This window comes from Rhineura floridana, chromosome 1 (assembly GCF_030035675.1).
Source record: "Rhineura floridana isolate rRhiFlo1 chromosome 1, rRhiFlo1.hap2, whole genome shotgun sequence".
NCBI classification, from domain to species: domain Eukaryota; kingdom Metazoa; phylum Chordata; class Lepidosauria; order Squamata; family Rhineuridae; genus Rhineura; species Rhineura floridana.
In genome coordinates this window covers 161325764-161448087 of record NC_084480.1, presented here as the reverse complement: position 1 = coordinate 161448087, position 122324 = coordinate 161325764, and the positions used below count along the sequence as shown (strand labels likewise).

Genomic DNA, 122324 nt, shown 5'->3' with positions numbered 1-122324 from the left:
GGCGCCAGGTTAAAACCTTATTCTCTGAAGCATTTTAAATTGATTTAATTTTTAAAAAATGTTATTGTATTGATTTTAGATTGCATTATTTTTGTACTATATTGTGTCATTTATTGTATTTCTTATGTTATTGTATTGCCATGTTCACCGCCCAGAGAGCTACTGCTAGTCGGGCGGTATATAAACTTAATAAATAATAATAATAATAAATAATAAAGCACCTGGGCCTGATAATATCATCCCCGAGATAATCAAAACTAACATGGGGTGGTGGGCCCCGGTTTTAGCAGCTCTTTTTACTAGTATAGACCAGTCCCTCTGTATTCCAGAAGACTGGGGCTGTGCTATTATTGTACCGATTTTTAAAAAGGGCTCACGTGAGAATCCAGCTTATAGGCCTATTTCCTTATTAAACATAATAAGTAAGCTATATGCAAGCCATCTACTTTGTAAGCTTCACTCCTGGATGGAACAAGAGAATGTTCTGGAACAGGCTGGCTTCAGAGCATCACGCTCCCTGTTGGACCACATCTTGGTATTACAACATTTAATTGAAAAATATACGAACCGTCCCGGAGGCTCTCTCTTTGCTGCCTTTATTGATTTTAAGGCAGCTTTTGATTCCATTTCTAGAGAGATCCTTTGGGCTAAACTTGAATCTACTTCTATAGATAGACGTTTATTGACCCTGATCCGTGGCCTTCATCAAAATACTCATGTCCGGATTAGATGCAATCGTTCTGGCTTACTCTCTAGTTCCATTCCCACATATAAAGGAGTGAAGCAAGGCAGCATTTTGGCTCCCACTCTTTTTAACTTGTATATTAATTCTTTAATTATAAATTTGATGCAAAACCCTTCTGACCATCCATCTCTAGCTAATAGACCTGTGTCGATACTATTATATGCGGATGACGCTGTCCTTTTGTCTCTTTTACGTGTGGGCCTATGCCAATTGTTGAGAACCCTTTCCTCCCATTGCCTGAATGACCAGCTAGAGATTAACTATAGTAAATCTAAGGTAGTAGTGTTCTCAAGAAGGAAGACAAAATATCGATGGCAGATAAATGATTCCTCCATTGAGCAAGTCACATCCTATAGATATTTAGGAATTTCACTTCATTCCTCTGGCCGCTGGCACCACCATGCGGCGGGCGCTAGAGCAATTGCTGCAAGAACATCTAAAGCTTTGCTATCTTTTTTCCATACAAATGGTGGCCAGTATATTCCATCGGCATTAAAGGTCTTTTCTGCTAAAGTTATTTCTAAATTGCTTTATGGGGCCCAAGTAAGTATATATAGTTCTCTTTCTTTTTTTGAGACAATTCAGTCTAAGTTTCTTAGAAGTATATTAGGCACTCCCCCTTGTGTCTCGAATGCTAAGCTGCGATTTGTTACTGGCATGCCCACTATTGAGTCCCATATTTGGATTCTTAAATATCGCTACTGGCTGAAATTAATTTTTGAACCAGTTGGTCTTTCTCCTCTTGTGTTGATGGACAATTTTCAATCGAAATGGAAGAAATCCCTCGATATTCACCTTGTGTTCTTGGGATTTTCCTCTTTAAGTGTTTTGACATTGGGCCCTGTGAAAGCCTTGGAGGCCATTAGGCAGAGAATTTTAGACGTCGATTATCAAACTCTTATGTCCCTCTCTGAACATGAGCATTCATTCAACCTGCATCTAAAACCGTTCACGATGGCCCAGTACCTATCCCATTTATATACACCAAGGCTTAGAAGGGCATTTACATTGGCTAAATTTAATGTATTGCCGTCTGCTCTCTTAGAGGGCAGGTTTAAAAAAATTCCCTTCTCTGAAAGATTCTGTCCTTGTGATGCTGGAGCCATTGAGACTGCTGATCATGTACTATTAGACTGTAAGTTTTATGACGAGCCTCAATGCCGTTTTATTCTGCCTATATTACAGAAATTTCAATGCAGGGATTCAACCCTATATGCCCAGTACTTATTTGCTGATAAAGATCCTCTTATTACTTGTAAGGTGGCAAATTTTTTTACCTCTGCGATTGAAATCCGAAAAAAACTGATGACCCCAAAATTTTGAATCTTTTCTGTATATTTTAAATTGTTCTGATCTAAAATTGTAATGTATTCTTTTATTCATTCTCTGATCCTTTTAATGTATTGTTTTGAATTGTATATTTGCTCTGTGAATATTTATATGGAAAACTTTTGGCTGGTCTATGACCGTAATAAAATTTATACATTTATACATACATTGCTTGGAGCATACAATTCAAACCAACACATTTATCTGATTGGAAATTAAGATAGATACCTGATGGGTATGATTTAATTTGGATTCCTGTATTGAGGATGGGGTTGGACTCGATGGCCTTACAGGCCCCTCCCAACTCTATGGTTCTCTGAAACTGTTGCGCTGCAGCCAACTCAGAAGGGACAGGAAGGGGGGAGGCATGAGTTTCAGGCTCCTTCGCAGTCAGAAGAAGCAGAGTTGGGGATTGTTGTGTCTGAGCAGGAGCGTACGGGAGGGGGGCAGCCTTCTCTCCAGCCAGTTCCCATGAGGAATGCCCTTTCCGAGGAGCCGCCCGTGCCGCCCCCAGTTGACGCAGAGAACTTGTGGGAGGAAGCTTCGGAGTCAGTGCCAGTCCCTCCTTTTCCAAGCAGTTCCCAGAAGGATTCCAGTGTGGCACCGCCTCCTGACCTCGAGCCTATTGCTCGGGAGCAGGTGGCTTCGGATGTGCAGTTGGAGGCGCGTCCCCTGTCTCCTCGTTCCCGCCGCCGCGAGAAACAGACAGGGCAAAGACAGGAATTACGAAGGAGTCAGAGATTACGTTCAAAAACATTTCCTATATAAGCCTGCTGCTCCCAGGGGGGTCGTTGAGTCAACTTCCTTCACACGCTGCAGAGCATGTCTAGAGTATAGTTAGGGACTTTAGTGAGTTAGTGTATAGTTTCCTATGAAGCGCAATGCCTTTGATGTATACATTACTCTAATAAAACGAGATTTACTTGCACACACACTCCAGCCTCATTCTTTCGGCTCTGGATGGGACAGAAACCTAGGCTACAGATATCATCGTAAGAGGAGCCCTGCTGAATCAGACTGAAGGTACATTGAATCCAGAATGCTGTTTCCAACAACCAGTCAGGATTCCTAATCAAAACTAAAAAAAATCCTTAGCAGCCAGTCAGCCAGGGACACAGAAATCCCCATGCAGCACAACCTGACCCAGGGGCTGCAGTTAGTGCACTATGCTGTGGCACAATTGCTGACATGAGTGAGACCCTGTCAGCACATAATACCTCTGCTCTGAAATCTGCACTGGTTGCTGATTTGCTACCAGGCCAACTTCAAGGTGTGCTTTCCATGTTACAGTGCCACATCATACCTCTGCTCTTGTAAGAAATCGATCCTTTCGTTTGGCAGAACCTATGTTTCAGAACTCCCTGCCTATTGACATTAGGCAAACGTTTTCATTGTACTTTTTACAGCACCTGCTAAAAACATTTCTGTTTAGGCAAGTCTACCCAGGCATGTAGAAGCTTTTATGCTTTTTATCTGTTTTTAACTCATTGTTGGTTTTATTATTTTGAATGTTTTTAAATACTTTATCTGTTTTTGCCAATAATTTTAATTGTTGTAAACCGCCCAGAGAGCTTCGGCTCTGGGGCGGTATATAAATGTAATAATAAATAAATAAACAAACAAACAAATAAGTAATTTTATTGTTTTAATTCCTTCTGGAAACCAGCTGGTGGTGTTTTTTTTTTTGTTTTTTTTTACAATAAAACAGTATATAAATATTGTAAGTAAAACACATAAATAAATTTCACTGTGGTCCTTGGGTCTCCTTCTTCTTTTAGGAACAAAGGAATCTGTGTTGTACTGACTCAGGCCATTTAGTACCATCTAGCTCAGTATTGATGACATGGGCTATCATTGGCTCTCCAGAATTCCAAGCAATAGTCTTTTCCAGACACTGAGTTTTGGACCTTTGGATTCTACAGCCCTTCCCCTGTTTACAAAAGTATATTTTAAAATTGTTCCTTTCAATTCACTAATGAATGCACAACATACCTAGGGCAGATCCACACCATGCATTTAAAAACACATTCAACATTCATTTGAAGCACATGAATCCCACCACAGAATCATGGGAACTGTAGTTTGTTAAGAGTGATGGGAACTATAACTGTGACGGGGAAATGACATTTCCCAGGATTCTTTGGGGGAAGTCATTAACTTTCAGTGCGGGTTGGATGTGCTTTAAATGTATTATGTGGATCTGCATTACTTCATAAACTTTCCCTGTGTATAAATCATTTTAACTAATTTTTTTAATGGAAATTAGCGGCAAAGTTTACTTGGTGACCATGGGCCATCTTTCAGCCTAATCTGCCCGTCAGGGTGAAAACAACAGAGGGGAACCATGACCACCCCAAGGAAGAAGAGCACACTTAAAATGTAGAGGAAATAATAATGTACAACCATAGGTTGAAATCAGATACTTATTGGGACATAGTATGAAGAAATATTTATATAAGCATGAATATCAAATATGTTTATTATTTACACAGTCTGTAAAGATATTTATGGTGCAATCCTATGCATGTTTATTCAGAAGTCCATTTCATTATCCCTCCCATTTTCCCACCACCTTCCTTTACCTCTTCCCCCCACCCCAAAATAGACACTCCTTGTTATGTGGCTGCTGTGCATGCTCAGTACTCACTGGGCTGTTTTTCAGATCCCCACCCCCCGCCTTAGGGTTGTTTTGTTTTTTGGTACTTCTGCAAACTTTGGGATTCTCCAAGCCTGCTGATAGTGCGTCCTTCATGTGCAGATAGTGCAGCTTTACCCACATAAGGACCAGCACTCAAAGAACTGAGACTGCTATTAGTGTGTATATACACTATAGTAAGTACTATATAATATCGGATAATTCGTGGAGCTTCAAGAGGGATGATGGGTTGTGGTTTTATTGGGTTCAGTGGGATTTACTCTCAAGTAAATATGCATAGGATTGCTATAGTAGTCTTTATGACACCACAACCTTTTTTTTTTGTCCTCTTGGTGGTATAGTTCCTGAGGTTTTGCTTTCTAAGCCTGGGAAACCTCTGTGCTACAGAAGGGCATAAAGGCTCCTAAACAGGCTTGTCTGGAAGAAGTTAATATTTGTGCTAGATATGCAATTAAAACAGAGATATATATCAGTGTAGAAAAAGAACAGACACCTTTGTACATGTCCTAAATAGGTGTGTGTTGCTTGGGCCCAATTTAAAGCATTTTATTGACATCTAAGCTACATGTGTGGTTGTTGGTAGAGAAGAAAGGAACACCACCTTCTTTAGTTTCTCTTATCTGGGACAGAATCAGGTCCTGAATGCAAGGTTTCACCATGTCTTTTCTTTGACAACCCCAGGTCATTCCCCTGACAGGATCTGAGTGCAGCACAGACATGTTCTCTACTAAGTCTTTCCTTCTAGACAGGCAAGTTGTCACTGCCTTTTCTAAATATCTGCTTGCTTTTCTTGTTTGCACTTCCAACAAATCTTAGAGACAGAAAAATCTCCAGGGGTTTTCTCAGTTGTATTGGGTTCTGTTTCAAGGAACTCTTGCTGAGTGGCTCTTGCAGCATTCCTCCTAGCCATGCTTCTCTCTGTTCTCTCACACTCTCATGCATGTAGCAGCCTGGGCTCTCCTGCCCTGCAGAACTATGTCATCTCATTTCAGCCAGATTTTGGAAATGGTTTTTCTACTTCTTTTAGAAATTGGTTGTTCATTGTACTTTTATTGATATTATATGGTTTTGTTGTTATGCTACATGCCTCTCTAGCATCCCTATAGCCAGGGTGGGATAAATGGAGGCAGCCCCCCCAAGCTGTGCTCCCTCCCCCAGGATTTTTTCTTTTGAAAATTGTCTTTTTAATTTGTGACATGACAGACAATGACAGCCTCCCTTTAAAGAATGACATCTTGTACTGAGAACAGAAGCAATTTAAGAATAGGGCCCTCTGAATAATTCAGTTAATAAGGCTGGGTTAGTACATAACAAAAAGCCTTATTTGGAAGAGCCACCAAAATTCTGCTCACTCAAGACTTTCCCTAACCGAGGGTGGATTTTTCATTATCACAATCATCCTATAATTACTTAAATGATCCTGAAAAAAACAACCTGTATAGAACATGACATTGAAGAGTTAAATATTAGAACTTTGTAATATGGGCTAGAGTTAGACTCTACCCCTTGGACTTCCCTCTGCTCTGGTTTCCGGTTTCAGTTGTATTCTCTACCCAGCCATCAGCACAGAAGGAAGTTTGCTTGCCTACAGTAAGGAGTAAGAGTTTATTCTGCAGTTATTTTGATGAGTAGAGCAGGATTGGATGTTTATTACTAAAGGGTGAAATAAAGAGATAACATAAAGTGATCTGAAAAAAAACTACCCTAAGTTATCCTTTACTTCTGTAAAGCACTCACTATACTCATAATCATAGTGGCTATTTTTTCTTCTTTTTCTTGAGTACTTTTTGGCAAAGGATGAAAACAGCCCTAGAGAAATAGAAATATTGCTGTGTATACTACCATTAGCTGGCTAGCTACCTAGACTGTAATTCAGGCCTAATTTCTTATTTTCCCAATGTTTGCAGTTCACCACGAGGCCTTTTCAGGGTTTCTGGGCAGAAAAATCACCCACCAACCAATAAAAAAAAATTGAGTTGCTTTCCACAACTAATTTTCAATTGGTTTTTCTTGCGTCTGAAAAAGAAAGGACACTAAATTTATATTTTATAAATATTTACATTACTTTAATTCTAGGAAAACTCCAAAGCAGCAACTGTTATAAAATACAATTTTTAGATGCTACCATTCAGGAAGTTTCCTTGCATGTTTATTAAACATTATTACAGTTGGCCCCCACTTTTCGGCGTTCTGCTAATACGGCGGTGCCAGCGGGGTGATCAGCTGTAGCGTGGGGAGCTCCAGCCGCTGCTCTACAGCTAACAACGATCAGTTGTAGCATGAGGAGCTCGTGCCCCGTGCTTAGGGTTGCCATATGATTATTTGCATGGCACCCGGTGCCTGGTTAGCCCCTTAGGTGGCCCGGATTCTCAGCTTTAATTAAAAAAAAATTAAGTTTCTAGGTCGTCCGGTTCCCGAGATATACATAAAAATGTTAACCCCCCGACTGTTAAATCTTTTTTTAAGCTACTGTATAGCACTTCGTAGCTTTAACCCCGCCTGTTCAGGATTGCAGCCAATCAGTGAAGTGTTTGGTTGACCTGTGGCAGTGTCTAGAAATTGCAATGCCAGAAAATGGTGGTTCCCCCCATTTATCTGAAAATCTCATAAATTGGGTAAGTATATACATTTCAGTTTTTTCCTCGCTTGTGTGCAGGAGTCAGATCCTGGGCAGTGTTTTGAAAACCTTCCCAATACTTGCTTTTGTGGGGGTAAAAGCATTGCTAATCCCATATGTCCAGAGTAAATCCCATTGAATTCAATAGGACTTACTATTGAGTAGACATGGTTATGAATGTGCTGAAAATCAATGGGACTTTGGAGTGAATGTAAAAAAGAATTGTGTTTGTGTTCTCTTTCTGTCCTCCCCCCTCCTCCAGTCCTATTTTAAAGCAAGTAGGCAGGGCTTACTTAGGTATTACAGTTTTTATTCTGTAGGAAACTAATACTGATTTTTTTAAAACTAGTACTGATTTTCCTGCAGTGACCAACTGGTTTGACAATAAACTATTATATGAGCTGTATGTATTTATACATCTGCTCTCTCTCTCTCTCTCTCTCTCTCTCTGTGTGTGTGTATGTAGTCTTTCCAACAACCCTGTGAGGTAGGATTGGAAACCAAGGCAGCTCACAACAACAACAACAACAACAATTCTTTATTGCTAAAAGCTATTAGCCACCGCAAAAGGTTAAAAAAAGTACAGAAGGGCATAAAGTGCACTAGCATAAAATACAAAGGTACAATAAAAACAGCCAAACAACCAGGAAATTTACATACCACAGGATCTTTCTTCTTAAAACAGCCTTAAAGTTCTATGTTAAAAACTGAACAGTGAGACAACGTCAAAACAGTTCCAAGTGTTATACAAAGCTAGCCCTAATCTTCTTGGCTGCGAGGGCAAAAGTGGCGACCTTAGATGTTATGTAAATATCTGAACCCGCCAGAAGGATGGCTATTTGTTCAAAAGCGGGTCTGTCCTGCATGAGAAGAATTACAGGGTCTAAAATTTTAGCTCTGGGCCACGTCCTCAATCTCACCCACACAGCAAATGCAAACTCTGAGATCATAGGGGGTGTTAGCATAACGGCCCGCCAGCATTGCAGAGGGCATGGTTTGCAGATGCAGGGCGGTAAAGGACCATCTCTGCAGAGGGGCCGATAGAAAGGAGAGATATGGTTCAGCACCAAATGTTGTTTTGAAACAGGGGTACCATACCGAAAAGGAGGTTTGGGAGGCCGAATAAAGCATCCAGCGTTGGGCATAGAATAAAATTCTTTCCTTAAGCAATCTTTTCGCCCTTAAGGAGTAGTGTGATGGAGGAATGGTTATGGAAATCCCATAGGCAGACAGTTTGGCTTTGGCTCGAAGTAACCATGAAGAATGGTAGGATGACTGAAGTTGTTCACGTAAACACATTTTAGGCAGGCATGTGTCATCCATGCCAATGAGCTGCAGCCAATACGAAGCCAATGCCACATGGGCCAAAGATTCTAACGGGTGGAGACTGGTTTCTAGTCTCAGTAGGTTGGCGGGAGAACCACGGGGAGTGGCCAGGATAAACCTGAGAAAGGTATTCTGTACTTTCTCTAACGATGAAGTGTCACTGTGGCCCCAGATCTCTGCCCCATATAGTAATTGGGGGATTATCTTCCTACGGAAGATTTCCAGAGCTGGAGGGACCAGTTTGCCACCTTTATAGGAAAAAAAACGGCATAACTGATGGACAGAATGAGCTGCCTTCAGTCTAACGGAGTCACAATGAAATTTCCAAGACAAATTTGCAGTAAAATTAACACCCAAGTAACAGTAACTCCGTTGCTGTTGGATAATTTGGTTGTTTAATCTCCAAACATGTTTGGTGCTCTTATTCCCAAACACAACCACTTTCATCTTTGCATAATTAATGAGAAGGCTTTCCTTAGAACAAAAACAGCCCAGGCTGTTTAACAGCCTCCTCAAACCGACTTGTGTGGTTGACATGAGGGCAAGGTCGTCCGCATAAAGCAGAACAGAGTTTTTTTTTTTTAATCATTAATTTTATTCAAATTTTCAAACACAAAACAAAACAAAACAAAAAAGAAACAGATTAAACAATAAAATAAAATGTTGACTTCCGATTTGTCGCAGATCAGTTATAGGTCTATGATATATAACCAACCTGTCTCTTAATATATTACAAAATCACTTTCCTCCAGTAGTTATCTTAATTAATCATCAAATCTCATTAACATCACTTTATTCTTTCCGCAAAAAGTCAAAGAGAGGTTTCCACTCCTTGAAAAATATATCCATCGATTTTTCTCCAAATAAACATGTCAATTAATCCATGTCATCAAGTCTGCTAGGTCCAGTAATTTCAATAGCCATTTTTCCATTATCAGTGTTAATTCCATCTTCCAACTTCCATCCTTGCATCCATAATAATCTTGCTGTCATAGTCATAGTCATATAGTAAGAGTCTGATGGGAATTTCCTTCATCACAAATATTTCCTTGCCGTCAATTCTGAATGTGTTGCTGAAATATTGTTGTAAAGTCATATCTCTGTTCCTCTTTTTTACGAAATGCACTAGCACATCTCTTGAGAGTTTTTCCATTGTCACATATCTGGAATTAATTCTATAAATTTTCTCTTTTTCAAGTTCCATCAAATCATTCCAGTCCAGAAATTCCATCGAAGTATTGATAACTTTCCCCATTAAATCTGTTGTCCTGGAATATAGCAGGATGGGCAGCTAAACAAGGTACTCCAGATTTTATTAATTTTTTAAACCGTCAAGATATAATTTGCTTACAGGAAACCTGGTGTACTAATGATTTAATCATAGAAGGTTTTAACTCAGTAACTTTACCAGCAACCCATCAAATAGACAAAACTAAGGGACGCCCTAGAGGAGGACTGGTGATTCTCATCTCCATAGCACTGAACGTCCGCTGCGAAAGAAATCCTGGCTGCCATGACTTTGCCATGGCTGTTCTTTTGACTTTTGATAAAGTATCCCTTTTAGTAATCAATGTCTATATCCCCCCAGCTACTTCTAGAACACTCACGGATCAATTGTGGGAAGAATTAGACTATTATATCACGGAGCTAGAGTTCCGATTCCCTAGAGCCTTGATAACAATCCTGGGAGATTTTAATGCTAGGATTGGACAGAATAATGAGAGCCTCCGGGCCGCTAAGTTGTGGAGGGGGGAATCGAATATTCATTTAATCAATGAGCTAGAGAGAACCTCCAAAGACCACAGCGTGAATTATCAGGGAATTTGTTTAACTCGCACTGTCGGTAGCCACAACCTTATCATCTTAAATGGACTAAAGCCCCTTGATGCCTGTGCGGAATTATACATACATCTCAAATAGAGGAAGTAGCGTGATCGATTATGCGATCACGTCCCCCCACCTTCTGAATTTAATTACGAAATTTTTGGTTGGTAAGAGATTGGATAGCGATCACCTACCTATTTCCTTATCATTGCAACTAAAGGTGAACTGCAGGCTAGAAGCAGGATATAATCCGGTTATCAATCAAATGTATTTTAAATATAAACAGCCTATGTGGACTTCAGCAGTTGCCTCCAAAATTGCGGAATTCATAGAATCCCCCTTGGCTAAGAACATACAAGAGTCCTTTGGGAATTCCTCCAATCTTTCTCATTCTCTAAGTGTATTTGATCATTTGGTTGAGACGCTCCAACCTATGCTAATCTCGAAAAATGTGCCCGGCCGAACAAATACTCACAATGGTTCACATAAATGGTTTGACCAAGATTGTCTAAAATTAAAGAGACAACTGAGAAACATATATTTATGTTACCACCATCAAAATGATAAAGTCTTGCCTGAGGTCTATTACGAAACTAAAAGGAACTATAAAGCCCTTATAGCCATCAAAAAACGCCAAGCGGTACAGCGGGGGTGGGAGTCCTTAAGACAGGCAGCCAAAGATAAAAACGCTAAAAGGTTCTGGTCATTAGTTAATGGCTCCACCAGACCTTTCTATCTTGCTCCCTGTAACATACTCCCAAGTGTATGGGAACACCATTTTGTGGAGTTCCAAAAGGATTCCAATTATTCTTCCCTAAGGAGCCCTTTTGCAGATGAATATGAATATGAATCTCTTCCCAAATGGCCACCGGTCACTCAGCCGGAAATACTTGATTTGATTAAAAACCTAAAATCAGCTAAAGCTCCAGGTGGTGATAATCTTCCCCCTGAGCTTTTAAAAACACATCCAGAATGGTGGGCGCCTATCCTGGCCAACCTTTTCACTCTGATTAATAACAAGGGTCATTTCCCTCAGTCCTGGAAGGAAGCCATAGTGGTGCCAATTTACAAGAAAGGTTCCAGGACAGACCCCGCCAGTTATAGACCAATCAGCCTACTGTCAGTGATTGGGAAGCTCTATGCTAATTATCTAAAGAACAAACTGGCCAACTGGATGGAGGAGGAAAATGTATTGGGCATGGAACAGGCAGGCTTTAGGAGTGGCAGATCGGTTATAGACCACTGCCTATTATTACAACATCTTGCGGAAAAATACAGAAATCGGATAGGGAGTGGTCTATACGTCGCTTTTATTGACCTGAAGGCGGCGTTTGATTCTATTCCACGGGACATGCTGTGGGCTAAATTGGCTAAAACAACCATGGATAAGAGACTGCTATTCTTGATATATAAGCTGCACCAGAACACCTCTTTGCATGTTCGCTGCGGCCAAAATGGAGATCTCTCCAACTTAGTCATCACGTCAAGAGGGGTCAGACAAGGCTGTGTGCTGGCCCCGCTCCTTTTTAATCTTTTCCTAAATGATTTGGCCCCCAACTGCTTTTCACCTGATCTACACTCGCCCAAGATCAAAGGAAGTAGCTGTCCCATCCTGCTGTATGCTGATGATGCGGCCTTGCTCTCCTTTTCTAAAGTTGGCCTCAAACGTTTGATTAGAATTTTTATGAAATACTGTTTAGAGAATGCACTAACAATCAATTTCTCAAAAACCAAAATTCTAGCGTTTGTAAAATCTTCATTAACTCCCATATGGAAAATTAATGGCCACACTATCGAGCAAGTTAGAGCATACAAATATTTAGGTATTTTATTCCATTCCTCTCTCTCCTGGGTGCCTCACATTCGTGCGGCAGTTGCGATGGCTCGAACATCAATGAAAAGCATTGTGCGATACTATTACAACAATGGGGGGCAATACATCCCGGCAGCTATCCAGGTATTCAGAGCTAAAATTCTCTCCCAACTATTGTATGGCGTACAGATTTGGATACACGCTTTCAATCCTATGGTTGAGGCAGTGTTGTCTATCTTCCTACGCAGAATTCTTGGAGTCCAAACCTGTGTTCCTAATGCTGTCCTAAGAATGGAAACAGGATCATGCTCGGTTGAATGCCAAGCATGGTCCCTTGCTTTCAACCTCTGGACTAAAATTATATATGCATGCCCGCCAGGTTATTTATCATTGCTTGGGGAAGAAGGACAGCTATCCACATGGATGAAATGCTTCTTAGACAAGTTACCCTATTTAGGACTTTCATCAGAATTCCTTGCCTCCCAAGATTACAGCAAGGCTAGGCAGATTATTAGGGCTAGGCTCAAGGATATTGACAGACAATCTACAATTCAGGCTGCAGCCAAAGTATGTTCCCCCTTCCAGCATAATTTGGGCTTCCATTTTTCAAAACACGCCCCTTACCTAGATGCCCTAACGAATCCTAATTACCGATTAGCCTTTACTAAGGCTCGTTTTAACTGTTTAGAATCCGCGCTCCTGGAGGGTAGATTTAAGGGCATGCCCCTAGCGCAACGCTTGTGTCTATGCAGGGAAGGACATTTAGAATCCCTGCCCCATGTCTTATTCGATTGCCCATTATATGCTGAAGAAAGGGATTTATATATTGTACCCTTCATACAAAAATACCCCAACAGTTCTCCAGAACAGTGGATGTCATGGCTTTTATCCGGTAATAATAGCTCCCATCTGATTTCAGTTGCTAAGTATTTTTACGCAGCGCAGCGCAAACGTTTGCTATATATTATTAACTCCACAATGTAACTGTTTTATTATCATCTTATTAGTTTTAATGTTAATTTTATCAAATTGATTGCAATTGCCTGTAAATTCTATATTCTCTTTTCTTTTTTGATGGGTCAATGACTGTAATAAAACGATTCTGATTCTGTATTGATAACTTTATCTCTCATATCTTCATCAATTTCTCCAGGGACAACGCCGAATTCCAAACAGTAATCTTTATCTCCAGGATCCACAAACTCCAAATATTTTTCCAGTTCCACACTAGATATATCTGTTCCAATCTCCAGGACTTGCATCCTCCCTTTAATTTTTGCCATAAAGTCCAAATATTTTTCCAATTCCACATTTAAAAAAAGATGGCGACTGAGTCGGACGCTCGTTCCTAGAGCTCCGTATTTTATCCTGTAACTCAGTCTTTTAATTGTTTTTAACATCTTAACTTACCAGCTTGCCTGCTACCCCAGGATACAAAATAGACTCGGGTCCGCCTGAACAGCCTGAACAGTCACTGTGGCAGAAGGTTACGGGGTGGCTGAGTGTGGTCGAGAGCGGCGCGGCGTGGCTTACCGTTTTTCCGGCCTTCACCATTGGGGCGCCGCGGCTTTGGGTTGCCTTGCCTTTGCTGCCGTTGGGTCGTGGACCGGGCTGTTGTGCTGCGTTCGAGCGGTCTGGGTGCTGCCGTCATTGCCGCTTGCTGCTTTTTGCCGCTTGCGGCTACTGCGGGGCGTCTTTGCCGCCGTTGTTGCTGCTCCTTCTCTGGTCCTCTGGCTTCTGGCCGCTGTGGCGCGGCTGTTCTTGGGCCGCTGTCGTTGTGGGTGCTGTTGCCGCTTGGGTTTTTGCCCTGTCGCTGCCCTGCTCGTTCTGCTCGTTCTGCTCGTTCTGCTCCCGCCTTGCTGCGTTGTCGGCCGTCGCTGCTCTCGCTGGTTGTGTGGACGTTGCTGTTGCCATCGCTGTCTCCGCCATTTTCGCCATCATTGTCATCGGAGGTGGAGCGGGTCGTCATCTGTCTTTGGGGGCGTGAATGCTACATTTGCTGCTCTGGGATGCTGTGTGACTCTGTCCCTTTGTTTCATCGTCGTTTGGCCATCATTGCTGCTGTTGCTGTGGCTCCTTTAAGTGCGGCTCTGTTGCTACTATAGCTTAGCCTCTGAGATTGTAACATCTTGTCTCATTACTGCCACCAGGAGGCAACTAATATGGTTGCATGTGTATTATGTGTGAATGATTGAGTTGTGATGTATGTGAGTTTTTATTTGGAAGTTTTGTAGTTATTTTAATATTGTTTGATTGTATTATATGTATGTTTATTGTAGTGCGTGATTGATTTAGTGTGTGTGTGTCTGTGTGTGAATTTTAGTGTGCATTGGTGTGAATGTGCATTGTGTGGGTGACTGTGATTTGGTGAGTGTGTATTGTGTGTTTTATTGGTTTTAATATGTGCCTGGGAGAGAGTATTATACATCGACTGGGGAGACTTTCGGGGGCCCCAATTAGCGTAGTGACGGGTAATGGGAGGTACGGCGTTGTGAGGAGAACGTGCCAGATAAGGGGAACTCGTCCCAGACAAGTAGTGTCTGTGACCTGTTCCGGTTCTCCTCACATCCCCAGGACTGCTGGTTGTCCTATCAGTCAGCCTTCGGATCTCCATGTGCTGTTGTTAAATGCCAGGTCGGTTCACCATAAGATCTCCCTTGTTCATGATTTAATTGTGGAGGAGGCGGCCGACCTGGCGTGCATAACTGAAACCTGGGTGGGTGATCAGGGAGGAGTTGATCTTTCCCAGCTCTGCCCACCTGGGTATACGGTTCAGCATCATGGTAGAACCGAAGGACGGGGAGGTGGGGTTGCTGTGGTCTATAGGAGTTCTTTCTCACTCACCAAGCACCCTGTCCAGGTGTCGACTGGTTTGGAGTGTCTCCACCGTGTGCTGGGCCAGAGAGACAGACTGGGAATTTTGTTGGTGTACCGCCCACCCTGCTGCCCAACAAATTCCCTAACTGAGCTGACAGAGGTAGTCTCGGAGGTATTGCTGCGGTCCCCTAGACTATTGGTACTGGGGGACTTCAACATCCATGCCGAGACTGCTCTATCTGGGGCGGCTCAGGACTTCATGGCCTCCATGACAACCATGGGGCTGTCTCAGGTTGTTACTGGCCCAACGCATGTGTCGGGACATACTCTTGATTTGATCTTCGCCACTGGACATGGAGATGGTGATCTGGTGGTTGGGGGTTTTTCATCTACCCCACTGTCATGGACAGATCACCGCTTGCTGAAGTTTAGGCTCACAGTGACCCTTTCCCTCTGCAAGGGTGGGGGACCTATTAAATTGGTCCGCCCCCGGAGACTAATGGATCCTGAGGGTTTCCAAAGGGCTCTGGGGGATTTCCCGACTGAGAAGACTGGCGCTCCTGTCGAAGCCCTGGTCGGATTGTGGAATATGGAGATGACCCGGGCGGTTGACACGATCGCTCCCATGCGCCCCCTCCTATGTAGAGCTCATACAGCTCCATGGTATACCGTGGAGCTGAGAGTGATGAAGCAAGAAAGGAGGAGGCTTGAGTGCAGATGGAGGCGAACTCCTGACGAATGCAATTATGCCTTGGTGAGTGCCTCTTCTAAGCGGTATATAGTAGCGGTGAGGGCAGCAAAAAAGAGATATTTTGCTGCCACAATTAAGGCATCTCTCTCCCGCCCGGCGGAGCTCTTTAAAATCGTACGAGGGCTTTTACATTCTGGCCCTCGGGACATCATAGATTCATCTGTAGCCCGCTGTGATGAGTTCGCGAGGCACTTCCAGGATAAGATCGCATGCATTTGCCGGGACTTAGACTCCAATATTATGGCAGTGGGATCTAATGAAGCATCCAGAACACGGTCTTGTCCTTGTTTATTGGATGAGTTTCAGTCTGTACAGCTTGAGGATGTTGACAAGATCCTTGGACTGGTGCGGGCGACCACATCTGTGCTGGACCCTTGCCCCTCTTGGCTGGTGAAAGCTGGCAGGACCGGAACCGCTGGCTGGGCCAAGGAGATAATAAACGCCTCTCTGAGAGAGGGAGTGGTCCCTGACTGCCTAAAAGAGGCGGTTGTGAGACCGCTCCTGAAGAAACCCTCTCTGGACCCAGATAACCTGAACAATTATAGACCTGTGGCGAATGTTCCGTTCCTGGGCAAGGTGCTAGAATGGGTGGTTGCCGGCCAGCTCCAGGGGCTCTTGGATGACACTGATTATCTTGATCCATTTCAATCCAGTTTCAGGCCCGGTTTTGGCACCAAAACAGCCTTGGTCGCCCTGTATGATGACCTTTGTCGGGAGAGGGACAGGGGGAGTGTGACTCTGTTCATTCTCCTTGATCTCTCAGCTGCTTTTGATACCATCGACCATGGTATCCTTCTGGGAAGACTCACGGAGTTGGGAGTTGGGGGTACTGCTTGGCAGTGGCTCCGCTCCTACTTGGTGGGTCGCCACCAGAAGGTAGTGCTTGGGGAACACTGCTCGATGCCCTGGACTCTCCATTGTGGAGTCCCGCAGGGATCGGTACTGTCCCCCATGCTTTTCAACATCTACATGAAGCCGCTGGGTGCGGTCATCAGGAGTTTTGGGGTGCATTGCCATCAGTACGCTGATGACACGCAGCTCTATTTCTCCTTTTCATCCTCTTCAGGTGAGGCTGTTAACGTGCTAAACCGCTGCCTGGCCGCGATAATGGACTGGATGGGAGCTAACAGACTGAAGCTCAATCCAGACAAGACCGAGACGCTGTTGGTGAGTGCCTTCTCTGCCCAGATGGAGGATGTTCATCCTGTTCTTGATGGGGTTACACTCCCCTTGAAGGAACAGGTGCGTAGCTTGGGGGTTCTTTTTAATCCTTCCTTGTCACTTGAGGCCCAGGTGGCCTCGGTGGCACGGAATGCTTTCTACCATCTTCGCCTGGTAGCCCAGCTACGTCCCTATCTGGACAGTGACGACCTCGCCTCACTTGTTCATGCTCTGGTAACTTCTAGACTGGACTACTGCAATGCGCTCTACGTTGGGCTGCCCTTGAAGACTGTTCGGAAACTACAACTAGTCCAGAATGCAGCGGCCAGATTGCTGACGCGGACCAGAAGGTCTGCTCATATAACACCTGTTCTGGCCCGTCTGCACTGGCTTCCTGTTTGTTTCCGGGCTAGATTCAAAGTGCTGGTTTTGACCTATAAAGCCCTACACGGCATGGGACCGCAATACCTGGTGGACCGCCTCTCCCAATATGAACCTACCCGGACACTGCGCTCAACATCTAAGGCCCTCCTCCGAGTGCCATCCCATCGAGAAGCTCGGAGGGTGGTGACTAGAACCAGGGCCTTTTCTGTGGTGGCCCCCGAACTGTGGAACAGCCTCGCTGATGTGGTGCACCTGGCGCCGACGCTACTATCTTTTCGGCGCCAGGTGAAAACCTTTTTATACTCCCAGGCATTTTAAAGTGTGTTTTAATGGTATTTTCATCATTATTTGTATTTTTGGATGTTGTTTGGTTCTTTTATTGTTTGTTTGTTTTGTTTTCTTGATTTATTGTATTTATTGTATTTATATATTGCTTGTTTTTTTATCTTTTTGTACACCGCCCAGAGAGCCTTCGGGCTTAGGGCGGTATATAAATAAAATAAAATAAATAAATAAATAAATTTAATATATCTGATCCAATCTCCAGAATTTGCTCCTTCCCTTTAATTTCTTTTTCATCTTCTATTGCTTGTCCATCTGCTCCTTTTCTCATATAATCCTTTATTTCTTTCAACTCCTGTTTCACTTTACCAAATTCAGTTGCCATCTCTTGTCTACTCTGTCCCAGTTCTTGTTTAGTTATCTTAATCTCATCCATTATCTTCTGAAACATATCCAGAGGGGAAAACCCTTCCAGGGATACATCCAGGGTCTCTGCCACTTCTTTGATTGTCATTCTTAAAGCCGAAGAAAAAACCCTTCAAATTTCCAATATAGCCACAATTCCCAAGCAAAGAGTAATTTGCTTCTTTTTCCAGCAATAAGGGGGTTAATATTCCAGGCCTGTTGACATCATCTGGCCAGCACAGTTCTTATCTCCCACACGTCCAAGAATGCAAAACAAATTTGGTTCACAACGCCGAACAATTAGTAACATACACAAACAGCAGATTCGTCTAAAGAAAGTAGTCCAAGAAAAAGTAGTCCCAGACATATATCAATTAAATAATCATCTAGATCAGATTTTCTCTTCAGGTAAGTTGCCCCTCATCCGTTTTAATCTTTATAGTTTCCAAATTCAGGCCAGCTTTTTGCCATAAAAAATAAGATAAGCTTTTTAAATTTTCTTTCCTCCTCCTTAATTCCTTGTATAAAAGAGAGAAGTGTAACTCACCCAGGTATCTTGATTTCTGATTCTTAAACAAATCTCTTTTACTGTAGTAATTTAAGCCAAATGATAAGATTAGACAGAAGAAAACTCGCCCGTTGTGGATCGTTTAAAAGAAAAAATGTCTCGCTTTTTTCAGCCCAGCTTGCTGGAAGTCCTAACTCCGTCCTCGGCTGCTAGTTATGCCTTCTTTTCCCAGGGAATTCCTGATCGATTCCAGCCACCGACAGCCTAACGAAGTTTCTGTGGATAATCTTCGGTTCACCCTTGCCTGGGAGAACATTTATACCAGTCAAAGTTCCCTTTTGACTGATTTTAAACTGAAAAAAGCTTCCTCTGAGACAGAGCTCATCTCAGAGGCAGCCACAGTCAGAGCAATCCTTCCGGGAAGTCAAAGCAGAACAGAGATTTTAGAGGATAAAATGGAAGGGGGAAAATACAAAGGGCCAGATAGCTCCTGGACAATGTTATTTATATAAAAGTTAAAAAGAAAGAGGGCTAAAATACATCCCTGGCGCACCCCTCGATGGGTGGAAATCGACTCAGAAAGGACACCATTTGCACCGAGTCTCACTCTAAGAGAAGTGTCACAATGCAGGGACCGCAGGAGCAAGAGTAATCATTTGTCAATATTAATATCACCCAACTTTTGCCACAGGCGGCCTCTTTCAATGAGATCAAATGCAGAGGAGAAATCCACGAAGGCCACAAAAAATTCCTTCCTATTATGGAATGCATATTTTTGGATGAGGTGGGAGAATACAAAACAATGGTCAACCGTGGATTTACCCTTTGCAAACCCGGCTTGTTCTGGAGCAATAACATTATACTCTTGGGTCCATTTATCCAATTTCACAAGGAGATACCTGTTGTAGAGTTTGGATGCTATGTCTAATAGACTGATCGGCCTAAAATTTTTAGGATCCGTTTTGGCTCCGTTTTTGTGGAGAGGTATAACTATGCTACTTCTCCAACCCTTAGGGATCACTCCCCTCGAGTTAATAAATGTAAAGAGCTTTGCAAAAACAGGTGCCCACCAGTCAGGGTTGGACTTAAAAAGCTCTGCGGGGAGCATATCTTCACCGGGGGCCTTATTATTTGACATCAAATTAATCAGCGAGGTGACCTCCCCAGGCAAGACCGGGTCCCACTCTGGGCAGCAATTTAAGGAGCTGGCAAGAGAAGGAGGAAGGTTGAGGGAAGGGCGAGGTGCTCTTATAAAGAGCAGAGAAGTGCAAACTCCATTGGTCCGATGTTATCAGGTTATCTAAACCCATTTGAGCCTCCTTCAGGCCCCTAGAAACAAGATCCCAAAATCTAGAGGCATTTCTCTCGAGAGAAGCTAAGCCTATTCTCTCCATTGTTGTTGGACATAGGAAGCCTTTTTTTCTCTTAAGAGTTTTTTATAGGACTGCCTAAGAGATAAGTACACCTTAAATTTAGCCAGCAAGTCATCTTGCCTGCTGGCCCTAATGGCTTGGCCTAGCTTGCGTTTGGCCAGGGCACAGCTTTTATCAAACCACCCTCTGTTCTTTAAAATTTTAGGTTTAGAGGTGGACAGCAGGGGCTTTAACTTGGACACTAGGGAGTCATATAAGGGAGATGGGTCCGTAGAGGACAAGAGACGATCTCTCAAGTCCAACATCAGGGGAGAGTTAAGGAAAAGGTTTATTGATTCACTTAACTCCCCACTCCAACGGATCCTTCTATCCCCCTGGGGCACCAAAGAGCCGGGTGGGGAAAAAGCAGTAAGGGGAGAGAGAGGAAAGATAGAAAAGAGGGGAAATAGGGGCATACGGTCACTCTCAGGTCTGGCAATTATCCCAAAGGTTGTTATATAGGAAATATGGGGTTGGGAGAGGACCATATAATCGATCGTGCTCCTACCCCTCGGGCCAAGAAAGGTATGCGCGTTGGACGCCGGGTTTAAGTACGAACCATTGCAGATAAATAGATGAAATTTATAAACTAAACTGAACAAGGATAGTCCCGCAGGATTAATGGACTTATCCAAGGAATTCCTACAGGGAAAATCAGAGAGGTCATCTGGAGATAACCCCATTCTACTGCCAATGGCCAAATTGTTTGGGCCTAGTCTGGCATTAAAGTCTCCAGTCATCAGGATTAGAGGGTCTTGAAACTGGTGGTACAGGGCAAGCAATGCCTGATCTAAATCGGCCCAAATTGAGGGACTCCCATCCCCTGTCTTGGCTCTCATCGGGGGCACATAGACGTTGATCACAATTAGCATAGGAGACCTGGGCCAGGAAATTTTAGTTATAAGAATATTGTTGGACGAGAGCACCTCTATCTCAGAAACTGTAGGATTCCGGTCGACCGAAATTAATGTCGCCAGACCGCCCTGCGGTCTGCCCCCCTTAAGGGAAGCAGTAGCAGGTATAATGTGGGCAGTGAATCCAGGTAAAGAAGAAAAGGAGGGAGAGGTGATCCATGATTCCTGAATGCAAACCATCTGAAATTTCCTGCAAAATTCCACAAAACTGAAATCAACCAGCTTGGCGTGCCAACCGGCCACGTTCCATGACACAACTGCTAATAGAGAGGGAGATACGCTCGGGGCGGTTGGATGAAGTCAAGGTGAAGAGGATTCCTCCAGATGGACTTGGGCCTCACAGCGCAGGACGTGTCTATGAGCATTCGGGCCTGTCAAGTGGGAAGGGGAAGCAGAAGATGGCAGACCCAGAAAGCAGTCTTTAAAAGGGGAGCCTAGTTCAAAGTCCTCCAGAAATCTGGAGGGGGGTCTCCTGCCCTGAAGGTTTTTGAGAAGGTTTTTGAGAAGGTTTTGTAACTTTTTTATGATATCTTGTTGGGCATAATCAGGGAAGTTGGAAAAATTAGACACTAGCTCATCCTCTCCATCACAGGAAAAAACAAAGGATTTGTCTGCTGGCTCATCAGTGCTGAGTGGCTCTGGGACCCGCTGTTGAAGCACGATCGTGGGCGAGGGGCAGGCGGAGGCACTAAACCTGCCCAGGACAATGAAGTTGCTGCTGGAGACATCTAGGAAGCCCCTAGTAGAGTTGGAGTTAATGAATGCTGAAGATGTACAGTCGTCCCGGGACTGCTCCTCCACCACCAAAGGTCGAGCTGGAGATGATGGATCAACTCGACGCCACGAAGGGCACAGAGGTTGCAGTTTCGCTAGGTTAACAAAGTTTCTTTGCACATAAATTCCATGCCTGAGTAATAAGGAACTACTGGCTAGAATCATGTCGACCAACTCATGAGACTTGAAAGTAAGTAAGACCGCCAAGCTAGTGAAATTCTTAGAAAGAGCTTCAACCTTAAGTATGTCATCATGTTTAACAAAGGCCAGGTGCAGGGAATGTAGAACTTTACAAATGTGCATTTTTCAGTTGAGTTGTTGCACTCTGGTGCTGAGGCATGGGACATTAGACAGGACTAACCTATTCCGGCTCAGCCTTAGGGACCAGTATTCTGCTTCGCCATTTTTCACGGAGGGCTTAGAGGAGTAAACCACTGGCTTAGCGGAGCAGGAAACCGCAGGAGGTGCAACAACTGAAGATGGAGCAGCTTGGGGCGAAGACAGCTGCACAGCGGGGGCTATACGTGGGGGATCCCGAGAGGCAGTCGATTGACTGTGATTCCCCTTAGCCCTCTCAGTATGCAACGGTGCTTCGAGTAATTTAAAAAGCTTGCGGAAGTCCATCTTCCTGCCTCTAGGAAGTTTGTATTTTTTAATGTCTTTAGATTTTCTGATATTTTTTACATTCAAGGAACTTTGCGTCTCAGGCTACGGTTCTGTTTTTGTTTAAGGCCATAAGCAGACGAAGAAGGTGGTTTGCCAGTAAGGCTATCTGGCTTAGCATAGGAAACTATCTTCGCAAATTCCTCAGTGAGCGTTCTTAATAGACCGTTGGTCACCGAGATGAAGTTTTTAATACAGGCTAATTCATCCGAAACCATAGCCATTTGAGGAATCAGATAAGGGTGGTTGAGGTGAGATTGAGTTTGCCTCATGCCTTCATTAACCGAGGGAATTGCAGGTGTCCTGAAGGGGGAGCTTTGAGGGTTCAAGGCTTCGGAAGAGGTTGTAGCCGAAGCTGAGACTCCCCTGGACTTTGACAGAAACTCAGCTTGTACCAACTCCAAAGCAAGGTTAGGAGTATCCGGTGGTGCAAGTTCCTGAAGCATATGTAGGACTCTAGAGTCTAAAGACCAGTCCAGCTCCAGGTAGATAAGCTGGCGTGGTAGAATTAGGATTAGAGGTGCAGTCAGGCTCCTTTAAGTGGGGGTCAAGTTCCAACGGACAGGAGCAGGAAACTCTCTTCTCCACATTTGCCGGGAAAAAGAATTGAGTTATTTTAAGTTGACTCTCACCTCCTAAAAAGTCTTCTAAGATATCATCCTGCTGAGCCTCCCGCTCTCGACACATTTTCCTTGTAAGGACCATAGTGTACGGTAGAAGCTGTGTCTTATCACTGGCTGTAAGAATTATAGTCAAAAAATGGACGGAAACAGAAGCGAGGGTAAGGAAAACGAACCATCCGACCTTCTTTGCACTTTAGGTCTTCTTTATATCATCAGCACTGACAAGTGAGACAGGAGCAGCAGAACCTTGCTTAAACTCCAAAGGATTGTCTTATCACTTGTTTCCCTTTCTTATCCTATGGCCTTGGCTGTGTCCTCCTTGTGCACCCAAGGAAGAACATAAAACAGACGGCTGAAAGCACAGCCGCAGAAGCAGGAGAGTCAAGTGCTATTTAAAAGGCAAAAATAGTTTAAAAAATAGTCCTAAGAGGATAAAATATACTTATCAGGGGAGGGAGCTTGTGCAAGACGCTGGTAGCGCCATCTTCCCCCGACCGGAAGTCCCAAGGCAGCTCACAACAAGAAATAAAGCCATTTAAAATCCAATAATCATAAAAACAAGTATAAACAGCTGCAAAACAGCGTGAAGTGGCATGATTTGGAATTTTGGGTTGTGTGAATGAAGTTGCTTATCACTTGAGGTTGCATTTCTGTCCCTGTTTGAGTAAGCCCCACTGAATACACTGGGACTTGCTTCTGAATAAATAAACCTAGGATTGCACTATAAATATCTTTACAGTTTGTGTAAATAATAAATATATTTGATAGTCATGCTTATATACATATTTCTTCATTTATCATATTTTTGGTTTTTGGTTAGGATCCTGACTGGTTGTGAGATGCTTAGTTTTCTGCCTTACTCATAGGAATCTTGTTGTGGTTGGTATGGTATTACATTTAAGAAATCATGGTACGAAATGGCCTGAATCAGTATAAGGCAGATTCCTTGGTTCCTAAACGTGGGAAGAGACTCAAGGGCCGTAGTGACTCCAACATTTATTTATGTATTTTTATTTACAACATTTATATACCGCTTTATTGTAAAAAAATCTCAAAGCGGTTTACAGAAAGAATTAAAACAATAAAATTATTGGCAAAAGGGTTAAGGACAGATACTTAAAAACATTCAAAATAATAAAACCAACAATGAGTTAAAAACAGATTTAAAAACACAATAGCTTCTACATGCCTGGAGAGGCTTGCCTCAAGAAAACTGATTTTAGCAGGTGCTGAAAAGAGGCATCTGCCTAATGTCAATAGGCAAGGAGTTCCAAAGCGTAGGTGCTGCCACTTTACAGGACTGATTTCTTACAAGAGCAGAACAAGTACTATGTGGCACCTATAACATGGAAAGCACAGCTTGAACTTGGCCTGGTAGCAAATCAGCAACCAATGCAGATTTCAGAGCAGAGGTATTATGTGCTGATAGGATCTCACTCATGTCAGCAATTGTGCTGCAGCATTCTGCATTAACTGCAGTCCTCAGGTCAGGTTGTGCTGCATGGGGATTTCTGTGACCTTGGCTGACTGGCTGCTAGGATTTTTTTAGTTTGGGTTTTTGGTTATGAATTCTGACTGCTTGTGGGATGCTGAGTTTTCTGCCTTACTCATAGGAATCTTCTTGTGGTTGGTATGGTATTACATTTAGGAAAGTGTTACTGCCTTTTGTGTTGTTTTTTTCCTATTTGCATTTCACTTATCTTTAACCTCACTCCGTTACAGCCATAGAAGCAACAGCAGCATATGCAAGATAATTAAGTCCCATTAGTGATAAGAGCAAGAACTTATAATTATTATTTTAATTAAAACAAGAGGCTTATCAGTACTTTGAAGAGGACCAGATATTTATTTTCTTTCTGAGCCCAGGACTGGGTCTTTCATGATGCCTGGGGGTGGGGGGAAACAGGAGAGTAGTCGATAAGACAGACATCCTGGCATTGGTAATATAATTAGCAAGGTATGTGTGGGGTTGTTGCACACTTCCAGGCCCAGTTTCATTTTGAATATGGAGGTGGAACATTTATATCTTGTTGTACACCGCCCTGAGAGCTTGTTGCTATAGGGCGGTTTAAAAATGCAACTAAATAAATAACCTGTGTAGATGTGGTTGATCAAAGGGAGAAGAAATCTTGAGTTAAGCAAAGCTCTGTTTTTATGAAACCTAAGAAACATACAGATACTTTGAATGTCTGAGTGCCTGCACCAGTGGAATACTGGAGGAACTTGTAAAACTTGCTGCAACAGTATTTAGAACTGAGCATGTGGTGTGAAAGACTCCTTTTCCTAACATTTTGGCTTCTTGTTTTTCTCTACCCACCACATCTGTGAAATATATCGTATATGTAATGGTTAACCGTACTGCTGCCCTGACTTACTTTGTTTGTTGCTATTTTGTGTTTTTATTATGTTTTTATATTGATTGTGTATTTTTATTGTTTTTATTATATTTGTAAGCTGTGCTGAGCTCTGTTTTTAACAGCGGAAGGGCAGGATATAAATACTCTTAATCAATCAATCAATATTCCATAGCGTTGGAAACTGGAGTCTAGGCATTTAAGGCTGAAAATGTTAAGGTTTTTTTAAAAAAAGATTTCTCACATCTTTCCCCAGTTTTTGGTGGTAATTCCTAGGCACAAAAACAAAACAGCTGGACAATCCAAATATTAATATGCAATTAATTTGCATAATATGCAAATAATATACAAATAGTTTGCACAATATGCAAATTAGCCTGCCCGGATTTGTGGAACTGGAATATGGCAACCCTACCCGGGCTACAACTGATTGCTGTCAGCTGATGCGCCGCAGCAGGAATGCAGTAGGGCCCCATTTTCCGGCGGTTTTCGCTTTTCAGTGTGGCCTGGAACGTAACCTGCCGTATGAGTGGGGGCCTTGTATATGTTTACGAAAGGACGTTTATTATGCAGTAAATATTTTACAAAGTTAAGGGCTCAATCTTATTGACTTCAACAAAAAGTTATGCATATTGTTCTCAGCACCACTCTCCCTAATTGCCTGACTATGGTTGCATTGTAATGTAACTCTGTTTCTAAACCTGATTTTTTTTATTGGTGTTGTTGTGATACAAGATTAAAATTGATTTTTTGAGAAAAGCTCCATGCTAGTTTTTAACTTATTAATTATAGCAGTGTTTCCCAAAGTGTGGTACGCGTACCCCTGGTAGTACGCGAAAGGGTTTCAAGGGGTACGCGGCCTAATTTTTTTTTTGTACTTTATCATTGGGTTTTAGTGGCAAAAAATGTGTGCTTGTGTTCTTTTAAGAGAAAATACAGTTCTTGTGATTTCTCCAGTTTCTCACACAATCATGTGAGGGAAGATCAATATAATGACAGTGGTTTATCCCGATGTTATTCAACGCGTAGTCTCTTTCGCTCTCAATGCATTCCTTGTCTTTTCGTGCACCCCTCCAGTTTCTCATAAGACCTGGACTCCCTCGCAATGACTTTGGCCACCAAAAAACGCTTCTACAAACAGACAGATGGTGCCACAAAGATATTTATGCGTATGCTCGACTACAAAAATGTTCACACCGGAAGCGGGGTTTTTTCCTCTATCTTCAGCGGCCATCTCGCCAGCCACTTCCCTCTTGGGGAATCTCCCGCTCTTTGGCTGCAGAGCGGTTTTTCCCCCCATCCTGCCTGGCCTGCCCACTCATCAGCTGTGAAATTTAGGCGGGAGGTTTGAATCCCCTGCCTCCTCTTGGGCTGCGTGCCTGAGTGGCTTCCCAGGCAGGATGGGGGGAAAACTGCTCTGCAGCCAAAGAGCAGGAGATTCAAACCTCCAGCCCAGGCAAGCACTGCCTCTGTAAACCCGCTGCATCCTGCATGATTTTCAGCTGGAGTTTCTGGTTTTGGGGGGGTCCCCTCCGGGTCTTTATTTCCAGAATGGTTTTTATTGTTTGAATAATAGTAATTTTAATTATTAGTATATGAATTATTTCTATATTTTTGAATATATATTTTTGTTATATAAATATTATTTCTATTATTAAAATGTTTATTACCTACTTTGTATTAATTTTTTTACAAACATTTCATATAAAATTATAGGAATTACAAATGTGTTATAATACCTTACCCCTCTCCCAATTATTTTTGTGAAAGTTGGGTACGCCGGTAAAATCAATGTCTCAAAAGGGGTACGCGCATGTTGAAAGTTTGGGAAACACTGAATTATAGCATAAACTATTTTGTTTGCTTTACACCTTTTGGTTCACTGTATCTTTAACATCTTTTTTCTTATGAAACAAAAAATATGCTAGTAATTTAATTCCTGGTGTTCATACGAAATTTTCTGTTAACTTGGCCTTTACATAGTCCATTATGTAAGTTAAGACTCTGCATGGAGAGGTGAGGGGGGAAATCTTTCCTTCCTCTGGTGTGGCCCTCACATCCTCTCCACCAGTGGGGGTGGGTGGAATTGGCAGGTGTGTCTCCCCCCTGCAAATGCCCCACCAAGAAATGTGGCTGCCCCCAGCCCTATAACCGGGGGGGGTAAAATAGGGGTGCTGCCACCTGAAGCTGTGCTTTGCCCCCTAGGATTTTTGGGGGGATATTGACTTTTTTTATTTGTGACAGGACAGACAATGACAACCAACCTCCATTTAAAGAATGACAGCTTGTTTTAAGAATAGGAGCAATTTAAGAATAGGACCCTCTGAAAAATTAAATAAATAGGCAGGGTGAGTGCACAACAAAAGCCTCATCTGGAAGAGCCCCCAAAGTCTGCTCACTCAAGATTTCCCCTAACTGTGGGTAGATTTTTTGTGATCAAAGTCACCCTATGATTACTTAAGTAATCCTAAAACCTGTATAGTAACATAAGCCTTGAAGAGTTAAATATTAGAACTTTGTATTATGGGCTAGAGTTAGACTATGCCTTGGACTTTCCTTTGCTCTGCTTTTCATTTTCATGTTCAGTTGTGTTCTCTACCTAGCCAGCAATAAAAAAGCACGATTGTTTGCCTACAGTAAGAAGTAAGAGTTTGTTTATTCTGCAGTTACTATGATGAGTAGAGCAGGATTGGTTGCTTATTACTAAACGGTGAAATAAAGAGATAACTTAAAGTGGTATGAAAAAATGGCTTCCCTTTACTCTTTTAAAGAACTCATGTAATTGCTATTTTTTCTTCTTAGAGGAGTAGAAATATTGCTATGTACACTACAGTTAGCTAGCTAGTGGACTGGCTGGCCACCTAGGCTGTAACTCAGGCCTAATTTCTGATTTTCCCAATATGTGCAGCTCAGCATGAGGCCTTTTCAGTGTTTGTGGACAGAAAAATCAACCCAGCAAACCAGTGAAAAAGAAAATCCAATTGTTTTCTACAATTAGTTTCCAATTGCTTAGTTTGTCCTTTATATAGTAGCCAGTTAAAAAGCTTTCCCTTGATTGTCCAACAGGAAGGAAAATCTAAAGGTCAGGAACAAGACTAGAAGGAGAGACTCAAGGAAGATTTAACAAACACACCCTAAAGAATTTATTTTCTCTCTGCCTTTCCCTAAACTTGTAGTATGGACAAGTTTGTTTTTCTAAAACTGGGATATCTAATGCATCATCAAAGCCAAGCTCAGGAGCTCACTGTCATTACCAAAGTAGTTCAGTTCATAAAGAATCAGAAAACAGGGCAGACCATGGGTGAAAGAGGACTGTAGCTATAGGCAAAATAAAGTTTTGAGTCTGGTGTTCCTGGGGATCTCTCAAAAAAGGGTGAGACAATTCTACTGATTGAGAACATTTATTTATTTTTATTTATTTTATTCAGCTTATATCCCGCCCGACTAGCAAACAGCTCTCTGGGCGGCAAACATAGAAACATATACAATAATAAAATATCAGATCAATATGACAAATATAAAAATACATCATCTAATATAAAAATTACAACATTTACATAAATAACTTAGATTAAAATGCCTCAGAGAAGAGAAAGGTTTTAACCTGGCGCCAAAAAGATAATAGTGTCGGCGCCAGGCATACCTCCTCGGGGAGACTATTCCACAATTCGGGGGCCACCACTGAGAAGGCCCTAGATCTTGTTACTACCGTCCGGGCCTCTCTATGGGTCGGGACCCGGAGGAGGGCCTTCGTAGTAGACAGTAGTGTACGAGCCGGTTCATAACGGGAGAGGCGTTCCTGCAGGTATCGTGGTCCCGCGCCGTATAAGGCTTTATAGGTGAGTACCAACACTTTGAATCTGGCCCGGTAGCATATTGGAAGCCAGTGCAAGCGAGCCAGAACAGGTGTTATATGCTCAGACCACTTAGTTCTTGTTAGCAGTCTGGCCGCCGTATTTTGCACTAGCTGAAGCTTCCAAACCGTCTTCAAAGGTAGCCCTACGTAGAGCGCGTTGCAGTAGTCCAAACGTGAGGTTACCAGAGCATGAACCACTGATGTAAGGTCCTCCTTACTCAGATAGGGACGTAGCTGGGCTACCAACCGAAGTTGGTAGAACGCATTCCGTGCCACCGAGGCTACATGGGCCTCGAGTGATAGGGAAGAATCTAAAACGACTCCCAAACTATGAACCTGATCCTTTAGGGGGAGTGTAACCCCGTCCAGGACAGGGTATGTATCCACCATCTGACCAGAGAAACCATCCACCAGCAGCATCTCAGTCTTATCAGGATTGAGTCTCAGTTTGTTAGTTCTCATCCAGTCCATTGTCGCATCCAGGCAACGGTTCAGCACTTCGACCACCTCACCTGAAGAAGATGAAAAGGAGAAGTAGAGCTGCGTGTCATCAGCGTACTGATGACAACGCACTCCAAAACTCCGGATGACCGCACCCAACGGCTTCATATAGATATTAAAAAGCATGGGAGACAAGACCGAACCCTGCGGAACCCCATATTGGAGAACCCACGGGGTCGAGCAATGGTCCCCAAGTATTATCTTCTGGAGACGGCCCACCAAGTAGGAGTGGAACCACTGCCAAGCAGTGCCTCCAACACCCAACTCCGCGAGTCTCTCCAGAAGGATACCATGGTCGATGGTATCAAAAGCTGCTGAGAGATCAAGGAGAATCAACAGAGTTACACTCCCTCTGTCTCTCTCCCGACATAGGTCATCACACAGGGCGACCAAGGCCGTCTCAGTGCCAAAACCAGGTCTGAAACCCGACTGAAATGGATCAAGATAATCGGTTTCATCCAATAGCGCCTGGAACATAAGAAGAGCCTGCTGAATCTGGCCAATGACCCATCTAATCCAGCATCCTGTTCTCACAGTGGCCAGCCAGATGCCTGTGGGAAGCCCGCAAGCAAGTCCTGAGTGCAAGAACACTCTCCCCTCCTGAGGCTTCCGGCAGCTGGTTTTCAGAAGCATGCTGCCTCTGACTATGGTGACAGAACACAGCCATCATGGCTAGTAGCCATTGATAGCCTTATCCTCCATGAATTTGCCTAATCCTCTTTTAAAGACATCCAAGTTAAACTTGGATTATGTAAGATTTATGGAAATTAACACACTTTCTGGATGGAGAAATGAGGCGAAAGGTCACTATTTTTCCCTTTCCCTGCCCCAGCCCTCATATCCTCTCCATCAGTGTATTTGTGTGGGTATTGGTTGGCAGATTCATCTCCCACCCACCTACCCAACCACCCACCCACAGTGTCCCACCTAGAAATGTAGCTGCCCCACCTAACAAGGAAGGCTGGCTACAGGGCTGCTCTCTGAGTGCTTTTAGTAGAAAAGGATGGTAAAGAAGAAGAAGAAGAAGAACAGTGAAACAGATGCAACTTTGACTCAATCATATTACCTGCTACTAAAAAAAACCCTATTACTATAAGAGGTGAAAGGTGGGAAAGATTACCTATCCTATGCTTGGAATGGGCGGTTGAATACAGCTGAAGCTATGCGGAAGAGCTCTGATCCAAAACCAGGAAGGAATCTCTTGGTCTCAAGGTTTTGCACCGAGACCCAGAGTCTCCCCGGTTCTGTCCCTGCAGTCCTTGATGCGTTCCTTGAGAGCGTCGTACACGTGTGTCGGAGCTCTGATGTTCCTCAGCCCCCCTTCTTCTTTCTTCCTCTCTTCCCCCCTTTTTTCTACCTTCAAGCCTCGGTTTTAAAATACTTTTTTTCCTCTCTCCCCCTCCTGCCAAGGAGGGTATGAAAGTCTGGTGATGTTGTGTATGTGTGTGTGTATCTCTAACTGACCCTGAAAACTAAGCTCCTAACAAACAATGGGATTTACTGTGGGTGAGGGAAAGTTGCCAAAGGACAAGATAACAATTATGCAGAACATTTATGCTGTAGCTTTAGTTTGTATCTTAATTTCTGCCCTTGTTACTCTTCGCACAAAACCTCGTGGGAAAGCATCACCAGCCATACCATTAGGTGTGGGGTGTGGGGTGGGAATTGTAGTTTAGCAGGCTCCATGGCCCTGCCTCGTAACAATCTCCGGTGCCAAGCAGAAGCTCTGGTCCAGATGGGATGCACTGGCATCTTGTAGAGGACACCCTCCCCTTTCGTGGGGTATATGATTTGTCCTGTCCCAGAGCAGAGTTTGGGGTGTGCCCCCCCAGTTATTTATTTTTTCCTGTATGTTTTTGTCTGCTTTGATTTTGCATAGATGCCCTCAACCTTCTCCTGTGTCCAGCAGAAGCTCTGGGCCAGGCGGGACACAGTGGCATCTCATAGAGGACACCCTCCCCTTTCCTGGGGTATATGATTTGTCCTGTCCCAGAGCAGAGTTTGGGGTGGGCACCCCCAGTTACTTATTTTTTATGATTTTATGACATCATTATGTATTTATTATAATATCAGAAGCCTAATTATTTTGATTACATAAATGTATTGTTATTCTTGATGGGGAGAGTCCCCCGATCACAGTGATATATCATACAGGGTACCCCAACATATATTTTGGGGTTCAGAGACATGTTAAGTTTGGTTTGAAGTTGCTGTAGCTGTCAACTCTTCTTTTTTAGTGTTCTGAACTTTCAAGCAAATAAGGAACTGGGAACTAGGAACCAACTTCAGCGTCGTAGCAGTTAAATAGATTAAACAGTCGCGGGGGGCTGACGTTTTGGTGTATATCTGGGGAACCAGACCACCTAGAAACTTTTTTTTTTAATTGAAGCTGAAAGTCCGGAGATTAAGGGGTGCTAGCCAGAGAGCCAGAGGGGTCTCCAAAAACCTGGAGGCTCTGGCCGAAAAACGGAGACCTGGTAACCCTACTTGGTAATTATTCATTCCTGTTCTAGAAACCTCACTACACTTCAAACATGTGCATGCTATGGCGAATTACACCCCTCAGTTGCGCAGAGTGGTAAGCGGCGGTAACGCAGCCAAAGCTCTGCTCACGGCCGGAGTTCGATTCCAACGAAAGGAGGAAATCGAATCTCCGGTAAAAGGGGTCGAGGTCCACTCAGCCTTCCATCCATCCGTGGTCGGTAAAATGAGTACCCGGCATATGCTGGGGGGTAAAGAAAGGCCAGGGATGGAACTGGCAGTCCCACCCCATATATACAGTCTGCCTAGTAAATGTCGCAAGACGTCACCCTAAGAGTTGGAAACGACTCACACTACAAGTGCGGAGACACCTTTACCTTTTTATTTGGAATTTACCACTGGGCCATGAACTTATGGGTCATGCATGCACTAGGGTCAGCTAAATGTTTCAACACTGGGAGGAGACGTTGTCACCCTCCATACAACAGTGGATTAATGATTTGTACTCCTTGTTCTTATCTGAGCTGGCAATGTATTGAAATGAGTACAAAAAAGAGAAATGTGAGAACATTTGGTCAGGAGACTTATGCATCATAGTCAATATAGTCCAGTATATTTGCATTAATATGGCCAGAACATCTTAATCCATGTCCCCCTTTCCTATTTTGACTTTCCCTTTTTATTTTTTGTTTCTGTGTTATTTAAATGGTATTGTTCAATTTAGAAATATCTAGCAGCTGGGGATGATGAAACAGAATAAGAAAAGGCAAGATTCCCCTGGCACCTTTTCTGATGTCTTTCAATGAGCTGAATACTGAATGAGATAACAAGTAAAAGAAAACAATTGGTCTAAATAACAGTATTGATAATCCCTTATTATCTAATAGTCTTGTTACTCTCTGGGGAAGGGTCTGCATGTCTTGAAACATGTGGATCACCAAACAAAAAATGTTAGGAGTGCCTTTGGAGTTTTGTCTCTTGTTGGTTGAGGCCATTATAGCTGTCCTGCCCAAGTAGTTCTATCCACCTCTAGGTTTGGGGATGGCAGATGCAAGAAAGAGAAGAAAAGAAAAAAAACTTTCACTCATTGTCAAGGAAGAAAACTATAATGCAATTGGATGGTCTGTCTTCCATCTCTTTTTTGGGTTCTAGGATCTCTTTTTTGCTTGCTACTTTCTACTTTCCTAATTGGAGTGAGTAGAAAGTAATGTCTCTGTCCCATCTTTCTGGTGGCAGCAGCTGTCTACCTCCAAGTTGTATCACATGCCACTAGGTATCTATATGTCGATCCTGGCTCCCATTCTCTTCAGACTTCCAGGCAAGGTTAAGTGGGATTGTCAAGGCTGAAGCTGCTTTGCACTCTGATTCTTTTGCACCCAAGAAAAGCCTTTATTCCCATTGCCCAGTCCAGAGCTTTTGGTTCTGCTCCAGAAGCTTTATCCTGCTGGCCCACAGCCTATTTATTTTGGCGCATTATGTAGTTTTGGAAAGGTCGTGTTGCACTGGCCTCTCCCACTATTCTGCAAAATAAGTAAAGCTTGGAAAACTATTTAAGCAAAAATAAAACTAGGGAATAGTCTGGATTCCAAATCCATCATAGAACAGTTTTAGTGGCCATCTGGAATGGTTACATAGAAAGGAACATAGGAAGCTGCCTTCTACCAAGTCAGACCACTGAGTTCATCTTGCACAGCACTGTCTGCACTGACTGGCAGCAGCTCTCCAGGGTTTCAGGCAGGGCTCTCTCCCAGCCCTACCTGGAGATGCCACAGGTTAAAGCTCTTTCGCATCTGCATGCAAGACAGATGCTCTACCACTGAGCTATGTCCCTTCTCCTTCTGGATCAGCTATGTCCCTGCATGCTGTTTTATTTCCCATTCCCATCAATAGCATCTTTTTACCTATTCAAAATATATGATGCATTTAGAGAGGAAGGTGCATGGACAGAGAGGTGTTCTTGGTGGCCCCCCTCCCCATTCTTGCCAAAGCATGACTCTGAGCATTGTTTGGAAGTGTTACAACAGCTTCTTTTAAAATTAAGCCAGGAAAGCAAGGATTTAGTATATTTTTAAATTAGGACTTTAATAGGATACTTGGTATTCATTGTTTAATAATTCCCTTCAGCTTTCTGAAAGGTAAAAGCTCCTATAAACTTAATTAAAATTAGGTCCCACAAGGAGAGCCCGCAAAAAAGCCAAAGAAACTCTGACAGCTTTGGCACTCAGCAGCACTGTTATGTTAGTTGAGGGTACAAATGTAGCCATTAGATGACCAGCAATCCATCTTCTGACTAAAATGAGAGGCTGCCATGCCAGTACCTGGCATCCAAATCTGCATGACCCAGCTACTGAAGAAGGCACAAGTCCCTGATCAGCATCAGCCAAATTTCAAATCCGAAGGGGAAGGGAGATGTGAACTTGGCAGTAATGACTAACAAAGACTTGTGCACAGTAAGAGCAACTGAGAGAACGGCTCTGATGGCCCAGTAATAGTCTTCATAAAAATGTAGGAAGGAAGCCAAACCATAAATCACATGGTCTTCAATGTCTGTATACAGGAGTATGGGAAACAAACAGGATGAACCTGAACTCTTAATACAGGAGAGTAAATACGACTTGATAGGTATAACTGAAACTTGGTGGGATGACTCCCATGACTGAAACACAGTGATTGAAGGATATAACCTGTTCAAAAAGAACAGAAGGAATAGAAAGGGAGGTCGAGTTGCTCTCTATGTTAAAAATATATATCCCTGCACAGAAATACAGGAGGATGAGCTTGGTAGCTCCACCAAGAGTATCAAGATTAAAATAAATGGGGCAAGGAATAAAAGGAACATGGAGGTTGGAGTCTACTACAGACCACCCAATCTAGGAGAAGGTGACGATGAAACTTTTGAAAAGCAGATTGCCAATGTTTCAAGGAGGCATGATGTGGTAGTAATGGGGGACCAATTACCCCAATATCTGTTGGGGGACAAATTCTACCAAATATGGCCCCTACAAGTAATTCCTGGCTTCTGTTGGAGATAACTTTCTCCTACAAAAAGTGGAGGAAGCAGCTAGAGGATCAGCTATCCTGGACTTGATTCTAACCAATAGAGATGACTTGGTGGATGAAGTGACACTTACAGGAACTCTGGGGGAAAGTGACCACGCTATACTTGAGTTCTTGATTTTAAAGGAAGCAAAAGCCGAGAGTGGCTATACATGTACCGTGGACTTCAGGAAAGCAGATTTTAATAAACTCAGAACAATGGTAAGTAAGGTTCTGTGGCAAGTGACCGTAATGAGAAAAGCAGTTTAAGATGGATGGGAGTTTCTACAAGAGGAAATTCTAAAGGCACAATGGCAGACAATTCCATCAAGGAAAAAAGGGGAAGGCAGCAGAAGAAGCCAATGTGGCTTCACAGAAAGCTTAAAGATAACCTGAAAACAAAAAAGACACATACAGGAAGTGGAAGGAAGGCCAGACCAAGAAGGAAGAGTACAGACAGGTAGCATGGAATTGCAGGGATGGCATTAGGAAGGCTAAAACTGAGAATGAGTTAAGGTTAGCAAGAAATGCCAAAAGCAATAAAGAAGCTTTCTTCAGGTACATCCACAGTAAAAGACAGAGAAAATAAATGGTGATACAGCTACTCAATCAGGATGGCAAAATGATAACAGATGACAAAGAAAAGGCAGAAGTGCTCAATTCCAACTTTGGCTCAGTCTTCTCCCAAAAGAGGGTCTATGACCCTCCTGGGAAACATGAAGGTGAAGGGGCAGGATTGCAGCTTGAAACTGGTAGACAAATGGTAAAGGAACTCACTTTGAGTGAGTTCAAATCTCCAGGGCCCAATTAACTGCATACTAGAGTATTGAAGAAACTGGCTGAAGAACTCTCGGAACCATTTTCTATTATCTTTGTGAAATTGTGGAGGATGGGTGAAGTGCCGGATGACTGGAGGAGAGCTAATGCCACTATTTTCAAGACGGGCAAAAAGGAGGTACCGGGGAACTACAGAACAGTCAGCCTGACATCAATCCTTGGGAAAATTCTGGAATCGATTATAAAGCGGTCAATCTGTAAGCACCTTGAAAACAATGCAGTGATCATTAGAAGCCACCATGGATTTATCAAGAGCAAATCCTGCCAGAATAATATCTCATTTTTTGATAGGGTAACCTCCCTCGTAGACTGTGGGAATGCTGTGGACATAATATATCTTGACTTCAGCACAGCTTTTGACAAAGTGCCCCATGATATTCTGATTAGCAAACTAGCTAAATGTGGGCTGGATGGAACAATTGTCAGGTGGATCCACAGTTGGCTACAGAACTGTACTCAAAGAGTTCTTATTATTGGTTCCTTTTCAAACTGGGAGGAGTTACCTCAAATTGAGGTAATGAGTGGGGTACTGCAGGGCTTGGTCCTGGGCCCAGTGCTCTTCATTTTTATTAATGACTTGTATGAGGAGGTGCAGGGAATGCTTATAAAATTTGCGGATGGTCAAAAATTGGCACAGATAGCTAATACCATGGGAGACAGACACAAAATTGAAAGGGATCTTGATAGGCTGGAGCATGGGGCTGAAAACAACAGAGTGAAATTTAATAGGGGTAAGTGCAAAGTTCTAAACCTAGGAAAAAGAAACCAAATATACAGCTATAAGTTGGGGGATACTTGGCTCAGCAATACTACATGCAAGAAGGATCTTGGGATTATTGTTGATCACAGGCTGAATATGAGCGAACAATGTGATGTGGCTGCAAAAAAGGCAAATGCTATTTTAGGTTGCATTAACAGAAGTATAGTTTCCTAATCGCATGAAGTATTGTTTCCCCTGTATTTGGCATTGGTTAAGCCTCATGTTGAGCACTGTGTGCTATTCTGGACACCACACTTTAAGAAGGATGCAGACAAACTGGTACAGGTTCAGAGGAGGGCAAGAAAGATGATCAAGAAAGAGCGGCCGTTCATTCGGCCAATAGGCGGCCTAAAAATAAAATTTTATTATTATTATTATTATTATCAGGGGACTACAAACAAAGCCCTATGAGGACAGACTGAAATAACTGGGCATGTTTAGCCTTGAGAAGAGGTGACTAATGGGAGCTATGATAACACTCTTCAAATACTTGAAAGGTTGCCACACAGAGGAGGGGCAGGATCTCTTTTTGATCATCCCAGAGTGCAGTACATGGAATAATGGGCTCAATTTACAAGGAAGCCAGATTCCTACTGAACATCAGGGAAAATGTCCTAAATAGGGTTGCCAGGTCTCCGGTTTTCTGCCGGAGTCTCCGGCAAAAGTGGGCCGTCTCTGGCCTCCGGGCATATTTGGTGTGAAGAGGCTGATCTCCTGCTTTTGGACCTCCCCCTCAGGCACACATGCGTGATTGACACGCATGGCTGCTGGGTGGGAGGAGCGGCTGCGATGGGCGTTTCTGGCTGCGGTTTGCATCGCGGCCGATAGTGCAGTTTGGAATCTCGTTTGGAAGCAGAAGGCTGCTGGGTGGCAGGAGCAGGTTGGACTATGGCTGATTGCAGAGAGAGGCCTGAGAGAGAGAGGCCTGAGAGAGAGAGAGAGAGAGAGAGAGAGAGGCCTGAGAGAGAGAGAGAGAGGCCAGAGAGAGAGGCCTGACAGAGAGAGAGAGGCCTGAGAGAAAGAGAGGCCTGAGAGGCCAGAGAGAGAGAGGCCAGAGAGAGAGAGGCCTGAGAGGCCAGAGAGAGAGAGGCCTGAGAGGCCAGAGAGAGAGAGAGAGAGAGAGAAGCCTGAGACGGAGAGAGGGAGAAGCCTGAGACAGAGAGAGAGAGAGAGAGGCCAGAGAGAGAGAGGCCTGAGAGGCCAGAGAGAGAGAGAGAGAGAGGCCTGAGAGAGAGAGAGAGAGAGAGAGAGAGAGGCCTGAGAGAGAGAGAGAGAGAGAGGCCAGAGAGAGAGAGAGGCCTGAGAGAGAGAGAGAGAGAGGCCTGAGAGAGAGAGAGAGAGAGGAGAGAGAGAGAGAGAGGCCTGAGAGAGAGAGAGAGAGAGAGAGGCCTGAGAGATGGGGCTCAGCAGTCTCTGGCCATCACCACACTTTGGGGGAGGAAATTCCATCACACACACACTCTCTCACACCCCGGGCCCTCCCTCTTCCTTTTCTGATTGTGGAAAGCTGGTGGTTCCATGTCTGCCACTGCTCCTTGGATTGTTGAAAACCAAATGTTTAAATAAGCAAAATGTACAGCAGGATGAGGTTGCCATGTGATTTTTCCAGCTAGGTTTGTGTGTGTATGGAACTTCAGCAGGTGAACAGGCCCGTCCCCTCATCTCTGTGACAATGAAAGTTCTACGTCTTGAATTTCTGGCTGCCACCCAAAGAAAGCTGGCAGCCCAGGGAACAGGTGGGTGCAGAGTGGGTCTTAAAATAAAGAAAGAATCTTGCAGACGGAAGGCAGGGAAAACCAGGCCAGGTTCCCCAGGAACAATGTCTGTTTCCTAATCCCTGTCCCTGATAAATCACAGTTTCCATTTTAAGCATCACTTGTGTTGGAATTGTGGAAATGCAACTCGATTTGGGTGTTTCCACATCTGGAGGGAGACAGAGAGGAGACCTCCAGGTTGCTAGGCTGTGCCTTTCCTTTGGTCATATGCTCATCTTCCTTCCTGAAAACTGATACCTCTTAGGAATGCCGGCCACACCTTCCAACTCTCTCCTTCCTGCTTCTTCTCTGTCTCTTGAAGAGAAGAGATGTCTTTGCTTTGTCTCTCTCACCTGCAGCATGAGGGCAAAGGCCTTGTCAGGTCCATGAACCTCCAATGCAGGTAGTTTACTAGAACTAGAATCCCTTTCCTATCTATTGTGTATTTCCTTCAATGAAGCAAGCTGTTTCTTATTTTACTAAGTCTGAATCTTCAGTTATTGCTGCAGCGTAAAAGTCTGCTACTTCACAGGGAAAGTCTCTCTCTCACACACACATACACACACACACATCAGCACTGGGTCTGCTCTTGATCCCAAACCTAACTCTGCTAACAAGTTTCTAGTCTTTTTTCAGCATTGAGTTGCCTCCACTCAAGACTCTGGAAGTTAAACCTCTCAGTGTGCGTGCAAAGCCCCCCACAGCAGAGTAGGAAGCCTCTTTTTGTCTGTCAAGAGCACCAGCAGCCAGATCAACCTGAGGCCCCAGCTGGCTTTGTCTGTGGGTCAGTGGCCTGAGGAGAAGATGCCTTGGGTCAGCTGCCAGCCTGCCCAATGTGCACTTTCAAAATTCTCCTCAAGCAGAGACTGCCCAGTGCTGAACACCCACCTGAGAAGAGCCTGTGGAGCAGGTGATATTGGGGGACCTGCAGGCCAGAGCCCGTCCCCCCCTTTTAAATCAAGGGAAGATGGCTGTAACTCAGTGGTAGAGAACATGGACAGTCCCTGCCAGTCGCTGTAGACAGTGCTGATGCTGAACCAGATGGACCAATGGCCTAACTCAGTATAAAGCAGCTCCCTGTTTAAATCACCCTTCATTCAGAACCATAAGGACTAGAATCTTACTTTATTTTTAGGGAAACTTGCGCATTCAGAAGGGCCCAGGTTCAGTCCTCAGCGGCATCTCCAGGTAGGGCTGAGAGACACCCCTGCCTGAAGCCCTGAGAGCCGCTGCCAGTGCAGACAGCACTGGGCTAGAGAGCACCCATGGGTCTGCATCCAACATTCCTGGGTAAATGAAGCGGATCCTCGCATCTGGTCCAATCCTGCCTCAGGCCAGGGCTCGGAGTCTTAGTTTGCCTTGGCCACTCTGCTTCATCTGCCCGTGCTGGGAGCTGCACAGCAGGAGTTGGGCCCATCTGTTCTCCTGGTACCTTTCAGTAGTTTTCAGGTTCCCTTAAGGACATAAGAACATCTAGTTCCTCACCCCAACCGTAATAGGAAGCCTGCAAGCAGGACCCTTCTGGGAGGAAGGGCGGGATATCAGTTTAATAGATAAATAAAATAAATAAGCGCAACTGGCCTTCAGAGGCATATTGCCTCCAAATGTCAATGCAGCTTCAAATAGCATTTGCCTTATTTGCAGCCACATCACACTGTTGGCTCATATTCAGTTTGTGATCAACAACAATCCCAAGATCCTTCTTGCATGTAGTATTGCTGAGCCAAGTATCCCCCATCTTAATAACTGCATTTGGTTTCTTTTTCCTAGGTGTAGAACTTTACACTTATCCCTGTTAAATTTCATTCTGCTGTTTTTAGCCCAATGCTCCAGCCTATTAAGATCCCTTTGAATTTTGTTTCTGTCTTCCAGGGAATTAGGTATTCCTCCCAATTTTGCATCATCTACAAGTTTGATAAGCATTCCCTGCCCCTCCTCATCCAAGTCATTAATAAAAATGTTGAAGAGCACTGGGTCCAAGACCAAGCCCTATAGTAGCCCGCTAGTTACCCCCCCCAGGTTGAGAAGAAACCATTGATTAGCACTCTGAATATGATTGTGTAGCCAACTGTGGATCCACCCAATAGCTGTTCCATCCAGTCCACATTCAGCTAGCTTGCTAATCAGAATATCATGTGGCATTTTGTCAAAAGCTTTGCTAAAGTTGAAATATATTGTGTCCACAGCATTCCCACAGTCTATCAGGGAGGTTGTTGTTGTTATGTGCCTTCAGGTCAATTATAACTTATAGCGACCCTATGAATCAGTGACCTCCAAGAGCATCTGTCATGAACCACCCTGTTCACATCTTGTAAGTTCAGGTCTGTGGCTTCCTTTATGGAATCAATCCATCTCTTGTTTGGCCTTCCTCTTTTTCTATTCTCTTCTGTTTTTCGCAGCATTATTGTCTTTTCTAGTGAATCATGTCTTCTCATGATGTGTCCAAAGTATGATAACCTCAGTTTCATCATTTTAGCTTCTAGTGATAGTTCTGGTTTAATTTGTTCTGACACCCAATTATTTGTCTGTTTTGCCTAGAATGCCCTCCCTTGTCCTTAACATGGGTGCAACCATATCTACTCAGAAGTAAGTCCTATTTTTTTTATCATTAATTTTTATTCAAATTTTCAAAGACAAAAAACAAAACAAAACAAAAACAATTAAACAATAAAATAAAATGTTGACTTCCGATTTGTCGCAGATCAGTTATAGGTCTACAATATATAACAATCCTGTCTCTAAAATTATATTATAAAATCACTTTCCTCCAGTAGTTATCTTAATTAATCATCAAATCTCATAAACATTACTTTATTCTTTCCACAAAAAGTCAAAGAGAGGTTTCACTTCCTTGAGAGATATATCTTTCAATTTTTCTCCAAATAAACATGTCGCTTAATCCATCTGATTCAAATCTGTTAGGTCCAATAATTTCAATAGCCATTCTTCCATTATCTATATTAATTCCATCTTCCATCTTCAATAGTCCTGTTAAGTGCAGTAATTTCAGTAGCCATTCTTCCATTATCAGTATCCCATAATAATCTTGTTGTCATAGCCAGAGTCCAAGTAAACATATCAATTAATCCATCTCGTCAAATCTGTTAGGTCCAATAATTTCCATAACCGTTCTTCCATTATCAATATTAATTCCATCTTCCATCTTCAATAGTCCTGTTAAATCCAGTGGTTTCAGTATCCATTCATCCATTATCAGTATCCCATGATGATCTTGCTGTCATAGCCATAGTCATATAACAAGAGTCTGATGGGAATTTCCCCCATCACAAATATGTCCTTGCCATCAACTCTGAATATGTTGCTGAAATATTGTTGTAAAGTCACATCTCTGTTCTTCTTTTTTACAAAATGCACTGGCTCATCTCTTAAGAGTTTTTCCATTGTCACATATTTATAGTTAATTCCATAGATTTTTTCTATGTCAAGCCCCATCACATCAATCCAGTCAAGAAAATTATCCAAGACATTGATAACTTTATCACTAATATCTTCATTAATTTCTTCGGAGACAACGTTGAATTCCAAACAGTAAACTTTATTTCTAACATCCGTAAACTCCAGATCTTTTTCCAATTCCATATTTGTTCCAGTCTCCAGGGCTTGTATCTTCCCTTTAATTTTTCTTTTCTCATCTCTAATCCCATCAAACTCCTCTCTCACAGAATCCCCTATTTCTTTAAACTCCTGCGTCATTTTGCTAAATTCAGTTTTCATCTCCTGTCTACCCTGTCTCAGGGTTTGTTTCATTATCTCAATCTCACTCATTATTTTCTGAAACATAATTTCTTCCATGGTCTCAGTCACTTCCCTGGTTGCCATTCTTAGAACCACAAAAACAATAAATTATTTCAGCCACAATTGGGTTAATATTCCAGGCTTGCTGACATCAGTGTAGACAGTACAGCCTGTCTTATCTCCCATATATTCAGGAAAACAAAACAAATCTAGTTCCCAGCTTCAAACAGTTAGTGGCGTCGTGAACAAGCAGATTCGTCAAAATGAAATAGACCAAAAAAAAAATAGTCCCAGACATATAATACTCCAAAATTCATAAATCAAATTTATTTATTTTTTCCCCTCCTCGAAATAGAAATCCCTCTTCCGTTAGTATCTTTAGAATGCACCTCCAGGTCAGCTTTTTGCAATAAAAACAAAGATAAGCTTTTTTCTATTTCTTTCCTTCTTAATTTCGTGAGTAAAAGAGAAGAGTTATAACTCACCAGATGTTCTTTATAGCTGATTCATTGACAAATCTCTTTTTTGCTGCAACAATTTAAACCAAAAAAAATATATAGAAAGAAGGATGCTTGCCTGTTAAGTTCCGTTTTTCTTTGAAAAAAAGATAAACGTGTCGCTTAATCAGAAAGAGCTTGATGGAAGTCCGTCCGCATTGCTGGCTGAACTTTCTCTCATAAATTAATGAAATCCAGTCCTCCAAACAAAAACAGGCTTTGTGGTTAATCTCTACGTTTCTCCCTGCCCGGGAGAAAATCTTTACCAGTCAAAAAGAACGTTCTGACTGATTTTAGAACTGAAAAAGCTTCTTCTGAGACGAGAGCTCGACTCAGAGGCAGCACAGGCTAAGCCACCCTTCCCGGAAGTCCAGAAGTAAGTCCTATTGAGTTCTATGGGGCTTAGTTCCTTAATAAGCATGTTTACAGTTGCTGCCTTCAGGGGCATCCATCTGCGCTCCCATCTAACGTCTCTGCAACACTAAGCTCCTTTCTTCCAATAATGGCCTGGCCTGAGGGCACGTAAACCCTTCTTGCCAGAAGCAAGTAAACTAGATTAAATGTTCCCTAAAGGCATTGAACTGTGACCTGGCAGACCAGGGTTCGAATCCCCACACAGCCATGAAGCTCCCTCAGTGACCTTGGGCCAGTCACTGCCTCTCAGACTCAGAGGAAGGCAATAGTAAACCACCTCTGTCTGAGTACTGCTTACCATGAAGACCCTATCTGGGATCAACTTGAAGGCAGTCCATTTCCATTTTGCATCACCCTAAGCTTGCGAGAAAGAATGACCTTGTCACTTCAGATGGACCTAGGAACACCCTATTTTAGGTAAGATTTCTATTTTAATCTCCAGAGAATTTTTTTTGAATGGTATGCTCCAAGCAACTGTGGTTGATACAATGTATCATATTTAATGATATCACTAGGGCCCGCCCCCTGATGTCACTAGGGCCCGCCCCCTGATGCCACTAGGGCCTGCCCCCTGACGTCACTAGGGCCCACCCCCATTTTCTCAGGTTTTTGGATGGTTCCGACCTGGCAACCCTAGTCCTAAATGTTAGAGTGTAACAACAATGGAACCAATTACCTAGGGAGATGGTGGGCTCTTCAACACTGGAGGCACTGAAGAGGCAGCTAGACAGCCACGTGTCAGGTATGCTTTAATTTGGATATCTGCACTGAGCAGGGGGTTGGACTCGATGGCTCTGTAGGCCTCTTCTAATTATATGATTCGATGATTCAGAAATTGAGATGGGTTGCTTCCAACCCAGGACATTTTACTGTTGGTAGAAGCAGGATTAAAATGGTAGTTTCACGAGGCACTATATTCCCCATAATAATCCCACAAAGCCATCCTCATGTATGCTTACTCAAAAGTTGTGTCCAGCCAAGGTCTCAGTTCACCCAGCTTCCAGCCCTGTAAATAATTTTGTCCTTGTTCATTTCTTTTAAAACAGGTCCTGCTTCTCAGTGGTGCAGTTGTGATAATAAATACAAAACTTAAAATTCAGTGAGCAATTGCTCTGGCTGCAAAGAGGAGTGGAGTAATTAAAGGGCCCACCAGCAATGAACAGCCAAGTCAAGAATTTCCAGGCCAAGAATGAATGGAAGCAACTCATTAGAAGCTGAGAAGGTGTCAGGGAAATGTAATCTCTCATCATCTCTGGCACCTATTGCCACCGTCCTATAGCAGTGTTCCAAGCATGGGGGGTAGGGTTGCCAGGCCCGGCCTCCAAGAGGTGTTCTGTATCTTTAAAAGGTGTGCAGGGGAAAAGGAGAATTCCACCTTGTGGTTTTTCTCATTACAGTGTATCAAGAACACCTGCACTTGGCTGACTTTCTCTTCTCCTAAAGATACAGGATCAGTCTCAGGCCCTGAACCTGACAACACTTAGGGTGGTGGTGAAAAGAGGAACAGGGAAAGGAAGGGAGAACCTTCCCTCCCTGCTTTCAAAAGCACAACAGCCAATGCCACAAAAGCAGCCAGACAAAGGAGATTGGTGTCTTATGTATGACAAGTACTTTGGAGTAGAAATTCAGAGGGCTAATTCACATTTAACAGACTGGTACTGATTAAGAGGGTAACATGGAAATCACTGGAATGCAGAAGTTTCGCAGTGATGTAATGAATGTACACTCCATAGACAACAGCTACTTTGAAATCACATGTCCCAAATTAAGGACAGGTGTGGCATCATGACCAAGGTAGGACCAGAATTTACGTTACTTGTTGATGATTTCTGATCTGGTGTTGCCAACTAGTCAGGGAGCAGGAATCCTTGTTTGCCATCTCTTCCCCCCCCACACACACACAAAAACAAACCAGGGAGGGTATGTTCTCACAATCTGTGCTCCACTTTTGAAATTTGTACTGGCTGTTCAGTGCTGGGCTTGAGCTTAGTTTCTTCCTATCCAGTGTGGGAGGAAAATATTTTTTTTATGAGGCTATCATGGCCTCTGTGGCCAAGCCCTGAGAATGATTCAGTAGACCACATTCATAGTAACAGCTGACTATGAAATGATATTAATGTCTGTCAGTAACATGTCCCATTGAAAGAGCACATATTATCCCCAAGGTGGGACAGGGTTGTGGCAGGGGCCAGAAGCAAGGCTAGGCAGCACTGAGAGTGGTCTGCTTTTCCTGACAGAGTGGAGGAAGCATGTCTTGTCTCTTTTTCTGTAAAGAGACAGTGCTTTGAGATATGAAAGACTCCTGGGTTCAATGCCCTGTTGTGTGATTCTCTGCCCCCCACCCCATCTATGAGGCATTCTGGGATTTCATCTCCTGACATTCTTTTCTCCATACTGATCCAGAGTGCTTCTATGATGCCCCTAAATGGACAGCAGCCATGTGGGTAGCCACTGCCAAAGATACACCGTCTGTGACATCCCCAGTGGGTCACTCGCTGCTTCCTGGCCCAAGACCTACATGCCCTCCAGCTCAACATTAAAGAAAAATCCTGTTTCAACCCAGGGCTCAGGATTCGGTGTAAACTGATGAAGGATACTGTGTTGCCTGTGTGTGTGTGTTTATTTTAAAGCCAGTCTACAGCAGTGATATTAAGGCATGCAAAGTCCTGCTGCTCCCATCCTCCACTCTTTGGAATGGGGTGAACTCTGCACTATGCCATTCTCTCCCTCCCCTCAAACCATTCAGATCAGAGCTTGGAAGATTACTTTTAAAAAGTAATAAATTACAGTTACAGTTACATGGGCCAAAAAAGTAGTAATTACCATTACAATTGCTCTGAAAGTAACTGATTACTTTACTTTTCCTCGAAAATAATCACTACAATTACATTTCAGTTACTTTTTAAAAAATGCCTACAAGGTGCTGGCCTTGGGTGCTGCACATCTAAGTAGCCTAAAACAACATTAAAAATAAAGAAACACAGAGGTAGTAGAATAATTATTTGTATTCATAAGATAGCAATGGTGGTCTCTCCGCTGGTAAGGGTGGTGGGGAGGGAGGCTGAGGCCAGTACTCAGATCTTTGCATGTCAAACAAAGTGCAACCCCCCCACTCACCCAGCCAGCATAATCTCTGTCTCTTAACCACCTCCCAGACCCTGCCCTGCCACCAACTAAGGGATATTCACTCAAGCAAACATTTTCCCCTGAGATGCAAAAAAGTTAAAATACTGCAGCACAGTAGCCAGAGAGGGTGGTGGAGGCCACTTTGTATGCCATGTGCAAACACAGTATTCACACTCTCACACTCTCTCTCACTCTCACACTCACTCACTCACGCACACTCACTCTCTCTCACTCACTCACTCTCACCCACTCTCACTCATTCACTCTCACCCACTCTCACTCATTCACTCTCACTCTCTCTCTCTCTCTCTCTCTCTCTCTCTCTCTCTCACACACACACACACACACACACACACACACACACACACACACACACACACACACACACACACACACAGAGTCATCTTTCACCTCCACAGTTCTTTATCTCCATTCTGCTGCTGCCTCCTTCTCCTTTATCCATATTCTTGACCTCTGGATCCTTTTTCCCTCCACTCCATTCTTTACCACCACTATCTGTTTTTTTAAAATAATTGTTTTCTCCACTCCACCCCGTCTCACTCTCCGCCTCCTCCCTCGTCACCTCCTACCCATCCACAGAGCATGAGGAAAGAGCGACACTGCACAGAAGCCCATTTGTGGCACATGATTTTCATCCACAAATCAGAGGAGCTCCCCCCAAGTAATGCCCCCCCAAGTAATGCCCAAAAGTAATTCTGGAAATGTTACAATTACTCTACAAAAGTAGTAAAATTACTCCTAGTTCTATTACAATCAAAATGTAAAGGAATTACCCACTCGTTACTCAAAAAAGTAACGAATTACAAGTAATTCGTTACTTGTAACTAGTCCAAGCTCTGATTCAGATCAAGAATAGACAGGACACACTACCAGGTACTCTTATTCCTCTCTGACACACAGACATAGCAACCTCTTTCTGAAACACAAACACACATAGGAGCAGGCAGCCACACACAGCTCCTCTTCACATACGTGTAGGCAGCTCCATAATTAGAATACAGATTGTTTGCTGTCTCCTGCCAGATGTCTCTGCTCAACCTCAGTGTACAAAGGACCCTGGAAAACAAGGTGAAACATATGGGTAATATATGAATAATTAAAGAGGTTCTCATTAGTTATACAGACTTGTCTCAAATTCCAGGAAGGCAGTTGTATCTTTTCTAGCAAAACCAACAAACTGTGATTACTAATAGGAATGTCCTTCAGTAGGCTTGCTAACTAGCCAGAAAAGCCCTGGCCTTCTCTTGTGCCTTTAACCACAGCTTTTTCTGCTGACAACAGCTTTTTCTGCTGACAACAGACTGACAACAGACTGTGAAACTTTTAATAGCATGAAAACAAACATTATCAACGGCTAATATAATGTTTTTAGTGTTTTTGTTTGTTGCCCTAGGGTCCTTCCAGGAGGAATTAAATAATTAAATAAATTAAATAAATAAATATCTGCATATACTGTTAAAGGTGGCTGAAAAATTGGCAATCCTGTCCTTCAGGAAACCACTTCTGTGAAGTTTCAGAGAGATAGTGCTGCCTTTAAACCTGATAATCCTGGGTTTAGGCTCATTGAAATAGGAAACACCTCAGAACTGTTGCAAAGAGAAATGAGCTAAGAAAATATAGTTTCTTGCTCTGGGATTAAAAAATGAGGCAACGTCTAAGCAAAAAAATGATAAGAGGTGAAGATTATTTCTGATGCTTCTTGCTGAGATTAAAAGAACTGTATCAAGATGGTGTAATCCCAAAATGATGCAATGCTACAATGGCTAGAATGAGATGCAGACTGATGGAGATAGACTAGCGATGGAAAATGTTGACACGCAGAATGAAGTCCACAAGATGGGTGGTGTCATTTAGGGACCTGAGTCATTTACCAAAAAAAAGAGAGAAGCATTTAGGAACAAAAAGAGATATGGAAGTCTTTCTACGGTTGCTGTGCTGTAGCTGCTGAAGTTGACAAAATCTGGAAAGACAAGAAAATCCTCATTCTATGCAACGTTACACTTTACAGGGTGACTCCATTTTCCCACAGCCCTGTTGGATGTGAAGCCTGGCATAATAATAACTCAAGTTTTGTGAATAGTATTTTATTGAGATTTCTAGTAAATGTAACAACAAACAAGTAAAACAACAATTAAAGTACAATAAACATGTCATTCTATATAAAATAGAAAAAGAGTACATTCAGCAGCAAAAGCTTTATATATAAAACAGAAAGAATACCAGAAAGCAGAATAATAGAATTAAAAAGCAGGGTACACATCCCACCAAAAGGAAGTTAATGATGAGGGTGGCCTCGCTTCTGCCCCATCTTAGATAGCTTAACATAAAATGGGATTTAAAAAAAGGGATACACTGGAGTAAATTTATTGGAGGGTGTCTCCCCCCCCCCAGCTTAATTTTTCATCTAGAGCAAGTTGCCAAAGTCTGGTAAACCATTTTTTTATTGATAAATGTTCTGACCATTTCCAATTTTTGGCAATTTCAAGCCTCACTGCAAGTAGGAATCTGGACAGGAGAGACATCTGAGTTTTAGGAACAATGGAACCCCCTTTAAGAAAAAGAAGTGGCATGGCCGGATCTGGGATAGTTGTAGCTTTAAGAACTTTACTAGCAATTTGAAAACATAACTCCAGAATTGTCGCACTTTATTACATAAATGTAGTCAAGAGCCACGGATCAGGCATCTCCTCCAGCACAGAGGGGAGAGGGAGGAGTTGATATAGTTCAGTTTGACAGGAGTGAGGTGCCACTGATGTCTAACTTTCAAAGCATTTTCTTTGATTAGGGCCAAGGTGGTTCTTGAATGTGGGCCTGCCCGTATATCATTCCATTCCTCTTCTGTGATTTCCCTCCCCAGATCTTTAGACTACAGCAAAGCCTTTGACTGTGTAGATCATGAAAAACTATGGAATGCTTTAAAGGAAATGGGGGTGCCACAGCATCTGATTGTCCTGATGTGCAACCTATACTCTGGACAAGAGGCTACTGTAAGGACAGAATATGGAGAAACCAATTGGTTGCCCATCGGAAAGTGTGTGAGACAGGGTTGTATTTTATCACCTATTTGTTCAATCTGTATGCAGAACATATCATACGGAAAGCAGGATTGGACCAAGATGAAGGTGTGAAAATTGGAGGGAGAAATATCAGTAATTCAAGATATGCAGATGATACCATACTACTAGCAGAAACCAGTAATGATTTGAAACAAATGCTGATGAAAGTTAAAGAGGGTGTGAGACAGGGTTGTATTTTATCACCTATTTGTTTAATCTGTACGCAGAACATAACATACTGAAAGCAGGATTGGACCAAGATGAAGGAGGTGTGAAAATTGGAGGGAGAAACATCAATAATTTAAGATACGCCGACGATACCATACTCTTAGCAGAAACCAGTAATGATTTGAAACGAATGCTGATGAAAGTTAAAGAGGAAAGCACAAAAACAGGACTACAGCTGAACGTCAAGAAGACTAAAGTAATGACAACTGTAATTACTAAAGTAATAGCCTCCGAACCAAGATGGGAGAACTGGAGTGCTTGGTCTTAGAGAAGAGCATTGATATAGTGAGCGTAATGGAGATCTGGTGGAATGGAGAAAACCAGTGGGATATGGTTATCCCTGGATATAAACTATATTGGAAGGACAGGGAAGGACGTATTGGTGGCGGAGTCGCTCTATACGTGAAAGAAGGCATTGAATCCAGCAAGCTCGAAACCCCAAAAGAGGCGGACTCCTTCACAGAATCGTTGTAGATGGTGATACCATGCCCCAGGAGGGATTTAATACTGGGAACGATCTATCGTCCCCTTGATCAAAATGCTCAGGGAGACCTGGAGATGAGATATGAAATTGAGGAAGCATCCAAACTAGGAAATGTGGTAGTTATGGGTGACTTCAACAACCCAGACATAGACTGGCCGCATATGTGTTCCAGTCATGACAAAGAAGCAAAATTTCTAGATATTTTAAATGACTATTCCCTAGACCAGTTGGTCATGGAACCGACCAGAGGGATGGCAACCCTGGACTTAATCCTCAGTGGGGACCGGGACCTGGTGCGAGATGTAAGTGTTGTTGAACCGATTGGGAGCAGTGACCATAGTGCTATTAAATTAAACATACATGTAAATGGCCAATTGCCAAGAAAATCCAACACGGTCACATTTGACTTCGAAAGAGGAAAAATGAGGGGATTGGTAAAAAAAAAGCTGAAAAACAAAGTCCAGAGGGTCACATCACTTAAAAATGCTTGGAAGTTGTTTAAAAACACTATATTAGAAGCTTAACTGGAGTGCATACAGCAGATCAGAAAAGGTACCACGAGGGCCAAGAAGATGCCAGCATGGTTAACGAGCAAAGTTAAGGAAGCTCTTAGAGGCAAGAAGTCTTCCTTCAGAAAATGGAAGTCTTGTCCGAATGAAGAAAATAAAAAAGAACATAAACTCTGGCAAAAGAAATGCAAGAAGACAATAAGGGATGCTAAAAAAGAATTTGAGGAGCACATTGCTAAGAACATAAAAAACAACAACAAATTCTATAAATACATTCAAAGCAGGAGACCATCTAGGGAGGCGATTGGACCCTTGGATGATAAGGGAGTCAAAGGTGTACGAAAGAACGATAAGGAGATTGCAGAGAAGCTAAACGAATTTTTTGCATCTGTCTTCACAGTGGAAGGTATAGGGCAGATCCCTGAACCTGAACTAACATTTGCAGGAAGGGATTCTGAGGAACTGAGACAAATAGTGGTAACGAGAGAGGAAGTTCTAGGCTTAATGGACAATATAAAAACTGACAGATCACCAGGCCCGGATGGCATCCACCCGAGAGTTCTCAAAGAACTCAAATGTGAAATTGGTGATCTGCTAACTAAAATATGTAACTTGTCCCTCGGGTCCTCCTCCGTGCCTGAGGACTGGAAAGTGGCAAATGTAACGTCAATCTTCAAAAAGGGATCCAGAGGGGATCCCGGAAATTACAGGACAGTTAGCTTAACTTCTGTCCCTGGAAAACTGGTAGAAAGTATTATTAAAGCTAGATTAACTAAGCACATAGAAGAACAAGCCTTGCTGAAGCAGAGCCAGTATGGGTTCTGCAAGGGAAAGTCCTGTCTCAGTAACCTATTAGAATTCTTTGAGAGTGTCAACAAGCATATAGATAGAGGTGATCCAGTGGACATAGTGTACTTAGACTTTCAAAAAGCATTTGACAAGGTACCTCACCAAAGACTTCTGAGGAAGCTTAGCAGTCATGGAATAAGAGGAGAGGTCCTCTTGTGGATAAGGAATTGGTTAAGAAGCAGAAAGCAGAGAGTAGGAATAAACGGACAGTTCTCCCAATGGAGGGCTGTAGAAAGTGGAGTCCCTCAAGGATCGGTATTGGGACCTGTACTTTTCAACTTGTTCATTAATGACCTAGAATTAGGAGTGAGCAGTGAAGTGGCCAAGTTTGTTGACGACACTAAATTGTTCAGGGTTGTTAAAACAAAAAGGGATTGTGAAGAGCTCCAAAAAGACCTCTACAAACTGAGTGAATGGGTGGGAAAATGGCAAATGCAATTCAATATAAACAAGTGTAAAATTATGCATATTGGAGCAAAAAATCTGAATTTCACATATACGCTCATGGGGTCTGCACTGGCGGTGACCGACCAGGAGAGAGACCTCGGGGTTGTAGCGGACAGCACGATGAAAATGTCGACCCAGTGTGCGGCAGCTGTGAAAAAGGCAAATTCCATGCTAGGGATAATTAGGAAAGGTATTGAAAATAAAACAGCCGATATCATAATGCCGTTGTATAAATCTATGGTGCGGCCGCATTTGGAATACTATGTACAGTTCTGGTCACCTCATCTCAAAAAGGATATTATAGAGTTGGAAAAGGTTCAGAAGAGGGCAACCAGAATGATCAAGGGGATGGAGCGACTCCCTTACGAGGAAAGGTTGCAGCATTTGGGGCTTTTTAGTTTAGAGAAAAGGCGGGTCAGAGGAGACATGATAGAAGTGTATAAAATTATGCATGGCATTGAGAAAGTGGATAGAGAAAAGTTCTTCTCCCTCTCAATACTAGAACTTGTGGACATTCAAAGAAGCTGAATGTTGGAATATTCAGGACAGACAAAAGGAAGTACTTCTTTACTCAGTGCATAGTTAAACTATGGAATTTGCTCCCACAAGATGCAGTAATGGCCACCAGCTTGGATGGCTTTAAAAGAAGATTAGACAAATTCATGGAGGACAGGGCTATCAATGGCTACTAGCCATGATGGCTGTGCTCTGCCACCCTAGTCAGAGGCAGCATGCTTCTGAAAACCAGTTGCCGGAAGCCTCAGGAGGGGAGAGTGTTCTTGCACTCGGGTCCTGCTTGCGGCTTCCCCCAGGCACCTGGTTGGCCACTGTGAGAACAGGATGCTGAACTAGATGGGCCACTGGCCTGATCCAGCAGGCTCTTCTTATGTTCTTATGTTAAGATTTGTGTAACTTTACAGTTGACAATGGGGACATTGAACTTGTCAAGGATTATCAATATCTCGGCACAGTCATTAACCAAAATGGAGACAATAGTCAAGAAATCAAAAGAAGGCTAGGTCTGGGAAGGGCAGCTGTGAGAGAACTAGAAAAGGTCCTCAAATGCAAAGATGTATCACTGAACACCAAAGTCAGGATCATTCAGACCATGGTATTCCCGATCTCTATGTATGGATGTGAAAGTTGGACAGTGAAAAAGGTGGATAAGAGAAAAATCAACTCATTTGAAATGTGGTGTTGGAGAAGAGCTTTGTGGATACCATGGACTGCAAAAAAGACAAATAATTGGGTGTTAGAATAAATTAAACCAGAACTGCCACTAGAAGCTAAAATGATGAAACTGGTTATCATACTTTGGACACATCATGAGAAGACATGATTCACTAGAAAAGACAATAATGCTGGGAAAAACAACAGGGAGTAGAAAAAGAGGAAGGCCAAACAGGAGATGGATTGATTCCATAAAGGAAGCCACAGACCTGAACTTACAAGATCTGAACAGGGTGGTTCATGACAGATGCTCTTGGAGGTTGCTGATTCATAGGGTTGCCATAAGTCGTAATCGACTTGAAGGCACATAACAACAACAGACATTATGGTGCTGAAATGCACTTGTACGTTTGCCCAAGCAACATTCCTGTGGTTAAAGGTGGAGCTACTCTACCCGCCTGCTTGCCTGTCCCTCAAACCACATCCCCCTTCCTAGACCTTCTAACACATCTACCTCTGCAAATGTTAATTAATACGGGATTTGTTTATCAAGAAGTTTGATTCTGTTAGTAAAAATAGGTTAAAAAGTTTGCTCCAGTGAGCTTGCTCAGACCAAAGATAAAATAAATTGGAAAGATTTATCTAAATCAATGCACGGAAATGATGAAAATATATGAACTCAGCAATAACTGAAAGAATAACATAGAATATATAGATGAAATATAGGAATGATTTATAAATGGAAAACAATATTAGCTAATTAACCAAACAGCTGCCAATAAAGCATATGTATTACAAAGCCCTCCTAAAGCTTCCACCAGTGCAAATAGCTTACTAAATTCCCATCCTTATAGTAATTCAACCTAAAAGATTAAAGGGGTAGGGTGGGGGAATTATAGCTGCCAATCCAAGTGGGGATGCAAGGAACAGGTTTCTTTGGACTCGGGGAAAGTTGAAAAGATGAATCCAGGGTCCAGTGTACCAGGTCCAGGATGGGAACTATTTTCAGGTAAAAATAGAGGGGAATTTTTTTTAATCTGGAATAGCAAAGTCAGCCTCACAAGAGAATATACAAGCTAAAATAAAAATAAAAGGACTTGAGGGAAAATAAGAACCTTTTAAAAACTGCATCAATTCAAAACGGTTCATGAGACCCAGAGAGGCTGGCTCACAGAAAATGACCAAGAGCAGCTTCACAAACTGAAGGAGGGATGTGCTCAAAGCAAGAGATCCCTTCGCTTCTCAAAGAGAAGACAAAAAGGCAAACTGGGTTCTAAACAAAAACAAAATCTATTGGTAAAACTTGGACTTAAGCAAAAAATAAAATAAAGCAATCATCTCATCTTGATCTCTGGTGTTGGTTGCATTCCCCCCCCACACACACACACTTAGCCATATTCATTTGCATTTCACCTTACCATGCATGACACAGACATATACAACATCATAAAAAGCTGGAACACCATCTCTCTCACACACACACTTTCTCCCACACCATTGAATGTATTTTCTCTCTCTTTTTCTCCTCTCCGTCCCAGCTTTGGGGGGAAACAAAACCACACATCTCCTCCTCCCTTTTCTTTTTTGCTGCTGGGTTAAGAATTAGATCCTTGTAAACAGACTGGAGGACGTGCAACAGAGAGAGAGAACCCTCTTCCCCCCCCCATCTCCTTTTCCACTTTCCCTTGTCTCCCATTGTCCTGGTTGTGTCCAGACTCCTCCTCCGTAAACTCAGTCACTCACTTGCTCTCCATTATTGTCTCCATACTATTCAGTCCTTCCTTCATGCGCCTTCTCCCACAACAACAGAGGTCCTTAGGAACCAATCAATATGAAAGGGGAGTGTGTTAGCCACTGAGAAGAGTCTTCTTTCACTCTGATTGGCTCCAATCAGCAGGAAAGGACAAGGAAGCATGTTAGAATATTCTTCTCAGTCACTAACACACTCCCTTGTCATGCTGATTGGCTTGAAGGTCATTGGAGACATAAGGATCTTGCTAGCACCTGGCTCCCAAAAAAGTAAGACATGTAAACACCCCCCCTGAGACCCTGGACTACTACACCCCTGCTTCTGTAGTTAACACACACTCCTTTCATGCTGATTGGTTCATAGGATGCTGGAGACATAGGAACCCTGCTGGTACCTGACTCAAAAGTAAGAGGTCTAAGACCGTTCCCGAGACTCTGGATCACTACACCCCTAGGCATTGGTTTGTTATTGTTGTTGTTATGTGCCTTCAAGTCAATTACGACTTATGGCGACCCTATGACTCAGCGACCTCCAATAGCATCTGTTATGAACCACCCTGTTCAGATCTTGTACGTTCAGGTCTGTGGCTTCCTTTATGGAATCAATCCATCTCTTGTTTGGCCTTCCTCTTTTTCTACTCCCTTCTGTTTTCCCCAGCATTATTATCTTTTCTAATGAATCATGTCTTCTCATGATGTGTCCAAAGTATGATAACCTCAGCTTCATCATTTTAGCTTCTAGTGACAGTTCTGGTTTAATTTATTCTGACACCCATTTATTCGTCTTTTTTGCAGCCCATGGTATCCGCAAAGCTCTCCTCCAGCACCACATTTCAAAGGAGTTGATTTTTCTCTTATCTGCTTTTTTCACTGTCCAACTTTCACATCCATACATAGAGATCGGAAATACCATGGTCTGAATGATCCTGACTTTAGTGTTCAGTTATACATCTTTGCATTTGAGGACCTTTTCTTGTTCTCTCATAGCTGCCTTTCCCAGTCCTAGCCTTCTTCTGATTTCTTGACTATTGTCTCCCTTTTGGTTAATGATTGTGCCAAGGTACTGATAATCCTTGATAAGTTCAATGTCATCATTGTCAACTTGAAAGTTACATAAATCTTCTGTTGGCATTACTTTAGTCTTCTTGACATTCAGCTGTAGTCCTGTTTTTATGCTTTCCCCCTTTAACTTTCACCAGCATTCGTTTCAAATCATTACTGGTTTCTGCTAGTAGTATGGTATCGTCTGCCTCCAATTCTCACACCTCCTTTATCTTGGTCCAATCCTGCTTTCCATATGATATGTTCTGCACATAGATTAAACAAATAGGGTGATAAAATACACCCCTGTCTCACACCCTTTCCGATGGGGAACCAGTCATTGGTTAACATACATAAAATCTGCACTTGCACAAAGAACTACTCTGGAAGAGTAGAGGTTCTGCCTTTTCCTTTGGCTACACTAGACAGGCCTTGGAAAACTGTGACCTTAGAGTTTGTCAGGGATGTATTCCCCTGTACCAATGCTATACCACAATTCTAGTGGTGGTAGATGCTTTCAAAAAAATGGCCTGCTTCACCCCCTGTAACAGCTCCACTATGAAATGGCAACCCTATATCTCTATTATATCTTTGGACTACATGGCCTCACTGACAGGCTCATCTGTGACTGGTACCTCAGGTCATGACAAAGTTCTGGAAAGCACTGTTCTGTTCACTAAATGTTGTTATCATCACCCATAGGCAGATGGAGTGCACAAAACCAGACTCTGGAACAGTACCTGCAATGTTATGTGATCAACAGGACAACTGGGTTCTGCTGCTAATCTTTGCCAAGTTTGCACATAACACATATTTCAGTCCAAATTTCTTTTGCTCTTTATGTCCCAACATGCAGATGTTTCAGCACAGTAGACCAAATTTTAGAAGAGCTGCATGTAGTACAAACAGATCCCAAGGAATTGTTAGCCTAAGCCAAGAAAGCATATAAGGTTTCTTGGAAAGATAGCAAGAGAATCTGAATCATTAGCCTGACCAAGGGGCAAGTGTCTGAGGAAGGGGGCGGGGGCAAGAAAGTACTTATTTTTGCTAAATGCTAAGTGACACTACTTTTGTTTGTGTTTCTGAGAAAATGAGTTTGGTGTGAACTCACATATGGTTAGGAAGTGTCACTTAACATGGGCCATCACACCCAGAAGGCCCGCAAGAGTCTCAACAGCAGCAGATACTGGACATATGATAAAGGTGGGAAAGAATTTCTCACAACTGTAGCTGTAGCCATCTATAAATGGAAGCTAGAACTTCACACTTGTTGATCTCAAACTCTTTACATTTTGCTACTCCAGTGTCACCATAGAGCCAATGGCATTGTCACATTATTCTACCGTAATCCTCCCAGCGTACAAAGAAGCCCAAAAAGTGACCAGCTGTTCCTAGTAGGACTCACAAACAGTCAGCATTTGTGAACAGATAGAGGAGCTGTGGAAGTTCCAGTTCTCTGTAATGGCAGGGCTTCCTAGCACAACAGCAAGAGTCTGAGGGCCTGTCCATACGACTGTATAATCTGCAATGTAATTGCTGTGTGTCCTCATTAATTCACCATCATCCATATGACATTGCAAGCTAGTATGGATTTTTGCGTTAACAAATCCGCATTAGAAATAACCTCAAAAAACCGATAAGCTTTCCTAAATGATATAATATAAAATCAAATGTTTAATTAATAATATTTCCACTCAAAAGCTATTTTGCAATGTTACACAAACAATTAATTGAAAACATGGAGTTTAAAGGAGGTTTTTAACTGAGCTTCCTTGGGCTGATAGGGGGAAAGGGGGGGGGGAGGAGCAAGCTCTAGTACTTTTAATGTGGCATTGATCTTGCAGCCGATCCAGCAGCAGGCAAAGCCTCTCTTTTCCTGCCCAATAGCTGATGGGGATGGGAGGGGGAGCCAAGCATACCAAAGAGCCAAAAATCAGGAATGAGGAAGGGGAGATCAGCTTCTCTCTCTCTCCTCTCTCTCTCCCTCTCCCTCTGTGTGTGTGTGTGTGAGAGAGAGAGAGAGAGAGAGAGAGAGTGTATGCACTGTAAGTTGTGTTCTTTTCTTTGGAGTCTAAAACCGACTAATCTGGGTCCTCCCTTTGGTACCTTGAAACTGAATGAGAGACCATCTCTTGCTTTCTCCCATGGTGGGCGGTGGAGGATCTAATACAAGTTGGGAGGAGGAGGCATGAAGAAGAGATTTGGTGGGTGCACTGGGCAGAAGGTAACAGCAGGAGAAAGTGGGAAACAATTGAACATAGAATTTGCCTCTCATTTCGACAAATTCAGTGGAATCGGTAGTAACCAGCAGCCCCCATCCTTGGTATTCACTATGTTATATGTAACAACCCAAACGTTTAGTTTGCTTGCACTTGGGGGGGGGGAATAACATTGCCATTTTGCACATCCACAAACCTGCACATGTGTGGGAATTAAATATATATATACATTTCTACGCTGTTCTGAAAAAGAGTACAAAAAGCTAATGACTGCTATGGACCAATCACTGCAGCCAATGAGAAAGAAATAAAAAAATAAAAAAACTAATAAAATAAATAAAAAAAATTAAAAGTCCACACTTATGGACGCTTGATAATCGTGTTTTCACAATAATCCAACCACAAACAAGACATGTATGGATCTCGAGGCCACCAACTGAATATGGAAAATGTGGATTTTGCAGTTAGGTATTGATGGGCCCTGCCCCAGGAGCAAGTTCTGGGGGAGAACAGAAAGGCACATACATACACACAGTACTTTTTTGGTTAAAAAAAAATAGAGGTGCTGGTACTTATACCTTGATAAAAGTGCGATGGGTGTCAACACAAAATGGTTGCTATGGGCAGCAAAAAAGTATTATAACTCCATATTGCAGATGACCTGGCCAACTGGAACTGCCCAAGGATGCTGACAAGACCTGGTAGCTTGTATCTGCATAACAGTACCCAATGAGTACTCAGTGAATCAGGAACTTTAGTGAGACCGATCTTAGAAACCTTTATTCAGAAGTAATTGCCACTAATTTAAAAAGAGGCTGAATCCCCAGAAAGCATTCATAGCTACCTTCTAATGATGCAAATATCAGTCCATCTTCCTTCTAGTGGAATTTGAAATCCTGCATTCTTGTGCCTTCAAAACTTCCTAAAAATCATAGTTGAGTCTCACATACAGAGGTGTGTGTTGAACCTGATTTACAGTCTTGTATGAAATGCCCTTAGATCAGCCTTTGCCAGCCTGGTGCCCTGCAGATGTTTTAGACTACAACTCTCATCAGTCCCAGCCAGCATGGGCAGTGGTCAGGAATTATGGGATTTGTAGTCCAACAGCACCTGGAGGGCATCAAGTTGGGGAAGGCTGCCTTAGACTTTCAAGTTTTGGGGTTGTACCTTCATGTAAGGAAAATATTTTGACTAATGAGACAGCAGAGAAATCTTCCTGGTAGATCCTGGAACTGCTTCAAAACCCAGCACCAGGACTTCTGTAAAAGGAGCACTACAGGAGCCAAGGCCCTGGGCACGGGGGGGGGGGGGGAAACATGACGACACACGCCCAATTCCCAGGACATAATTAATGCCACAAAGACTCCTGATGCTTTGCCAGGTTGCATTCCCAGGAGAGAACAAAGCCATTCTCGACCTCCTGTAATAATAATAATAATTATTATTATTATTATTGTTGTTGATGATGGTGATGATGATAACAACAACAACAACAACAACAACAATAATAAGCATTTAAGGCAGCTATGAATGCACATTAATAAAATTACCAGACGACGCAATTACGGCACCCTGAAGAACGGTTTTATCCTCGTCCCTTGAGTTGTCAGCCTGTGCTTTGCGCGTGTGTATGGGTTTTTTTGCCTTTTGCAAGGGCGGAATATATATTGCATGTGTACACATTAACACACACACACACACATATACTTTGGGGGTCAAGAAAGGAACAGGAGAGACTGGGGCCTCCTCCAACAAGTAAGCCATGCTGCTCCCCATTGTACCCTTCAGTGCTGATTCTCCTCCAGTCTTTCTCATAGTATCACGTTGTGGCCCATTAGCTAGGTTAGACCAGACCAAGAAAGCAGGTTTGCTTGTTTTTACAAGACTAAACTCAGACGGTTCTTGCCCATGTTTGGATTGCATTCAGTCTTGTGTACTCTGCTTTTCTTGTCACTGAAACTCCCATGGTCCACTGATTTATTTTACATTGACAAAGGAAGAGCACATAGTTGGAATCTCTTTTAACAGTTAAGATATATCCAGTCTGTGCTCAGTGTCTTCCTGAAGGCTCACTCTTACTCAAAAATGTAGCAATGTGCCTTGCAAGATAAGTCCAAGAGCCACATTGCCCAGCATTCTTAGCAAGGATCCCAGCAACCAGCAGGTGCTGGGGACCATCCAGTGGCCCACCAGCCTCCCTCCTGCTCATCCTAGGGCTGGGTTGCAGTTTGAAGTGAGATCACCTCCTCCAGGAATCATGACTTCTGGCAGGGAAAGGGGAAGGAAAAACTGTTAAGGGCCTGGACAGTTGAATTCTGCTGTGAATGATGTGGGAACACCACCCTCCCCTTGAAGTTCTCGATTGTTCAGAGAAGGGTCAGCTAATTAACCAAGCAATTTAAGTTAATTGGAACTGGTTTGGTTGGCCAGCCACACATGATGTCTTTTCTAAATGAAGGCTGAGAAACTACCTTTCCAGAGAGCAGTGGTGGCGGCAACAACACCACCACCACCACCACCACCACCACCACCACCACCACCACTTCTTTTCCTCTTAGCAGCCCACTGGGCAGCACCTTTCTCCTGCTCTCCCTAGCATCTCCCTCTGAGGGCTGCAACATGACCACCCTGCAAGAAATTCCCAAAGCATCACCACGTATCTCCAGCCACCAGTGAGTTCCAGAGGTCTGGAAGTAGGTGCACTGAGAAATTCCACAAGAACTGAAGGAGATTAGGAGCAAACCCCACAGCAGAGAAAGGTAAGGCTGACACACATCTCCTCCTTACGCTTGCTTAATTGTCCTCCAGCCTTCCAGGTCAACAGCCACGTAGAGCCCAAACTTGCTTTAGCTAATATGATCTCCCATGGTGTGGGTGCCTCCCTTAGTGGGTGCTGCAAAGAGGGAGAGGAGAAGTAACCTCAGGGACAATGCCAAGGCTGGGGTGTGGCTGGCCCAGAGAGCTGGTCTGAACTTGCAAGCTAGGCTTGCATGAGAAGCAGGTGAGGGCAGTGCTGGGGAAATTGCTCTAGGGATTCACACGAGCAGAACCAGTTCAGCAATAGGCCAATTGCAGCAAGGCAAGGCTATTGAGCAGGGTCCTTGGCAGTGCATATAGGACACAGATAGCAGCAACCAGGGGTGCAGTCGTCCAGGGTCTCAGAGAGTCTTAGACCCTTTACTTTTGTGGGAGCAGGGTCCCAGCAGGCTTCCTGTATCTTCAGCATCCTGTGATCTAACCAGCATGAAAGGGGTGTGTCTAAGCCACTGAGGAAAACCTTCTAACATGTTTTGACCTTTCCTGTTGATTAGAGCCAATCAGAATGAAAGAAGGTGAGTCAGCCACTGAGAAGAGTCTTGTCAGTAGCTAACACTCTCTCCTTTCATGCTTATTGGCTCCTAAAGATGTCTAATAGGGGAGAAAGCATTAACAAGGACCTTATTCTCAACCCCGCAGCAAAAAAGGGAGGGGGTGTGGCTATGATTAACATGAAGGGACCCTGCACTTCTGAATTTACAGGGCCTGGCAACCAAGAGGTCTTCTGTGTCTTTAAAAGTTGTGGAGGGGAAGGGAGAATTCCACCTTGTGGTTTTTCCCATTACAGTGTTGCAAGAACACCTGCACTTGGCTGACTTTCTCTTCTCCTAAAGATACAGGATCAGCCTCAGGCCCTGAACCTGGCAACCCTAATTCTAGCTGAAGTTCTGGTCCCTGGAAGGCTTCTCCAACAGCCTCTTTTAGTATGACATTTAATGAGGAGTATATTGATATATTATTGACATCCCAATGTGAATATACTATTATGATTATGCTGATGCTGTAAAATCCACCCTGTGTGGACTATGCCCCCAAAAGGTGGCATACAAATGATTTTATAAATAAAGGGTTGTCAAACTCAAAGTAGACCCATTGAAATTAATGGCCTATTAATTAGTTGGATAGAACTGTAAATAAATGGAACAAACAGATATGAGTCTTGGAGTGTGACTGCTGCATTCTGTCCTCAGGGCTCAGGAGATAACTTACAGCTTCATGGTGAGAATTATAAATAGCAACAGTTATAATATCATTCTTGCAAAAAGTATTCACTCTCTGGTATAGTATACTCTCCATTTCTGAATCTTCCACTATTAAAGTGATAGTCACCAACTTGGATGACTTTAAAAGAGAATTGGACAAATTCATGGAGAATAAGGCTATCAAGAACTCTAGTCACAATGGCTATTCTCTGCCCCGATGGACAGAGGCACCATGCTGCTAAATACCAGTTGTTGGGAATCACACTATTGCACTCTCTGGTCCTGCTTGTGGGCTTCCCAGACGAGACAAGGCATCTGGATGGGCACTTTGGCAACAGGATGCTGGACTAGATGGACCTTTGCTCGCATCCAGCAGGCCTCTTTGTATGTTCTTAACAGGATACATTATGTCAGCTATAAAAACATTGGGTCTGACTCCAAGGTGGTTTTTTTTGTAATAGTTTAAAAATAAGTATCAAACTTCATCAGTTAAAGAAAGTCTCTCAGCAAATTTCCAGAAGAGATGATCACCCCAGACAGCAATGGTTGCAATGCGTGAAGCTATGGGAAAGTTAGCATCCTTAAGAATAAAATATCATCAGTTAATAACATTTATATAAGCCCATGTTTGTTACACAGATTCCATCTCATAAGGAGTCCGATACACACTTTAATCCTATACACATTTACTTAAGAGTTAATCTGATTGCTCAGTAGCACTTACTTTTGAGTAAATGTGCATAGGATTGCCCTGTTCTTTAAAAAAAAAAGAGCTGCATTGTATTTAAGCATAATGTCTAAAAAGTCTCCTGCCATAGTAATAAATTGTCTGGATTAATTCTGTTGTATTTACATGATCTTGCATATTCAATCTCCTGTTCCACAAAATATTGCAGATCCTGCAACAACTCAACTCTGCTCCTGGAAGGAATTCTGTCATATACCGATTAACATCCTGGAGATACCAATCAGCCACGAGGCTTTTGACTAGTAATACAAAGAAGAAGCCTCCAGCACATATTTCCAGTTAGAGAAGCTGAAGAGAACCTTGGATATCTGTCAAACTCTCTCAAGAGAATGAATTAACCTTTAATCACCTCCAATGGAGGGAGGCATGGATTGGGATCATCATACCAACCTTCCATGTTTTCCCTTCTCTGGCAAATGGCCTTTTATTCCCCTTAACCACTGAATTGAGCAACACTTCCTCCAGACATTTCACCAGCCTCCTAGGACTGATGAGCCTGTTTGCTATTCTATTAATAATTATTCCCAGTACTTTACAAGGGGGAGGGGGTGCCAGGACCAGGATTTCTGGGTTCTCTAACTGCCAGTTCCAAGAAAACAATGGGATCTAGTGGTGGACGCACAGCAGCCCGGAGCCCACCATAATTCATTTGCTGCTTTTAAGATGGCCTGAATGGCACAACAATCACTTGGAGCTGCCAGATTTCTATGGAGCACCAATGAAGCTACCAGGCCTACCCTGAAAGGTGCACTCAAACATATTTTTTTACAGTGTAGGGCTATGCAGCCCACCATTTCCTGCAACAGCGCAAAGGATCTTGAGCCGCACCTCTGAGAGGCTGTGGTGCAGCTTTTGAAGGTAGCAAAATGTCTTGGTCCAGCCTAGCTATTTCTGAAAGAGAGGGGAAGGGGAGACAGCCCAGGCCTCCTGCAGGGTAGTGGATTCGAGTGGGGAGGGGCAGAAGACCCAAACAAGGATTAATCTGAATCATTCAGAACCCACCCCCGAACCATTAAGCTTTGCAATGCAAGGGCTCAGTGCCAGAACATAAGAGAAAGAGCCTGCTGGATCAGGCCAAAAGCCAGTCAAGTCCAGCATCCTGTCCTCAGTGGCCAGCCAGCTGCCCGCGGGGATCCCGCAAGCAGGACTTGAGCACAGGCACACTCTTCCCACATATGGGGTATAGTGGATTAGTGCCTCTGAGCACGCGCAAAATGCCTGACCCTCGCTGCATCCAGTAGAATTAGGGGGCAGGGACTCCAGACTGGCGGGCTTGAGCCTCGCCGCTCTCAACATTGGGCCAGGTGACACTTCGAGTCTGATCCCAGCCGCTTTCCACCCCTCGAGGCCAGCCCATTCCTGCACGTGGCTCAGAGGCAGCCGGGCTCGTTCAAAAGACGTGTCCCGGCTGGCCCTGGCCCGCTGGCTGGCAGCGTCGCTACTTTTGCGGCTGCTGCAGCGCAGCTGTGCAGGGAGCGCCTCGCACTGAGCTCGGGCCAGACTACCCGGCTGAGGGGGAGCCACCCCCGGATCGTGGAGGGTCTCCGCTGGTTCCTCCTGCTGCTTTCTGCCCCGAGGGGTCGTGAGAGCCGGCAGGGCTGCGAGCCGCTGCAGCTGCCACCCCTTCGAATCTCGGGGGACGGGACGTGGCCGTTGGCGGCTGTTCCCGAGCGGGGAAATGCCACGGAGCCTAGCAGAGGCTCTCTCTCTGAGGCGCCGTGGACAGCAGGCAGAATCCAAGTCCAAGGGGGCCCGGCTCCGGCCAGCGGCGGACCGCAACTGCTGAGCCGCCGGGTTCTGGCTCAAGGACCGCGAGTCATACTTGGACGGGCGGACGACTCCTTGTCAGGACTTGGACGGCGATTCTGAATGGCACAACCCGGGATTCCCAGCCCTTCCCGCGTTTCCCACAGCCCCGTGAGGTAGGTCGTAATGATCACCCGGTTTTAGAAGGGGAATGGAGAGCAAGTGAAACCCCCGCAGTGGCTCCCTGTCTACCGAGTGGCAATGAATGAGTCCTTTAAAAAATTCAAACACGTGAAGCTGGGGGCAGTGCCGGTGCCAGGCTATTTTGCGCCCTAGGCAAGGCTAACTACTTGCACCCCTCCAAAAAAACTGCTAACTTCAATTTTCAAAAACAGATGTAGAAAAAATGAAAAGCACAAAACTTGAAACTGCTAAGTTTATTTTAGTTGCATTTTTCCCAAGGGTTAAAAAACCTTATCTGTATAAAACTGTGCCCCTCAAAGGTCAGTACTGCGCCCCTCCGAGGTCTGCGCCCTAGGCGGCTGCGGAGTTGGCCTAACGATAGCACCCGCCCTGGCTGGGGGTGGTCACCAGTGTTATCATATTAGCAACCCCCGCGGTAGGAATGCCGAACAAAGTATGTGGAATCGTGTCATGGTTCTGAATATGCCCTCCTTCAGAGCGAGCTCGTAGGCTCCTCTTAAACGAGCACGCCAGGGACAGCGGCTCTTGCACTTCCCTGGGCTGCTGCCTCCATGGGAATCTGGCTTACATCCGAGTAGATCTGCACAGGGTTGCGCAGGGAATCTCTTGGGCAGCCTCGCGGCAGCCGGTTTAACCTTTTAAGAAATGACTGTCGGTTGCTCTCTCCATCCCACGCACAATTGCTTTCCTTATAGACGAATTATTTATTACAGCATCGTCAATAGCTGCCTTACGTCGCGTAAGCAGAAAAGGAAAAAAGGCACGTCTCTGTCTCAATGACTTTACAGTCTAAAGATTGACGGGGTTGGGAAGAAGTGGGTGGCTGGGGAAAGCAAGAGCGAAGAGGGAGGGAAGGGACTGGATCTGCGGAGGGATTTGCAGGAACTGAGAAAGGGAGGGAGCACCGGAGAGTGCCAGGCATCAGGAAACAACAAAAGAGGGCCGGCCCTGTTCCCTTATGCTTCCCTCCTGACTAAGCTTACCTGCAGAGGCTCTCTCTCTGTTTGTGTGTGTGTGTGTGTTTTAGAGAGAAAAACAGCTTCAGGAGGAGAACAACCCAGAGCAGAGAAGGAGTGCAGGACACTTAACCCTTCCTATGCCTGCTTCTCTTGGGGGCTTCTAGCAGCGCTGCAGCTTCTGAAATCCCGCCTCACAAAGTTTCTCTTTGCCCTGCCACATCCCCTGTCTACTTCAATTCATGCTTCATTGGGAGTATGGCAAGATACACAAATGAGATACTCAGTGTATGCGGGGACAAAAGATGCCAAGGGGTCTGCCAAGAAGCTGAGTTACCCTGCCCAGGGTTATGTCCTTGATTGTGTGGCTGACATCTGCTTCGTTGGAAGAATCCTTTGATCTTCACAGCCCATGCATGATGAGCCTGCCACGTGCAGAGTAGGACACCCTGCTTCTTTTCTTCAGTTGTTCCCCACTGAGCTTTGGGTGGAGAAGCTGTTGTACTTTTCTGTGAAAAAGCTCCACTATCCTGAATCCCAGGTTTGGACATGTTTTCCTGGATGCCAGTCCCACCTTTTCTAATGGAGGTTGCCTGTGAGTACATAAGAGTAACAGCCATAGGTTCAACTCTCTCATGTCCAGTAAGGATGTCAGGAAGACATGGAAATATATCAAGTGCACTTACTGGTCCATCTAGCACAGTAACAGCGATGACTCTTCAGGGTCTGGGCTCCTACTAGGAGGAAGAGCGGGATAGAAATCTAACAAATAAAATAAATAAATAAATAAGGTCTGGCACAAAGGGCTTTCACAGTCCTGTTTCCTGAGAGCCCAACTGGAGATAGCAGGGCCTGACTCAAGGATCCTATGCGTGCAAAATGGATATTCTGTTGCTGAACTAAGCAACACACATTGCAGAATTGCGGTGTTTGGGGGGGGGAGTTCAATGGGAAGTCCGTACCTCCCCATTTCAGCTTTCACTAGCTACCGTTGGTTAGAGTCTGCCATAGTCCTATGCATTTCACTGTTATGAGGTAATTTTGTGCATTGATTACACTCCTTTCCCCCTATGTATGTCAAGTTCTGCAAAGTCAAGGGCAGTTCTCCACAGTCTGACTTTTGTAACTTTCTTCACAAACCACTGCAAATGTTGATCCAGAATACAATCCCAGATGCTCTATTTTAGGCCTCGGTATATTCCCCACACTTTTGAGTAGAGCGTGCCTGTTTGAAGCCACTGGGCTTTGCAGGTTACACTTCCCAGCCTGGGAATCTCTCTTCATCTCTCCTCCCACATCCATCTCTGAAGCTTCTTTGTCTTTCATCCCTCAGAAATGACCCCACCCTGAACCCAGTTTCTGGGCTTATGAACCCTCCTACTGATTATATTGCATCCTCTCCCTCCCTTCCAAGAGGCCTAGGAGGGGAGAGAAAGGGGGATATTTCCGAAACTATGCTTTCCCTCCATGGGAACACACTGCTGTAGAAAGAAAACAAGGTATGCCATTATACCCAATTATCACACACACCCAATACATTTTGCCCAGTATACACTTGTTGGGAAGCTGTGTCTGCGCACCTGGGGCAAGTCATATCTATCTATATTTGTTTGGATAACCAGGTAAAAGGAAAGAAATAAAGCTTCATCTTCTGTCTGATTTGTTTTTATAGTTATGAAAACAAGTGACTGATGAGAGAATAATGATAAATTGGGGTGAAAAAGCACATCACAAATGCTGTCTGGAACTTGTGGCTTGCACATGGAAACCAGTCTGACCTAGACCTTCAGAGGCAGAGGGTCTTTTTGGAGTGTGGAGTTCCTCTCCACCCCTGGAACTTTTATCTGTGAAGCACCTATTGCAAAGCAGCAATATTAGCATTTTGGGGGGACTGGATTTTACTGCACTCTTTGCAATTGTCACTTTCAAAGTTGTGTATGTGTGCATGGTGGAGAGATGATAGGAAGGGTAGGGCAGGGTGTAGGCACTAGCAGAGGTCAGTGTGAGGAGTTAACTAGGGTTCTAAAAACCATGTAATCAGGAACAGAAATCCACAACACAAAAGGGAAAAGGTGTAGCTCAACTTAATTAAGTACACAGCAAAGCAAATGCCCTTGAGGCTTCCAAAACAATTGCCCACATGGGTTTAACTGCAACAGGGAATAGAGTTACTGTTCCAAGATGGCTCCCTGCAACTGAAAGCACCAAATCCCTGTCTGGCAGTGGGTTCTCCTCCAGCAAAGGGGAAGGGCAGTCCTCTTATCTTCAGGCAGAAGTGAGCGCTGGACCTTTTCCAGTCAGTCCAATGGCAAAGGCGGACCGTCCTGCAGTTTGTAATCCAGGGAGGAGTTCTTCTTCAAAGTCTCGTCTTCAGTTGACAGAACTGGAGTTAAATCGATCTGATGTTCTCACGGTCTCATTTTCTCCTTTTTCTCTCTTCTTTTTATAACCTCCACTCTCTGCCGATGCTAGACTGATTACCTCATAGTACTCTTGCATTATTTCTTGAGCTGTTACCCACACATTGTGTCGTATCCAGGTTGGGACTCAGGAACCAGACCAGTTGGTGAAAGCAAATCAGTTTTTATTAAAGTAATATCCGGACAAAGACTACGCCTTCTCATGAAGTTTCACTACAAAACATAACCTGCGACTTGAAAGAGAGTTGACAGAACAAGGAACCACTATTCCCCCTGTCCCTTAAGAAGGGGGCAATCGAGCGCGAATTCTCTCACTCCGCCTCAAAGTGCTCTCATCCACCCCCCTCCTCTCCCCCTTCTTTGGTTGTCTCTTTTGCTGTCTCCTTGTACATGGTGAAGGAGGTACTACTGCCCCCTCCCCTTCTGAGGACTCTGATTCAGGTATGGGGGAAAGCGGGGGGGCAAGGCCTAAACCATCTGGCTGCTTCTCTATGCTTTTCCCTGGATCAGGAGGAGGTTGGATTCCCCCTTGCCCTCCCTCCTTCTCCAACTGCTCTGAGCTCGAAGGGGGGGAAGGCGTGGGAAGCTCACGGGAAGGATCTGTGTCTGTTGGACTTTCAAGGTCTTCGCTGCCAGACAGTTCTATCTCTGGGATTCCCTCCCCCTCTTCAGCTTCTTCTTCACACGGCTCTGGCCAAATGACCCCCTCCCTCTCCTCATCTTCTGAAACCTCAGGGCCCCAATCCTGCATCCTGACACCATCCCCTCTCCCATGCTGTGCTCCCCCCCAACTTGTCGGCTTGGGACGATGAGGGAACCGTTGATGAAAGTTTTTTACTAAGTCCAGAGCATGGATATCGGTTTCGTTTTCCCGTGACCTGTCGGCTGGTCCATAACCCTTCCAGTGAATCAAATACTGTAGTTTATTACGCCTTCTCCTTGAGTCCAGAATTTCTGCCACTTCAAACTCTGTTTGCTCATCCACTATTATCGGCGCCCCTGGAGATTCCACCGGTCTTAAATCACTGGGAGGGGCTGCTTTCGTTAACAAGGAGCGATGGAACACAGGGTGCATTTTAAAAGTATCTGGCAACTTCAGACGATAAGCCACTGGATTGATTTGTGCCTCTATTTAAAGGGCCCCACTCTCTTATCCTGCAGCTTTCTGCATTTGCCCGGCATCTGGAGGAAGCGGGTAGACAACCATACCTTGTCTCCTATTTGAAGGGGGGGGCCCTCCCACTGATGTTGATCAGCAATTCGTTTATATTCCGTTTTGGCCTTGTCTAGTTGTTGTTTCAGTACCTGCTGCACTGCCTGAAGCTCCTGCAGAAATTCTCCTGCAGCTGGTACAGGCATACTTCCTGTACTGCTAGGGAAAGCTTTGGGGTGGAATCCATAATTAGCAAAGAAAGGTGTTTGTCCAGTACTGGTATGCAATGAGTTATTATAAGCAAATTCTGCAAAATGCAAATAAGAGACCCAATCAGTCTGTTGGTAAGACACATAACGTAAATACCTTTCTAGAACAGCATTAAGTCTCTCTGTCTGCCCGTCTGTCTGGGGGTGATGAGCTGAAGAAAGTTTCAACTCCGTCTGCAGCTGTTTCCAAACTGCTCTCCAAAATTTAGCTGTAAATTGAGTTCCCCGATCCGAGACTAAACTATTTGGCAGTCCATGCAATCGGTAGATTTCCTTTATGAATAGTTTTGCTGTTTCTCTAGCTTCTAAGGCTCCTGAGCAAGGAAGGAAATGTGCCATCTTTGTCAAAGAATCCACGATGACCAATATAGCCGTCATTCCTTGTGACTTTGGTAAATCAGTTATAAAATCCATGGAAAGGTCCTTCCAGGGCTCGGTCGGCGTGGGTTAAGCAAACCTACCGGTTTTCCCGTGTCTGTTTTCGCTCGCATACAGACAAAGCAGGATTTTACATAGTTCTCAATGTCTCGGCGCATTTGGGGCCACCAAAAATCCTTAGCCACATTCTGAATGGTCTTAAAGATGCCAAAGTGCCCAGCCGTGATAGAGTCATGACATTGACGCAAAATTCTGAGTCTTAGGTCCCCCTTTGGCACATATCTGGCAGCTTTAAACCACAACAGTCCATCCTTCCAATGGAAACTTACTTCTGAATCCTGGTCCTGTTCCATTTCCTGGATATATTGTTGCATGCATGGATCCCTCTGCTGTGCCTTCCTGAGCTCCTCTTCCCACGAAGGCTGGCATAATCCCAACATCAGCTTCTCCGGGGGGACAATGTACTGGGGAAGGCTGTCAACTTCATCTCCTTTGTACTGTGGTTGTCTAGATAGAGCATCTGCTCTCTGATTTTTTGCATGGGCATGGTAAGTAATCCTGAAGTTGAACCTGGCGAAAAACTGTGACCAACGTATCTGTCTTTGGTTCAGTTTCCTTGCTGTTTGCAGACTTTCCAAGTTCTTATGATCAGAACGTACTTCTATCTGCTGCTGAGCTCCCTCTAAATACTGTCTCCAATTCTCAAATGAGTCCTTGATGGCTAACAGCTCTTTTTCCCACACTGTATAATTTCTTTCGGCATCCTTTAATTTTCTGGAGAAATACGCACAGGGATACAATTCCTTCCCGTCCATTCCTGGCTGCAAGAGAACCCCTCCTATGGCTAGGAGCATCCGCTTCCACGACGAAAGGGCGGGTAGGGTCAGCAAAACGCAAAATAGGCTCGGATGCGAATTTCCTTTTCAGTTCCTCGAAAGCTCTTGCTGCGTTCTCTGTCCATTGAAACATTCCTTTTCCCCTTAAACAGTCAGTAAGAGGGGCTGTTAGCTTGGAAAAGCCTGGGATGAATTTTCTGTAGTAATTGGCAAATCCCAAAAAACGCTGTACATCCTTCTTGGTGGTCGGCTTGCCCCAATCCAATACACTACTCACTTTTCCTGGATCCAAGGAAGTCCAAAGATGACAAGTCAAACCCACATTTCTCTAACTTGGCATACAAGTGGTTCTCTCTCAGTCTTTTCAACACAGTTTTCACGTGTTGATCATGTTCTTCCTGGTTCTTTGAAAACACCAGGATATCATCCAGATAACACATCACGTACTGATCCAAGAGGTCTCTAAACACTTCGTTCATAAACTTCTGAAACACGCCAGGACTCCCACAAAGCCCGAAAGGCATCACCAGGTATTCGAATTGACCATAAGAGGTGTTGAACCTGGTCTTCCATTCATCCCCCTTCTTCATTTGAATCAGATTATATGCCCCTCTTAAGTCCAATTTCGTGAAGATTGTTGCAGAACGCAGTCGGTCTAACAACTCCGGAATCAAGGGCAAGGGGTAACTGTTAGGTATGGTGATTTGATTTAAGGCGCAGTAATCATTACAGGGTCTGAGTTCACCTCCTTTCTTCTTCACGAACAGCAAGGGGGCCCCTGCGGGAGATTGTGAGGGACGGATAAATCCTCGCTTCAGGTTCTTGTCCAAAAACTCTCTCAGAGTTGCTGTCTCTGGCTCTGTAAGGGAGTAGATTCTCCCAGCTGGAATGCTTGCTCCTGGCACTAAATCGATAGCACAGTCATAAGGGCGGTGAGGGGGCAACGCCTCTGCTTCCTTTTCGTTAAACACATCTTCAAAATCCACATATTTCGAGGGAAGTACTACTTCCTTGACCTCTTGCACAGCTCCTGCCAGGGCTTTTACGGTTATCTCTGGCTGACAGTTCTCGTGACAGTACTGAGAAGTGAACCACACAACCGCATCCTTCCAGGCTATTTTTGGGTCATGCTTTGCTAGCCAGGGCATTCCCAGAATCACATCAAAGTTCGAGAGATCTGACACATACAAAGAAATGTGCTCTTCGTGCCCAGGAATTTCTAGCTTCAATTCCTCTGTGGCTCGAGTCACTCCACCCGACTTCAATGGTCTGCCATCTATAGTTTCAACTGACAAGGGGGTTTCTAATTTCCATTGGGAGATTCGGTGACATTTTGCCAACTTTGCATCAATGAAATTGGTAGAGGCTCCACTGTCAATCAGTGCTGTAGAGTTGAACATTTCTCCTGTGGAAGTTGTAATCCGAATCGGTAGCACCAATACCCCTTTTGAAGGGGGCTGTGCTACCGGAGGCCCTTTGTACACAGCGGCACCCAGCTCTCCGCCTGCACGAGAGCTGGGTACTTTAGTTTCCCGACGGCCCTGTTTTATCTGCTTTAAGTCCGCATTCCCTAGCGACGTGTCCCGGCTTGGAACAATAAAAACAGAGACGTTCCCGACGACACCTTTCTTTTTCCTCCTCTGAGAGCTTCGGACAAGCCCCTCCCGACCCTTCTCCTGTGTTACCTGTCACCCTGGGAGTCGGAGGGATTTTACTGCGAGAGGCTGAAGCTGAGTACCTCTGTATGTCCTGTTTCCTTTCCAGGCGTCTTCCTTCCAACCGGTGATCAATTTGCAGGCACAGCCGAATCAGCCCAGGCAGGTCAGTTGGGGGTGTAGTTCTGGCCAGATCATCCAAGATCTCGGCATTCAGTCCACTTCGGTACATAAACATCAGGGCTAAGTCATTATAACCAGTTTCCTGAGCCAGGATTTTAAAGGCATTAGTATACTCTGAAACAGTTCCTTTCCCTTGCTTCAAAGCGCCCAATTGCCTCGCCACAGTCTCAGCTCTTTGAGGGTCCTGAAACATCTCGGTCATGGATTGTATAAATCCTCTATATCTTCCTAGAATGGCATCCCTTTTTACTAGACAGGGAGTGACACACTTGGCAGCTTCCCCTTCCAATAGACTGATCACGAAGGCCACTTTGGCTGCATCACTAGGAAATTCTGCATTCCTAATGTCCAGATACATTTCTCATTGAGCCACGAAGGTAGAGAGTTGGTAACTCTGTCCCGCATATTTAGGTGGTAATCCAATCGGGATCTTAACCACAGCGGCTGAAGGGGCTGTCCGCATTTGGTCTATCGTGGCTTTCAAGGTCTGATTGTCAGTTTTCAATGCCCTAACTGACGCCAACAAGGTTTGGACATCTGCCTGTAAATCTGCAACAGTAGTCCTCAGCTGTCGCACTTCCTCCGCCTCAGAAGTGGGATTTGTCCCCCCTGCTGCTCCCTTTTCCATCTTGTCACGTTTAAGTGGTGAAAGTGTTGAGGGTTGGGTAGGTGGTTCTGTCAAACTGTCGTATCCAGGTTGGGACTCAGGAACCAGACCAGTTGGTGAAAGCAAATCAGTTTTTATTAAAGTAATATCCAGACAAAGACTACGCCTTCTCATGAAGTTTCACTACAAAACATAACCTGCGACTTGAAAGAGAGTTGACAGAACAAGGAACCACTATTCCCCCTGTCCCTTAAGAAGGGGGCAATCGAGCGCGAATTCTCTCACTCCGCCTCAAAGTGCTCACATCCACTCCCCTCCTCTCCCCCTTCTTTGGTTGTCTCTTTTGCTGTCTCCTTGTACGTGGTGAAGGAAGGGTTACTGCCCCCTCCCCTTCTGAGGACTCTGATTCAGGTATGGGGGAAAGCGGGGGGGCAAGGCCTAAACCATCTGGCTGCTTCTCTTTGCTTTTCCCTGGATCAGGAGGAGGTTGGATTCCCCCTTGCCCTCCCTCCTTCTCCAACTGCTCTGAGCTCGAAGGGGGGGAAGGCGTGGGAAGCTCACGGGAAGGATCTGTGTCTGTTGGACTTTCAAGGTCTTCGCTGCCAGACAGTTCTATCTCTGGGATTCCCTCCCCCTCTTCTGCTTCTTCTTCACATGGCTCTGGCCAAATGACCCCCTCCCTCTCCTCATCTTCTGAAACCTCAGGGCCCCAATCCTGCATACTGACACATTGCAATGCTGCCATAAAATACCTTTGAATGTGTCTTGTTGAAAGAAGGATTATCCCCAAAAGATGGAACAAAGCTGTAATCTTTTACCGTACTGTCCTAATACCGCCTGACTGGCTTGGATGTCCCTCCTCTTTATCTTTCCCCCACCACACACCGCCCTTCTCTTTGATCCCTCCCCATGTCCTCCCTTAATTTGGTTCAAATGCCAACTATCCAATCTAGACAGGGGGCAGTATCCAGCTAGCACATCCCATCGAGACAAGGATTTCTGCTTGCACAGTGGGACTTTCCCTCCCCCTTCCTTCCCCCATGTGTGCAGCATCCTCTCCAAATCCGCTGCTGTGGGTTGGGGGAATCCCTAGAACAAACTGGTAGGGGCATAAGGGGAGAGAGAAAGTCCCATTGCAAAAACAGAAATCCTTGCACTGACAGGACCGTGTCTTACTTTGCATACATCCCATAATGTTGCTTAGTCCACCTATCTCTCTATTTTTGTTAACTTCAAGCATGAGCGTAAGCTTCACACATATTCAGAACAAAAGCTTTGCTTGGGTCTGGCCAGTCTGACCAGGCCTTCAGGGGAACCCTGGAAAAAAGGGAAATGGACTGCCTTCAGGTCGATCCTGACTTATAAGGTTTTCACGGTAAGCGGTATTCATTGCCTCCCTCTGAGGCTGAGAGGCAGTGACTGGCCCAAGGTCACCCCGTGAGCTTCATGGCTGTGTGGGGATTTGAACCCTGGTTTCCCAGGTCGTAGTCCAACACTCTAACCACTATGCCACACTGGTCTCTTATTTCAGGGTCCTACAGAAAATGGGAGTCAGCCCTGCTGCCGTTCAACCAGGAATAACTAATTGGTGGCCCACCCTTGGGCTGAATCCAGGCCCCATTACCAATTTCTGCACCACCACCCCAATGCTTATGCCATGGACAGGCCTGCTTCTCACCTCGCAGGGACCACTCCCAGTCAGAAATGAATGATGAGCTCTTGTATCACTCTTGCAGGAGAGAGCTGCCTTCTAGGTGAGAAGCAGCACTTTGAGGGCTACTTTTGGCCTAGCTAGTTCCCCTCTTTAAGGGAATTTTGCTTGAGAAGTGGTGTTATAGGGACAAGAAGCAGCCTGCAGCTCATCATCTATCAAGGGTCAAAACTTTGCCCAGTTAATCCAGCCCCTTTCCCCATCCAAGCAGTATTGTCTTACCAAGTCTTGTTTGCTTTGTAGAAGTAGTTAGGAATGAGCTATGTAGAAGTACCATATGCATGCACACTGCACTTCTGGTTGGACTGTATGCTTCTTCCTCACATGCTGCTTTTGAACCCACCCATCTCCTCCCAGAGCAAATGTGGGGAGCAGTGGTGGTACATCAGTGTGCAGTGCTGCTTCTCAGCAGGCCCCTTTTCAATTGCAAAATGGAAGTGCCCGAGATCTTTGCAATGATCAGAATCTCTGAGCTGATCTCTCATCATGGTTGGGTGGGTGAGAAGCAGCTCACAAAGGTCTTCAGTCTGTGGGCTGGACTCTCCTTAAGCAGCCTATTGGGGCAGAAGGGAGATATGACACCATTGACAGAAGTCCTGCCCCCTGAGCAGCTCGCAGAGGGAGAAAATCCAGTCAAGTTGAAAAATTGGCCATCTTTTCACTAGACAACTGAGTCTAGACTCACTGCTCAAATTCAAGGAGGTGGGGGAAGGACTGGATATTATGATTCCTTCCTTTTCTAAATTGCTTTGTATCAGCTTAACTTTTCAGAGCCATGTTGTAGAGAGCTCTGTAGAGGCAGTTTTATATGGAACTAAAGCTTGTGTGCTGCTGCTGTTGTTTTGGGTTGCTGTTGCCGAACATAGTTAGGGAGCTTATCTGCCTTTTGTGTCCGATGGAGAGACAAGAGAAGCCTCCAGTAGATGCCAGAGGATGATGTCTTTTTTACTTGTTATATGGAAGCAACCTGTTTGCAGGAATCCCCAGGACAGGATGCATGGGTGTTACTTTGATGGCATTAGAACCAGCACTGTGAAAAACAGTCTAAGATGTTGTGCATGTGAGGCTTGCAAGGACTTGCTGTGAGGGAGGGTGAAGGCAGGAGCTTCTCTGATGATGGGAGTGTGCAGGGCACTAGATTTTAGAAATAAAGTGCTGAGGCAGGCAACAGATGATCCCAACAAAAGGACATCTACCCAGCCCTAACCAATTGTCCTGTTGGTTAGGCATTTGTGTAGGACTGTTGGTTAGAACAGGGTGGACAGCTGGACTTTTGTTGGGACTGCTCCCTGGATCAATACTTAATTTTTAAAATGAGAAGCTCCAGGGGGTCATGGCTGCCTGACTTGGAAGACTTTGGCTGTCATTGGAGATGCAGTGGAACTACTTGTGAAAGTAGTCTCTGCACATGCTCAAAGATGCTCTCATTATGGTCTCACTATGTTCCAGGGACAAGTCGTAACAACTGAAAACAGGTTCTGATGCTATTCTATAGTGAGCTGTGGCTCAAATGATGCCTTGGCTTGGGTCCAAAGAGTGGGTAGATGTGTGTGTGTGTGTGTGTGTGTGTGTGTGTGTGTGTGTGTGTGTGTGTGTGTGTGTGTGTGTGTGTGTGAGAGAGAGAGAGAGAGAGAGAGAGAGAGAGAGAGAGAATACTTATCTCTTCTCTACAAAGGTTCTTCCCAGGCTGCTGTGCTTCATGACCCCAGGCAGCCTTTTTTCTCAGCCAACTCTCCAGGCATTTTAAACACCTCCTAGCCCCTCCTAGCAGGGGTCCTGCAACTTGGTTTTGGGCAGAGCTTCTTCAGATACTGCTTGGCACACAGTCTAGCAGAGAAGAAAAGTAGATATAGGGTCAGACCAATTGTCTACAAATAAATCGTCCACATTATAGGCAGTGCACTCTCTGGATTGTGAGAGGTCATTTGGGGGCCTGTCTGGAACATTTTGTGCGCCAAGCAGAGCAGGAGGGGAGGGGGAGGATTGCCTGAACAGAGCTAGAGGAGTATTGCTGGAGTGTGTGTGTGAGTGTGTGTATGTGTGTGTGTGTGAAAGAGCTTGAACATAGCCTAGCTCTATGTGAGCCCTTTGTTTAGAAAGTTTCCCCAGTTCTTTTAACTTTGTGGACTGGTGTTGGTCTGGTGAGATCCATAGCAGGGCTGAATTGTGTCAGCATAACATTGTCAGATTCTTTTCCCACCTGTGTTCTGTGGCTGCTGTTTGAGCTGAGAGTACTTTGGAATTTGATGCTCAGGTTTTGTGGATACTGCACTGCTTGTTGTTATGTGCCTTCAAGTCGATTATGACTTATGGCGACCCTATGAATCAGCGACCTCCAAGAGCATCTGTCATGAACCACCCTGTTCAGATCTTGTAAGTTCAGGTCTGTGGCCTCCTTTATGGAATCAATCCATCTCTTGTTTGGCCTTCCTCTTTTTCTACTCCCTGTTGTTTTTCCCAGCATTATTGTCTTTTCTAGTGAATCATGTCTTCTCATGATGCGTCCAAAATATGATAACCTCAGTTTCATCATTTTAGCTTCTAACTGTAGTTCTGGTTTAATTTGTCCTAACACCCAGTTATTTGTCTTTTTTGCAGTCCATGGTATCTGCAAAGCTCTCCTCCAACACCACATTTCAAATGAGCTGATTTTTCTCTCATCCGCTTTTTTCACTGTCCAACTTTCACATCTGTTGGGTTAAAATTTAAGAATTGCCTTAAACATTATAGTTTGCTTTATACCCTGTCCATATAAATGTGAACAGTGCCCAGATTAGATTCAAAGTGACCCCTGACTGACTTTTGATATCAAGAAAGGTTTATTTCCTGGTGACCTGACCCTTACCTACATTCCAGTGGCTCGCATAATAAAAGCCGGTTTGAGCTGGAAACTTCACTATTATGTGTTTCTTATATCACATCCATGCCTATGACCTTGTTTATTGTTATAAATGTGCCTTGCATAGAAATGTTATAAGTTGTTCCGCTGCCCCACAGACCTTGACTTGTGAAACCCTTTGATATGCAAGCGTAGTCATTTTCATGTCTGTCTCCTACTCATGGGGCGCCCGGTTGCAGCCGGCCACCCCTTTGTTTTTCTCTTTGTCGGTTCATACAAAGTGCTTATCTCAAGGACATGCAAAGTATGCAGACATAGAGTCTGAGAGATAGTCTTGATGTTTCCACTTTTTACCCCTTTACCTCCTTGCATATACCCCAAAGCTATAATGTTTAGCATTTGCTTCTTTTGTATTTTATGACGTGAGCCCGATATTGTAAACTTCGGGGTAAGCCTATATAAACCCTAGAACAACAATAAACGAGGTTCCCATGCTGACCTGCTTCGGCTTGTAAGTATTGGGTCCCCTTTGCAAAGGTTTTTGTCTCGTGTTACTTGATCTCTGATAGTGGGTTCATTTGCACTCAACTCCGCACTCTTCCCGGGTGTAATAAGCAAGTTGGGGTTGACAGGGCGACTTGCGTGTTGGGTTTGGACCTAACAATTGGGGGCTCGTCCGGGATCCCTTGTGCGGACCCCCTTTTTGCCATTGCACCCCTTAATTTGATAACAGGCACCACGAGAGAATTTTCTCGGTTATCAATAAAAGCGGGCGGCTTTGACACTTTGGGGATAAAGCACAGTTGAGGAAAACCCGCTATCAGACGTCATGGGAAATAAAGGGAGTGTGCCGGTAAAGGACAGCCCTTTGGGAATAATGTGTATGCTGTGGCAAGAGGAGGAATTGCCTGTGCGTAAGAGAGGCCTGAAAAAGAAAAGGATGATTGAGCTCTGTGCGGTAGCGAGACCGCGGGTAACTGCAGTATTGGCACCGGGTGAATGGTAGCCAAAGAGTGGCTCCTTTAAACCCGTTCCTTTAAGAGGAGTAGGGGAGCGGATTGAGGTAAAACATTCAGATTAATTGCATTTCTGGCTCCTATGGCAGATGGGAGTGCAGAGATTAAAGGGTTTTTACAATGCTGAAAGACAGATCTTTGACTGGTGAGGCCCCCCCTCCAAGTTATTTTTCTGAGGATGACTCAGATAGAAGAATGATTTTAAGTCGTTCTATTATGCTTTCCGCGCCAGCGTCGCCTTCCAGCCTCGAAGGCGGGGCTCCTCGGCCGGCGCGGAAACAAGTCTCTTCCGATTCAAGTGCTGAGATGGAAGAGAAGGATCCAGGAGAGGGGCCCTCAGGGGGGAACGGTCACACGCTTGTGAAAAAGGAGAAAAAGAGAAACGGTTATTGACTAAGGAAACGCCATTGATTGTGCGAGACCAGCCGTACCTGGACGCCCAGGGACGGGTCAGACTCCTAGGTGTGTAAGGCTTGTGTTTTCCCGGGAAGTAAGAACGTAAGAATAGTAGTAGGAAGGATTTGCATAAAAGAAATGTGTATGAGTTGGGTACCCAAGTGAGAGGTTGTATGCGTATAGCTTTTTTTTGAGTTTATGTATGAAAGTTTTTCTGTGGGTTTGCTTTCAAGGGAACTTTCCTTCCATTACTGTCGTTCATAAATCATGCTGATTTTACCTTTTCCTCTTTTAACTGCTTGGATCAGCTGCGCTGCCCACCTGTTCTCTTAGTAGTTCTTAGCATTTTTTTTTTAAAAGAAAGTATAGGATTTGAACTAAGCGATTCCTTTTAGAATGTCGGGGTTTCTTTTTCTTTTGTTCCTGTACTGGGTTAACTCCTTCTTCCCTTCCTCCTTATGTGATATGAATTTAGATTATTAAGGGGTTTTTTTTGTGTTTGTCTGTCTTGCTTGCTACAAATTACTTGTGTGCATCTTCCTTCCTGATGTAATGTTTTATATCCTCCTTATCTCAGTCCTTGCCATTGAGGAACGTTTTATTTCTTTGGAGCTCCCTTCCTTTTCAAGTTTCTTAAAATTGTTTTCTCCAGTCTGTTTAAACAGTGGGATGATTGTTTTTTTCTGCAGCAGTTTTATGCTTTAAATCTAACGTGATCCCTATGGTTTACTATGTTTTATATAAAGACGCATTGGCTGTGTTTTCCTAATTATTGTGCTGTCTGTTATGTGATTGTAACTTATTAAATATAATTTCTTATTTCAGCCCTTGCCGTTTGACATTAATCCCAATAGCAGATGTTCACAGGGGGGGGATATTTGTCTAGAATAAGTATTGCTTTTCATTATTTGTCAGTTATTTCTTATCTTGTAAATGTTATGTTTCTTTTGACGTGGTTCTGTTTTTTTGTTTGTTTGTTTGTTTTGTTACTGCATGTTGAGCCAGAATTACAGAAAAGGGAAAGAGATTGGTTTCTCCCCCCTTGTTCTCTAGATCTAGCACAAACGTATTAAGCATACATCTTGAAATCAGGAGAAGATACTAGAGTTCCTTTTGTTTAGATTAGACCTGAACCTTTGGCTGTTGCTTGTAGATAAAAGCCTGGCACAGTTAGTTTTTCTGTCAGTGGCCAAAGGGGCAAAAATAACAAAATTACTTTTGAAACTACTCTACCCATTTACCTGTATATAAAGGGAGGCAATTGTAAGTGCCAACTAAATTTGTATGTAGTGCCTTGTGGGTAGAAATGTTCCCCCCCCCCATACACTTTGACAGGGAAAAGATACCCATGAATTAGAAAGGTTGTAAGTAAAATGAAGGATTCTAGGAAATAAGTTATTTTGATGGTAGAGGAAGGATAGTTTGAGAAATATTTATTGATGGTAATAAGAAAAGGGAAAAATGACAGGAAATAACAAAATGTTGTATGTGGGTTTTTTTTCTCTTCTTCATCATTGTTGCTAAATTGTGGATTAGAACCTATACCTGTTTAAACTTTTGAACTTGGGTAAAGAATATATATATATATATATATATATATATATATATATATATATATATATATATATATATATTTGGAAGTCAACAACAAAACTTCTTGAAGGCTCTTTCTTCCATAAGGAAAATAAAACCTCTTTTTGAGGTACTCGATCCCAGGTAATTGTTTTAAATTTGTCTGTGAAATGTATGATTTGCCCATTTTCTAGATAGGCAAAACTGAGGCCACCTTGCTGTTTAAACCTAATGTGATGCCCTCTTGTGACTAGGTAAATACATTATTAAAAGGGGACCAAAATGCAGAGCTTCCAGCCACAGTAATTGTCTACCTCATATTAGAATTCACATTGGGAATCAATATTACTTTGCTTCCAAAACAGAAACTCATCCCCAGTTGCTCTTTGACTGAAGATGGACCAGGACTTTCAACAGGAAAATGCTTTCCTCATTGTCATACCTTGTGCATATAAATCACACTATTACTAATGAACTTTTTTCTTTTAAAATGATGTTCACAATTCTAACGCATGTTAGTGCATTTATTCCTTGACAGGCACTTAGAGCAACTGCTCTACATACAGGATGAGCACCATTGGAACTCCCTGCTGATTTGGAACCGAACTTAATCTATTTGTGCCACTAACATCTCTTTGTTTTGCATTCATAGCAAGAGGTATAAATCCTTTTTCTCTGCTTTCCGTGGCTACTTTTCATGAGCAAGGCTCTACATAGCCAGAGGATGGGGAAACTCAGAAGTTTAGAATATGTTGTACTGTTGTGTGTTTTGTCTGTCTGTTGCAAAAACAATATTTTGGTTTTGTCCACTTTGATCAGAAGTCTCATCTGTGGCCATGGATGTTTTATTTTTATATTTTCTTTCCTGCACTGAAGTGTTTTCTCCCCAAGGAACATTTTCCTTTTGCGTGTGTATCACAGAAGATTTTTATTTTGAGACATTTTGGACTCGATCTTTGAATTGCTCCAGGACCAGAACACGATATGCAACCGGCATGCTATTTTCCTGTATTGCTGCAATAACAGCATAGAGGCCTGCTTCATTCTACCTAACCACAGAACTATTTTCGGGCCTATTTTGGCCAGCAACCTGAAACGGGCACCTTGTGCAAGTTTGCAATCTTTTCATACAGTCACTCTGGGGGGAGGGGGGGGGAATAATAATAATAAATAATATATTTAATTTCTTCGTCGCCTATCTGGCCAATGGCCACTCTAGGCGACTTACAAAATTGTTAAAATACAATTGATAAAATACAGTAATACAATATAAAAACAACACATCTGCAGCAACAATATTAAAACTGGGCAGGAGGCATTTCAGTTATAACAATTAACCCTCCCCAGATACCCCAAAGGCCTGCTGAAAGAGCCAGGTCTTTAAGGCTTTCCGAAACACATTTAAAGAAGAGGCGTGCCGGAGATCTTGTGGGAGGGAGTTCCAAAGAGTGGGGGCCGCCACTGAGAATGTCCTCTCTCTTGTACCCGCCAATCTGGCTGTTTTTGTTGGCGGGATTGAGAGAAGGCCCTGTGTGGCTGATCTTGTCGGGCGGCATAATTGGTGGCGTTGAAGGCGCTCCGTGAGATAAACTGGGCCGGAACCGTGTAGGGATTTAAAGGTCAATACCAACACCTTGAATTGGGCTCGGAAAACAACTGGTAGCCAGTGTAGGTCGAACAACACTGGTGTGATGTGATCTCGGCGGCGACTATTCGTAAGTAGTCGAGCTGCCGCATTTTGTATCAGTTGTAATTTCCGGACAGTTTTCAAGGGTATCCCCACGTAGAGCGCATTACAGTAGTCCAAACGAGAGGTGACCAGGGCGTGTACCACTAGTGGGAGCTGGTGAACAGGAAGGTAGGGTTGCAGCCTTCGTATGAGGTGTAGTTGGTACCAGGCTGCCCTGCTCACTGCCGAAATCTGAGCCTCCATGGACAGCCTGGAATCAAGCACAACCCCAAGGCTGCGGACCTGGTCCTTTAGGGGTAGACTCACCCCGTTGAACTTCAGATCAATGTCGCCCAACCTTCTCTTGTCCCCCACAAGTAGTACCTCGGTCTTATCAGGGTTCAACTTCAGCTTGTTCCTTCCCATCCATCCACTCACGGATTCCAGGCACTTGGACAAGGTCTCCACAGCCAACTCTGGTGAAGATTTAAACGAGAGATAGAGCTGAGTGTCATCCGCATATTGATGACACTGCAGCCCAAATCTCCTGATGATTGCCCCCAGCGGCTTCATATAGATGTTAAATAGCATGGGAGAGAGGATAGAGCCCTGTGGCACACCACAATTGAGAGGCCAAGGGTCTGATACCTCCTCCCCCAACGGTACCTGTTGGTACCTATCGGAGAGAAAGGAATGGAACCACTGTAATACAGTGCCTCCAATTCCCAATCCCTCCAGGCGAAGCAGAAGGATACTGTGGTCGACAGTATCAAAAGCCGCTGAGAGATCGAGGAGGACAAGAAAGGTGGATTCTCCCCTATCTAATGCCCTCCTCAAATCATCTACCAGAGCGACCAAGGCTGTTTCAGTTCCGTGACCAGTCCTGAAACCCGATTGGTATGGATCCAAATAATCCGTTTCATCCAAGTGTGCTGACAACTGGTTGGCCACCACTCGCTCAATGACCTTGCCCAGAAATGGCAGATTCGAAATTGGGCGGAAGTTATCGAATACTTGGGGATCCAAGGAGGGCTTCTTTAAGATGGGCTTTACAATTGCCTCCTTGAAGGCTGATGGCATCACACCCTCTTTCAAGGATGCGTTTACCACCGCTTTGATCCCCTCGCCCAATTTCTCTCTGCAGCTCACAAGGAGCCACGAAGGGCAAGGATCAGTAAGACAAGTGGTTGGCTTCACAGATGAAAGCACCTTGTCCACTTCCTCAGAAGGGAGAAGCCGAAACCGATCCCAATTTACCGGCATGCAACTGGCCAACTCTGGTTCATCCACTGTGTCCACGGCGCACAGGATCGAGCTCCGTAAGTGTTCGATTTTATCGGCGAAGTGTTTTGCTAATAAGTCACAGGAGGCCTTTGACTGTTCCAAGGGTTCCTGAGCAACTGGACTGACCAGACTTCGGACCACCTGGAACAGCCTCCTGGGACAGCACTCCGCAGACGCAATAGAGGCAGCAAAGAAAGCCTTCTTTCCTACCTTTATTGCCACTTGGTAGGCAGCTACTGCTGCTCTAACCTGTGTCCAGACATCTTCGGAGCGGGATTTCCACCACCGGCGCTCTAGTCGTCTCACCTCCTGTCTCAGACTACGCAACCATGGTGTATACCATGGTGCTAGCTGAGTTCTATTCAGGGGGAGAGGACGTTTCGGAGCCACCCGGTCTAATGCCCTGGTGATCCCCACGTTCCACTCCTTCACCAGGGTTTCGACCGGGCGACCTTCAGCAGGTTCCAATTCCCCAAGCGCAGTCAGGAATCCATCCGGATCCATTAGGCGTCTGGGGCGGACCATTTTAATAGGTCCTTCACCCCTGCGGAGGGGGCATGGCAACGAGAAGTCCATATTTACCAGGTAGTGGTCTGACCATGACACAGGAGTGGCAAGAATCACTCCCAACTTCAGACCACTTCTCTCCTCTCCCAGGACAAATACTAGGTCGAGAGCATGACCGGCTACATGGGTGGGCCCAGTATTACTTAGGTACAGTTCCCAGGAAGCCATGGTTTCCAGGAAATCCCGAGGGGCTCCTATGAGAGCGGCCTCGGCATACACGTTAAAGTCACCCAGAACCAACAGCTCTGGGGACAATGCCCGTACAGCCGAGACCACCTCCAGCATCTCGGCCAGGGAATCTGCCGTGCAGCGGGGTGGGCGGTACACCAGCAAGATCCCTAAACTGCCCTTCGGGCCCAACCTCCAGTACATACAATCAACAAATTGAGTCCTATGGAGGGGAGGTCTGGCAAAAACCAAGGACTCTCGATAGATGACTGCCACACCCCCTCCCCGCCTTCCCACCCTCGGCTGCTGTGCGTAACGGAAACCTGGCGGACACATGGCCTCAAGAATTGGAGCAGAGGCTTCGTCCAGCCAAGTTTCCGTAATACATGCCAGGTCTGCGCGCCCATCCAAGATCATATCATGGATGAGCGAGGTTTTCTGAGCCACAGACCTGGCATTACATAACAGCAGTCGAAGGTCGGTAGGAACCTTGCGTCCCCCAGTTTTCGTCTGGTTCTGAGCAGACCCGGAACATGGGATGGATATAATGCATCTGTCCCGTGTTCCCCTATTCCGGCGTGGTCTGCTAGCAGCACCCTTCCGGCGCCTGCCGCCCAAACTTCCTATAACTTGGCCCCCCACCTCCCTCTCCGGCTTGCACATGCCTCTATCTTTATCTGCTTATCAGCAGGCCACCCACCCTAATAAAATTCGTCCGGAGACCCGCCTCCGTACCCTATAGCAGCAGTATTTACCAATTTAAAACAAATTAATTAAACCAATTAATTAATTAATTAAACCAATTAAATTACATCAAATTAAGTTAATTAATCAATTAAACCAATCAATTTACATCAAATTAAGTTAATTAACTAAATCAATACAATTCAACTAAATCAATACATTTCAATCCAATTCACATTCATACACACACACACATTCATACAACTATACATCCATACATACACCAATATATGAAGATTCTTTCATTATTCCAGTTTCTCTGCCTAGCATCAGCAAAAGACACACATGTTCAGTGGAAGCTGTAACTGAACATGAACAGGAACAGGATGAACTTTGTGCAAGCCATCCCACAGTGTGTTTATTTGTTTTATTTACTTGTTTTATTTGTAATATTTCCATTGTAATATTGAATGTAACTGTTTATGCATTGTCCTTTAAGAATGTGTTGTTGTTATTGTTTTCCCTTCATAATTTATATGTTATGGCTGTTTTGTTCTTTAGATGTTTTTACTTTTCAAATCCTTCTGAGTGATTCTGTAATAGGGGTTTACTGAATTCGGCTACTTCAGATGTGAGGTTCATCAATGTGAAGTTTTGACCCATTTGTTTACTTTCTCACTCTGTCATTACAATGGCTAGGAATAGGTAACAATTAATGTGAATGGATGTCAACACCATAAGAATTTAGGAAGATGATAGTTTGGAATTCCATCAAGATTGCTTTTCTCTCAAAATGATTAATGTATCTTATGGCTTTTTCATGCTAAGAAATGAATTAAGTTCAACCATTGTATATTCTGGACATGGGTGCATGTGCCTTAGAACATTTTGTGATTATGATGTTATTGATAAGTACTATACACAACCTATGCTAACATTTCAATAGATGCCTTTGTGGTATTAAGGAAATGGTAGGATGTGATTTTCCATTTAAAGTCCAGAGTATTAGTCAATCCAGATTTGTTTCAACACCTCAAACCGATCACATTAGGTTATGACCTAGCTGATCTTCAGACACTACTTTCTCATCCTATGTACAGAAACAATTAGAAGCAGTTAAACAAATGGGGGAGCAAGTACACTCTAGATAGCACATGATTGCCATACAGGCATTTACATTATAGATAAGCACTCACAGATATAGGAACATGGATGTATTTGGAAATTCCGTGTTTGGCTGGGATAAGGATGCCAAAGAAGGTTTAACCCTTATAATGCACCCCATTGTGGTGATTTTGAATCCTGATCTTTGTCTAATTAGCCCTTGTAATGTGTATCCATCTCATATGGCACAGTCACACCCTGGAAGTCAGTATTGGAGCCAGGGGGCAGAACGGTGCTTGCTAATATGTGAAAGGTCATCTGTGTACATCTGCCTTTCACATAAAAGGAGGGAGTGGTACGGCTTGGCTAACCCCGTTTTGGTTCAAGTGGAATCTAGGAGGTGCAAAAGCCAAGAGCTATAACTTCCTCCCCAACTCACACATACCCCTACGGCTGGTAATGCGTTCCAGAGGTTTTGTGCATAGAAAAACAAGGGCAGAGTTAAACGCTGTCACATAAATGTTATCTTAATCCTTGGCGGATACACCCCCATCCACAGGGAATCCCATTGCTCGTTAGAAATAGCATTAGTTTTCCTTTTTTTCTTGACTAGAAGCACACATATCGGAAAATATATACAGACATAGGGGGTCTTCTTATATTGAGACCCCCCCACTGGCCTGGACTTTACAGGAGACAGGGACAACCAAAACAAGGAACACACACTTCACCACATGGATAAGTGGGAGTCCCCTTTGTTACTTAAGGAGTACAGTCTCCTTTGCTTCCTGCTACAGCTTAAAGGAGGTAGAGGAGGGCTTGGTGATAAGCGGTTTAGTAAGAGGTGAGGTCTGTGTGACCAATACATGTGATATACCCACTTGAAAATGGCAATTGGACTTTGAAGAATGGGACATAAAACAGCGGGTAAGGTAATATTACTGTTGAGATGGTAGCATTTGTTGCATTTGATTTTCCTTTGGTCACTGACTTGTTCTTTTCCTATTGGGCTTAACGGGTCGCCAAATGCCTGCTGGCCCTTGGTGGCTCTGTGAATTTTGGTCTAGCTGGCAGAAGACATTGTTTTATGTGATTATAGTAATAGTTTTTATTATTATTACTGGATGTTGTTACTTGCAATGTATTTCTAATGTTATTCAGTTAATGTCTATAGGTCTCTGAGTTTAGTTTTAGGGACCAAAACCAAGCAAACGGGCCATTCTAGTAGTATCAAAAGGTCCAGTCATACTTGACAGTTCCTTGGTCGATGTACTGAAAAGGGAGTTGAGCAGACGGACGCAAGATTGTGTTTTATGTTGTAATAGTTATAGTATTATTAATAGCTGTTTGTTGCTGTATACAATGCATCCCAAATTTAATCCAGCTTGCTTCCGCCTGCCTGCATAGGCTGATTTCTTCACTTTCCCGAAAGCCTCAATCTAATCTAATGGAAATGGCACTGAGACCACTGTGGGAAGCAAAACACGGAAAATGCAGCTACCTGAGTGAATAGTTATTCTCTCAGGGCTGAAAGGGGGGACTGTTGGGTTAAAATTTAAGAATTGCCTTAAACATTATAGTTTGCTTTATACCCTGTCCATATAAATGTGAACAGTGCCCAGATTAGATTCAAAGTGACCCCTGACTGACTTTTGATATCAAGAAAGGTTTATTTCCTGGTGACCTGACCCTTACCTACATTCCAGTGGCTCGCATAATAAAAGCCGGTTTGAGCTGGAAACTTCACTATTATGTGTTTCTTATATCACATCCATGCCTATGACCTTGTTTATTGTTATAAATGTGCCTTGCATAGAAATGTTATAAGTTGTTCCGCTGCCCCACAGACCTTGACTTGTGAAACCCTTTGATATGCAAGCGTAGTCATTTTCATGTCTGTCTCCTACTCATGGGGCGCCCGGTTGCAGCCGGCCACCCCTTTGTTTTTCTCTTTGTCGGTTCATACAAAGTGCTTATCTCAAGGACATGCAAAGTATGCAGACATAGAGTCTGAGAGATAGTCTTGATGTTTCCACTTTTTACCCCTTTACCTCCTTGCATATACCCCAAAGCTATAATGTTTAGCATTTGCTTCTTTTGTATTTTATGACGTGAGCCCGATATTGTAAACTTCGGGGTAAGCCTATATAAACCCTAGAACAACAATAAACGAGGTTCCCATGCTGACCTGCTTCGGCTTGTAAGTATTGGGTCCCCTTTGCAAAGGTTTTTGTCTCGTGTTACTTGATCTCTGATAGTGGGTTCATTTGCACTCAACTCCGCACTCTTCCCGGGTGTAATAAGCAAGTTGGGGTTGACAGGGCGACTTGCGTGTTGGGTTTGGACCTAACACATCCATACATAGAGATGGGGAATACCATGGTCTGAATGATCCTGACTTTAGTGTTCAGTGATACATCTTTGCATTTGAGGACCTTTTCTAGTTCTCTCACAGCTGCCCTTCCGAGTCCTAGCCTTCTTCTGATCCCTTGACTATTGTCTCCCTTTTGGTTAATGATTGTGCCAAGGTACTGATTATCCTTGACAAGTTCAATGTCCTCATTGTCAACTGTAAAGTTACACAAATCTTCTGTTGTCATTACCTTAGTCTTGATGTTCAGCTGTAGTCCTGTTTTTGTGCTTTCCTCTCACTTTCAACAGCATTCATTTCAAATCATTACTAGTTTCTGCTAGTAGTACAGTATTGTCTGCATATCTTAAAATTATTGATATTTCCACCTCCAATTTTCTCACCTCCTTCATCTTGGTCCAATCCCGCTTTCCATATGATATGTTCTGTGTACAGATTAAACAAATAGGGTGATAAAATACATCCCTGTCTCACACACTTTCTGATTGGGAACCCATCAGTTTCTCCATATTCTGTCCTTATAGTAGCCTCTTGTCCAGAGTATAGGTTGTACATCAGGACAATCAGATGCTGTGGAACCCCCATTTCTTTTAAAGCATTCCATAGTTTTTCATAATCTACAGAATCAAAGGCTTTGCTGTAATGTATAAAGCACAGGGCGATTTCCTTCTGAAATTCCTTGGTCTGTTCCATTATCCAACGTATGTTTGTGATATGATCTCTAGTACCTCTTCCTCTTCTAAATCCAGCTTTGACGTCTGGCATTTCTCGTTCCTTTTATGATAAGAACCTTTGTTGTAGAATCTTGACCGTTAGTTTACTTGCATGGGATATTAAGGCAATAGTTCGATAATTACTGCATTCTCTGGGATCCCCTTTCTTTGAAATTGGGGTATATAGTGAACACTTCCAGTCTGTGGGCCATTATTTAGTTTTCCACATTTGTTGACAAATGTTTGCCAAAATCTGGACAGATTCAGTCTCAGTAACTTGTAGCAACTCTATTGGTATGCCATCTATTCCTGGTGATTTGTTTCTCCAAGTATTTTAAGAGCAGCTTTCACCTCACATTTTAAAATTTCTGGTTCTGCATCATACGGTTCCTCCGTGAATGAATCTGTCATCCTGCATATATTTTATATAGGTCTTCAGTGTATTGCTTCCATCTTCCTTTTATTTTATCTCAGTCAGTCAGTGTGTTCCCCTGTTGACTATTCAACATCCCTATTCTTGGTTTAAATTTCCCTTTAATTTCTCTACTCTTCTGGAATAGGGCTCTTGTTCTACCTTTTCTGTTGTCCTCTTCTATTTCTATACAATATAGTTCTCTTTGTCCCTATGTACTAGTCGCTGTATTATTGCATTTAGGATTCTGACCGTGTTTCTGTCTCCTTTTGCTTTTGCTTTCCTTCTTTCTTTAACCATTTTAAGAGTTTTGTGAGTCATCCATTGAGGTCTTTCTCTCTTTTTAACTAGGAGTATTGTCTTTTTGCATTCTTCCCTGATAATGTCTCTGACTTCAATGCATAGTTCTTCTGGTTCTCTGTCAACTAAGTTTAAAGTCTCAAATCTGTTCCTTATTTGATCTTTATATTCTTCTGGGATGATATTTAAATTGTATCTTGGCATTATGATTGCTTTGTCGTTCTTCTTTAGCTTTACTCTTTGATATTACCAGCTAATGATCTGTACCACAGTCTGCTCCTGGTCTTGTTTTTGTAGAAAGTATGGAATGTCTACAACCAATTATATAATCAATTTGATTTCTATATTGACCATTTGGTGATGTCCATGTGTAAAGTTGTCTTTTTGGTTGCTCAAAAAAGGTGTTTGTAAGAAACAAATTATTGACTTCACAGAATTCAGTGTCTTTCTCTTGATTCATTTCTACCTCCTAGGCCCCATTTCCCCACAGTTTCTAGTTCCTTACTTTTGCATTCCAGTCCCCCATGATCAGAGCATCCTGTTTTGGTATGTGATCAATTTCTTCCTGTACTTTTGCGTAAAATCTCTCTAATTCCTCTTCTGTCTTTGCTGTTGGAGCATAGACTTGGATGATGGTTATGTTGATAGGTTTCCCATTTAATCTCATTGCTATCACTCACTCAGACCTTGTGTGATAGCTCTTAATTGCTTTTGCTACATCACTTCTCACTATTAAAGCAACTCTGTTTCTTCTTAATTTCTCATTTCCTGCATAAAATATTTTGTGGTTGCCTGATTGAAAATGTCCCATTCCTGTCCATTTTAATTCACTCATGCCAAGTATTGTAATGTTGATGCATTCCATTTCTTTCTTGACAATTTCTAACTTTCCCTGGTTCATGCTTCTCACATTCCATGTTCCTATTGTGTGTGTTGTACAACTCTGGGGTCTCCTTTCACATCTGTGTGCATCAGCCTCTGGGCTTCCATTTGGCTTTCACCCAGCTGCATCATTAGTCACAGCGCTATTCGTACTTGTCCATTGTTCTTCCCCAGGAGCTCTCTGAGTGCCATCTGACATGGGGGTCTCATCTTCCAGCACTATCTCGTGTTGCATTTTGGATACTCTGATCATAGGGTTTTTGTGGTAAGAGGTATTCAGAGGTGGTTTACCATTGCCTTCCTCTGAGTCTGCATCTTAGTCTGGTGTCTCAGCTCTGACCATTCTGCCTTGGATGACCCTGGTAGGAGTGTAGCCTCTTGGTTTAGAAGCTCTCAGCTTCTTTAACACTCTCGACCCCCCTCACCACGTTAAGGTGTGCATCCTAGAGGAATGCAAAATCATGATATGGCTTGATGGAAAGGCTGCTGCACAGATAGCCAAAGGCAGCTGGCCTTTCAGCAGAGCTGCTCCCCCTCCCCTTCTACAGCCTGGTTCATTGCTCCCCAAATTTCCTTGTAAACAGCCACCTGCTGATTCTTTGTGGTGAAGGAAACATTGGAAGAGAAGAGCTGATTTTTCCCTTCTTTATTTTTAGGCCACTGGTGTGCTTGAAATGACTAATTTTTAATGTATGGGCAGGTGGAATAGTAAGAATTTTTATGGGCCAGTAACTTGTGTGTCAATAATTGTAACCTTGCTTGAGAATTTTGAAGCTCTGTTATATCTGCAAAAATAAATCCTTGAGCCAAGTTGTGTCCCTTCTTCCTCTTTTCTTCTTCAGACAGCTGTGTTCTCCCAGCCACTCAGGGTCTCCCAAGTCTCTCATAGAACTTCCCCCCTATCAGTGGTATGGCTCCACTACTGTTCTTGGAAGACAGATTGTCAGCAACCCAATCTGTGTCAGATGGACAGTGTTAGAATTGTCCCTGACACGGTGGCAAAGTGAAAAACAACAGGTCACCCAGTGGGGAAAAGCAATCCTGGGATATAAACTCTCTGGGAAGACAAAGCAGGTCACATTAGTGGCAATGTTGCTTTAGATGTGAAAGAAGACACAGAACAGAACGCATTAGAAAACGTAAGAGAGAAACTTATCCAGAATAGCTAAGGAAAGAAATACCAGGTTAACAACAGTAATATAGTACTGGAGACAGACTGTTGCCCTGACCAACATTCTGACAGTAATCAGGGAAACAGCAGAAATTGACAATGTAGCAATAAAAGATGACCTTGACTACCTCCAGATTGAGAGGGTAAATGTAAACTCAGGTCACCATGACAAAGAGGCAAAAGAATAATAAATGCAATAATGTCTTGGAGGCATGAGGACAGCATGACTCTGTTATTCCTAAGTGAAACTCTGAACAATCAAATTGAATGTCAAAAGGGCACATTAGTTAAAATAAAACTGAAATGCTAACAATGGTTAGAACAAAATATTTAAGCGTAGAGGTGTAATATTTATTTGTTTTGCACCCTTTCTCCCAAAGGTGTCTACGGTGGCAAACACACAAGAGCTAAAACAATTAAGACATCTAGAAGCAATTCTAATACAGATCATAGAGTCACAGAGTTGGAAGTGGCCCATAAGGCCGTCGAGTCCAACCTCCTGCTCCATGCAGGAATCAAAGCATACATGCAGATTGGGAAAGATCTCTATTTAAGAGGCTTGATGAAAAATTTAAAATTTAGAAACATTATAGAGAGACAAACAAACAATAACGAAAGAAGCAGCAAACCTTAGCTGTAGCAGTAATGTTACCTGAGAAAGAAAAGATTTTTTTAAATGTCAAAACTGTTAACTTGCTGAGAAGGCTAAAGAGTTTCCAAAGTAAAGAGAAGGCAAAATATACTGACAAATATTTTAATTTGCTAGCTTTCCTGGCAGGAATTTCTTGGAGGAATCTGCTTCAGTTGACCATGAGCAGGACCCTGTAACAAAGAAAGGGCCTCCATCAGTTGGCCATGTGCTTGTCATAGTTGTGCTTCCTTTCTATGTCTAACAAAGGCCTTTGAGAGTGAGCCATAGGTTAATGAGACAGTTCATATGTCTGTGTTGTACTTTAACGAGCCTCAGGTTCAGCTCCGGGCAGCAAATCCTAGAGGTCTGGCTTTTTAAAAAAATTATTACATTTATGTGGTTCTCCCCTCTCCATTTTATCCACACAACAACCTTGTAAGGTATGTTAGACTGAGAGACAGTGACTGGCCCAGGGTCACCCATGGCTGAGTAGGGATTACAACCCTAGTCTCCCAGTGGTTTGACTTTGATGTTTAGAAAAACCCTCTTATTGCCCAGGTTTGATTTTATTTTTGTAAGCCACCCTGAGTGCCCTATTATAGGGTAGAAGGGCGGGATAGAAATATTTTAAATAAATAAATACAAATAAAGTTCTGTTCTGATCGCACCTTTTAAATACACTAGGCTGCACCTGGAAAACTGGTTTGGTTTCGTCCTTTGCAAGTAATCAACAACATTTATTTTTTGTTGAATTTCTAGGTTCCCTCTTGTTTGACAAGAATAGGAAACATCTGATAGTGCTGTGGTGGCTTTTCCAGCACTGTAATCAGGAGAAGTGTAGCTCATGAAATGGCATCATCTTCTTTGGACATGATGGGGAATATGCAGAAGACAGACAACAGCATGATGGCAAGGACTTTGTAGTGCTGTGCAAACCGAAGGGGAGAGAAGTACCAATGGGATAAAATTAAACAGCATGGAGTCCCCACACTACCTGCGCCAGGTCTACCGAGAGTACCACAATAACAACATAATTTCCCTGCATTACAACTACACAGGCAAACTCCATGCCAACAAATATAAGGGGAGCCTCAAGGTGGATGCCATCATATTTCTGGTGGTGTGTGCCTTCATTGTGGTGGAAAACCTAGTGGTCCTGCTGGCCATCTGGAGGAACAAGAAGTTCCACTCACCCATGTATTACCTGATTGGGAATTTGACTCTGTCGGACCTGCTGGCTGGAGTGGCCTACACTGCCAACATCATCATGTCTGGGCCCAACACCCTGAAGCTTACCCCTGTCCAATGGTTTCTGCGTGAAGGTGGGGTCTTTGTCACACTTGCTGCATCTGTCCTCAGCCTCCTCGCAATTGCCATTGAGCGGCACATCACTATGATCCGCATGAGACTCTACCATGGGGACAAGAAAGGACGAATGCTCTTGCTGGTGGGTACCAGTTGGTTGGCCTCCATCCTGCTTGGGGTTCTGCCAATTCTGGGCTGGAACTGCCTTGAAAACCTTTCTGAGTGTTCCACAGTGCTGCCCCTCTATTCTAAGCATTATGTACTCTTCTGCATCACTGTTTTCCTGGCCATCCTGGTCTCCATTGTGGTGCTTTATGCCCGCATCTACCGCATGGTCAAATTCAATGGGCAGCGCTTGGGCAGCCTCCGCAAGGGCATGCTCAAGAAGTCCCAGAAGTATATGGCACTGCTGAAGACTGTGACCATTGTGGTAGGCACTTTTATTGCTTGCTGGCTACCCCTCTTCCTCCTCCTCTTGCTGGATGTTGCATGCCAGGCCCAAGCCTGCAGTGTGCTGTATAAGGCAGACTATTTCCTGGGCCTGGCAATGATTAATTCCCTTCTTAATCCCATAATTTATACCCTGACCAGTAAGGACATGAGACGGGCCATTCTCAAGCTGCTCTGCTGCCTCCTGGTGATTACACCAGGCACAGAGGAGAGCCGTGCCAAGCGCTTTGGTTTTCCCATACTAGAGTGCAGCACCAGCAAGTCAGAGCGCTCCTCACACCAGCAGGAGGGCCCTAATATTAGCATGTCAGTCGGGAATGGCACTCCCATAGCCATCAAAGCATTGGTGCTAAAAGCTGCCTACTGAAGTCCTTTGTTTGCCTTGCCCACTGGCAGATTTATGGTCTGTGGGGCCCTGTATGCATCCCTTGTGGGAGGTGTTCATCTTTACTATTATATTATTAAACAGCCGTTACACTTTAATTGGGAAGTAGGAGAAATGAAGAATGGAAACAATGCAACCAACTAAAATACTTGAATTCCACAATGGCAATTCATTGTTCGTAGTCACATTTCAAAGGTATCCTCTCAGTTAACAATGTACTCAGAGAGGAGGGCTCAACCACACAGGGCCTACTTCAGTGTGCACCGTGCATCCTATAAATCTGCCCCATGCCTTGCCCCAGATGCCAGCACTGGGGTGTGACTAGCCAGGAAAGCAGGGTGCTGGAGGTTTAATTCCCAGCAGACTGAGATGAAAGAGAAGTGCTGTGGCAGATCTTGAAGGAAGCCCAGGCAGGCAAACAAGCAGAGAAGCTAAGAAGTGGACTAGAAAGTTGGTTCTTGCCACCCAAACTGAATCTGGTTATTGCCCAGGCAAAGACCTAGGCTTGATTTGGCAGCATGATGGCTAGGCCAGGCAGGCTGCCCAAGTGGCTGGATCTACCTGGGGACCTAGAATGACAGTATTGGTCCACTTCCTCCATTCTGCAACCAAAACTGGTTCACCACAAGATCAGTGGGCCTAACCTTCTAGTCCTTGTTGCTCCTGATTACCAGGTGTGCAAAATCAGGACACCATCTAGAAACCGTAGAAACCAGTCCAGGTCTTGCTAGAACTGGAGAGTGCTCTAAAGAGATATGAAGATAGAGAAGGACAAGAGCTCTGTTGAAGAACCTCAGTGGCTTCCTCTTAAAACGTCACCTCATGCTGGTTTTTCTGTGATCATCACTCAATCTACCTGCTCTTATGCCCACCTCCTCCACACCAGGGGCTAGTCCACCTCTAGTTTCTTCAGACAGGCTACTTAATCATGCTGTTACAAGTGGTAGAAAGGAAGTTCTAATCCATTATAGTGAACTTGAGGGCTGAGACAGGATTCCAGCCCCTATGAAATCGTGGTCTGCAAGTCCAGTTACAAATTCAGTGCCCTTAGATGGGCAACAAGTGTACATTCTTGTATGTGTGCTTATGATGATGATACTGTTAAATTATGAGTCTCTTCAAGCCAAACCTGTATTTTTTGTTTTTTTAAATATTAATAAAATTGTTTAACAAAAAGTTGTCATTGTGGGGTTTTGGGCCCATTAAGTGTCTGTGTGGAGGGGTTATGTTGTCCTGTTGTTGGCTTGGTTGTTAGATCTCCTGCTCCAAAGAACTGAGGAAGAAATCTCCTTTTCTTTTTCCACTACCATTTGCCTAAGTGACAAACAGATAGCATGCAGCAAAATAAGGAATTAAACCCTTGAGCCCAACCTGGTATATAAATCCAAATCTGGTATATAAAATTACAAGCCAATTTTAAAGAGAGATGGAAATATAAGGAAGCTTGGACTCTTTGATATAGGCAAAAACAGCAGTTCCCTCCTGGCTAAATCCTTTTGAAAAGGCATAGTGGTGGACAGAAATGAGCTAGCAAGCCTCCCCCACCCACGCACCCCCCAAAAACCCTGTTACCACTTGCAAGCTGGCACTTGCCTCCCAACAGTTTTTCTAGTGCTGCCCACGCTAATAGGCTGTTCTTTATTTATGCTACACCTTCTGAGTGAGTGGCACCTTACAGAATTACATAAGCAACACAGAAGGGTCCCTGGCCCAAGGAGCCTATACTCTAATATAGCAAGTGAGGACAAAACAAAGGGAAAGAGGAAGAGAATAATGTGGGCTAGTGCCATTACACGTACTCAAAAGTGATTATAGTTGGGAATGACAATTAAGAAGATAAACCATACTCTACAAGAATACAGTGGGCCTTTCCCTAACAGCCAGGAACAAAGATATTCATACTGTCTCACAGCATGACATGATGCACATTGTATGTCTGGTCCATATTCACCTGGAACTCGGGAAGAAGAAAAGTAGCTGGGGGGCAACAATTTTGACTGGGGAAAAAACCTCTGGTGAAGAAAAAGTTAAGCACTCTGCTGTTATGAGGTGCAAGGCCCGGAACTATAACTCCCACTCCACACACACCCCTTGCATGGCTGGCTATGCGTTCTTGAGGTATGACAACAAGGTCATTTTGTGAGCAACAAAATTCACCAAGAGCTACTGAATAAATGTTATCTTCTCCTTGGCAGATTCCCCCCCCCCTCTCTCTCTCACACACACACACGATCTGAGCTCCAACACGTGTAACAACGCTCTCCAAGCAGGACTGCAGGAATGGAACCAGGAAGGGAGTCTGAGCCTTGGCCCAAGCCTTGAAGCAGATTCCTTCCTCACTTTGGGTCAGAGCTCTTACACATCACTCCAGCTGCATTCCACTGCCCACTCCTGGCCCTAGGATGGGTAATCTCTCCTACCTGTCACTCCTTATAGTAATAGGGTCCTTTGATCTCTTTAGTTTAAAGTTATGAATGGGTTAGGATATTAATGACTAAGCTGCCACACACCCAGTAATTTTGTAATGCTATTCTTCTCTTTCAATAAATAAAATAAAGCTTTGCTTTATTTTGGTTTGGACCTGCATTTCTTCGGTTATACATGCACCATTTAGGCACACTTCAGGACAAAGCGCTTGTTTTATCCTTAGCAAAAGATCCCCCTCCTCTCAAGGAGGTGTGTTTCATGGGACACGTGGATGGCAAGTTCACATACTCAGGTTCCCAAGAGCACGTGTCGTAACACTGCCCACCTCTTCTTCACTCTGAATTCCCTCTCCCTTTAAAAAAAATGATGTTGGAGTGAGTGTGGTAAACAGTACAGAAAATACAACACTGAAGTTGGTTCCTAGTTTATTTATTTATTTACTTGAAAGTTCAAAACACTAAAAAAGAAGAAACGTTGAAAGCTACAGCAACTTCAAGCCAAAGTTAACATGTCTCTGAATCCCAAAACATATGTTGGGGTACCACATATGATAAATCGCTGTGATCAAGCGACTCTCCCATCAAGAATGACAATAAATTTATTCAGTCAAAATAACCAGGCTTCTGAAATGGTCATAAGTGCATAATGATGTCATAAAACATAAGGGGAGGGTGTCGTCTACAATATGCCAGTGCTTCGTGTCTGGCCGGAGCTTCTGCTCGGTGCAGGGCACGGATAAGGGCATCTACACAAAACCAAAACAGAAAAAAGCATGCAGAAAAAAATAAGTAACTGGGGGTGCCCACTTCACAATCTGCTCTGGGCCAAGACAAATCATACACCCCAGGAAAGGGGAGGGTATCCTCTATGAGATGCCAGTGTGTCCCACCTGGCCCAGGGCATCTGCTGGGCATAGGGCATGGTTGAGGGCATCTATACAAAACCAAAACCAAAATACACAAAAGCACACAGGAAAAAAATAAGTAACTGAGGATGCCCACCCCAAAATCTGCTCTGGGCCAGGACAAATCATACTAATGCTTCTGCACAGGGCCGGCTCTAGGCATGCGGGGGCCCTTGGGCATCAGCTTGCCCTGGCCCCCCAGTGTGTGTGTGTGCGTGCATGCACGGACCCCCCCACCCCACACAGCCCCCCTACCTGTCTAGTCTTTACCATTGCCCTTAATGAAGATGGTGGCCACGGTTTCCCTAAGGGGAATGAAGCCTCCGCTGCCATCTTTGTTGATGACACACGTGTGTACTATGCGCGCACATCTCTGCCATCAACTAAGATGGCGGCAGCGGCTTCAGTACCTTAGGGAAGCTGTGGCCGCCATCTTCATTAAGGGCAATGCTAAAAAGCCGGCTGACAGGTAAGTGGGTGGGGGCGCAGATCGCGGAAGGGGAGCGGAGGACCCCTTAGTGGCCCCTCAGGGACTCCTGTAGCTCCGGGGCCCTTGGGCCAGTGCCCAACCTGGCCGCCCTTTAGAACCGGCCCTGCAGCTGGACACCATCTTATCAGAAATACCAAAGGAGGATAATCCTCCTGGGTGATTTGCAAGAGTTGGGTGTGATTTTGATTTATGGCCAGAAACCATTGGGAAAGAAGGAGTTGGCAATAGCAACCTGAATGGAATTCTACTCCTTACTAAATGTGCAGAGCATAATCTTGTTATTACAAACACACTCTTTCACCAGAAAGATAAATTTAAAACATCATGGAAGCACCCTCGGTCGAAGCACTGGCATCTCCTGGATTACGTAATTGTCCGTGCCAGAGATCGTCGTGATGATCCTCACCAGGGCCATGATGAGTGCCAATGACTGCTGGACAGATCACCAATTAATTCGATCCACTATAGCCATTAATATTGTTCCTCAACGTAGGCTCCAAGGAAGAAAACCAAGGCGTAAAATGAACATCCACACCCTTCAAGATCCTATTAAGCGAGCTTACTTTCAAACAACTCTCAAGAAACATCTACCAATGGCACTTCCTGAAAGAACTCCCTGAAAACGTTGAGGAACACTGGATTAAACTGAAGACTTCCATTATTGCAGCATGTAAACAAACTATTGGATACCAAACTAAGAAACATCAGCAGGGCCGGTTCTAAAGGGCGGCCAGGTTGGGCACTGGCCCGAGGGCCCCGGAGCTACAGGAGCCCTTGAGGGGACACTGAGGGGCCCTCCGCTCCCCTTCCACGATCCGCGCCCCCCCCACGCCCTCCACTTACATGTCAGCCGGCTTTTTAGCATTGCCCTTAATGAAGATGGCGGCTGCAGCTTCCCTAAGGTACTGAAGCCGCTGCCGCCATCTTAGTTGATGGCAGAGATGTGCGCGCATAGCACACACGTGTGCCATCAACAAAGATGGCGGCGGAGGCGTCATTCCCCTTAGGGAAACCGCGGCCGCCATCTTCATTAAGGGCAATGGTAAAGACTAGACAGGTAGGGGGGCTGTGCGGGGGGCTGCGCATGCGGGCATATGTGCATGCACACACACACACCGGGGGGGGCAGGGCAAGCTGATGCCCAAGGGTCCCCGCATGCCTGGAGCCGGCTCTGTCCAGCTGGGTATAAAAATTTTCCTTGATGTCGTCATCAGCATCTAATGTTGGTGCATATTTTGTGAGTTTTAGTTGGAGAGTTGCAAGTTGTTCATTAATGCCAGTAGGAACTTCTGACAAGCTTCACAAGATCATTTTTAATAGTAAAGCCTACTCCATGTATTCGTCGTTCTTGTTCAGGCAGTCCTTTCCAGATGAAGGTGTAACCTCCTTTTTCTTCCTTCAGTTGTCCCTCTCCTGCTCTTCGAGTTTCTTGGAGTGCTGCTATGTCAATATTAAAACATCTCAACTCCCTCGCAATGATGGCAGTCCTGCATTCAGGACGTTCACTATCTGTATTGTCCAGCAATGTCCGTATATTCGACATTCCAAAGTTCATTTGTCTTTTGCGACCACTTAGTGGTGACCCCACTGGATGTGGTGATCCAGTCAGGAAGAGAGATGAGGCAGACTATGTTTAGGGCACCTTTTCTAGCTCCCTCCCCATACGGGGTGAGCAGAATGGATCCTGAATAGGACTGCTCAGTCATGGATACAGCTGCCAAACTACTCAACTGCCTTGGTCCTTCAGCCAGGATGACTGAGTCTGTATCCACTGCCCATGTGCTGGTCCATGACTAGGGGCTTCTGGATTTCACAGTCCTGCTCCCGTTGCCATTCGCAGATTGCCATGGAACTTTTGGTTTGGTTTGGTTTGGTTGGAAGACACCTGTGCGTGAATTTGTTTTATGTGGGGAGATTGCCACACAATGATCAACACACAATCTTGACAGAAAAAGGCTTTGATCCAATGGCATGGATACCACGACGATTGGAAGTCTTTTATCTGGTGCAGCCTTCATCCGCCTTCACAGCCGTTGTAACATACACATTGTTATCCTCCGCCTGTTCTGCCGTTGAGGACTTTCTTGGATCGTTCTTTGTCTGGTTCCTGTCCCTTGACCTTACCGCCATGGGTGACATGACTCCTGACAGCATCGCTCACAAGGTTCATTGGAACACACAAGCCCACTCACCACTGCAAGGTGATGATCCAGCGAGGGGGCAGCACAGTAGCCAGAGAGGGTGGTGGAGGCCACTTTGTGTGCCAAGCGCAAACTCAGTATTCACACACACACACACACACACACACACACACACACACACGTCATCTTTCACCTCCACAGTTCTTCATCTCCATTCTGCTGCTGCCTCCTCTTCCTCCTTTATCTTCACCACTCCATTCTTCACCACTGCCATCCATTTTTTAAACAATTGTTTTCTCCACTCCACCCCGTCTCACTCTCCACCTCCTCCCCTCCTACCCACCCACAGAGCATGAGGGAAGAGCGGCACTGCTCAGAAGCCCAGTTTGAGGCTCATGATTTTCATCCACAAATCAGAGGCGCAGAAAACTTCCCCTGCTTCCCCCCCCCCAGTAATGCCCAAAAGTAATGCTGGAAACATTACAATTACTCCACAAAAGTAATAAAATTACTTCTAATTCTATTACAATCAAAATGTAAAGGAATTACCCACTCGTTCCTCAAAAAAGTAATGAATTACAAGTAATTTGTTGCTTGTGATGAATTACTTCGAGGCTCTGCCCGGAGCAGATTGTGGGGTGGGCAACCCCAGTTACTTATTTTATTCTGCCTCTTTTTGTCCATTTTGGTTGTGCGTAGATGCGGTAGGCATTAGCATCTCATGGAGGACACCCTCCTCTTTCCTCGGGTGTATGATTTGTCCTAGCCCAGAGCAGATTGTGGGGGGAAGGGCACCCCCAGTTACCTATTTTTTCTGTTTTGGTTTTGCATACATGCCCTTATCCATGCCCTGCGCCCAGCAGAAGCTCTGGGCCAGATGGGAAGCAGTGGCATCTTGCAGAGGACACCCTCCCCTTTCCTGGGGTGTATGATTTGTCCTGGCCGAGAGCTGATTGTGGGGTGGGTACCCTCAGTTACTTATTTTTTTATGATTTTATGACATCATTATGCACGTATGACCATTTCAGAAGCCTGATGATTTTGACTGAATAAATTTATTGTTATTCTTGATGGGGAGAGTCCCCCGATCACAGTGATATATCATATGGGGTACCCTCAACATATATTTTGGGATTCAGAGACATGTTAACTTTGGGTGTAGCTGTCAACTTTTCTTCTTTTTTAGTGTTTTGAACTTTAAAGCAAATAAGGAACTGGGAACGAGTAACCAACTTCAGCATCTTACAGATAATTTTGGCAGGGTATTTGGCACTTAAGAGAGGTATGGCACGTTTAGAAGATGAATGTTTAGTCCCCACCTCAATGGTGCTCCTAAGTATACCCATTGCCTTTCCCCCACATAGACACGTGGTTCTTCCTATGGGGAATTCAGTGAAGCTTATTTTTGAATAGACGTCATGCACAGGATTGCAATTAACTAACAAGAATAACCTCCCCGCCCCGAAAAAAACTATGAATTAGGAAGAGCATCAACTTTTGCTGCGGCGGGAGATTGGAGAGATACAGTCAAATGCTAGATTTCTTTTATTTTTATCGTTCGTCATAAGTCGTAGTCGACTTGGTGGCACATAACAACAATAACGTTTACAGTCATGACATACAAATATCTGCTATCCCAACAGTAAACGTGGATTGGGCTGATGGGAGTTGTAGTTCAAAAAAGTAACTTTTCCAAGCTCCGGTTCTAGTGTAGATCAGTTGACCCCCCCCCAATTCCTATGTGAACCTGAAAGATTCCTACCTAGACATTACTCTAGTATTTTACTACCTCTGTGAGTTAACATACGCCCTTGCTACGAGTCGTGATTTGGACCAAGCATCCTCACAGCCTTTCGAGAGCGGTCGGGTTACTTGAGCAGCGCGACTAAAGCGTTCGCTGTGTTGCCTGATGTTGCCTTCCAGTAAAACTGGGAGGTTGCTAGACAACGGCCCGAGAAAAGAAATGCTGAAGTTCGTCTGCATGCGCAACCCCGTGTCTCTGTGGGGAACGTCTTAATTCAATCGGAATCAGCCCTTGATGTCACCTTTAATATACATAAGAAAACTCGACGCGCGGGAGGCTGCCCTCGCTCGCCCGCTCTTGCGCGCGCGCTCTCTTATCTGGGGAAGGATCCGGCCGTAGTCCGCTGTCCAGAGGAGCGGCGTGTGAGGTACGTGCAGCGGCTGCGTCTTGCCCGGGTAGCCGTCCGGAGAGGAAGCGGCTCGGCTGGGCGTGAGCGACGGGGGCAGCCCTTGCGGGAGAGGGCGGAGGAGTGTGCGCTGCTCGCGGAGCGGGGCCCAGCCGGCCCCTCTCTCACCTGGGGCGGCTGGCGGGCCCCTCCTTTCTGCGTGCACGTGGCGGCGGCAGCAATAGCGACCGTCGCCCTCGGTTTTCTTCGGTTTGCAAGCTGGGCTCTTCAAATGGCTGCTTTTTCAGAACGTGGCCTGAGGCTGGGAAGGAACATGGAGAAAAAGGGAGTGGGGAGAAGTAAGCTCGTCTGATCGATTCCCTGTCATTTATTTATTTATTTATTTATTACTGTTTATTATTTTATTTATACCCCGCCCTTCCATCCAGCAGGAGCCCAGGGCGGATCTCATTGTGAGGTCATATCCCTTATTCCATGGGGGGGGGCTGCTAGTATATTTGAAGAGGGCTTTTCCTGTGCTCCTACCGCCTCGAATCCTCCAGAGCCAAGTTCCTCCGCCGAGGACTGCTACACTTGGAAATATAGGAGAAATTGAGAGTTGATCTTGCAATATGAGTCTGAAAGTGCTGATTCAGTTCAGCTTGACCGGGGGGGGGGATGTATAAGCTCAATTTCAGGGAAAGGAGGGGGAAACTTGACAGAAGGCCCAAATAGCATTTCCTCCCAGTGGAAGCCCAGGGTGAGATGTTCTTGGCACAAATAAGATGTTGCACTGGAAAGGAGTGTGAGAGCACAAGCTTTCAAACCATGATTGGTGTCATAGTAGGGTTGCCATATTGCCCGGTTAGTCGGGTTTTACCCGGATTCTATGCATGCCACCCGGCTAGCCCTTTAGGCGCCCGGCTAGCCCTTTAGGTGGCCCGGATTCTCAGCTTTAATTTTTTTAAAAAATAAAGTTTCTAGGTGGTCCGGTTGTCGAGATATACATAAAAACGTCAGCCGCTCCCCCCTGTTAAATCTTTCTTTAAACAGTACTGTATAGCACTTCGTAGCTTTAACCCCGCCCGTTCAGGATTGCAGCCAATCAGGGATTGTGTTTCAGTTTCATTGACCTTAGGCAGTGTCTAGAAAACAAAATGGTGGTTTCACACACTGTTTATCTGAAAATCTCATAAATTGGGTAAGTATATATATTTCAGTTTTTTTTCCTCTTGTGTGCAGGAGTCAGATCTTGGGCAGTGTTTTGAAAACCTTCCCAATGCTTGCTTTTTGTAAAAGCAATGCTAATCCCATATGCCCAGAGTAAATCCCATTGAATTCAATAGGACTTACTTTTAAGTAGACACGGTTATGAATGTGCTGAAAATCAATGGGACTTTGGGGTGAATGTAAAAAAGAATTGTGTTTGTGCCCTCCAGTCCTATTTTAAAGCAAGTAGGCAGGGCTTACTTAGGTATTACAGTTTTTATTCTGTAGGAAAGTAATACTGATTTTTTTAAAACTAATACTGATTTTTCTGCAATGACCAACTGGTTTGACAATAAACTATTATATGGGCTGTATGTATTTATACATCTGCAGTGTGTGCGTGTGCGTGTATGGAGTCTTTCCAACACCCCTGTGAGGTAGGGTTGGAAACCAAGGCAGCTCACAACAAGAAATAAAGCCATTTAAAATCCAATGACCATAAAAACAAGTATAAACAGTTGCAATACAGCGTAAAGTGGCATGATTCGGAATTTTGGGTTGTGTGAATGAAGTTGCTTATCACTTGAAGTTGCATTTCTGTCCCTGTTTGAGTAAGCCCCACTGAATACGCTGGGACTTGCTTCTGAATAAATAAACCTAGGATTGCACTATAAATATCTTTACAGTTTGTGTAAATAATAAATATATTTGATAGTCATGCTTTTATATAAATATTTCTTCATTTATCATATTTTTGGTTGTGAGATGCTTAGTTTTCTGCCTTTCTCATAGGAATCTTGTTGTGGTTGGTATGGTATTACATTTAGGAAAGTGTTACTGCCTTTTGTGTTGTTTTTTTCCTATTTGCATTTCACTTATCTTTAACCTCACTCCATTACAGCCATAGAAGCAACAGCAGCATATGCAAGATAATTAACTCCCATTAGTGATAAGAACAAGAATTTATAATTATTATTTCAATTAAAACAAGAGGCTTATCAATACTTTGAAGAGGACCAGATATTTATTTTCTTTCTGAGCCCAGGACTGGGTCTTTCATGATGCCTGGGGGGGGGGAGCAGGAGAGTAGTCGATAAGACGAGACATCCTGGCATTGGTAATCTAATTAGCAAGGTATGTGTGGGGTTGTTGCACACTTCCAGGCCCAGATTCATTTTGAGTATGGAGGTGGAAACTGTGTAGATGTGGTTGATCAAAGGGAGAAGAAATTTTGAGTTAAGCAAAGCTCTGCTTTTATAAAACCTAAGAAACATACAGATACTTTGAATGTCTGAGTGCCTGCACCAGTGGAATACTGGAGGAACTTGTAAAGCTTGCTGCAACAGTATTTACAACTGAGCATGTGGTGTGACTAACATTTTGGCTTCTTGTTTTTCTCCACCCACCACATCTTTGAAATTATCGTATATGGTTAACCGTACTGTTGCCCTGACTTACTTTATGTTTGTTGCTATTTTGTGTTTTTATTATGTTTTTATATTGATTGTGTATTTTTATTGTTTTTATTATATTTGTAAGCTGTGCTGAGCTCTGTTTTTAACAGCAAAAGGGCAGGATATAAATTCTCTTAATCAATCAATAAATACTCCATAGTGTTGAAAACTAGAGTCTAGGCATTTAAGGCTAAAAATGTTGCTTTTAAAAAAAAGATTTCTCACATCTTTCCCCAGTTTTTGGTGGTAATTCCTAGGCACAAAAACAAAACAACTGGACAATCCAAGTATTAATATGCAAATATTTGCATAATATGCAAATACTTTACATTATATGCAGATTAACCTGCCCGGATTTGTGGAACTGGAATATGGCCAACCCTATGTCATAGGGAGTGTGCAACTCCTCAGGAGGTTTGTGGGTGCTTCAGGTGTGTTCTTGTTCTGTTGCCTAACAAGCATTTTTGATTGAGCTAGTTCAGACTAGGTGTTGGCAGTCCCCTAAGCATTCAGCACTGGAGGACCAGCATATCCATGCCAAAGTGAGTAAATCAGTAAACCCAGAATAGAAAGGAAGGGGGGTAAGAGGAAATCTGTTAAGGAAGAAGAAAATGTGAAGATATCGGGGAGGAGGAATGAAAGAAACTAGCAGTTTGGTAGGGGAAGGGGATAAGGTATAAATTGAATGTGAAAGGAAAATTGGACCCTCTGGACTGGACACTCCAGTTCCTTATTCGTATGTATTGACAAAGCAGTCATCCATTTAGTGTGTGGAGCTAAAATGAAGTGATGGCCTGGAGCTGATGCTGAGACACCTCATAGGTGACAGTTTCTTGGTAGCAGGGGTGTATAATTTGGGTTGGCCCAAAGCTTATTTTGTGGTGTGAAGGAGTACAGACTTTGTAGTTCAGTTTTTTGAAGTGTGGGACTAGGACTGGGGAGTACTGGTGTAGCTGTCACAAGCAATAGGGAACATGGGCTATAAAAAGGACCCAGTAGTTTGGGACCAGCTTTCTGTCTCTTTTGTCAAGTTTTCTGCTGAATGCTTAGTAATTCAACATGATAGTTATCCATAAAAGCTGTCTTATTTCTTGTGCGCACCTACCCTGCTAGGTTAAGAAAGCTTATATCTAAAGTCTCAACTATTTTACAAAGTTCTGGAGGCCAATAGAATCTCAGAAATCTGGTAAAAAGCCAGAATTTTTCTTAGCTCCAAAGGAAACAAGAGTAGCGCCAGGGATCTCCAACAAGCCAACAGCATATATGTTACCAAATTTAAGCATCAAGATTTTTGCCTCACTGCTATCTAGTCTACCATAAAGCCAGCAGGATGAAATGTAGACCCAAGCAAGAGACAATATAAGGTGGTCATGCAAGACAAATTCATGGAGGATAAGGCTATTGCAGGTGACTAGTCATGATGGCTGTGCTCTGTCTCCACAGTTGGAGGCAGTATGCTTCTGAATGCTGGTGCTGGAAACTGCAAAAGGGGAAAATGCTCTTGTGCTCAGGTTCTGCTTGTGGGTTTCCCATGGGGGCAACTGGTTGGCCATTGTGAGAACAGGATGCTGGACTAGATGGGCTGTTGGCCTCATCCAGGAGCTTCTTATGTCCATAGGTATGTGATCATATCTTGAGGCTGAAGTAAAAATCTTTTTATGACATTAATTTTAAGGTTAGCAGTTGCTGGATTTTTTCTCAGGTTTTGAAGGCCAAACCAAGTTCTTCCTGCAAAACAATCATGACAGAGCACTAAGCTGTAGGATTTGTGCCAGATCCTGTGGGCAGGGATGGGTGAGTGGGAGGAGCTGAAATGTTCCCTGGCTGGACTCTGCACTCACTATCGTGATTACAGATACAGCTGCATGGGTTATGTCACTTTACCTCCTGGTGAGATTTTCCTGGTTCTTTACTTGGTTCTTCAGAAACAGAAAGACAAATTTATGGCACCAAAATGTTGGACAGGTATGAGGATGTTGTTGAGGTTCTCAGGATGTGTCATGTAAAATCTGTATAAAACCAGCTACCTAGAAATTCAGATACAGGAATAAAAGTACAACACTCACCTAATATAAAAATGGGAACTGGGAAGTGATGAATGGGGTGAGGGAAAGCAGGGGCTCTTGGCACATATTCAGGAGTTCAAAGCTCTTAGGAAATGTCTCTGCTAAAATAACAGGACCCTTTCTCCCACATCATATGAAAGACTTGCAATGCTAACAGCACACTCCCATGTGTCTGCTTGGAAGTATCTCTATTCAGTTTTATGGAACATACTCTCTATTTAATATAAGATTGCAGCCTACATGTCTTTAGGACCAAACAACATTTAATATATCTGATGCTGGGAGTTGATTCTTTTCGGTTTCTTCAGACTCAGTATTTCAGTTGAGCAGCCTCATTGTGTATGTCTGCATGTCTACACGTGTGGTGGCAGCGGCGGCAGTGACAATGGGGCAGGATAAGGCTGCTGCTCAGTAGGAGTGGAAAGGGGGGGAGGAAAGATTGGGAAGGGGCTGGTGGATTGGATGTTGACTATCAACAGTAACTGCTAACTTTTGGGTAGAGTAGGAGGAGTAGGAATGCACAACAGGGGGCCAAAACCCCAAATAGATAAGATCACACATCGCTCATTTATTTATTTATTAGGTTTCTAATAAGCCCAAGGCTTTTGATGGTAGCAAAGATGCTGCCTGCACACTTTAAACCCTGCAGCTACGTTAAAGAACTGGGGGCTGCAGCCAAAGATTGGGTAGGTCATTTAAACTTCTGTCTTTCTTATCTCTGAAATTCTGGACTTTGTACATTTACTTTTCCAGTTTTCATTCTTATTGCGAACACCTCCATCTGGTTTTTTCTTCCTCTCCTGCCTGTGGACACTGGACTGCTTTCTCTTCAAGCCTCCTTTCCTAGGCCATACTTCTTCAGCCCTCTCTGCTCCTCTGTGACACTACAGCAGCACAGCCAGTCTTCGCCAGAGGCTTGACTGCCACAAACTCATGGTACATAACAATATAGGTTGAGTAAAATGTTACCTGAATTGTAATTTGACAGAATTTGCCCTGCATTTAAAAAAAAAATCCTTGACCATCATCTCAGGAAAACTAATAATAAACTAAAATGTATCTGTAGTGTAGAAAAGAAAAACTACATCATGTCTGGTATGTGTCTGAGGCATACAGGTTGTAGAGTGATCCTTCTGTATTTAACCTTCCTCTTGGGACAGGAGTAGCTGAATTGGATGAATCCTGATATGACTGTTGCTACCTCAGCCCTGGGAGGCTCCTCAACATGGGTGCTGGCGCTGCTGGGAACCCTTATAGTGACTCTTCTTGGAGCAGCTCACAAACTGGGGCTGATCTATCAGCTCTGGCATCAGGTAAAGCAGAAACTAATTGCTGCCTTTAGATGCTTGTACTCTATCCATAGGGAAGGGATGGGGAACCTGTGGCCCTCCAGGTGTCGCTGAACTATAAATCCCATTCTCCCTGACTTTTGGCCTTACTGGCTGGGGTTGATGGGAGTTGGAGTCAAAGGCCTTAAGGGTGAGTGAGCAGGGCTTGAATAGCTTAGATCCAAACTGGAATCATATCCACCCACTCACCCTTTTCTGGGATATCTGTTGCTCTTAGGACTCAATAATATTGATTTCTGTTCAGATGTACTTGGTGGTGAAACATTTGTTGCAGGTGTCTTTCAACAGATATCTAGTCTTTAAAACTGCAGCTAGCTTTGTCGGTGCCCCTCATTTTCTGGCACTTCAGTTCCATTGACTCTGCACCAGAGGCACAATAGGTCATAGTACGGGAGGGGCTGTGGGTCAGCAATAGAGCATATGCTTTGCATGAAGAAAAGGCCCAGGTTCAATCCCTGGTGTTTTCAGGTAGGGTTAGGAAGAAAACCCTATCTGAAATCCTGGACAAGTGGTCTGACTCTGTATAAGGCAACTTCCTACACTTGGAATGTGAATGGATTTAAGAATCTCAGCTTTTCATTCTGAAGAGCCATGTTTCTGGGAGAAGAAAGCAATAGTTGTGGGCACTTCTGCTAAAAAATTAGCATGGGAAGCAGTCAAGTAGGACTGGGTGCCAGGAACTGAAAGCCTGGCATCTTCCTTCTGCAAACTTCCTTGTCCCTGGTCCCTAATCTTTTGTTGTATTCTTCAAGGGAAGCCAGCACCAAAGATGGCCTTTTCTGTTCCAGGTGGACACTAAGAGCACTCGGCATGGCGGAGAAACTGTGGCAGAAGTGTTGAAAGCTCACGGCGTGCGCTACATGTTCACACTGGTGGGCGGACACATCTCGCCCATTTTGGTGGCTTGCGAGAAGCTGGGCATTCGTATTGTGGACACGAGGCATGAGGCAACAGCTGTATTTGCAGCAGATGCGGTGGCCAGGCTTTCAGGTACCAAATTTCTGCCTGCTTGTTTCTTGCTGAAGAGGGAGGTGTACAGAGTGACATTTCTCCCTGCATTTTTCTGTTGCAGGAACAGTGGGAGTTGCTGCAGTGACAGCAGGACCAGGAGTGACTAATGCTGTTACAGCTATGAAAAATGCCCAAATGGCAGAATCTCCCTTGTTGTTGATCGGAGGGGCAGCAGCCACATTGCAAAAGGTGGGCCCTGAATGAAGGAACAACTGAAACTTGCTGCTGCTCCTGGTCGAGTTAGTCAGGCGATGGTCTTTCTGTGTTCACACTGCTGACTGTCCTCAGCTGCACCTTTGCAGTTAGCAGGCAATTTTTTAATGTGTGTTTGAGGGCAACTGAGCTTTAACTGTGTGGCATTGGGGATGAGCTTTCACCTTTCTCCCCTCCCTCCCCAGGGCCGAGGAGCTCTCCAAGATATTGACCAGTTGTCCCTCTTCAAACCACTCTGCAAATTCTGTGCTTCAGTGAAGACTGTCCGAGAGATCACCCCTGTGCTGCGAAAGGCCATGGCCATTGCCCAGTGTGACACGCCAGGTATGGTACTCTGCCACTGACTTGGAGCAAGTCTGTTCTGTTCACTCAGGACTGTGGCTGCCGGATTATTATTTTTTGGCAGGTTCTAAGCTATCTATGGCCGTATACTTCTGCTGCCCCGTCTCTTGGGTGTTTGACTGATGCTTCTCCTCTTGCTTTTGTGACCCGCATCTCACATTGGACTTGAGAAGTCAGGACCTCTTTCCCTTTGGGCAGTGGGGAGGAATCTCTGGCCTGTGGGCCTAATTAGGCTCACCAGGCCTCGGAGGTTGGCATGCCAGGCAGTTTTGGCTAACCATGTCCACCTTTCCTGAGCTTGACATCATATATGACGTCAGGCACAAGAATGTTGAGGCTGTGGCTTGAAATGTCAAGGAAGAAGAATTATGAGCTCAAAGTCAGTGCTTTTTGAATTTGGTGCCTTTTTCTGTCACCCTGCACAGTGACAGAAAAAGGCTCTGTATCAAAAAGCTTTTGGCTGCAAAGAAAGCAGTGCTGTTTGAATCATTTGATATCGTATGACATCAAAGTGGCCCTCAGAGGGTGGTCCTGTTCTGGATCTGGCCCTCTGGCCGGACCCAATTCCTTATTCCTGCCTTTGGACAATGCAGCTCTCTGACTGCTGTTATTGTTGTACTTAAGTTAAGGAAGTAATAAAATTTCAAGGACTTAGTGCAGACTATAGATGTCTTTGTTTCATGGTCCCATTAGCCTTAACATGTTGATTAGGTTTGAGTGGGAAACATCAGGGCTGAATCTCCCATCTCCATTCATTCATTCATTCATTGGCGATCACTTGTGGCCCAGTAAGATTGTCTTCCAGGGTAAGGTCTTTAACAGTGACTGTGGAGGCCAATTCTGGATCCACACAGCCTCCCACAGTGAGGACATAAGTTTCCAGATGGAAGGCACTTGCCTACACTTTGAAAGAGATGTTTTCATCACAGTATAACAGTATTATATCACAGTAGCACCGGTTCCACACACCCCTGGGGGTCTGCCCAACATCCTAACCAATGAGGCAATCTCTCATTCGTCACTTTGGCGCTCACTGATAGGCCACTATGAGCCTCAGCATCCTTGTATCTGGTCTTCAAAAGCTACTAAGGCTGACCTTAGAGAAGTATGATGTCTCTTCTGAGCTTGCTGGAATTCATACCATTCAGTGATGATGAATGGATGAACCCAGGAATCCAGGGCTAAAACTTCTGATATGGGAGACACACCTGCTGATTGGGGGAGGTTCAAAGTTGTTGGCAGTTTTGTGCCAAGAATGGTCGTAAGATCCATGAATGGGCAAGCGGATTGCTCTCTTTGTGTACTTCTGACTTCTTTGGAGAAAAAGTAGTTACACAATTTTGGGGCAGTTCCTTGTCAACAGGAGTTTTCTTGACAGATTGAGGTGAAAATAAAACTTTCTGCTTGTCTTGCAGGTCCTGTGTTTGTAGAGTTCCCTTTGGATGTGCTGTATCCATATCATCTCGTAGAGAGAGAACTGGTCGAGAACGATGCTTCCAAAAGCCTGTTGGGAAAGATTGTTAACTGGTGAGTGAGTTGCATGCCACCCTCCTAAATTAGCAAAGGTATTAAATGGCGAGTTGCTCTGTGGAAGATATAGTAGTGGGACCCCTAAGATTTTTATAGGCCTCTCTCTTATCTCCCCTGCTCCCTTTTTTAAAGCAGTCATCAGCTCATTAATCACAAGATGCAGCAATTCTTTGATCTAGTCCTGCATATTATGCAGGGCTAGGGAAGAAAATTTTTTATTTGCTCTCCAGGCTGGCATTATAATATAGGTTGCCACTATTGAGATGCTGAGCTTCTTTGGTGGCTGGTAAGTGCTCATATTTTGGGCAACAAGCTGACAGCCCCAGTTCTTGGCTTCTGTGCTGTAGGCCACATCCTCCTGTGTGTCACAACCATGGCAATTGCTTGGCCTTGAAGGCCACATTCTCTTCGCTCACACCTAGGTATCTGCACAGTTATTTGCGGAACCTGTTTGCTGCGGCATGGGAGATGCGGGACCTTTCACCCTTGCCAGTGAACATGCCAAAGGCCACAAAGGAACAGGTGAGAATCTCTAGAGTCCCAACTCCAATGGAACTTGGTTAGTAAAGTTTATGTTTGTGAACATCTTATGTTTTATTTATATGTATGTCCTGCTTTTTCAGACAAATATTGCCTTTCTACATCTGCTTTTCTACTCCCTCTGGCATTTAATGTCTTCCCTAAAGTGGGCAAATCACTAGGGGGTAAATTGAGGCTCAAGATGTAGACTCTACCATGTTTCCAGCAAAGCCTTGGAATTATTGCCTTCCCACAGCTACCCCCTTCCTTTGAAGCTGTTCTCTCTCCCTCCCCCCTCCCCGTAATGGTTGTATTGTTGCTTCGAAAGCTTGTTCGTTGTTCTCAGCCTGGCCCTCACCTGGCATGTCTCTATGCAGGTGCAACAGTGTGTGGAGCTCATCAGCCGGGCTAAGAAGCCAGTCATCCTTCTTGGCAGCCAAGTGACCCTGCCACCAACTCCAGTAAAAATGCTCAGGTGAGGGATACTCCCTTGCCCTCAGGCATTTTGGCTGCCCCCAAGCCCTATTTTACATTTTGTCGGTGCCACAGCAATGTTATCAGTGTTTGTGATCCAGTACTACTGATGAAAGAAGCTACCTCTAAAGTTGAGGAGTATCCTCATTTCTTAGAAGAAGTAGGGTAGCCAAATCAATAAGGAAATGAGAACTAGGATTGAGGTTGGGCACAAGTCTGGAGTAATGGGTAAAAGTGGGCCTGGGGAGGGGGCAGAGGCTATGGGTACAGCCAGGTAAGGCTGTGGTCTTGCTGGCTGACAATGGAACATGGTTGCTGGACTCTCTACAGTAAGATCCTCCTATCCTTACAGAGATGCTTTGGAAGAACTGGGGATTCCATGCTTCCTTGGAGGCATGGCTCGTGGAATGCTGGGGAGAAATAGCCCACTGCACATCCGCCAGAACCGGCGTGAGGCACTCAAGGAGGCAGATGTGGTCATTCTGGCAGGTAGATGGATGTGAGAGGCTAGTGTTAGCCTTTTGCTGAGGGGGCCTTCCCAGACGTAGTTGACCAATTTGGGGGAATTCAAAGGAGAGGCAAGTATTTCTGTGGATGTGTGATGAGTATCTTTAGCAATTTGTTTTATTTCCTTAACTTTTGTTCTTCCTTCTAGGCACAGTCTGTGATTTTCGTCTGTCATACGGCCGTGTCTTAAGCAAGTGCAGCAAAATCATTGCTGTCAACAGGAACCAGGAGCAGCTGCTGAAGAATGCAAATTTGTTCTGGAAACCCCACATGGCTATTAAGGGTGAGGGGCCTGCCAGGATCTGCAGTATGGGAGTTGTGGGGGATGGTCACGGATGAGATTGTGAGGGAGAGAGGATGTACTTCACGGCATGGCTTGGTGATGCCAGTGACCTGAGTAAGAGGATGCATTGGCTCCTGGTCAGAGCCTTGTGCTTTTCAGCCTCCTGCAACACCTTTTCTACAGGGGATGCTGGCTCCTTCCTGGTGCACTTGAGCCAAGACCTGAAGGGCTATTCATGTCCCCAGGACTGGGTGACAAGTCTGAAGGAGACCGATTACATGAAGGAGAAAGCAAACAGGTGACAAACGCTCCTGCGTGTATGCATGCTGGACTATGTTGTTCCTTTGTCCTGCCTGCCTATTCAAAGAGTAAGGCTGGCCATGGCTGTGTCTTGAATCTGTCTCTTGTCCTTGTTCCTCCCCCAGAGAGAAGGCAGAAAAACGGACAGAGCAGCATCTCAACCCCCTGAAGCTGCTGCACCATGTGGATTTCTTGCTTCCTGAAGACAGCCTGCTGGTTGCCGACGGAGGTGACTTTGTTGCAAGTGCTGCCTACATAGTAAAGCCCAGGGGGCCTCTGTCCTGGCTGGATCCAGGTAACAAGAGACTAACATCGGTCAGGAGTGTTTCTGGTATATGCTGTGGGTAGGGGATCAGATTTAATGATCTGGAGTTAGGGGAACTGGTGAGCTGCAACTTGGTGATTCTGGTATCTATGTTTCTCATAGAGCTTCCCAGCTAGTGCTCTACTGCAATATGAAGCAGCAGAAATCCCCCCCCCCCGACAGATACTTGCAGTTCTGCTAAGCGCACATCCAATTTCACAACTACATAGAAATGAGCCTTGTGGAACACACACACAAACCCATCTCCATGGAGGCTGTGGGATGGATGTGTCCAAGGATGGCTGTGGCGTTTGGCTTTCTTGCACAACCATGGTGGTACACATGATCTGCAGAACATCATTTTAAAAATATTTTGGAAAGAAGGATAACTGAAGATAGGACAAAAAGCAATTTCCCGTTGAAGGTAGAATTGTGAAAAACAGGAAGAGTTTCCTATCTTTAAGAATCATTCTGCACTGAATCAAGAGGCTTTCAAGAGTTGTGTGCTGTCTCGCCATTAGGAGGCTTTAAAATGAAGTTTGTACAGGCCCTTCTTATAAGGCTGCTTAGACTGTGTATATCTCTTCTCGGCACAGGGCTGCAGACTGTTTGTTAACTTAAAATATTTACATTCAGCCTTTTTGTCCCATGTCTGAGATGCCCAAGATTGCAAACCGCAACAAAGTTTAACAGCAGCCATATAATATTAAAAAACCAAACCAACAAAAAGAGCAGATTAAACCTACTTTTTAAAAAGCCTGGGCGTAGCAGTTCAGGAACTGGTCAGGCCGTAGACCTGCTGGAACAGCAAGGCAATTTGCTGGCTCCCTTCAATCACTGTCTCTGTTTCTGCTCACCGCAGGAGCCTTTGGGACCTTAGGGATCGGTGGAGGCTTTGCTTTGGGAGCCAAGCTCTGCAGGCCAGACTCGGAGGTTAGTGCACAGTAGTGGGAAGCCAAGGGTAGCTCTGTTGGAATGACCCCTGTTGGAATGGGTCAGGAAGGTAGTGCCTTGCCAGGCCTTTGGGACAGAACAACTGGGTTCACTGGGTGAGTGCCTGAATCCCCAACCCCATCTTTTTACTTATATGAACCTTCTCCAGGTTGAGCAGCCCTCCTTCTCAGTGAGGGTTGCTTACCTGTAGAAAAGTGAATCTTGGACCAAGATCTTGTGAGGTTTCATTTCATCCCACCTCATCACTAAGTGCTTCATCTGACTTCTTTTTTTTTCTTACTTTCTTTTTTCAAAATCACCGCCAGGTCTGGATCCTATATGGAGATGGCTCTCTTGGGTTCAGCATCATGGAATTTGACTCCTTTGTGCGACACAAGGTAACTGACCCTGCCCAATTTGTGGGGATCTTGTGTTCTCTCTGCATGTGTGGGTATCGCAAACAGTTGGAGATGGGCAAGATCGGAAAGCTGCGCTAACTATAGCGGCTTTGCCAAGAAATTACTTCACTGGTCAGAATCGCCTTGTTTATCTATAACAACCAATGGCAACCAATTTGGTGGACTTCTTTGATAGAAAATAGTAGGGTCAAACTCTCTTCTTCCAGGCAAATCCATCCAGGCACCCTATATACCCATCTTCTCCCTCCTAAGCCGCAGGAGAGATGAGCCTGTGCATTTCATGAAGCCTGCCTTGGGGGGCGGGGTTGCTGGAGCAAGAGGGGTGCAAGTGATGTGATGGTTGCCTTCTTTTCTTGCTTGCAAAGGGTTTTTTCCTCCTCTCTCTCACCCCCCCCAATATAACTCAGGAATGGGGGGGGAGAGAACAAGAGATGTACAAAAGGAAGGGCTTCCCTTTTTCTCTCTCGCTTCAGCTTTCTCAGCTCTCTTCTGGGTGGATTGGGCCCAACAGCCACATGACTGAGAGAGAAGGCTTAGTTCAGACAGCAACCAAGATTGCAATATGGTCTCACAGCAGGGCTTTGGGTAATGGCCTCATCCATAATTCCATAGTCTAGTCAATGCTAGTACTGTCCATGTGGTAGTATGCCACCTAATGTCAAAAAAGGTTGGCAGGGGGAGGACTGCAAGCACCCTTTCTCAACTCCTTTTTGATTCTGTGACATTTTGTTCTGCTCTATCAGACACCCGTCATCGCTCTGGTAGGTAATGATGCCTGCTGGAGCCAGATTTCCCGGGAGCAAGTTCCCATGCTCGGTAGCAATGTAGCTTGTGGCCTGGATTATCTGGGTGAGTTAACAGCCTTAATAGTACCAGACATGACATCCCATACACAAATCCATAGGTAGATCCTGGCAAAGTGGAGGCAAAAAAGCTGGTCTGACTATTTTTAAACTGAGGGCTTTCAAGCAGGGCCAGGAAGGCAGTGCCTTTAGACAGAACAAATTCTGCCTGTGGAACAATTTCCCGCTCTGTGTTCTGTGTCACAGAGATGCAGTTGCTTCGCTCATATGAGCATGCCCATTTGGGATTTAAATAGAGCAAAATCAGATTAGATTTTCACACTGGCATCTCAAATCCACCAGCTGTCTTTACTATGTGTTCTTTCAAAAATTATTATTAAAGCACTGCATTAAAGTTTGTCACATGGCTTAAAAAAAAAAGAATTGCAAAACTGCCTTGGGGGGAGGATTTGGATTTGTCACATCATAGGAACCTTCAGCTCCTCACTGTGCACATGGGTTTCTGTTGCAAACAAAAAAATGGGTTGCAGCTCAGCCAGACAAATGACAAAAGTAGCTCATTTGAATAGAACACAAGTTCAGTGTACTCAAGATCCATGTATGTGCGTTTCTGCCTACCAGCTGCATGTTGCAAGTATACATTGGTTTGCAAATCACCCCAGAAATACACTCTTCACATAGCTCACATGGAACAGGTGAAATTCACTGGTGAGAGTAGGGTTACTTGTGAGTAAATCTGCATAGTTGCATCGTTACTGTAAAAGAGCCATCATACGGGGGATATTCATAAAACAAATCTGTTTCCTGCACAGGCTAGCTAAATCCATCACCAGTGGCATTGTTTTCATAGGTATCACATGGCATTATAGAGATCTTTCTTCAAATGTTTATATAACTTATTTCATCTCTGTTAGCCAATTTTATACTGCAATTTTATTTTTTCTTAATATTGTGAACTGAACTGGACTGCCTTCAAGTCGATCCCATCTTATGGAGATCCTATGAATAGGGTTTTCATGGTAAGCGGTGTTCAGAGGGGGTTTACCATTGCCTCCCTCTGAGGCTGAAAGGCAGTGACTGGCCCAAGGCCACCAAGTGAGCTTCATAGCTGTGTGGGGATTCGAACCCTGGTCTCCCAGGTCATAGTTCAACACCTTAACCGCTACACCATGCTGGCTCTTAATATTGTACTTCACATATTTCTGTTTGTGAGCGACCCAGAGAACAATGTGATATATACTTCATTCTTACGAAGACCTATACTGAAAGCAAGAATCCATGTATATCTCTATTTGGACCAGTAGGGAGTATCAACAGACACACTTGCTGCATCTCTTGCCTAGAAACTGGATTTGGAGACATCCACTTTTGAGCCAATCCAAAGAACAATATCTGGCTTTCATACTAAATCTTCATGAGAAAAAGTTTGCCTTTAAAGATGCAACTCTTCACATTTACTCACAATTCATCCCATTGTTTTTTGTTTTACCTGCTTAGACTGAGAGAGAGAGTGCTTTGGAGAATTTTATATGCAAACAATTTACACTTGCAATTTGCAGCTGCTACCCAGAAACAATACTGTTTACTAAAATAAAAAGAGAATCAATAAACAATGAAATCTGTTGAAAAGAAAAGTAAAATATCACAAACCCAGTTCATATTTAATCATAAAGGTAATTGTTGAGAAAAAGTGTAGCTTTTGAGGAGTTTTGAGTCCAACTCAAGGAGCAGGCAAGGAAGTCAGCTACCATAAGCCCATTACACTCGGGGTAGGTAACTTGGGGTGCAATCCAGTTGACCTTTCCATTAGGCTGGGGAGGGGTTGATGCCATGGGCCCTCAGCTGCGCTGGCAGGCTCCCAGCGCTGCAGGCCTCTGCTGGCAGCAGCCCACTGCGGCTGAGCTGTGGCACCGCTAGGGGTCCACCAGGGAGAGCCAGCCAGGTGGACAGAGGGCTGGCAGAAGTCCCGAAAACAGCATTCCGGGGGCAGAGCTGTGGGGGAGACTTGCATGAGATCCTCCTCACATTCAGAAACCTCTCCAGGGTCCCAGTGTGCCTGGAAACTCTGCCAGCCAAAAGGCCGGCGCACTAAAAACATTGCCATTGTGGCTTATGGGGAGCACTTAGTCCCTGAGAGGTCTGTTTGTGGGAACTGGTGCTTCCTGGCCGGCTTGTGCGTGCAGCTCCCAATTGAGCTGGCGTTCAGCTGGGGTGGCGGCTCCAAGCAGGAGGTGGATCCCACAGGGCTTTCCACTGGCTCCTTCTCCGCTGGCCTCCATCCTTTAGATTGCTCTTTAGGTTTATTAATTTGAGCCAACAATTGCCAGCCCTGGGAAACTTTTTTCCACATGTACTGAAATATATAAAGAATGTCTTTGCATACTTATTGCTGAAGGACAAACCAGGAGGGCTTCTAGGGAAAGCAGCAGGCTTGAACTCTAGCCCCTTTCATTTTTAAAAGAAAGCCCAGTCTCCTCCTCCTTGCTCATGAGTGGTCTTCTTCTCTGCAGATTACCATATTGTGGCAGAAGGCTTGGGAGGAAAAGGCTTCTTGCTCACCCGCCAGAATGAGGATCAAATGAATGATATTATCAGGACAGCACAGTCTGAATGTGGGAAAGGACGGCCTGTCCTCATCAACGCTCTCATTGGGAAAACAAACTTCCGTGAAGGCTCCATCGCTGTGTAGGGGCTAGTTTAGGGTTACCGTGTGTGGGATCTGGCTAGGCCGCAGAGCTTCTGCTGTGCATGGAAGAGCTGGCTCATTTGAACTGATCCCAAGCAAAGGGCTCATCAGCCCAAAGGTCTTACTTTTGTGTCGGCAGTCCTGGGAGCTGGGATTGCTACCCCATGCCTTGGCTCATCAGGGCTTCTTGGGGTCTTTCTTTGTTATATGTGATTTCCTCTGGTTTTTAACTCTGTTATCCCACCGAGGACTTTGCTTGTGCTCCACCCCCACCAGTTGCACCAAGGGTGTTGTATAAGGTGGACACAGCTAACCAATTTCTTGGTGAATCACTTTGACTTGCCTTGCTGGCAATTTTCTTCCTTTTGGTTATGTCTACAGGTTGACTTCACTAGTTGATTCAGCTGATGCTTTGGTTGCCACAGTCAGGACCAAAAAACACATCCATCCCTTATTTTCCCAAGCACATGTGCATCCATTTTAGGATTTAGATCAAGGGTGGGGAACCTTTTCTCCCCGCCCTCTGACAAGCCACATTTGACAGGTGAGCAGAGCCACCCACCTGTCAGTCACCTGATATAGTGATGTCAGGTGATGGTGCGCTTTGAAGCCCTGATTTGGGGGACTTGAAAGACCAGTGTAGGGCTTTCAAACAGCGTTTTCAAACAGCCCCATGCTGCTCAGTTCTGGGAGGGAGAAGCTGTTTCCTTTAACAATTGAGAGCTCACTTTAAGCTCCCAGTTGACTCTTTGAAGCCCTTCCCTTACACCTGACACTTACGTTACATGCAGGGTAGGTGGGTGATGCCTCCCAAAAATGGCCTCGTGCCCAACAGGGAGGCCTAGAGGGCCAACTTTGGCCCCTGGGCCAGAGGTTCCTCATTCCTGATTTAGATGCCTTCTTCTTCAACACAGGTAGATAATACTTGCTCTTTAAAACAGATGCAAAAGTAAATCTATACTATTCAGTTTGCAACTGAAATTAATCCTTACCTCTTCCTAGACTAGGATCTCAGTTTTCCCATTGGGCTTCAGAAGGCTCTTTTTGCTCCTACAGCTTTAGGAATGCCCTTGCCATTCTCATGGGTCTATGTGATCATCTGCTCATGATAGTTCAGCAAGACTGGCTGCAAATTGATGCCGGACAAATAGATAATCCAGCAGTCTGAACCCCCCCCTTACATTCCCTAGGGCCATTTCGGTCTGTAACCTTGGTCCTGTCTCCACAACTACTTCCATGCCACAGTAGTCGCTTATGTGCTGATATAGGACAGAGTTAGGCCTGCAGTCATTTCTCTCTTGGGCTGTATCCCAAATCTTAATAAGTCTAGCTCTACCATTTTGACAAACACTCTCAGGGAGGGGGGCAGCAGGCAACCTATGAGGAAGTGTCCAGTAATCCTCCTTGGACTGCAGTTCTGTCTTTGCCGCTGGCCCTTCAGAAAGAAACCACAATGCAACCTTTTCCCATGCATTTAATAAAGGGATAGGCTTCTTACTACCTTTTGGAGTGTTGTCTGTTCCAGCTGTTGGTCTCTACTAGGGAGTGATCCCCTTCCATTAGTGAGTTCACAACTGCTCTTCCCCATTTCTGTGGAACACATAACAGGCCTGTTACCTCAGTGTCCTTGGGAAAGGGTTAGGTTTGGTTATTATTGGTTGAGATTTTAATATTTTAATGTAACTATGTGTTTTAATTTTGTATGTCGCCCAGAGTGGCTGGATTGCCAGCCAGATGGGCGACTAATAAATTTAATAAATAAATAATAAATAAATAAAATTCTTACAACACTGATCCTATGTATGTTTATTCAGAAGTAAGCCCTGCCATGTTCAGTAGGACTTAATTCCAAGCATTGCATATGCAGTACATGTTGCCAAAAAGATAAAGAAGAAAGCAAGAACAATTTAGGAAAGCAAAAACAACCCCAGAGATTCTTCCTGTCAATGAATTAGTTGCAGGTGTATTGACTCTTAACTTGCTCAGTGTTTTTCCACTCACTGGAACCACTATGGAAGTCTAATAATCTTGGACTTTCTGATCTAGTCTTTACTGAGAGAAAGCTCACCAGGTCTCTTGTTCGTTTAGGGCAAACAGAGAACTTAATTATCCTGTTAAAATGAGGGCTTAAAATGTGGCACAACACAGTTGTGTGTGCACTGGGGAAACCTGTCCCTTTATGTGCTGATTATTAGATTGGGGTGGGGGTTGCTTGATGATAAAGCAGTGTACAACTCTCCTGTGTCCTTGCCAAACACCTTGCATGGTGGAGCTTTTGATGTGGCTGCCCCCTTCCATTTGCCACGAGGAGGCCAGAGGCCAGGTAAGAAGTGGCACTGCACCTCATGTCCCTAGCTGGAGCAAAGAGCAGCAGTGGGAAATATCGGGATGTCGGATGTCGTTTGGTTAGCCTGATTTTATGTTGTAACCATGTATGCAAAAGGGCACTAGGGACTGTTCTTCCCTAATCCTGTTGCTGGAGCTCTAGACATATAGCTGTAGTCAGAAAACGGAGAATCTTGTTGATCAAGTGCTGGAGTTTAGTGTCTTCTCCCTCCCCACCCCTGCTGATTTCTTCCCACTGAACAACCAGTTGGTACAATTTTTGATTTTTTTACAGAGCTATGCATACGTAGCTGCTGCTGATATACATAGTTAGGTTGGGGCCAAAATGTACTATTAAAAAACCTCTCTGAAGCAGCCACACTGATACGGATGGAGAGAATGTGATGGAAAGGTGCCAGGAGAGTTGATAATCCCTTGAGTACCATGAGGTTGGTCTCCACGCAAAAAGGGTTTTTGAGAAGCAGGCAATTGTCAACTGCTGCTATACCAGCTACTTTTCTTTGTAGAGCACTTGGTTCAAACATAGGAAGCG

General features: G+C 44.3%; 2 protein-coding genes across 13 annotated transcripts; both read left to right on the top strand.

Annotated features, from left to right (window-relative positions):
* The first annotated feature begins 60643 nt into the window (after positions 1-60643).
* On the top strand, positions 60644-96549 carry S1PR5 (sphingosine-1-phosphate receptor 5). 3 transcript variants are annotated; one of them, XM_061582847.1, is made up of 3 exons: positions 60644-60908; positions 63065-64838; positions 93573-96549. In XM_061582847.1, exon 3 carries the CDS (start codon positions 93790-93792, stop codon positions 94933-94935), a length of 1146 nt encoding a protein of 381 aa, XP_061438831.1. In that variant the 5' UTR covers positions 60644-60908; positions 63065-64838; positions 93573-93789; the 3' UTR covers positions 94936-96549. The 3 variants fall into 3 exon arrangements, with proteins under 3 accessions (XP_061438831.1, XP_061438832.1, XP_061438833.1); XM_061582848.1 differs by lacking the exon at positions 60644-60908 and adding an exon at positions 61302-61401; XM_061582849.1 differs by lacking the exon at positions 60644-60908 and adding an exon at positions 61423-61481.
* Positions 96550-102736: 6187 nt separating this feature from the next.
* On the top strand, positions 102737-121240 carry ILVBL (ilvB acetolactate synthase like). Of its 10 annotated transcripts, XM_061582840.1 has the most exons (18): positions 102738-103086; positions 107151-107325; positions 108527-108709; positions 108934-109086; positions 109875-110112; positions 110195-110322; positions 110532-110670; positions 112104-112215; positions 112641-112740; positions 113115-113212; positions 113564-113700; positions 113867-114001; positions 114185-114299; positions 114427-114596; positions 115468-115538; positions 115865-115936; positions 116701-116806; positions 119271-121240. In XM_061582840.1, the coding sequence occupies exons 4-18, from the start codon at positions 108949-108951 to the stop codon at positions 119447-119449; spliced, it is 1938 nt and encodes a 645-aa protein (XP_061438824.1). In that variant the 5' UTR covers positions 102738-103086; positions 107151-107325; positions 108527-108709; positions 108934-108948; the 3' UTR covers positions 119450-121240. The 10 variants fall into 10 exon arrangements, with proteins under 10 accessions (XP_061438825.1, XP_061438827.1, XP_061438824.1 ...); XM_061582841.1 differs by lacking the exon at positions 107151-107325 and having other exon boundaries at positions 102737-103086; positions 108937-109086; XM_061582843.1 differs by lacking the exon at positions 108527-108709 and having other exon boundaries at positions 102737-103086.
* Positions 121241-122324: the final 1084 nt, after the last annotated feature.

Bases quoted from the DNA above. Each gene is read 5' to 3' on its own strand.
- S1PR5 (XM_061582847.1), top strand. From the start codon at position 93,790: ATGGAGTCCCCACACTACCTGCGCCAGGTCTACCGAGAGTACCACAAT.
- ILVBL (XM_061582841.1), top strand. From the start codon at position 108,949: ATGAATCCTGATATGACTGTTGCTACCTCAGCCCTGGGAGGCTCCTCA. The intron at 112,741-113,114 runs GTGAGAATCTCT...GTCTCTATGCAG, and splicing joins CAAAGGCCACAAAGGAACAG to GTGCAACAGTGTGTGGAGCT. The intron at 116,807-119,270 runs GTGAGTTAACAG...TCTTCTCTGCAG, and splicing joins TTGTGGCCTGGATTATCTGG to ATTACCATATTGTGGCAGAA.